The following is a 144179-nucleotide window of genomic DNA, read 5'->3' as shown; positions in this document are numbered from 1 at the left end:
ATGTCAGCCTTGAAGATAGCATGGGCTAAAACTGCATCCTTTTTTATGTGTGACACTCAAGCACTGCTATTGCTGTCATATTACTAAAATGATCCTGCAGGTCATCCTCCAGACTTTCAGTCATGATTTATAGCTCCAGTCAGGGTGGGCTGGTCTGTTCAAATTCACCTTTCCTGGATAAAATTTCTAAGAGAAGGCAAATGTGGCTACCTTCCCAAGCACATCATGGCTTTCCTGTGCACTGGTCACCAAGGAGGAAGCCACAACCCTCGTTAAATGGGCTGATGCTCAGTCACACTCTAAGTCTTCCTCTTTTCTCTCTCACACACACAACCATGTGCACATCCACATGCACACACTCCTGCAAAATGCTGACAACCTAAGTTAACAGCAAATAATTAAGACAAAAATGCATTTTAAATATAAGCTGAATCACAGCTCCCACTGCCTGGCAGCAGCTAGGTGATAGAAACTATAAACTTGCCCTGAGGGTCAGCTCTGGAATTCCTCCATTACAGGGGAATGAATGCTTAAAGCAGTGCAAACAGCTGTGCTGCTGAATTCGCAGCTCCACCTATTTTCTGAAGGTCAAGCAGCCTGAACTCCCTACCGACACACACTGCTGCATGTGTGCACACCCACAGAAGTAAGTAAAAATAAACAAAGTATTTACCAGCATGCCTTTCACTTACATCCACTTAGTATTATCTATAGTAGTCATTCCACTGGAGAACAACATGTTATTAAGGGAGGCCAGCTCTGCCAAGTGTTAGTCCCCCAGAGGGGACTCACCCATGTGTTAAACATTTTAGATCTCGTAATAGGAGGCTATGCTGTAGATTTCAATGACAATTCACTTAGTACTTACAGATGAGATACTTGGGAGTGCATCCCAGCAAGCAGTGTTTGCTTTTGATACTGACAGTGTGGGCAATAAAATCATGCAGTGCATACTGTTTGTGAGGCAGATGCTCGTGTGGCAGTGAGCAAACCAAATACTCAAGTTCATCTCGGGCACTTAATGTGTGCATCAGATTTCCTCTGAACAAGGAGAGCCCTGAACACACCCGGCTTCCAGATGCAGCAAATGATTAGGAAAGTGGAGTGGCTGAAGAGCTTAAGAAATGAAGCATCTGTTTATAACCAGGCAAACAGAGACTGCTCCTTTCTACACAGCAGTCATTCTTAAGACATCCCATAAAAGGGAAGATGGAGATATCTCAGGCTGCTTCATCTGCTTTAGAAGGGAGAACAGATTTCACAAAACTTTGTTGCTATAAGCAGAGACTTATTTGACATGAAGGAGGAAAAAACCCAGGAATTACAGGAAGGAACTAGAGATTCCTCATGGGGTCTTTCACCCAATACTCTTCTCAAACAGTCTGGCATCCTGAAGTGGTTTGCACATCAGAAGAGTGTTCCAGTTCTGGTTTCCTTTAAGTAGATTTGACTTTGTCTCATTTAAAGCAAATGTGTTGCTTTGTTGATGTGAAAGTTTTGATGACACACCACCCTAATTGTTTGCTGCTCTTGAGAGACACAAACCTGCAGCCAATGCTCTATGACATGTTTTTGTGCTTCTCATTGTTATAGCTTTCCACCAACTGATCATCACAGCAAGTCAACCTGCAAATAAGTACTCCTGAGCACTTTAATGAGGCCCTTATCTCTGGCCAACTTAGGAATACTCATTGGGCTTTCCCCTGTTGAACAGCAGCAACTCCAAATAACCTTCCCATTAAAACAAATGCGCTGCTGTCAGAGATGTCAGGTTGAAGGGCCAGCAGGCTTCTGAAGCTGCTATTGCATCATCCTTTTGTTGGGCCAAGGTACAATGCCTACCGGAGTGATTAGAGCAATTACTCAGCACTGTTTGTCACAGTCAATCAGATCTGACCAGCACGAATGCAGCCGTGACCTAGACCTGCCTCTCTAGCAAAGCATTATTGTTGGTTGTCATCTCCGTCTTCGGTAGCTCCATGCATGTGTCTAAGTTGGAAACACACTAAGAAAACTTCCTAGCAATTATTTCTCTTTCTTTTCTCTCCTTGATGGGCCTCTCCAATCATCTGATGCATGCTTTCTCCCCCTTTTGTCTTTCTGCTTGTGTTCCTGCTGATACATACTGTGACTTTCTGCTAGTGAGTTAAGTAGCAAAAGCCACTTGGGAGTCTCTAAAGTCACCCCTTCTCTGTTTGCATTTAACACGAACCAGAGAAGGCTGCTGGTTGGGAGCTAATGGAAGAGAAGAGAGAGACATCAGTCTTACTAAGTTCAGTTCTCTGTGCATCTCCTTTACAACATTTTCTATGGCAAATGCAACCTAGTATGAGTATATTTTGTAGTAAACTGCTTATCAAGATTGAAAAACACAGATTAAAAATGTGTTGCTCAAATTAATGTAAAACAAGTTCTATGATTTATTTTTGTATGGCTGGAATTAAGATATCGAAGAAGAATAACACTTGAATCTGGTGACTGAAGAGTCCTGGCCCCTGTAAACTACTGCTTGTTCTCCCTCTTGCTTTTCATCTTAAGCTTTGCTTGAGATCTGCGGGAAAGCAAGGACAAGCACATCTCTGCTCTCTGCCTTCCCTACAAGGACAAATGTATCCAGCTGTGCTGCACCTTTGGACCGCCACATTCTCTCCTCTGTTTCATTTTTATTCCAATGCACATGCAAGAAAGAGACTTCATCAGCATTAGCAAAGAAAGAAGCAAAAGGCATAGAGACATATCTTTAGGAGGCTGAGATGTCACATTGATGCAGCTGCAGACAGGTGAACGGGTGAGGAACTGCCTCGTGCTGCTCCACAGCACAAACACCTTGCATGCAGGTGTGTGAGGGAGACCAAAGGACATAACTTCATGCAGGCCATGTCAGCAGAAGTTCTTACACTGATCCTGACTGTGGTTAGTGAGGAAGAGAAAGAGTTCATGACAAGAATGTGTTTGTGAACAAGACTTCAAATTTCAGTAAGGGGAAGATGTTAGATGTACGTTATTGTGATTATTGTTACGAAGCAAAATGCCTGTGTTGTACTTGCAGCTGGTGCTAATAATGGAGGAATAAAGGGCCCTCTGATCACAAAAAATCCCAGCAGTAACTTTGTCACATTAGTACAGTAATTTCTGTATTGCTTTTAAAACAGCTGTTCAAAGCAATCAGTAAACAGTAGATTATTAAACACAAAATGCTTTGTGATTGTTTTTCCAGGAAGTAGCTACATACTACTGAATTTTATAATATATACTATGTTCTATGATGGTATAAGGACCCTGAAGTTCAGACAGTTGCCACAACTCTTTGAGAGAATGAGGAAACATTTATCTTACACAGGCCACTGGTGTGGCTTTCACTTGCCCTTAAAACTATCTTTTCTCATCTAGACAAAATTAGAAGTTCAGCACTCTGATACTCTTTGGAAAACATGGATAAAGGTATTGAGATATGGTGAACAACAAAGAGTATTTCAGCTGTCTGACTTCAGGGATAAAAACTGGCATGCTTTGTAGTTTGTCAGATCCTTAAATCCTTTGAAAAGGTTTAAGGATAAAAACCTACAGTTAGCTACGAAGTAATGCACATTAGAAATAATAGAATAAAATTACAAATAGATGAAGTAAGAAAATGTATTACTAAGATTATACTTAATAAGTATCCTTCTTAGCTGATTTAACAGCTCCCTGTCAGACTGGCTGATTAGCCTTTACAATGTACCCCAAGGCTGGTATACCCTGCCAAAATCTGAAAGGTATATATTTTTCTCACTAGTGAAAGTGGTTGCCAGAGCCATCCCGTACAACTGCTGTGCACAATCTGTTTCTTTGGTAGTTCAGCAAAGAGTAATTGTCTCTTCCTGTTCAGTCTTCTTTATTGTCAGTAAGGTGGTGACGCAGGGGATCAATTGTTTTACCTTTCCTTTAAGGTTACCAATTGCTTATCTTAATTGGAAAATTCCTGTCCTCAGCTCTAATTTGTCTATTATTGCAATGTAGGACACAATAACAAAGCTTTATAAATCTTAGAGCAATTCAGTAGATGCAAATCATTAAATTTTTGTTTAATCAGACTTTTAACACCAATCTATGTGTTCTAATTACAAATGAAGGATGAAATCCTGTTTTGTATTGCTTTGGTTTGGTGACATCCAAATACTTACTTTTAAATAATGTAGGGTCCTTTCATACTTATCTTAGAAGGCAGAGCTGAATAATGTGGGTGAAACCAGAACCACTCCAAAACTCTGTCACTGACTTAGTCTCATGTTGACCATTTGCACCAACCCTTTTGACATTTCTTTAGTCTGAGCCAGGGAAAAAGAGAATGTTGGTACACTTTTACTTAAATATTCTTGTAATTTATTACCAGGAAATGCATGGTCATGAAGCCATTGTGGCATGCATAACAAGTACTTCAAAACTTCAAAGGCTTGAATATATGTTTTCTTCAATCTAAGAACTGAGTTTAATTACATTATTGCAAAATGGGTTTTAACCAACAAATTTTTTCTCTGCTACGTAGCTGACAGGTTGTGATAGGAGCATTGCCAGTTCTGCTGCAACTTCTCCTCTCGTTAAAAATGGTTTCAGAGCATGTGCTGATATCCATAGAGAACATACTGGATTCAATCATTCTCTGTGTGGGTAATGCACTGCAGAACCAGAGCCTTAATGGGGCTTAAGAACTGGAAAATTCTATTTCTCACTGTTTAACTACCCTCAAGCTGGAAATTGTAGTGGTGGACATTCTTCTCTGTTGGTGAAAGACTTCATGGTATAGGACACTACTTGTGAAACTCATGGGAACAGTAGAGACTAGTGAAGTCTGTGGAAGTGTTAAGTGTACATGGAATGGCACAGCCAGGCCATGAGCTTGGTAGATTTTTCAAAATCGTGAGCTCTACAAGATTCACTTTTCCATATAAACTAGCAACTAATCAGTAATCCTTTATGTGTTCTAATATTTTCCTTAAATGTTCTGTGCTCCTACATGATTTGCATCTCACACTGGCAGTTCTCCTACTGTGAGATGGCTATCAAGTTCAATCAAAGATGACTTTTATAAATAAAATTCCCTAAGGAAATAAGGTTAATACCTCTTAAAACAATTTTCCTAGTGCTATATGTTTATTATTTGACCAAACTAATGATATAGTTCTGCTCTTAAATTAATTGTTAATAAAGCTATGAAAAATTTAAACTTTGCCCACATTGGGCTGGGGAAGATCGCAGGTATTAGTGACTCTGAGAATTTTGGCTAATGTTGAGGAGAAGGCAAAGAAAAAGAAAAGTCATGTTGTTGGGTCTGATTCCACTGCAGCTGATTGCAGCTGGCAGGCTGTCTCCATCTGACTTGCTAGCTGTCTGAGTACAGTACAGGGCTGCATCTTTTGCATCCAGTAAATCTGAGTGAATTTAATAAATCCAAATATTATCAGCCTTCTTTTTCCTACTTTCCTGACTTTTTTTTTGTTTGGTAGGAACAAAATTCTCTCCATGGTGCTGAATGATTATTACTGCCATCAATGCTATTTTAATCACAGAAAATTCACCTGGAGTTGTACAAGATTAAAATAATCTCTGTTACAATGAATTCATGATCAAAAATAGCAAAGTTTCATCTACAGCATAATCACTCTTGGGAGAGTGATGATACTTTAGCCATCTGGAAGAAAGATTTTAAAAAAAGGGATCACTAGCAACCACTTGACGAACTTTTGCCAAGCTTTGTAGAAAGTTTAGTTTTCTAACTGTGCTTTTGGAACACCTTGGGGAACTTTAGTGCTATGGACAAGAGCATGGGCTTACCCAGGTTAGTTTCAAATGTTCTAAGGGGTTAGCTCTTTGCCTAATCAGGTGCCCCACCTGAGTTAGTCACTCTGCTAAGAAGCAGGGGACTAAAGCTTTTATGGGAATAGGTTGCACTTACAGAAAGCAATGCTCACGTCAATTAACAGCACAAAATCATTGTTTATTATTACACACACAGATTCTCCCCTCCTTTAGACATTAGCAGGAATATTGGCAGCACCTGAGATTCAGCAAAACCCTATGATAAGCAGAGACAAATGAAAGGCTCCTCTCAAAAAACAAACAAACAAACAAACAAACAAACAAACAAACAACCCCACAAGAAACACTGCTTGCCTTAGAGTAGATACTTCAATGTGTGTAGATGTGCTGAGGTGGTGGTCGCCCTCCAGCTCTACATTGAGCCAGCAGCCCAGAAAAGAAAAGATATTAGCTGAATAAATTTGTGGCCACAGTCAGTCTAACAGTAGGGCACTAATTCCACATCAAAAACTTTTTGGCTATAGGATTTAAAGCGCTGAGCTGGGATAATCCCACTCCAGCAATTTAAATGAGGTAAAAGTATTTGGATGTATTGATTTCGTACTGCTGGAGTTTCTGCCAAGTTACACACTGTCTGCCTGCTTCATTCAAACTTTTGCTCTAAACTAGCAGCTGATCTCCCTCATCCTAATAAAACATTCACAAAAAATAAAGCTTGCATAAACTCTGTAAAATGTAGCCAGGCTAATTCAACAGAAAAGCTGTCATGTATATGTGCTTATCCAGATAGGACCTGCAGCACCCTGTGCTCCAGAGGGCAGAATGTCTGATGTGATGAGTGCAGAACCTTACGTTTCGTGTGGGAAGTAAATGTGAGGAAAAGTTTCCCCTTGGCCAGAAAACAGGCTCATGAACTGATCCTTGATCTAAGCTACATATAATGTTAATTGCATAGGAATAGTCTGTTCCCATGGTTATGGGAAGTGGGTTCCTTTGCCTCTGGTGGGTTCCTATTCCCCAACTCACGTGTGGCAGTGTACCTGCAGCCTACCCAGGTCTATGAAGTCTGCTCCTGTTATTGTCCTTGCTGTTACATTAAGCTTTTAAACCCATGTGCATATCAAGTGCACAGTATCTGTGTAGGAAGCCTAAAATAAAACTAGGAGAATGATAAAATTTTGGTCTGGTATTTACACCAAGGAAATAATTTTGGTTTCTTTTAAAATAATTTTTTCTTTATGTTGGGTGGAAAAGGTTTTCCATCTTTGCTTTACTTAAGGTGCTTTGGATAGAACAAGACATAGGAAAAAAAAGAAAAGAACAATATAACCAAGTGCAGCAAGGAACTAGATCAAGGTGGATTGCAATATGAACTCAAAATTTTTACAACACACATTTACTTCCTTTGTCCCTTTAAATTTTCTCAGTTGAGTATTTATACTTATACATGAAAAATCTGTCAAAGTTGTAGCTAGATCAGTGAGTATTGTTGGTTTAAGCTTTGCATTTTAGGCTGGGCTATTATATTTTAAACATTTCCTTCTGCATTAAAGTTGTATTTCTGGCACATAGTTCTGTTATTCCTTATCATAAAAATTGACACCTTGGCTCTGAGTGCTTCAGGTCTTTCAGATAGATGTTATTTGCCCAATAGCTTAATTACTCTTCCACAGAGTGAGTACACAAGCAGGCATTCTGCATTTATAATTTAACCCTTCAAAGACAAACAATAGTAAACGACATGACACAAAAGGAGAGATTGCAGAATATCTTAAACCTAGTTATTCTGTCCTTATATAAATGAAAAATTCAAATCTGAATACAGCAATAAACTCTATACAGATTTCACGCCTTAATTTTTTCATTAATTCCAAAGGTTTTTTCAGTCAGGCCAGTCCTGAATCCCTTTATCAACACAGCATTTTTGGGACCATTAAGTCTCTGTTTTAATCTCTCTGTTCTAAATAAACTTGGTCTGCACTACCTGCTTCCTAATTTCAAAAGTCTTTCCCTATAACAAGGACATTTTCATATCCTCATTAAAGTCATCCTCTCACTTGGCATGGGCTTCCAGTCTTGCTATGTGAGTTTCACACCCAATACTTGTGTTTCCTACAAGAAGTTTTGTAGTCTATAATTCTTCCTCTCACAGAAAAATTGGATGGATTACATTCCTCACTTCAACCAGCTATTGTTACACTGAGTGTGCATTTCAGTAAGAGACGACTGTTATTCAAAATGCCATATTTTCCAAGGCAGATCAATGTATGATACAGCACAGATAGTGTATGGTAGATCCCACTTACACTGATATATTTCATGATAGAGCAATTTCACAGTAAAATTAGAATTCATAAGATAGACAGATTTCCCATCGTGTCACGATTTTGTTTTACAATGGGAAGACTCGCTCGAGAGGCAATGCTCATGGGTTCTAATACATTTAACATCACCTTGGTGATGAAGCTAAACATCAGTTTGAATTAACAGTTTGAAGATGTTTAGAAAGAGGGAAAAGGGCTTATGTGGCTTGCCTGAAGTCACCAAGATAGAGTGCAGAAACACTGGGGTAGAATCATCTTCTGAGCTCCATTCTTCTGTTTCAGCTACCGTGGCTCACTTATCCCCTACTCCAGGAACAGTTTAGCAAATTTAGGTCAGGCTGTTTTTTCAGTTAAACACAGCTACCCATTAGTGGAATTAATATATTATTCCAGCTTGCATTTTAACAAGATTTCTGTTGGAAACATGGATATGGGTAAACATAATAAAGTTACTGCAGCAGTGGATGAGACTGGGTGATTTTTGAAATAATACTTTACATTTTGCTTTTTTATTTCAAGAAAGGCATAACAAAAAGAGCTGCTCATGTCTTATGCAACAGCAGGATATATGCAGAAAGTATTTGCTTGTATTGCTGTATAGATAAAAGACTGAAAATAGTGGATAATAGGCTTTAAAAAAAATGACAAGAAGAAAAATGCACCAAAGTGAATACACCAAAAATCTGCCCCTTAAAAATGACTCTGTCATTATAATTTACCTGTTGGCTTGTTATGCAGAACCTGAAGGGCACTTGCTATACAATGTTAAATAGGTTTTCAAGTATCTTCTTTGTTTTACCAGAGGCTGTTCATAAAAATAAGGTGATTTTGCTCAGAATTTTATTTCAGAGCCTTCTAAAATAAGGAGGGGCATGCAAAACCACTGAAGATTCAGATCTTTGATGATGGTTTAAAACTTTCACTTTAGCTGGTGGTTACTTGCTTTTCAACTCAGTTGGTTCTGTGGCAAAGTATGAGAGCCATTTTTCCAGACAAAATGGAGTTCTCTCTAGTATATTTATTTTTGCACCCGAGGTGATACAGCACTCCTTGCTAATGTTTAACCTAAAGCTGTGCTTAGTATCGCGTATTTCTTCTCACCAATTTCTTCATGAAATTATTGATATAATTTTACCAGATTTCAAACTCCTTTGCCATATATATATATGTCACATCTACAGAGGCTTTATCATCCACATAGGACAAAGACTTGTGGCAAGGCAGAGTGTTCAAACTCTGATAGAGTCTGTCCTCTGCTCCTTGCCTGGGTTCCCCAAAGCTCGGGTGTGATGTAGAGTGTGTGCAGTTCTTACAGTCAGGAGATGAAGGCCTTGGTGTGAAATACAGTGCCAACTACTTGACTGTACACTGACTTTATAGTTACTTTTGGCTTTAACTCCATGGTGGCTTGGATGGTTGGGACAGAGAATTCTCCATTTCCACTTAGGGCATAGTTAATTAAAATACTGGCTTTTTTTTTTGGCAGATATTGTTGACTATGAGCAATGCATTCATATTTCTTCCTGACCAGCAAGTCCTTCTTCTTTTAACTATGTTGTTGCTGTTACCATTCTTACCATCATTGTCAGGCTTCTGCTTTTGAAATAATGCTTATATGGATTAATGGATCATTTATAGCTGAATCATGGAAACCATGTCTGTGTGATGGTCCATTCAGTGACTGAAAAAGGCAATGGAGTCTAATTTTCTGAACTCGACAGTATTTTACGTGTCAGGGCAGAGTAAGCTTAACTATTACCAATACTGTTATTATGCTGTTGTTGCTGTTTTAACTGCAACCATTATTAAGGGTCAGTGTGAAGCACAGACAAACCCATGGCCTCTAAGTAGAAAATCAGCACTGCATCTAAAAAAACTTTGTTTGACATAAATTTAAATCAAATTTCCACAGGAGGTTCACCTGCATACTTTTAAATGACAAGAGGCTTAAAATATCTCAGTACATGGGAGTTTCACAGCATCCCAGTCAGAGAGCTCCTTCAAGATGGGTGACAGAAAATACCTACATCTGCAAATGGCAATATTCCTGTTTTACACAAGGACAAGCCTGCATTCAAACAGTGACTCAGTCAAATATGGTGACAGAAGATATCTGCAGCAGAGGTACTAACAGAACTCAGATCTCCTGCAATCAGTTCTGTATTTTATCTGTCTAAAGATTTCCTCATTTCTGTAGAGGCAGCATTATGGAAATACTTATGATTGTTGTTGCTCTGCTTTGATAACATAAAATACCATGACACCTGTGGGCAATAAGTCCATAATAGGTTTTGTTCAGTACTTGTTATCAAGTAGAGAACAAACATGTTTATATAGGTCAAGGAGAATGAAAATATTTGGCCTTGATGAATTTGGTGCTTATTGCTCTTTTCCCAGTTCTACAAATCTGTAGTCACATAGTAATAACAATGACAGCACTGGGGCAGGGCATTAATTGCAGATGAGAAAATATACAGTTAGTGCTACCCTCAGTAGGTAAGAGAGTTTGTGGTGATAGCTTTTTGTAGAAGATAACTGAGCACTGGGAGTAACTTACATGCTGCTGGGATGCTGCAGTTGATAATCAGAACACTGAGAACATGCATGATGTGCTTGAAACAAACGTAATTAAATTACCTATCTCATTAAAATATACTTGCATGATGCAAATCCATAAAACAAATTATAGGGGACATTTTAGGGGACATATCCTGATGGGAAAAGCTATAGATATTAATTTATTTTAAAATAAATAAATAAGGTCTCCTACATGTTAGTGTGGCTTATTTAGCTCAGCACTTCAACTGGTTGTTTGCTATGTCATGCTGATCTAGGGCTGTTCTCTTATCAATTTTAAAGCTTTTGACATCCTGCATTCAAGATCACTTTGTATTAGCAGGAATTACAGGTCCTAAACTTTTGATTACTTGTGACATCTTTGTTCATTTGGTCCAAAAGCATGTACCAATGGATCATTTCATTTAAATTACAAAAGTCACTGCTTCTCCATAATCTTTAGATTTATTTTTCATCTCCCATCCCCGTGCTAGAAATACACCCATAAGCACACATGTAGCCAGTAGGACTTACAGACACACATCCACAGTAACATAATCCGATATCACAAACTGTAACAGGAGCAGAACAGTAATGCTCAGGTCCCTAAGTGGATGTGGCATTGTTTAAGCCTCAGGCATACAAATTAAAGCACCTACTAGCTGGCATAATTTGCTTGGTCAAATATCAAGACGATTCTTCCACTAGCTCCATCCTAAGGAAAAAAAATCCAAACTTTAAAAGCCGCCTCTGCTTCCTTGTATTCCCTGTATCCTGGAACAGATTTGAATGCTGCAGAATTCTTGCTGTTATTGGAAATAAACTGGCACTGGGAAAAAAACAAAGGGTAACTAACAAGTCACAGAGAGCGTGGCAAAACTAAGGCAGAGGGTTTCTCCTTCACTGCTCAGAAAAGAAGGTCCTTGGGGATAAAAAGGGGGAAAAAAAATTCCCAAGTAAACTTTGTCAAAAGTTACTGGTGTAAAAAAATGCTGTAGGGCCTTTAAAGCAGCTTTCTTATTGCAGTACAATTAGATAACTAACATGGCAGTTGGAATTCAATGAGATTTGGTACTTAACTCCCTTAACTTGGCATTTCCTCAAGCATCTGCTATTTCCACTACTCAGGAATTACAGTCTTTCTAATCACAAACCTAATTTATCACAGCATGATTATTCTGGTTTCCCCTTATTCAGTTATTTTTTTGAACTGCAAAACATGGTCCTATTGCTGGCCAGAACCATCCACTGGTGTGATACAAATATTTACTTATGTTGGCTTACACATTTGCTACTTGGCTACATTGCTTGTTCTCTCAGCTGCACACACAACTCGTGACTCGGGCAAATATCTCCTAGAAGAGGTGGATTACTTAAAATGTAAGGATCCTGTCTTCATTAACCATTATCTCTAATTCCTGTCATGTCAATATTATTGGTATTTGACCTCTCAGACAAGAGGAGTGTGATCATTTGTGCAGCTGTGCTCCTCATTCCAGCTGATGTGGACACTCATGTACAATCAATAAAATCCATGGTAGGACCCTTCAAGCATCTCTTTGTAATGTTGGGCAAGACACCTATTTTCCATGTCAGGTAAAGGCTGAGAGGACACTCCAACAAGACACTGGTTTTATGATTGATGGTTTCTCAGGGGCAAAGTGTAGTAAAATAAAGTTGAGATGAATCCTAAGTTGCTTACTAAGTTTTTCCTCTGTGTTTTTCCAGTTAAGTTGTGACTGAACTCCGTAGGAGTTTTTGTAAGCACCCAGGGCCAGACTTTTAAGTGTATTTGAACAACCAAAACAGAAGTCAGACTACAGATGCACAGAGTACAAATAATGTAGAAAATCTGAGGGAAAAACTGCTGAAATGACTCAGCAATTGCACTGTTATGGACAATGCCTTTTTTTGTTGTTTTGTGCATGCTGATAGTTTTGTTCTCAGGCATATTTTTTCCAATGTGACCGCAGCTGAGCAACTGAGACACTGGGCAAAGGTTTCTTGTACTTTTATAGCGATGTGTTCTTCATCAGAAGGTGGGGAGACTGCTTCAAGAGGCTGTTTTGCTGCATTTTAATTGTAAAGTATATTCTAGGAAAATTCAGGTGATGTGACAAGGGCTGAAACTAGGTGAAGAGATTTTCTCAGCTCATCCAGCAGGTAAGGAGTGGAGGTAGGAATTGCACTCCTGGTCTCTGGCCCCATCCACAAGCAAGCTCAGCATCCCTTCCCATCATCCAGGACTAGAAAGAAGGAGATGAAAGTTTCACAAGGAACCTGACAGACACAAGACCAGTCAGTGGGAACCGTTTTCAATTCACTAGCTCTCAAAATCCAAGGCCCCTGTGTGTCCTCATGTGGCTTCTCAGCATTCTGAGGGAAGGCCTGGTTCCCAGCTCTGCCATTTTTCCTTAGTACTGAAGCAATATAATCTCTCAGCAACTATAAATTTTGTCCTGTCCCACACAGATGTCAGCAAAGTTCCCTTCTGTGGGACATGCCTAAGTGTCCACTGGGAAACTGTGAAGAACCGAGTAAATTAATTTCAAACGTACTGAACCAGGCTGACATGAATTCAGACCAACTTTTACCTCCAGTCTCCTCACAGATATATACCAAAATAAAATAGACATTATATATACCATCCTAAACTCACTTCACTGTGAGCTGACTATAAAATTAACTGGAAAAAAGGCATATGGTTCTGGTCTACTAACAAGAAGATTTTGAGAGGCTCACCTTGAACTAATTTTTCAAAATTAATTTCAGAGACACCTGTCACACACAGTTGTAAGCCAATGAGAGCAGCTTTTCAATTAAATAATGGCCTTCAGTTTGTGAAGAGGTGATGTAGAAGCTCTGAGTCACAAAGGGGACACCACCCTTCAATTCAAGATGTTTCAAGCTTAGAAAAGACATCAAAAGTGTTTTGTGTTTTAAGGATTTTTTTTGTGAAAGTAGAGAAACTATGTTCAAAATACGAATAAATTTATAAAATAGATACAGAAAAAAAAGGAGAAATTCATGGAATGCAGTTCAGAAAATGTTACATTTCATGGCAGAACATGATAAAATGTAAATTCCAGCATATGATTTTTCCTCTATTGTGTTATTGGTACTATACCTCTCATGTATAAACATAAGGGTCATAATCCAGAGCTCCTCATACTGTACAGAAATGATGGCCCAAGATTCAAATAAGCTTGTAGACCTGTCATCAAGGCCAGGACAGACTGAACTACATTGTTAAAATTTCACTGAACCACTTTGAAATGTTGAGTAAACTGCTGCTATTTATCAACCTATTCGTAAGTTATTTATCTTCTAAAAGGCAAATTGTGATATACAGGAGCAGATCTTGCCTTCTTTTTCTCCCCTTTATGTAGAGATTAGCACAATATACTCCTCATTCTTCAAAACTGGATGTGTGGAAGTTTTGCTAATATAGGAGTTTTAATATATATAACTTTTAATATTAAAACACACAGTATATTGATAGTAACTCTTTTGCCTTCTTCTTAAACAACATGAAAAAAAAAGGTGAAAAAAATGCAAGCAATCTAACCCAAAGCAGTTCACTTCCAGCTTCTCTTGAAATTCAAAAATATCTGAAACACATATTGGGGTCCAAATAATCTTTTTGACCAACTTGGGGTTCATTTTTTATTGTTTTTCTCTTTTCTAATCTTGACTGCTGATTTATAAACATATAGTTGGGATAACATTATGGATAGAAGATGCATTGGATAAATTAATCAATATTTAATTTCTCTCTATTCTTTTGGGTTTATTTTCATTAAAGTAATATCTCTTTTTATGTGTGGTCAGGGAACTTTTTGATGAAAGCCTATTTGATAAGCCAAGTTTTCCCAAACAAACCCCCACTGAATTCACCTTTGTCCCTGAAAGCAGATTTTGCTCCTTGACATGAAATCCAAGATGGAAATGTTGATAAAGATTCCCAGGGAAATCTTCCAAACATTCTTCACAATATCATGTGTGATATAGTGACAAGCTATATGTTTCCCTGGCACTGAGATTGAAAATGGAAATGTTAAGTATAAATCTTTGTGGAAGTTTCAGTAATTTTTAATAATTTGTTCTTTTGTGGCATTCATATGTGAATGATATATTTGTCCTAGAGCAATGCGAATTCATTTCCCCACATCTATAATATCTGCAGTAAGCTAAATTAAAAATACATTTGTACTTGTACAGTTAAATGATCATATTTAATGAAATGTCGGAGATGAATCTCAGCAAATAGTCAGGAAATTATTTCAGAAAGAGCAGCATTTCATTACTGGCAGTCAGGGAAAAGCAAAGAGATTAAACAAATGGTTTACTACTCCAAGATGTTGGAGGAGGTGGGGGCAGTTCTGTGCAGGGGGGTTACTGTGAATACGAGACTCAGCTGGGATCCTCACCTGCGAGCGCAGAAGCATTTGCACAGCACGGGGCTGGCAGGGCTGATGCTGGGGGTGAGAAAGAGCTGCTGGTACCTGGGCCTGAAAAGGCTGCAGGTGTTGCACAGGTGTTGCACAGGTGCTGCATTTGGCTTCTGGGAGGCACGGAGTCCGCACGGCATTCAGCGTTTCCCGACAGCTGCTGCCATGGGTGCCACTCCAAGGGAGCCCAGAGGGCTCTCTGCCCAGTCCCTGAGCAATCCTGGAGCTGAACCCCTGGTGAGCAGGGATAGGGAACTGTGAGACCAGTGGAGTTAAAGCAGGTCTGACAAGGTCAGAAAGAATGGGGAGTGGGAGAGGGACTGCTCAGGGGCAAAAGAAGACCAGGAAATTATTTTTGCTGTAAACATTATGGCAATCAGAAATAGTTGAAAGGTCGAGTGTGGGACCCGATTTGTGAAGCCACCTAGCAACTTTGTTTCCATGAGATTTAGGACCGTGCTGAACCCTTGGAGCTATCAGCATCTTTTAGCAATCATGTAGCTGTGAAGGATTTCATCTCGCCAAGGAAACCTCTGTGGCTGCGAGCACAGTTGCCTTTGGCTCCCTGTTAATCCATGGGAAGACACTCGTAGCAGAGGCTCAGATCTCACGCAGGCTGACCTGGCTTCTGTGGGCTTCCTTTCTGTCTGTTGCCTGTAAGTCAGCAGTGAGACCCCTGGCATAGCTGTTCTTAGTCTGGCTGTGCCGTGAATCCGGCAGTCTGCCCCTCTACCTGTCTTTGTAAGCTGGGACACTTCCCCCACCTTCTGTTTCTCTTGATTATTTAAATTACAAGATCTTCAGGCTACAGGCCATCGCAGGTCAAATCGAGGCTGCGTGGAGGATCTGGTTTAACAAATCTCTCTGTGGTACTGTAAAGTGACTGCTGCTAATGCATGACACAAAAAATCAACATCTATCAATAGGAACATTTTAACTAATTGATATTCTGAAGTTCCATTAGAAATCCTGTGAGAGGACTGAACTAATCCGAATATCAGAATTAAATTCTAAACCAAATATACAAATTTAAATAGTGAGTATAGAAATGCAGAAAATATACTGATTTTCTGTATTCCACAGACAATTGATGTGAAAGAAGATGTAGGTGTGAAAACACTTTGTTGGCAAAAAATCTACACTAGAATCACAGAAATATCTGAACTGTTTCATTTAATCATTTACAGATATTAATATATGCACATACATATATATATGTACATACAGAAGACTGTGGAAAGGTGATAAGGCTGTGGAGACATGGGCAGTTTTGAGTCTCACCCATCCAAGAACCCATACATTTAGCTGGCATTTCTTCCTTTCTGATTTCTACTATGTTTTGGACACTTCAGCCACCCCATTCTCCCTTTGTTTTATTTTCCTTGCTTTTATATCAATATCAAATTAAGAAAGCAGACAATATAAGTTATAGTTTAGTCTTGCATCTCCACTCAAATTTTAAATAAGCATTTGAATGCAGCAGCCTGCATAGAGGAATTTACTTGAGGTTCTGATTTTCAAAGTGGAAAAAGAAGCTGGATTAGTTAAGTAATTAATCAGGTGTGCAAAGCCATATGAATTCTCTGAACAACACACTGTAGAAGAACTCAGATCATGCATACAAAATTGAATTATGGAAAAATGGTTGAGGCACATCAGGTCTGAATGAGGAGAGTGTCAATCACTTCTGTTTGTCAAGGTTCTTTGAGATGTGAGTTATCAGCCTTAAGGAGAGACAAAGGATCCATGTAGGGATCAGCATAATTCTTATGTCTGATCTGATTACCTTCAGGGACATACATATAGACTGGCCACATATTTCTAAAAGGGTGCTTACTTTGGGAATCATCTCTTTTCTCCTTTGGATTTCTCTTTGGTGTTTGCGCTGTTGCTGGTTTTCAGGAAACTTTAGGCAGGCAAATGCTGTCTAGTGCCCAGTCTTCTGAAGTGCCCACAATACCACTGGGAAGGCTGTGTAAAGTGGGAGAAAAGGACTGGAAATAGGTTCAAAACACAGCTGCAAAATTTGTTCCACCATAACTTGTCTCCATTCTTCATTAAAGAGCCTAAAGTCTGAGGGATTTTTGTGGCAGGAGACAAGAGAGTGTTTTCCACACCGGAATGCTAATAATATTCTTTTGCTCCTTATGACGTGGGGCCGAGAACCTGCAGAGTAAATTCTTTACCAAGCCTTTTTTTCTCCTAATTACTGCAAAATAAATATTCACCTGCTAATCACTGCAATACAGAATGTTACTATCAAAACAGATACTATCAGATTGTCATCTTTCAATTCCATTGAATTTTGTTTGGTTAAAATCCTTACTTAACCCTCTATTGCATATTCAACTTCCCTTAGCTTTTGTTTGTTTAGACTTCTTAATCAGGAAAACATAGAGACCCCTGAAGTACCAGGAGGAGCATTCTACATCCTAAGCAGCAGTTGCTGTGAAAATCTAGGGCAGGAACAAACCTTTCTCAGAGTATGTTATATTAGGAGCACTGCAAAAAGCAATGAAGAATAGCTACTCAGGACACACAAATTCCAACTGGAAGACAGCAGCAACAGCAGTGGCCAGAGTTGTGCTTCCCAAAGAGAAAAATGATCTTGTGCATTGGATAAAACACACATCTTAAGATTTCATCCCAGCTGCACTAGAACAGCAGGAACCAAAATACTTGTTAATGTTGTAATAAGTTTGCTTTCAATCAGACAACAGAAGAATTCATTCCATTTGCCCAGTATTTTGCCCTCCTGAACTCCATCTCCACAACAGCTTTGCAAACACATCTGAGCAATTCCTCAGTGGGTTTTACATCCATGGTAAGTCGTATCTGCTGGGCCTATATGCAGGATTTGTGTTTTACAGAGACTGCAATGAATGATTCTTCCCCAAATTTGATTCTGTAAAAAGCTACTTGACTGCTCCAAGTAATCCTTTTTATTCTTCATCTTAGTTTACTCTTAAGGGTTTTTCGTTTCATCTTTTTCTGCTGTCCTAATGTACACAAATCACTTTTAGAGATAGTGTCATGTCTGTGAAGGGAGCAATTTATCAATACAGACACCTCTTTGATGAAGGATGGTTTGTCTTTACAAGGCTGGACAGCCCCAACTGAATTTCAATTTGCTATGGCATGCAAGGGATTTAGGGATTAAGGTTGGCGAGAGGCTTTAAGCATCAACCACCTTATTATTGCTGAAGGAATATGTGATTTGAAAACCTTGCCTGCCTTGATTTTTTTTTTTTTTTTTTTTTTTAGTATGTGAGGGTGAGGTGGGGAGGGATAAGTAAGAAAAGCAATAACCTACTTGATGATTTAGCAGCTATTACTTTTCTTCTGCTTTTCAGTCACACACTGCCTATTTTTTAATGGGACAGGTAGAACTTACAGTGTCAGATCCAGGTAACATCACCTAAATATCTAGTTAACAGTGTTTTATGACTAATACCAAATATAAAAGCTTGCAATAAAAATAAAACTTTTGGGGAGGGAGAGATGGAGAAGGCAAAAAATATGAGTCATAAGTGTTTATATAAATGAAGAGGTCATGAACTGCTACAAATAAATATTGTTCTGACCATAGCATATTACCTGCTCCTTAATGCAAGCAAATTGATAAGGAATAATATTTCCCAGTGAAAAAAACACATCATATATGTCAGTCACCTGTTCTTTCTTGGAATGGAAGAGTGGGAGGAAATCCAAAGGAATCTACTGGCTTAAACTTTGTGCACCATGATATTAATTAATTTCTGATAAATGTAAAAATACTGTGAATCAAAAGCAAGCATTACTCTTATTTGTTGACTTCTGATTCTTTTAAGTAACTAAACCACTACAGGACTCATTTATCTGTTATGTTAACAAAGGGCCATTGTGGTTGGTGTCACACTGCTGTGAAACTGAGTGCAGAGGAGAATTACAGCTGTGCAATCCTTCCCAGGGCAAAATTCCCTGTTCTGCCATGTATTAATTTCTGAGGATCTGCTCTAGCTCCCAACAAAAATACTATCTCTTTTCTTCAGAAGGTTTTTGGTTAGATCCATGCTTTGATAGAGAGAAAAAAAAATTGTGTGAAGTAGCTGTTCTCTTCCCCTTCCCTTCTTCTCTCAGATCCTGTGCTTTCAGAGGTGGAGACCAAATTCCTGCCTGCATCATCCCTGCCTGCATGCTCAGAGCACAACAGCACAGCAGAGAGGAGATGGATTGCATCTATCTATCTATCTATCTATTGCAATTACTTCAGTTTCTTTTGAGAGTTTCCTGGAGAACAGCTACAGGTTCTTCTCACACTCTCATTGATGGGCTCTAATGAACATTTGAAAGTTTCCCAAGTAGTGGAAGAATTTCACCAGGACATAAAACCTGCTCTGGATACTCAGAGGAATATTCTGAGCTGTTCCCAGGGATGCTGAGATTTGAACTGAGATCTTTTCTAGTCCAGTCACTCTATGGTGCAACAGGAGAAGCAGAACAAAATTGAAGGAATCCCAGTTCTGAGAACCTACACCTTTCTCAAGGAAAATTGGTACATGTTATTAGAATAAAGTCTTCAAACAGAAATAAGGTATTTCCCTATCCTCTCCCAACATTTTAAGACATATTAAGAATACATGTATTTTCCAACTTTTTTAGCATTGATTAAATCACTGTTTATCCATACGACACTGTATATAGACTTCTCCATGTCCCCTCATTGCCATAATGCTCCTTCCCATTATTCCGTGGGCCATAACAAAGGAGAATAAAATGGAGTTCATGGCTGTGATGTAATATCTCTTTGACAAGGTTGCTAATAATTAATGCCAAATGACTGTTATTAATCTGATATCTTCTGAGTTGTGCATAGTTGTTGTCTCTGTGCTTTGAAAGGGATTTGGTGCCTGATTTTTTTTGCTGTAGACAAAATTGTGGGGTTTTTTTGTTTGTTGTCGGTTTTTTTTGTTTGTTTTGTTTTTGATATAACCTCTTTAAGGCTTGGCATAGCTTGGGTATGGAATTAGAAATCTCCTAGAAATCCCAGCACGTTATGAGATAAAGATGGTCTAAAATGAGGATGTAGGTCTGTGATGAGAGATCAGACAACTTGTTACAGCAAGAAAGGTTCTTCTGGATACAGACAGAATAAAAGTCTTCATGAAAACAGGAAAATTTCAGAGTCATCCAAGACCCAAGTCTTCTTCCTTCATGAATGAAATGCTCTTCTGCCTCCCTGTTCTCTCCAGCCTCTCCCATCAATGCTTATTTCCCCTGGAGAGGAAGGACATTACATCTGCACTGGTGGTCCTCTGTTAACCCATCCTCAAGTTCCAGTCCTATTCATTGACTGGTTAATTGCAGAGTACACCACTGGCTGTAGCCTCCACATGGAGGTATCCTGCAATTTGCCACACTTTTGCAGGGGTGATGATGCATGTCTTGCTGTTTCATTTCCCTGTCTTGACTCTCATGTACACCTGCATAGATGTATTTTTCTAAACCTGTCACTTGGTAAAACATCACCACAACATCCTGTGATCCATACAGCAGCTTGGGGAAAATACATACGCTTACATATCTAGCAGCAGAAATGAAATCTCTACCTTGTATTTCAGGCCAGGCAATGGGAGACAAATGGGGAAAAAAAGATAACCAAGAAAAATCAGATTTTCTATAATTATATAAATTACAGCTAGAATGACTGTAATCACCTAAAATGCCTCTGGGGAGTTGGATTAGCAGAAGACAATTTCTCAGATTCACACTCCAGGGTTTAAACCTACGGCTGATATTCAGAATTAGACTACCATGCTGAAATAATTAACCCTTGGGAAGCTAAAATACGTAACTCAGAGGTGTACTATCTAACTGACAGGGAGGAATATGCAATTGGTGTTATTTTAAATTTCCTATGGATCTTAGTATTTGACAGGCTAGTCAGATTGCACACTTCAGTCCAAACTATGAGTATATTTAAATGACAAAAACCTTTCCAGTCTCCCTCCTTTTAACATCCAATAAAAAAGCAACAATTACACAAACATCCCTTAAAACTGAAACCAGACTTCATTCAGTAATGTATGTCTATTGCAAAGTGGATAATGAAAATACAGATAAAAAAATATACAGGACTAAGCTGATTTGTAAGAAAAAAAGTTAAAGTATTCTAAAGAAAATTCAAAAACTGCCTAGACATGTAAGCAGCATGGGTAGGTTAGGATATTAAAATAGGTGTAAATACAGAGAAATAAATAAGAATGCCCTTTTTGCTTTATTTTCTTCAGATTTCTGAGACATTAAAGCTTATTTCTTGGATTATGGAGAATGTCCCTAATGTAAGAAGTAAAATGCTCCAGGGAGGTTCCCTCCACACTTTCTAGTTTTGAGGTGAGATCATGGATGGGAGTGGAGGAGGGCAGTGTGAGCAGATCGGAGGTCGCTGTTCCTCTATGTGGATGTTTCCTTGGGTGTCAACAGTGTTCTTCTGTGCCTCAGCTTGGATATCATACCAGCAAGTGCCAAGGGATTGACCTTAAATGGAACTGTGAAGGCATAAAGTTGTATTAATATTTTCCAAATCTCCTGCTTCTCTGTGCTGCAAGCTTTGCCTGGAGTCTCACCTCATGCTTTGAATCCATTATGCCGCCACAAATATCTAAAACTTGAAGCTGCTGAATCTGCTACTATTGATGAATCCTAGATGAGATGTTACTGTCTAAAAATGAAAACATCAATAATTCCCTTAATCATGGCAAAGTGTTTTTTCCATGTAGATATTGCTTTGAGAATAGAAGTTTGTATGAACAACATCAATCAGGGAGCTCACACAAATGAATAACTTACAGCCCCACTGGCAGCCACTATTGAAGATTAATGCTGATAAACACCACATTCAACATAAGATGCGATTTCTGAAGACAAACCAATTTATTGGATTCCCAGACATGTGTATTTTGTAGTCCACCATTGATTACTGACAAACCAATTTATTGGATTCTCAGATGTGTATTTTGTAGTCAACCATTGATTACTGACTCAGCTGATTCTGCTGGTCATTCATCACACGTGCTTATATAAAAGCAGAACTATTCTCTTTCAGGACTTCATCTAATATACAGCACAATTACTTCTGAAGTAATACTGTTCCAGTTAAATTACCTTTGAAAGCTGCACACTGAAGTGGCTCCATTTACATAGCACAAACATGACAGACACAGATATATTTTGTGGGGATAAGTTTCATGAGTGAGAGAGGAACTGTTGCTTGTTAACTGTAGTGAAAGTTTTGTGTTGGATACCAGGGACGACTCTTCACTGTTTGAAGAGGGTGTTGGAATTTATGACTTTAATTTTTATTTATTAAATAATGACAAAAAATGCTCGCAAACAAGAAGGGAAAGAGCTTGTCTTCAGTCCCTTACCACATAAGTACAGCATATTTCCATTCTATCTCCTCTTACATACACCTCAATAATCCTGAGGGGTTGGCATAAATATCAGGTCTGCAAGCAAATTGACGCAAAAGAAAGGATGCTAAATGGGTGAAATATTTGGATGAGATTTGTTTGAAGGAATGGCAGGATAACTTCCTAAACTGTTGTGAACTCTTTCTTCATTTTGCCTTAACAGATAGGCTTTTGTAACCATGTCCTGACTTTACAAAGGTACTTGAACAGGTGAGGGGCTCTGTAAGCTTCACACTTGGTGTTAGGCACACACTTGAGACATAGATGAATTAAACACCATTCCTGCTACATAAAAAAGATTAGCTTGAGTATATACTTTATTATTGTGAGAGCTAGGGAAATGACAATTTTCATTATAAATTTTATTTTCACATGTAAGTTCATGCTGCTTATGTGATAAGGCTTTCTTATTTTTGTTTTGTTTTTAACAAAAAACCCCATTGTCTCTGTCTTTTTAAAAGAAATGGCTGCTTCTTAATGCAATGAGATTTTTCTTGATAATGACACAGCACATAATCTTGAGAGCCTGGGGGTAAAGTTTAACCGTTTGAAAAAATGACCCTCTGTACTATTATGAGAACTAGAAGGCTTTGGTGCCCAAATTTTGTTCCTTCCATAACATAGAAAACAATTCAAAAATTGTTGCTCAGTCTGAGCGTTTTGGCTGGAGTAGGGTTAATTTTCTCTAGTGACTAGCATGGGACTGCGTTTTGGATTTGTGTTGAAAATGGTGTTTATAATACAGGGATGTTTTTCTTATTGCTCAGCAGCATTTGCATGGAATCAAGGCCTTTTCAGCTTCTTGTACTGCCACGCTGGTGAGGAGGCTGAGGTTGTGTCCTGTTTTCAGCTGGGATAAAGTTAATCTTTTCTCAGTAGCTGGATCAGTGCTGTGTTTTTGGATATCAAATGAGAGCAAACTGATGTTTTGGGTTTTGCTAAGATGTGCTTATCCTAAGTTTAGTACTCTTTTTTTTTTTCCGTCTCATGCTCTGCCAGTCAGAAGGTACATAAAAGAAACTGGGAGGCAGCATAGCTGGGAAACTTATTCGGAGAGTCCCTTGGGAAGCAGCTCTTAAAAAAGAAGGGGCTGTAGTCAGAATCACAGAAAACCCTTGTATGATCAGCACCTCTGTATTTCTGAGTGGGAAGTTGGTTGTGCCATCTTTTTTTATAAATATGGTGAGAACATGATGACAAGGATAAAAAGAATCCAGGCAATGGAATATTTTTCAGGAGTTGATACAGCTGAATATGATAGCTTAGCTTCAGCAATTACAGTTTTACAGTGTTAGCAAAGATGAAGGAAATTTTCCTTTCGTTTTTCTTATCTGGCAACTTGTTTATTATTGGGTAAATGTTTTTTGGTTTTGGTTAATTTTTCACATCCTGGGGATTCTTTGATTCTGAAATTGTTCTAGGTCTTCATTAGGACAAATATTAACCAGAAATGATACAGAAGCAGCAGGGAATCTAATTTTGTGTGCAAACCAGTATTTTTTTTTGTGCTTTCTCTAACCCTCTTCTCTAATCTTCTTCTCACTCCATGTTCTCAGCAGATGTATATCTTTAGTTTGATGTCCACCACTGGGGTTTCACCCACAGATGTTGCTCTTTGTGGAGTCAGTTGTGTTACCACCTTTACTGGTGAATACAAAATTCCCTGTGTCTGATTTGTGTCTGTTTTCAGATTCAATAACACTTGCTGATGATTGTATGCACTTAACTTCATAATTAACATACTTTAAATTCATTGTGCTAAGGCTTCTCCTCTCAGCTGAACTCTTGCTGTTTTAACAGGAGGTAAGACACAGCTGTCATGAAGCACTGGTTAGCCAAACCCGCTTCTCTGCAGGGAGAGACGTGCACTGCACAATGCAAATTCACTAAAAGCATTATTATTTTCCACACCAAGTGTCTCATGACTGTTTATGAAAATGCCAGTACAATCAGCATGTTGAGTCTACAGAGCAACTTCATTCCCATTGTCAATGGTAGAAGGAACAACACACTGAAAAGGAGCTTTCAGTTCTGCTTTGGAAGTAACTAGATGCAATAGATTTATAATATTGTGTGAATAAAAGGAAGAGAATCCTGTGAGTGCAATGCAAAGGAAGTCAAAGCCCAGCAGCCAAAGAGTTTTAACAAGGGACCAATTAAGCACCTTTGATCATTCTGAATGTTCATGAAAGAGGATGTAAAATAAGTAGATTGAAGGACACAGTCATAAATGCTTTTGTGATTGAGATAAATTTGTTTTAAAACCATAAGTAAGAGTTGAAATTGATGGAAAATGGTTGCTAGTTTGTTTAGAGGCATCATACTGTTCTGAGAACACCAAGAAAAGAAATATGTGTAACCTTTATTCTGGAAATAGAAGGAAAGTTTCTGCTTATATTAACAGCTGCAAAAGTGTTCTGTAGGAAGCAGGATGAGGCACAAATTAAGAAAGAGAGAAATAAATAGACGAGCATTGTGCAAAATAAATGGGATTTAATTCAGACAAAGAGAACAGTAGAAATAGTGATGCTCATGTCCACTGGTAGTTAAGCCATAACAAAGAAACAGAGAATGGAAAAATGGTTTTGTTAAGGTCTACTAGAATTCCCACAAGGACTGTAGGATCCTTGTCAGGATGAAGAGCCTGTACTAGCCATATTCCCTTAAAACACAATCTGAGTCTATTGTGAATCCAGTTATAATAACAGGACTGGTAGCATCTTGGAGGCCATCACTTCTTGCACTGAATTTTTTCTTTACGAAACAGTGGACTTCCAGTTAAATTAATATTTGATTACGTATTAAAATATAAGTGTTTATCAATGGATGACTCAAAGCCAGTAGGAACTTCAAGTATTGCACTCGATTCCATATGGCCAGTGGTGCCCTAAGAACAACTGACATTATTTTGGCAACATCACAAGTATTAATCAAGTGCTCAATTCACTGTTTTTCCATGTACAACTGGGATTTAGATTCCTACAAAATGACAATGTTGGTATCTTCACAGAGTCAGCACTAGTGTAATGTCTACATGTGAAGGAAGCCATCGTAAACTGAGCGTACATTTCTAATACTCAGCTGGTCTAAAATAGTGCATTAACTACAGTGGTGATGCTATTCCATTTACAACAGCAGAGTACCTGTACAATGATCTTTGGTTTAAAAGGTAGATTCTTCTCAGAGTATAGGACAAATTTTTCAATTCTATTTTATTATATCCTTGGTAATTGTTTGTGTAATATATAGTAAACCTTGTTATTTCTTTGGAAGTGTCTGCTTTCAGTGGTATTAAGAAAAATTAATAATTGCTTCACTGAACTGCCATCATACTGTCATGACAATAACACAACTGCCATTGATTACTGACATTTTATACATAGTCTTACTCCCACTCCTCTGTACACTCCAGGTTTCTGTTGATTTAAACTAAGCCAATTGCAGTACTGACATGGTGTTCAAAGACAGCTCCATCAGTCTCCAACTGTAACAACAATAACATCTTTAAATTAGACTGAAGTTTTGCTTTCAAAATGGCTTTTACAGTGAAAGCATCTCTCTATACTTCACTGCTTGTATGTTTATGACATTCTGACTGTAATTGTGAGAGAAATAATTTAGGTTTAAAAGCTATTAGTCCCAGATGTACAATTGAATTCTAGTCTTCATTACAGAAAACACAGCAGACTAAAGGAAAGCAGACAAGGTCGAAGCTGTCCAAGGAGCAGTGAGAGGAAAAGGTGATTATGCTGGCAAAAGCCCACAGGTACATTGCCTTGTTGAGTCATCTGATTGGGGAAAAGCTACATCTTTAAGGAATGCTGCTGTCCTTTTAGAGGTATTGTGTGGAGGCAAATGCCAGGGAGATTTATGTGCTTCATTCCCTGACCTGTGATAATGCATCATTAGAGCCCTCCGTGTTTTCCACCTTTGTGAACAAAGACTCATAACGGGGACGATTATGAAAAAAAGAAGAGGAGAAGCCACAGCAGTGGCAGCAGGGGAAGCGTGGCTCAGGCACACAGAACTTCACTCAGAAGTTGAAGTGAGTTATGTTTTTTTGCCTTGCACCTTCATTTCACTTTATTGTAAGGACTACATCCCTCCCTGCTTATCTGTCCAAAGCTCAGACTCCTTGACAGAATTGGAACGTAGCACAAAGCCAAAACACACATTCCCCCACTCCCTCAGTTGTCCCTCTTATTTAACCCTTCACCTTCTTGGTGGGCATTAAAATAAATTTAGAGGCATAAGAAACATATAAGGAGAGCTGAGGTCACTCGTGATCCCCAGTGAGAGCTCTAGTGGGATCTCTGAAGTGCAATGATAACACTGAAAACTATTTCATGGCCCTGTGTACCTTTGCTTTTATCCTGACCCCAGGCAATCTTTTTATTTCGCTTGCTGAAATGCAGGGCTGCTCCTCTAGCTGACTGACTAGGGAATAAGTTTATATGTATTTAACCAAACCAGACTAGCATCCCCTCTTCTCTGGTCATGGATGGATATGGATTCAAGCAGTTGTAATGCTTTTCTGAGAACATTACCAAGACATTTTAATCACGGCTTACTGCACTGGTAGATTAGTACCCAAATGCAATGACCTTCTTTTTGCTGTGGACATGAAGATGCCAGAAAACCAAACTGTACTATTCTTTGTCTTGATCCGATAAATTAGGATTAAATAAACAAGAGAGACAAGTGCGATGTACTTTGAAAATCTGAGTGCACCTGTTTTGTAGTGGAAAATTGGATGTTCTTTTCTTCCCCCTCACGTAAAAACGCTGCTGCCTGTGTTTATCTCCTAGGGAATGACACTATAACCAGAATTTATGCATGGCTTCCTACATATTTTGCATTTGGAGGTTATTAAGGAACAAAACAACAAAGAAAAATTGGTGTGCATTAGGAGGTATTAGAATACATTAGTCTGACTGTCTGTTCCTCTGCTGGGGTGAGGTCTGATTCCACAAATGTGCACGAGAAAGTGTGTTCTAGGGGGGGCAGAAGCATGGAGGAAAGAGCTACCTGAAAGCCTTGTAACCATATTTAAGGGCAGCCATTATCCTGAAGTGCTATGACCAAATGCTATGTTCTTGTGCATTGTTATTTTGGCACTTCCATTGAGAAAATGTAAATGTCAGATACTTCCACATCAAACTACCTGTGATCTGTAAACACTTTGTTTTAGTCTGTGTGGACACACAGAAAGGAAGGAAGGTCCCATCCTGTATTAGAATATCAACTTCTCAAGCCAAAAATGTTTCAGAATATCCAGCCCAGTTCTTTTCTCAGTTCTACTTTCTAGTGGATACAGAATGAAACATTTTACACCATGTTGGAGTTTATGGCTGCATATATCAACAGATATAAAAGTAGGCATGCCTCTAGTCATCTCTGCCTTCTTCCATGTCTTGGAAATGGTCAGAGCAGCACCTTCCATCTTTGCGGAGAGGTGCAAGTGCATCGGTTATCAGGTGCTGAGTTGGATGTGTTTTGTCACGTTCCATGTTAGTAGCTGGTTTCCATCAGCAGTACTGCATTAAAAATTGAGAACCTCTGTCTTTATTATCTAGCATGTCAACATCCAGACAGGAGTTGCAATGCAATGCTTACTTTCCATATTGAGGGGAGTCTATTTCCACATGTGCAAGCAACCAGCTGGTGTCAGAGGCAGTGGCATGTTCTGCACATGTTCACAGTCAGAATTCAAATAGGGACCGCTGTGATCCAAAAAGATATAGCTTTGCATGATAAGCAAAGGAGGAAGCCTCTATATCTTTGAGCTTTTCTGAGTGTTTGCTAGAATACTCTCACCTCTTGATTACTCTTTCAGTGCTTCTGATGGTATGGAAAATAAATATTTCAAAGCAAACAAGAAAAACAACCAAGCAACATAAAAAGGTGAGGCATAACAGATGTTTTGCTTAAGCAGGTTGTATAATACTGACATAAAAAAGAAAGCGTTTTATTTCTTTTGTGTCCTGAACGGCATGTAATAAAATTAATTTTATTACTACCTGGTGTCTTCCTCAGGTGGTCAGGTAGAAAAGTAAATATATTTTTATAATGCTTATAAACTGTTTTACAATATCCTAATCACATATTATCAAAATGGAGATAGTACAGAAGGTTTTGATGCACAAGGCCAGTGCATGACAAGAAAGACTGAAGTTTGTGCAGTTTCATTCTGTGTATTAAATTCCACGAAAGCAGCTCTGCAGGTAGAAAGTTGTAGCTGAGTTCAAAAATATACATTTTATATGATTCATTTTATGAAATGGCAAGTGTAATTCCAGCACTTCACTTATTACATCCTTGACTCAGCTAAGTGCTTAAGCATCAGGCTAAGTTTAAGTCCCGCTGAGATAACTTGCCGTGTAAAATAAGTCATAGTTAAATCTTTGGCTCAGTTGAGGTCTGCTCCAGTGAATTCTCTAATACTCCTGGCATGTGAGTGTCTACTAAAGCTCTGCCTATGCAGCCAGATGCTCCTGTGAAGAGGGTGCCACAAGTCAGTGAGGTTTTAGACAGTTGGCCGTGCAGAACTGGGACAATATTGCATGCTACAGCACAAAATATACCAGAGCTCCCATTGCTTTTTATCTTCCACTGATAGACACCTGCTGTGCAGGTAGCAATGAGGGATAATACCTTAGAAGGGATGCTAACCAAACATGCTGAATTATTGGGAAAGCAGAAGCATTTCAATTATCTGAAGCACCTGATATCCTGTGTTGCCAATCAAGGTTCAAGCTCATTCGAGCCTTAGATGAACCTTCCTAACGTGTCAAGTGATTTGGAGTCTGTTCCCATTTCTGTTGAGGACTTTGGGATTTCAAAAACTTTGATACATGATTTTTTCCCTTCTTTCCCAAAATATCTGCCTTCAGACAATAAGCCATTTCAGCAGAGTATGGCAAAGAAAGATGAAATATTGCACTTCATTAGAAATTAAATACATAGTAATCTCTGGTATCCTTGATCTTCACAATTAGTAAGAAAGATAATAACAAATGATAATTATTAATAAAGAGGGATTGTCAATAAATAATACAAAAATGCTTTCTTAAACTGCATTCCAGCTGTATACCTAGCAGCCCTCTGGAGGTGCAACATTGTTTCTCATTTTATAAATGTGAAAGCTAAAGTGAGATTACAGCCTTGCAATAACATTTCCTGATATGTTTTTAGTAGAATTACATTACATGATGAAACCAAGAAAAGTCACTTATGACCATATCACTTGTGTAGGATATAATAGGAAAAAAAAGTAAGAGATTTGCAAAAACAGAAGCCTGTCCTGAGTTTTGCACTCAGTAAGGGCATCCTTTTGTAGCAATGCCTTAATTCTCTGCAAGTATTGCTGTGGTGCAGACAGCCAGAGATGTGTGGCTCACCTGCTATTGTTCCTAACAAAGCATTTGGATGACTGAAGCTTTTATGTCAGATCTGTTTTTCATAAACACTGTCTGTACTTTCACTGCAGTCCTTGGTTTTGATCAGTTTCTTAAAACATGCATTTTTTGGGTACACAAGTATTTAATTTTTTTTCTCATTTAAACTGCTTTTATTCCTGCATTACCTCTTCAGGCAGCATGGGAAGAAGATGGTAGGAACAAAATAATACAGGAAAAAAGTGCAAGCACCACAGTGTGCTAGTGATATTAAGTGATAGGTGGAAAGGAGAAATGAAGCTTTTCATCTGAGAGTTTCAGTGGTATGCAACTGTTTTAGGAAGAAGGTTCATGAAATACATGGGAAAATATGTGGAACATTACCTGGAGAAGAATATTCAATGTCACTAAGTCAAAGGAAGTGAATATATTATTTCTGAGGAGAGATGAAGTAGATGGAGACAAGGGAGAGGACAGCAGATTAATGAGAACAGTGACCAGTGTGTGGGAAGGACAAAAGAGATACAGATGCAGAAGGCTTGCAGAAGGCTTGCATCACACACTAATAATCAGCTGTTGTGTTTGTAGTGTCAAACAGAAAATATTGCTGCTTTATAGGGGTGAATGCTCAGGGTATCCTCTACAGGTGAAACTTTATGTAAGGCAGATTTAACATGTACACAAATTCCAAACCACTCAGGGTCTTGTGTACCTGACTGGCCCTTTCACTAGCAATGGGAGGTGTGGGATACAGTGCAAGGAGTAAATTACACTCGCCCCTTGGAATCACAGTTGTCGATCCTGTAAATATTGCATGCATGGATAAACCTTAATGCTCTTGCAAACCCTGATGCTGATGTGTCCACATTTCAGAATATTTTAATATGAAAAAATTTGAAAAACAAGAAAGAATCTTTGCCCAATTACTTCATCAAGTAATAATGAAGTGTAGCTGGCGTTGCAAAATATTTATCATTAGGTTGCAAGATATCCTCCCACGAGTCATAAATATCCACTTCTCACGCACAGAGGTCAAATTAATTTTCTAACATTGTTCACTAGGATGACAGTGGATTCAGGAATCTGCATTCACTGCTCCAATAGAAGTAAAACTTTGTTCTTGTGTGGTTCTGGAAACTCTTGCAAAAGAGGGATGTTTAAACTCATTTAAATGGTGTGAAATCCACCTCATTGTTCATCCAGTTCTAGAATTTAAAAATCAGATCCATGTAGTCAGACTTTAGAAAATAATGTTCCAAGAATTCCTCCTGTAAATCTTGACATTAAACCAGTCTTACCATTGTCTCACCACTCGAATCATTTATTTAAGCGGTGATAATAAAAGGTGTCAGCAATTCCGTTGTAAGCTCTTGAAGATTTCTGTGAGCATTGACCTTTAAATGTTTGCATCTTGACAGGTGAGCCGTTCCTAACGTCTCCTATGAGATATGGCCGGGCCAAGGGGTCAGGCACGCTAATGATAAAATTACCATTTACCTTTTACCTCACCAGCCTCAGTGCCTGACATTATAAATGTAGGTAACCTTTCACCTGAAGGCCCTCTTTCTTCTGCATTGCCAGGGATTATGGAGAAATGAATGTGCTCACAGCTGCAGAAGAGGCATCAGTCATGAAAAAAAAGGTGCTTTTGGTGATTCTGTCCCTTTATTTTTCTCCCTTTTTTTTTTAAACCAAAATCGTATTTTTGGAAAAGTTTGAAGCGTTTTACCCTGTTTTATTTTAAGAGATTGTTATCTGGCTATTTCTATTCTAGCATTCTTAATCTAGTCAAGATTATTCTGTTCTTTCTTATTAAGATGAAAACACTGTTTATTAATTAATTAATCCAACTGATATCACAGTAGTCAATAAGGTTTCTTTCAGAGATAAGTGACCACATTCATGAGACTGTATTGGTGATCTTCATTGTTTGTCATAGCCCAAGAGAGTCAACTTGTTCACCTTTGCATCCTCATCTTTGCATGCTCAGGTTTTCCTGAGCTTCCCCAATTTTCTGACTTGAGTCAATATTCCTCTCCAAGAGGCAACACCACTCAGTCTGTGGTAATGGGTACACGATGAGAGCTTTGGAGGTATCAGTGTGACTCTGAAGACAGCTGATCTCCCACCCACCTGTAATGTGCCTGATTGCTCACAAGTAAACACTTAGACAGCAGGATGTACTGTGAAGCTCAAAAAACAAGAGTGGGGTGTATTTACTTCTCCACATATAAACCACCTCATATTTCTCAAATCCATGCTTATTGTGGCTAGGATGACTATCATGCCCAGCAGAAATATTAAAGATGGTGCTAGGTGCAGAGCCTGCATTTGGCTGGTTCATGGGCAGGTGATTCATACCCTGGCTTGAAATATGTATTCTTCTTGCCAGAGTTAAAGCATATGAGGGTGGAAAACATACAAAGAGACAGACACAGAAAATGAGATTCAGTTCATTTCACTGATCAAGAGCCAAATGATCACAAGCTTTAGTAGAATTACCTCCCAGAAGAACAGCCCCTTTCTGATAAATGCAGTCATGTAACCGCTAGGGCATAAATCATGCAAATTGAAGACTATAGCTCAAATATAAATCTTTATATTAAGTTTAGTGAAATTTGCTATTGTGTGAACATTATTCATATCTATGAATCTTCAGGCACAAATCTTGTTGCATTTTATTTGTGTTAGGAGGATATACATTTTGCAGAAGTTTCGTTCAGTGAATATCTACCTTAATGAAATTGTGCTCTGGGAAGTTTATAAAAATTGTTTCATCTCCTTCACAGTGGAAAAACCTGAGCAGACCTATTTCTGGTTTTATCTATTCATGTACACACACAGAGTTCAAACATCTTATAAATGAAAGGTACAACATCATTTCTGTATCAAGCTGGCAGAGTAAGTAAAAGGCTTGGTTAGTACATATTGAAAGGACAGTCAGGTTGCATGCTGAAAAAAAAAAAACACAGAAGAAACATTGTCCCTTCTGGAAAAGTGTATAGCTCTCCTCTCACGTTAACCTGCACTGCTTCTGCCATCAGGGAGTTTGTGAAGTAGTGAAGCAGGACAGAAAGCACAGGAAAAGCCTTCCTCTGGGAAGCTTGTAGTCAAATCAAAAGTGTTGAAAGGACACAGACAGGGATGTTATTTGGGCTGGATAGCCTGACAAGAGTTATTTCCAGGCTTATCAGGTCATGTTCCACTTGTCTGAATACTCTTGTTTTACTTCTGTGCATCAATACAAACTCAGCCCCCAGCACCAAAACCAGATTCATTTCCGCAGTACAAAGGGCTTAACTGTGCTTTTCAGCAGGTTTTCCTCCTACCCCTCTGCCTGTCTTTCTCCTGTAATGGATTGCTGCTCCTACATTCAAATTCTGCATTTGAAGTGATGTAACTATTTCCTAGTTACAGCTTAGACCACGGAGCACACACAGTACCATACAGATATAAGGAACTTTCATAACAGTATGAAAGGTTGCAGAGACTCCATGGATGTAATAGGAGTTGCTGGCAACATTTATAAATGGATTTTATGGGTTATTACATAGTCCCATCCACTGATCCATTTCTCTGGGACTGGGACTAGTATTTCATGCTTCCACAAAGTTCCAAGCACACAGTATTAAATCTGTTGAGGAGTAAAAAGAATCCTGCCAGTAAAATATTTCTTTCCCCTTCTCTACACTGCAGCACTTTGAAGGATCAGTACAGGCCAGGCTCATGCAGCTGGGCAGTTAGTTTCTGATTCTGAGTTAAGAAACAGAAATATTATCACCACTTAAAGGGCAGATTCCTGCTTTGACAGAGAACACACATTTCGCCCTCACAAAACCTGCAGTGTTTCTCAGCATGGACTAACACTAACTTTGCAATATCATGCCAGTAAAATCCCTCAAATACTGGATTATGCTCTCATCCCCTTTGTGTTCATCGAATATATATGATGCTAGCTGGCTTGAAGGAATCTTTCTTTTGATTTCCCAGGGGATATCCACTGAAGGTTTGATCCTGCAATACACTGAATACGCTGAGCATTTAAGGAAGCCAGAGGAATTTGAGAATGTAAAGCTATCTGCTGGCTGAAGACATGAAGAGATGTGTTGCACTAGCTGTGTTGTGTGCGATGTCATGTAAAATATTTCCAGGATGGCAAGAAGAAATAGGGGTACTTCAAAAAATAAACAAACAAAAAAATCTAACAAGAAAAATACTTCCTGGAGACATGGAGGGAGAAGAAAATCATACCAGATATGTGTGGTGACATTCCTGAATGTGCAAGGAGGATTTGGTTTCATGGCAAGGACTTGGTGAGATCAGAAGACTTTCTACATTATCACTACCTCCTATGCACCTATGCACCACTCACACCTATTAAATCCAACAGGAAACATATTTTGCAGATTGGCTGGAAAACTAAGATAATAGGATACATTTAAAATACAGATGTTTCCATCTGAGCATATGTTTATTGATTCTTGAATCTTTCACAGCTGCATTAATCATGCAAAAAGGAAAAAATGTAACTTACCTGTTTAGAAATGAAAGAAAAGGGAAGTGACTTTTTCACAGAAAGGGCTGTGTCAACATATTTCTGAAAACCAATCAATAGTCAAATAAGTCCAGTGAAGAATTGGACATTCCTTCAGGGACTACAGGATGTAATACACTTTTTATTTACAGTTTATAGAAAATATAGTTTGCTAATATAAAGAATAAGTGCATGTGTCTTTTATTTGAAAAAGGAATTCTGTTTTTCCAGTAAAAATAAAAGTGGTTGCAGTGCTGGTAGGAAAACTTACTTATAATTTAGCAACACTTTGAAATATATTCAGTTTGAAAGACAAAGAAAGTTAAAGTAGTTTGTCCTCAGTATTCAAAGCTTGTTTCTATTCTGGGTAAGGACTGGAATTGGCTTCAGAGAATGACATTAGTGGGTTCTGGATCTAGCCCTTACACTTAAAGCTACTGCATGACCTTTTGCTGTGCTTTATACACCACCAAGCACATGGAAATTGTTTAAAAATTAGTACATGGATTTTTGTTTTTTATGTGTCTGTAGCAGAAAGGATTTGTTTAAATGAAAAATGAATACTTCATGTGTTCACTTTGCAGATTCCTCATAATGGACAAGGTTTAATCAGGGGATGAGTTAAATTTCTTATTTATGGCATGGTATGTGGTACAAATACTTCCCCAATGCAAAATAACCATGTGTATATATGTGTGTGTACACAAACACACAGACACGCAAATAGGAATGCAGGTATAATGTACATGCATGTGAGCATGTGGGAGTGCACATCCTTAGCAGCAACACGAAGAACCAATGCATATTGCAATTAAATGCAGTATGTAATTTCCCAGTTAAGATCAAGACCTGGGAAAGAAACTCCGTGTGCAGGGCTGGCAATCCACTGGGAAAAAGCCAGGAAGTTGATAGTTAACAGGTTCATTCACTGCTTCTTTCTGCTCTGAAAATGCTGAAAGGGAAACTCAGGTGCAGCATCTCCAAAAGCCTGCACCAAGAACACTCCTGCCTGCCAAGGAGGAATGTGGTGGGAAAAGACCACCAGCTTTCATGCAGACCCTGCTCCTTCAACCAGCCTTTGTGCAACTACTCAGAAGAAAGATGTGGAGATTCTAGGATGACTGTGATATGACTGTGATATCTGGTGGCAGAATCCTTTTATTAGCCAGGTGAAAATCCTTTGCTTCTAGTGAGAAAACCTGTGGAGCAGCTGAAATCCCACAAGTTTTTAGTCTTCAAGGTTATCTTCTCATGTGTTTCCACTGAAGAATGCAGTGGGAGCCAGAGCTATCTGTGAGGACATAGTGTTGCTACCTCTATTAGACATTTCCATTTCTTCCAGCCTGGAAGCTTTCCCATACCTTATTAGATTTATTAATGCGCAGTTGTACTTTGCTGATTTTAGGATGTCTGAGACTGGAAGGGAATGGGATGACATTTCTAGCATAATTTGTTCTGCATAAAACCTGTTCCCATTAATACTCAAGTTCATTCTCTATTTGTGAAGCTACTGGACCAAATCAGCTCATGCCAACAGGCACACTCTGCTGACAGCTCAAGAAGCTTTGCCAGTTGACACCAGCTAAGAATTTGGCTCCACAGTTTGAAGAAGGGAGGGACAAGGTTTAAGAAGTGTTAGTGTAAGTATCAGATTATATTTTCACTTCCTTCAGATCAAGTCTAGAATAAGTTCATTTAAAGCAAGGGATTTTTTTTTTCTATTTTCTTCGGTGTAACAGAAGAGAGTTTGTCCCTGAGAATTTATATCTTCAAAAATCTCAGTCAGGCAGAAAAAAACCACTTTTTAGCCAGTCTCTAGGATGCTAATGAAACCCAGAGCAACCCACTGATATATAAAGTACCTCATTTAATGAATTTACACACACACATATGTGTATCTGTATATGTGTATGTATACACACAAACACACAGTTTAACTGAAGAAAAACAAACCCTAAGCAAAAGAAAAATCCTCAGGACTAGATACAGTACCCTTTAAGTACAGAGCTGTTTAAAATAGCAATCTCTTTATTGTAATTTGATGTGTGAAATTCAGGCACGCATTTACAATTCAGATCCTATTCCTTAGGGATTCCCATTTAGGGCCTGTTCATATGATTTATTTAGTGCCTTTCTTCACTTACTTACGCTTGAGATCGTTAGGTATAATGCACATATATGCACAGGGATAAAATGTTTATCATCATTACTTCAATGAAGTCATTTGCCATCCTTGACACCCTCTAATGTCCCAAGTGCTTCAACCCACTGGCTCATTTGCCCAGATTTGCTCTCTCTTCACTTTTTCATCTCAAATTCTCAATGTGTTCCCTTCATCAATCACAGATGTTTAGCGGGTAGCAGAAGGGAAGACAGCAGAATAATTATCCAAATATAACAAAAGAAGGTCCCCTTTGTGATTCAGGAGGGACATGGATGGGGGAGGGGGAGCAGAGGAATCAGGAGTGTGGATTTCATGCTTCTTTGAAAGCATTAATGATGTTTAACAGAAACCAAAGAATGCACTGGAAGTTATCATAGTCTCAAATCTGTGTCCCACATAGCTAACGTGAGGACTTGGTCCCCCCCAAGTGTCCTCTTTCTGCTCTGCCTCTCATTGCCCCAGGTTGCCAGCATTTCACCACCACTGATTGCTGCAGTCAGGAACCACTTTGAATGTACCCTTTTGGATCTATTTTTCAAAAAACCAGGATCCAAATCACTGTGCCCTGACCACATTCAGCTAATTGGCCCTTGCTTTTGATGACATCCATGGTGTGGGGATGAACAAATTGAAGATGAAAGGGAGGGCTGGGGTGGGGGCAGGGGAAGTTAGCATGGCCTGGGGCACAGTGTCGTGCACAACCGGGGAGAGGCGAGAGGCTGTGGGGTCCCCAGGTGGCTGTGTGCAACGTGACTTTTTCACTTTGAAAGAAGATTGGTCTCTCAGATTTCTCTGCCTGCCTGGTACAGGCACCAGCTGCAACATGGTGTTTCTCTATGACGTGAAAGCAGGGATGTACAAAAAGCCTTGCGGGGTCTAATGCTGGGGAGACAGATCCTAGAGATGTTCATGCTCAGGAAAACAAATATTTTTAGGGGTGCTTCAGAGCTGAGTCAAATAGTGGTTGCCAATGTGTGCTAGAGTTGGGATGAATTAAAACAGAAACTTCTCATGTAGACTACGAAACCAACACAGAGTAAAAAGCAATCCTTTTGAAACAGAATCGAACAATTCAAGATAGAAATGAACAACTATTTATCTACTTATTTTTCCCAGTAAGTCCATGCTGGGATTTGATAATTTACTCAAACATTAATATTTGCCCCACTCAAAATTCAATCAAAGTGACAATTACCAGAAAGAAAACTCAGGGTTTCTGAATGCTACCTGGCACTTTAAAATACACCAATAAACAAATAGCTAGTCATAGCAAAAGCTTTATTTTTCTTTCAGTTTCATCTCCCTTTCCCTAAATATGAAGATCTTTGTCATGCACTTAGATGGTAGGTCTGACATAATCATAGAAACTCTTCACAGAGAGATTGCTCATGATCTTCATAGAAAACACAGTGGTTGCATAGCAGCAGTGGTTGTCTCTGATTACAACAGGAAATTCTGGCCTTGAACATATCTACTGCATCAGCTGTTAGTGTTCTACCAGGGAATTCCCAAGCCCTTTGTTCACAGCTACAGGGAAATAAATGGAAGATGAACTACTGGTACTGAAGTAAAGGCTAAAATGTATACCTCTACAGAAAACTAAATGTTCTTGATTTACCTTTTTTTTTTTATAGGGCCTATATATAACCTGGGATACTTGTCATCTACTCCAGTTTAAAGTATGTGAGCTGGAGCTCATGTATGGTCACTGGAGTCCCCATGGACTTCTTCAATCTTTTTGAATCCCTCTAACAACACGTTAGAATGTTGCGTTAGTGTCCACAACATTCGATGGTAATAAGTTCTACTGTCTAATCAGGCAGCGTATAAAAAGAAAATAATGGACATTTCTGGATCTTTGACAGAGATTTGTCATTTTTGCTACCTGAAAATGAAAAGAGTGAAGTTTTTCTCAGCCATTTTTCATGCCATATATTAGCAAGTCAAAACCAAAGTAGAAGAGCCAGTCTTTTACAGCTCCTTCTCAGAATTATGCGTTGGGACCTTTTTCTGCCTCTCAGAAATGGTCACTTCTAGTTTAACAAATATTCAACATTCACTCACTTTTCCTGCTAAGTGGTTTGGTCTATTTTCTTCTCCTTTCAGAGTTTTCAGGAGGAGATTAGAAAGACTGTGTTTGAAGATTATGAAAGAGGTAACAGAGTTTATCACAGCTGCTTTGACCTGTGCGGAGTCTGAAACATAGTTTGAGCCACAACCTTAGCCAGTGATGGTTTTGTTTTTTTTTTTTTTTCTGATCTGAAGTATAAAACAGCACACTCTGGCACAGAAATGCATTATAAAGCTATGGAGAAAAAGCAGAAAGTAAATTCCTCCAAAGGGAAAATGAATCAGCATTCTTTCCAGGGGAATGGATAGAATTGTAAAAATCATATAAGCACAGTACTTATCTATGGCATTTATTTTTGGTTAATACTCTTTAAAGCAATATTTGGAGTGATTTAAGCACTTCTCTTTATGTCCACCATGTAATTTGCTATTCTGTATTACCTGTCTGGGCTGGTAAACACCAAATAAATACAGACATTTCTTCAAAAACCATTCAGAATGTTACTCATGTCCCAGAAATAAAAGGAATTTACAAATATTAGTTTGTTAGTTTGGTTTTTACCTGATGCAAAATGCCTATTCTGCAGCATTATTTTGTTTTCACACTGGCACTTACAGTTCATGGCACCTGATCTGTATCTTTTAGTCTCCTGAAAGCCTTTCCAAAAACTGGTAGCATGTGTCCAATGTACTGAAATCATACAAGACCATGACTCACATTTCCTCCATGTCAGACCCAGCTCTTCAGGGCTGTGTAAATTAGAGGTAGAGGAGCAATAACAGGTCCTCTGGGCTTGAGGTCCTGGCTGGACCACGCTCCCTGTACCAGGGCAGAAATTTTATGCCCCAGGCCCTTCTCTCTTGAAGAAATATTTATTTCTTTGAGTGCTGCCAGGGGCATCTGGAGTTAGCTCTGCTAACTCCATTTCTTACAAGATGCTCCAAACCTCAAAAATTTTGTGGTGCAAACACAGGAAGCTAAATAGTCAGAAACTCCAGGCATGCCACTGTAGAACTCTTTTCCCCATTCCACATTGTCATAGTATCTTCACACAGTCTTAACGTCACATTTAGAAATCAACAGGATATTTTCCTTCCAAAAGCATCCCTACTCTATGGTCAGTGACATCTGGCTCTGTTAAGCACGTTTCCCTCTTTCTTGGGATTCAGAAGTTACAGCAACAAAACTCCTCTTTTCTGACACGCCAAAAGAATAAATGCAGCCTTGCAGGGCTCCTGGCTGAATCAGGATATTAATGAGTAGGGAAACAGCAGTGAAGATGATGGCTAACCAATCAATAATGACTGAATTACAGTTTAAAAACTGGATGTGTTAGATAGTTATTAACAGTGTAATTATTCATAAATGTGCCTAATTATTCATAATTATTCAGAAACCTTATTACTTCCCTGATTGTCATAAGTGATCTCCGAGGCCAATTATTATTTGATTATGGCCACAGGACTCTATGTTGGTATTACTCCTTTTGTCCTAGAAAAGTACAGAGAAAGCTGGTGAAGTGAAACTCACAGAGTACTATCTGCATCAAATAGTCCTTTAAGAACAAGAAGCCTGTGATTTGAAAGCCTCTGTTGTGTTTCCTCTTAGCTCTTTCTTCAGATTTCCTTGATTCCTTTATTACAGAAACTGCTGCTGCCTAATTAGGGTTTTCTTGTTGTAATTGCTGCATTTGATATCTTAATAGTGTTACAGTGAGTGTGAGGGAGGAAGGGGGAAAGGGGCAGAGGGACTATCAATGCATGTTTTGTGGAGAAAGCTCCCCAGGCTGTATGACTGAGCCAGAAAGGCCCAGGAGCCAAACCCCAGCTAGCTCAGGTATCTTGTAACTCAGCAGGGAGCTCTGTCAGATGCAGCTAGGGTAGTTTCTAGCCCCTGACAATACGAATGACAGTGCCTTTCCCTTTAAACAAACAGCTGGGCTTGATTAGTCATTTCCACAAAAGCGGGCGAGAAAATTGTATTTTATATTTGCTTACATTTGACCCACAGGAATGTAAACTCAAACCTAACTGCAAGCTTGGTTAAGTGCTGAACCAGATGTATCCAGGGTCTTGATGCAATCAGAGCTCATAATCAGAAAATCTGGGATTTTTGTCAGAAGACACTTCACTAATCAAACAGGAGCGTCAGCTTCTCTCCACTCTCTTTCCTCCCCTGAAAACATTAGAGCCATTATATTGTGGGGCGGCATTAGTCATGTTAAATTAGCATATAGATGAGTTCTGGGGGTAGGAAGGAGGGGGAGATAGGTTATGATAACCTGATACTGTAATGCAGAAATCTTTGGCTTATATACCAGGCCCCACAGTGCCCTGAGCTTGTTGCACAGGGGAAAATGTAGTTTCCCAACAGGGATGCAACCAGCTTCTATTGTGTGATTTTACTGACAGTGTTTAATAAGAAAACACTCACCCAAGCACTGAAGAATCATGAACCAAGCTCCACAGAATCATCTAATTGTCTTAAAAATCATGAGATTCAAAACCCTATACTTTTTTGTTTGTTTGTTTGTTTGTTTTTTGTCTTCTGTTTTCTATCTTCTCTTACTAAATAAGAAGGGCTGGAAATCTCTTTACACTGACATCCAAGACTGTCCTTCTAATAACTTGAAGGGGTAATAAAGAAAAGCATTAGACACTGCAAGTGCTGTCAGGTCCATCAGTGGCTCACAACCAGTATGGTATGGAAAGAAGGGCTGCCCAGCAGTGTGGTCATTTCAGCATCCCTTGATCCAAAATGTACGTGTCATAGCAGGGGGTTCAATGGGAAGCATTATGGTTCTTCTGACTCTTCCCCCTCCCATTATCACAAAGTCTGTGCCCAGGTACTGTCACATATGTATATTTGAGTGCTGTCCTCACTTCAGGAGACGAGGCCAGATTCTGGTTGTGGTTACAGCTCTGTACCCCTGGAGCTGTTTCACAGATGGTAGTGGAATCTGGGAAATGAGATCGCTGCTGTCTGATGCAAGAACTCTCACAGTTGAAGATATGGTGGAAAGTAGTTTCATGCTGAGAGACTGCTACCAAATGTAAGAAATGAAACAGTTCAGCAGCAGCTGAAATGTGTGTATATATAGTTCTGGATTTCTTAAAATCCTCTGGGAAGTTTAACAGGGGCATTTTTTCTTTTTGTTAGGCTATGTGATATAAACAGTCAAATCCTAGTAACCCCCTTGTTTTGCAGCAGTCTCTAGAATTTCTGTGATAGGGAATAAAACCACAAAACAATTACAACCATTTGGTCTTTTGTGAAGGCTTCAATACACGACAGTACGTCTCAAACAGCACAAGTTGCTGTGCTCAACAGTAACATGAAAGGAATATACTTGATTTTTCAAGGTATCTCTGTGTAGGAATAAGAGTTTTGCGAGATGCATGCTTGCAGTCTGCACTTTTGCAAAGAGTACAGAAATGAAGGTTTCTATTTTCTTTAGAATATATAAGCAAAAAAAGGAAAATATTACTCTGTCAGACAAAGAATGAAGACGGCTTCCTCCTTCAGAATTCTTTATTTCACCTCAAAAATGAAATTTCTTTAGTCACACTTGCATACCTTTGGTCTTTTCTCATCAAAATTGTGATGGAAATTCAATTTCTACAAGTGCTATGGGGAAACCAGTGCTCAATTTGCACACTGGGGATACTTCCAGGACATTCCAACATGACTTGACACAGTAGGACAGAACACTTCACAAACTCTTTGACAAGACCTGTCAGAATGGAAGTCAGGAATCTTATTTTGCCACAGTTCAGGCTCTAGCGTATTACAGCATTCTAGTCTCAGTGAATCAGACTAGGATGTAACTTCAGATTTTGCAAATAGGATGGTTTATCTAGTTTTTTTGTAATACAGACATAAATTGATCTCTTCTGTTCACCTAATATTACTGCAGCTAAGACCTGCTGCAGGTCTCCTTGGAATGACAACTCAGTCTAGACCCAGAAATGCAAAGTTAAGCTAGCTGCTAATATCACCAGGTATATTTGATCTGAGATTAAAAATAGAGTTCACATATGTAAACAGTCTCTCTGAACTTTTTTAACTACTGAGTATGTGTTATTTATTTCTTATCAATGCAGAGAAAGAGAAGAAATTATGAAAAATGTTAAGGTCACATTTAATACTACAGCTTAATTGCTAAGGCAGGGCAGAATATCTCATATATACCTTTTCTAACATGGCTGCAGCTTTCTGGCTTGTAACACAAGCTATAGCTACCACATTGTCTTCTGCCTCCCTGACTCTCAGTGAAGTATATTACACTGTAAGCTAAAGGATAAAGCTTTGATTGTTCTTAACTTACATAGGATGACAGCTTAATTTTGCTAAATCCCGCGCCTGAAAAATTAAGAAGATGCTTCCTTTCCATGAATCTGAAAACCCAAGGCTGCTTTGCCACAAAGCACAACAAATAGCCATGATGTATTCTATTACGCAAAGTTAAGCAAAGCTCTAAGCAAACTCTCACAGGCACTATGAGCTACAACTCTACTTCAGAAAAAAAACCGACCAAAAAACCACTAGAGAAAATGGTTGCAAGTGTGTGTGTTATTTGTTCCCCCCCCCTTTGTGGCTTCAAAGGGTGAAAATGGAAGAATGTGACTGCAGAGCATAATGGGTCAACACTGCAGCTCTGATCGCTGGAGCATACACTCTAAATTTCACGCTACATTAGGTAGATTTTTAACCTAATCTGCTGCTACGACTGTTTTATTGGTAATTCTATGAAGGTACAGATTTCTTGACAAGGGAGACATAAGAGAGGTACTTGGTAATCCACAACTTTGTGACACCCCAGTGACCCAGCAGTCCAGCACATTCAGTGCACCTTGGCTCAAGGGGGTGCACCATAACAAGCCTCCTTTCAGCTCTCATTCCCCTCTGCTGTGACAGTGAAGGGCATTCATTTAACCAATTACAATTTTTCCCTTGGTGTCCACATAACTCCGAAGTATTGATCTAGTAAGGGTGTATTCTGCACTGAAAGCTTTACAGATTGGCATAGTTTTAAAACCAGCTCCTGTGTTCAGCCAAACACTGTTTGAGAGATGGAGAAGGCTTTGGCTTACTCTGCCTCAGAGCTGTTAATACACTGTGCAACAGTACCACTCACTTTGTTTTTGTTTTTCCAATTTAAATTTCTCCAGTTTAAAATAAACCTTGGCCGTAATGATGTAATTGCTGAGCTAGAGAGCAATCGTTACCATTTCTGTCCCTGACTCCACTGGTGTTTCAATATTCCACTAAAAACAGAGCAGCAGCAACAAAAGCAACTGGAGCTGCAGAAGAGGCTTTAATATGAGCTGTGCATCTCTGCCATGATGGAAACACTTCTGGTCACCTGTTGGTGATGAGTAAGCTTTACTGCTGAAAACTACAGGACTGGAGATTTTGGCTGCCGCAAGAGTCAGCTGGAAGCTTGGCAGGTGGCTTCAGGGTCAAACGTGATATTAGATATCTAAAGGGAGGAGATTATAATTCTCATTACTATCTCTTCAACTAAACCAAGACTCAAACCTACCCAAAGGATTTAATTTATCTTTGAGAAGTCGACTAGCAATCCTTTCTAACAGAACTGGGCATGGCTGGATTAAACCCTCCTTCACTAGACCTTCCATGCAATCTTTAACGCACTTTGAACACCTTCTCTTTCTGTTCTGTGCTCATTGTAGCCCCAGTTGTCCTATAATAGCATAATTCTTATGGACTAACTTTAATTTACAGTGCTTTTTCTTTCTCTTTTTTATTGTAATAATTGTTTTACAGATGTGTTACAAATAATCAGGGTCCTGCACACTACAAACAGCGGCACAAAGGCCCAGATTGAATAGTCAGGTTGTAATTCAGTCTCCAGGCTGAGAGGTTTGCTACCATACCCAAACCCTAAAGCAATATTCTTCAGTGTGGGACATTAGCAGGATCCCTCAATTGAATTACAGCATTGTATTCCATCTGGGACTCAGTATTGTAGTGTACTTAACATTGTACTACATAGGGAGGCATGAGAGTAATGGAATTTTACAGTAATAAGATTTTTTTTTTTTATTAAATGAGAAGTAGGCACATAAGATCCCCAACTATGTAGCATTAGTGGAGTTAGAAATAAAGACCCTGTAAAACATAGCTGAAAAATAAGATTTTTTAAAATCTTATAAATATTGCAGTGTGCTGTTAATATACAATAAACATCTTAGAACACTAAGCCTTTCTCAAGATGTCAAACTTGCTATGCAGTTTTAGGTGGATTTTTATCATAATAATTACAATATATTGGTAACTGATTTTTGAAATGAAGTGTGTGTCACCCCCACCCCCCAGTTCAGTAAAGTATTTTGGCGCATGTTTCCATTCATCCTTATAAGAAATGAGCTCATGTACATGTGCACGTTTCAGATAATTTATATCAGATATAAAGTAGATATAGTATATATGAAATATATGTATTTATAAGATAGTGTAAAGGTTTTTCTGAAATCAGTGCTGAAAGTTATTTTATATTTTTCATTCTGCTTAAAAAATCCATATACCAGAATAGCATTGATAAGCAAGTAAAGCAAGTGCTAACATCAGTTCAATATCTGCTGCTTCACTGCACTGACTTGGGTAATATCATATTAAATAGTAAGAAACAAACTAGAAAAGCTCAGATTCTTAAAGGAAGACAAGAAGACATAAAAAACAGGCAGACACCACAGAAATAACTCCCTATCATATATTTTTCTTTTAAATTAATATTTCATGATCAGTTAACCAGCAGTCTGTTATCTTCCTAATAAAGTAAAAGTATTATAACCAATAAAAAATATTTATTGCCGCATTTTATGTTTTAATCAAGGGCAAACCCCTCAACATATTCTTTTTTAATTCCTTGACATGGTGAATGATTAAGCAGAAAAAATAACTTTTTATGTTAAAAAGAAAAGGCTGTGCGCTGATTAGTTAATTAACACAGCATCTTTTGGAAGTGCAATAAATCTGGGGAATCAGAAAGAAATAGAGATAAGAATCTGAAAGATATAGTGTGCTGCTCAAAATCTGAATTCACTGTGCTAATATCAGTTTTGTCATTGGCTTCAAGGTCCAGAGTTTTCCCCTTACTTCTCACTGCAGAGATAGGGAGTATTATGGGAACTCAGAAATTCCTGGGGAAGTGCTGGGACTTGAGGTTTCCAGCAACACTAACTGGTGAATTTGCAAGTGCAAGCAAAATGGGCTATATTGATCTTAATAAAAAAAAAATCTTAATGAGCCCCTAATGTGCAATGGGACAAATTTCCAAGTCTGGTGGGTAATAATTAGGCAAAATGAAGTAAGCTGGCAACTCAAGCAGTTCAGACTTCAATTTGGATCCTTCTCTGAGTTAAAATAAATCATGTGTTTTAAGTGGCTGTTATTTAAATTTCTCTCTTCATTGTTGCCATCTTTCTGGCTACTGTTCAACCAACCAGTTTTTACCAGCTTCTCAAAACCCCGACATTTTAACCTTGAGGCATAGAAAAGATGTATTTATTTTACTACTACTATGCTGCTGTTGCTGCTGCTGCTGGTACTGGTACTACTCCTGTTGTTGTGGTTAATCATTAAATAAATACGTATTTCTAAAAGAAATAAATCGACTTTGACTAAAGTTTTGGCAAAAGTATTTGGAATGCCTTGGCCCCTGTTTCACAGAAATACACTGGACAGGGTTTCTGATCTTCCGGGTAGGATTTAACTGAGAAAGAATTAGATATTTCTCTCAGTTTACAGCTCTTCATGGGACTAAGACCTAAAATACCATGACAGCCTGAAGGAAAAGACAAAATATTAGGTTAAAAATGAAAATATGAGGGATGTGATACTGGAAACTTTCTGTTTTCCTGAGGAAGATGAACAAAAAGAGTTTGCAAATCTCGCTGTCCAAAAATATTAATGCTTCTTTCTTCCACTTTATGCCCTAGGTAGTCACCCTGTTGCACAGCCAAGGGAATGACGTGAACCTACACCTCAGGATTAACCACAGACCACTGAAGGGTGGTGATGATGCAGAGCCTTACACGTTCTGTTCTGCAGCCACAGACACAGGGCAGCAACTTCTGGAGGAAGGATGGCACGTGTGGCAAAAGGCAGTGATGTTGTACACTCCAGTAACTACATTTATCAGCTGGTCTGTCAGAGTCCTAATGTAGAGCACAGTGAAGCCAACAGCCAGTTAAAGTAGAAAGATTTTATCTACTTTTAGCTTGGGTAAGACAGAGTAGGTAATTTTGGCTGATATAGTGAGGTATATCGCCTTTTATTTGCTACTACCTTCTTACAGTATGCTCAGAATATTTCCTTTAAATAAAACAAAACCAAAAAACCACCTCAGGTTTGGTCCTATCGAAAGTGGGCAGAAAATGATGCACCTGATCCTATATCAAAATCTTTGCATGATCCAGTTTCCCAGTGAGTGATACAGTGGGAAAATGACAAGATGTATTGTACCACAAATGTTTCTTATATATGTCTGCATTTACAATATGCAAGTTTAATTCCTGAAGAATTTTTATCAAATGCTAGTGTCTCCTCTTGTTTCAGGGGCTTGTTGCTCTCCCACATTAAAGATTTTAAATGTCATGGATTAGTATCTCATTTAATAGATTCTAGAGTTAAAATAACAATGATAAAACTGAATGATTCGTTAGGACCAACCCAAAGTCAAATTAAAATTACTTGTACTGCTGAGGAAGTGGAAGAATTTTCTTCCTTTTTTGGTCACTCTTCATTTTATTCTTCCAGATATAAGAAGTGTAGAAAGAGTTACTAAATTATTTGCAGCTGTTTTAGTAAATGGACTACAGCAGCTGAAAACCACATAACCAACTACAATTGCACATACTGATATGCATCTATTGCATGTACTGATCATATCTGAAATGTGCTTATAACGTCCATTAATTATTTATTAACCTTTATAAACCGCTTAACAGTGGAATGCTAATATCGAGTGCAATCTTGTGGGAACCAGGGATAATTTTTCCCAGCAGATAAATGGTATTTTCAGCCTGATCATGTGATAACATTTTATGTTTTGAATAAAAATATAGAGAGAATCCATGTATTTTTGAACATTCCAGGGTAAAAATTCCCAGCTTATTGCATGCCTTAGTCACAGCTTCATTTAAAGATATAGCTCGGGGAGAGTGGCCATTTTGTACTTAGATGAGCTGCTGTAGAATTCAAAATCTTATTCATATGAGTCCTTTTATAAAAACAATCCTTCTTTTCCAACGTGTTATCATGTTTCTAGGACTCTGAATATTCAATACAAAGCTACATTTTCTCTGAAAAAGCTGTCATTGACAAAGGTTTTCCTCTTTTTTAATTTCTCTGTCTGGGGATTTTTGAACTGCTTTGCTCTGAAATTTGAAGTACAGAGGTGTTAGCAGATATCACTATTTGCGAGAAAGTAGGAAGTGAACCAGTAGAAAAGTGAATTTCATTAATTTCTTCTTAAAGGTACATCTTGCTTTTTCATACTTGCAGTAGCAGGGCTGAAAGTCAAAAAGAGTTTTTCCAACAGCTTCTATTTTCCTCTCCTCACCTCACCTTGCCTTGCCTCGCCTCTCCTCTCTCTATCACACCACTGATCTCCAGAGCTACACTTTTGTGATCAGGCCTATAGTTTACCTCAGGAGGAGCAACTAATTTTCAACGTGTCATCCATAACTGGTTTTTAAATACTACCTACAGTGAAATTAATTCAAGCAGAAATTAATTTTGAAGCAGAAAGATCATGTATGATATACTGAGTACTTGCTTTTGCATTCAAGCCTGGTGCAGGCTATCTGTGCAGAACTGACAGCATCCTTGTTATCATCTAAAGGACAGTCCTCAGCAGTCAATCAAAAGCCCAAGGTTGAAAGAAGCTGACATAATGCCCATCAAAGTCTTCTCGTTAAAACTGATTTCAGATTGTAAGTTGACTCTCCTTGACCAGAAGGACTCTGTGGATGTTTGTGTAGTGTGTAAGGCATTGCTCAGACAGTTGGTAGCCCCAGCAGCAAATTGTGCAACATTCTGTACGGCCAGGGCATCAGACTAATTCTGGGATCTTCCTTGCACGTCCACTGAGGCCAAAATATTTGGTCTTCAGTTGTTTCTGTTTTATTAATGAAGGTGATATTTAAGTGCCTCTGAGATTTCATGGGTAAGGATAACTTCTACAATAGCTGACTGCCTCTCAGTTTATAAATTCTCACTGGTACAACCTCTCCCACAACACAGATTTTTCTTCTTCTTCCTATCTTTTTTTCCTGATGTCATTTTCACCTCTTTCAAAAATAATCCTAAAATAATCCTTGATGTCAGGGTGTCTTGCCAGTGAGGCTTTCTCTAGACTGTACTACAGAGCAATGCAAACTATAATTTTTTTAAGACATCATGTTTACTTCCATATTTTAGTACAATTGATCTGTCAGCTCTTTCTGGTTATGGATTTTTGGTTTGCAGTAAAAGAAGCATTTTGTTGCTATATTTTTTTTTTTTCTCTTCTTGTTTTGCTGAATTGCTCTTCCTGAGATTGAGTCAGTTATTATTTTGAAAAACAAAACATCTTTGTTTTGGGTTTTTTTTGGAGGGAGGAGACAATAATAGCAGAACTACACTAATGTACAGGATGGACCTAAAGTATGCCGAGATTCTGAACATCAGTGTATTTCCCTTGCTGGTTGCATTACAAAGTTATGTTTATAAAGCCACAATTCATCCCTTGAAGTGACATTTGCCAATCTCAAAACCAGAGAATTTGCTTAAATTGGGCAACTTTTGTGCCACCTAGTGGCCCCTCGTCTCTGAGAAATGCATTTGGTGTTCCCTTGCCTGAAATCCCGCACGCCTCTGGTCTTTAAGTATGTAGAACAGCTGCAGCAGCAGTAAATTGTGAACTAAAGAGTCAAACTCACATACTTTAACTATGAAGGTTATCCTTTGATATCTTTCCTTGCAGTTTTTGTTTGGCTGTTCACCCCTTATCTCTGCAGGCATTCATCCATGCCTGGCCGCTGCTATGCAGAGAGAATTATCACAAATCTGAGTCTATTTATTACTTGAGTTTATTTCTGAGATTAGGCCTTGTCATTTCCAGACCCTTTACACTTCCCTATTTTGATGCTCTCAACAGATGAGTCCTCAGTTCACCCTTACTCTTGGGGTCATTGAAAATGGAACAAATTGCTACCACTTTGTCACTCAGTGGAGATAAGTCAGTACAGAGCAGGAAAGGTGGTGAACCTTTTCAAATAACTACACTGTTAGCTGTACTAGCCACAGGTTTTTGAGCCTTGCTGCTTGAAGTCAGTCACCTCCATCTATATTTGGGCAGTAAAACAGAAGCAGAGCTAACAAGTTCCCAGAGGCTGCAAAGATGGATGGATCCTATTGGCTTCAGAAGGAATTTGAGATGTTGACAAGGCCAGCCCATCCCACATCTGATCTAAAGATAACTGTTGTGAGGGTCCTAAGAGCGCCTCTTATTCCTGTGGTTCCAGTGATGCACTTCAGACACTAAACCCCAGTATTCAGCCTAGCCAGACTGGCTCCTATCCTGGCAAACTCTTTAGGTGAGGCATGTTAAATGTAAGCCTAAGGCTAAGTGCAGAGCACTTTCACAGGCAGCAATGGGCAATGAACAGGGGCTGCCAAGCACTGAGAAAATCTGCCTTGAGTGTTTGAAAGGTTGTGCACTTCAGGTACATCATCGCCTAATGACACAGTGTTTCACAGACCCACTGAGGACCAGCATATATGAGGGATCTGCTGCTGGACACAGGCAGTCTGACACATGCCTTTTTACACCACTAGCCAGATTTTCTCCCGCAGTCTGTGTCACAGTGTCATCTGGATTCAACTCAAAAATTCGGCATTTAAATACTGGTGTAGTCAGGAAGAACCAGGGGATGGGTTCTTTTTGTAGATGTCCTTCTGGCAGTCACCTGACAGGGTCTGACAAGTGGCACTGCAATGTTTATTTCAATTAGAAGATCTAATCCCTTTTCCCCCAAATCTTTACCGTACCATGGGATACTCTGTTTGAAAAAGGACTTAATTATGATGATATTCATTTACAAAGACCACTGATTTGAGAAATGGCCCAAATGATAAGTGCTGTCAGAATAATTACAAGACTATGAGGCTAGCAGTAGTGATATTTGCTCTGCTAATTGTACTTAATTTACTGTGAAGCTTTTCAGTGGCTCCTGTAGCTTTGAGTGCACTGAGTTGTGGTGCCGCTGTATACACCAGGGGGAGAAGACTATCAGTGAGGTAGCCCAGTGAGAACCATTTCTGAAATGAGCCCTTGTGGCAGATTCTCCAGTGCTTTCATTGCACACAGCCGCTGCCGTGAGTGACACTGTCCCTGGAGCTCTTGGTAATACAATAGCTACTCACAAGGTACAATAGGGAAGCCAGCAAGCTCCAATCTGGGTGCACATGTGAAGATTTTATTCTATTTCCTTCCTTCTTTACGGCCTTGAACTGGCCCTTCTCATCATGGAAAATTACGTATGTGTTACCAGGGTCAGAACTGGATGTCTGTTTGCAGTGGATGCTGACAGACAATAGGGCTGGGACAGTCACTTACCTACAGACCACCATGAGGCTGTGAATACATTCTCCATTTGTAACTGGGTCATATGATTACCTGTTACATCTCAGGGGACCTCATGGGAGTTCTTCAAAAGGGAAAACCCCATCTTGAGGGAAAGGAAAAAAATCATTCAGGAAGTTAAAAAAAAAAGAAGAGGGGCAAAAGAAAACTTAGAAAGAGAAAATGGGCAACACACTGTACCACAACCCCAGCTTGCCAATGACTGATTTTCAGGCTACTTGACAAGGAACAAGCTAATGGCATAATTATTTTTCATCTCTTCATGTGCAAGAGCATATATCTCTCTCTGATAAATTTTGAGTCTATTGACCAATATCAGCAGAACTTAATAGAACAGTAGAGATCTCTGAGAGATTAAGCAACTTCTTTGAGAGCAGGTTGGAGGAGAAAGATTCTACTGATATTCCAGTTCAGGCAAAATACTTAAATCAGAGCTTACACTTTCTCATACTGCAAAGCTAAAATGTACAAATCTGTAAACAGTCATTTGTAATGCTCATGGCCATGTTATGAAAAAATAATTTGGGAGATATCCTTTTGTCTTTTGAAAGCAAGGTAGGACTATAGTGAATGTGGCCAGACTAAGTTCCCTGAAACCACTATTTTGATTAGATCAGAAGAACTGACAGTGGCTGAACTCTGTTTACCTCCCTGCTTCTTCTCCAGGTAGAACAATGGACCCAAGATATCCAGGAGGTCAGCAATGTTAAAAGCTCTTAATGGATGGACTCATGACCATCAAGCTCATCTGACATCTGAGTGTGGGCTGGAAAAAATCCAGTGTTGTGACATATGCTAAGCTCCTCTCAAATCTCAAGGCAGATGACAGGAGCTATTGCATGGTTTAAACCTTTTCCTTTTTGTCTCTTCTGCCTCTTACCTGTTTTGCATTAGTGAGGCTGACAAGACCCATAATAAGATCACTTGCCTGTTGTTTTTGCCCTTCCTCCCCCCATTAGATAGAGATCAGTGCAGGCAAGGGGAAGAAAGAGGATTGATTTAGATGGACCCAAGAAAAGCATTCTCATCTGAAACCAGGTGTTCCTAATGCCTGCCATAAGATTTATTGCAGTCTGCATCAGGCAGCCCACACCGAGCATTCCTGAGTAATTGGGATTTGGTATCCTGCGATCTGATGGGCACTGACCTCTCCTTGCAATCTCTTTTGAGTGTCTGAGCCTCTTTATTCCATCTTCCATCCCCCAGCCCACCTCTTCTGTCATATCCCAGCAGATACTTTATGACATGTTACCATGCCAGGAAGCTGCATGAACAATATTACTCTGCACCCAGCCTGGGGCTACTGTGAGAAATGGTCAAATATCTGAAGTTTAAGCTAAATAATATGATCTTAATGAGCTCGTGTGGGCTGCAGATCAAAAGCATAACCAAAAGGTAAAAAGTTCAATCAGCTTTTTCTGTGTGCAATAAGAATGACCATAGCAACTTTGCACTGAGTCCTTTTGCAAGATTACTAGAGAAAAAGTGTCTCAAAGGGAATGGGTAGAAGGAAATATTTTTGTTGAGCAGTTTTGACCTCAAATTAATGCAGAGAAACTGTTATCCACTGCTATACAAAATGAACCTGACATACCTGTGCAGGTACTGACTATCCTTTTGTCTAGAGTGGGAGTCCAGCATGGACTCACTGTAGTTTACATCAGGAAGTTTACTTTTGTTTCAGATCTCTCTTTGACAATTTTGGGCACTGTTTGATTTTTCTAAGCTGCTGTTTCCAATGAAACTAAGCCCCCCAGTGTGTTAAAAATACTTGTTACTGGCTTGTGCCAATAACAGCATAACTCAGTTCAACTGTTCCTCTTGTAAAGAGTTTTAATGATCACTGGCTCTCACTGATTATCTTTTCAAGAATTTATTTTCCAGTCCTGCAGGTCAAAGAACATTCCAGTAGCACCTGTGAACATGCAAGTTCGGTTTGAATCTGTAGAAAAATTGAAGGGCTCTCGCCTGTGATACTCCCTGGCTTTCAGGCTTTCACCATCATGGTAAACTAACACCTGCAGAGCCAAATAACCTGCAGAACCTTATAGGAGTTTGTCACTGAGACAAAAAAGGGAGCATACCACTCCGGAAGCTGCTGGAGCTGAAATCTGGGCTTAGCATAGCTACAGTTCCTGATATCATTAATCAATATTTAAAGGCACAATCACCTATGTTTTGACATATTTATGCCATAGGGTTTTATGTTGGTGTTTCTCTCTCCAAGCCAGAAATGTACTTGGGCTTTATATTACAAGTCACATTTTATTGAGGTGTACAAAAGATCTATCTACACTAGTAAAGGAGTGGTTTTGCTGAGAATCTTTACACAGGACAGCTAGAGGAAAGAAGCAGCAGGAAGGCTGTGCCTGCTATCTAAATACATTTACTCTAATACTCCTACCCCCCTACTGTGTCACTTCCATAGTGTTACCATTGAGAGTCACACTTCCACAGAAATTTTATGTGTAGGCCAGGTTTGAATTCATCAAAAGTCTTTGGTGATATTTGGTATTAATGAATACCAAAAGCAGGTAACTTTGAAGGTAAATAGATATTTAACACCCTATATTGTTGAAGAGAGAGAGCCTGCCATGCTGATTTAGCTGTTACAGCTGATTAAAATTTTGATGTTCAGGAAGATATCAGAAGACTAAACTCAATTAGCCAAAAGATATTGTACTAAAGCTGATCTTTTGTTCATGGCAAACATCCTGCTGATGTTATTTAAAGTCACCAGGTAAGATCAAACAACAACTGTGCAAATTGCTGGATTCCCTGCACACAACTATTAAATATTGTCAAACTAAAGGTATTGCTAGACACAGCGTGTGCAGACATTTAAATTTTTATACAAGTAAAGATTGTTTCAGGACACTACTAGTAATTTCTACGACATCCATTATTGCAGTTTCTGAATGGATTTTCCTGGTTAAATGCATTTACCTCCTTAAATGTATTGTGTAGAAAAAATGCTCCAGCTTCATGAGATAGGCAAAGACTAATGCTTGATCACTGTGTCCTGTACAGTCCTCATATAATACACAGTTTTCTCTGAGATCTGTAATCCTAGTGATAACTCCATTTTGGAAGTCAGTATGCAAGTGTGAGGACCGAAACAGGGCATTCAAGTTCCCCTTTTGGATACCAAGGTCAGAAAGCAGCACTGAGGTGTCCATTTTATCTGCTGATCCAGACAACAGAGTGTAGGTATTTTGGTCATTTTATTAGAAACATAACTGAAGTGAAAGAGATGGCATTGTATTAATACAGTGAGAGCTTGCTGAGGCATCACTGCCTAGAATGTGTTCTTAAAGTCCTCCTATATTCTGGACAATTTACAACCACAGCAATTTTCCTGCTGTTTTATAGCTGTGTATCATTGTCCCTTTCCCCTCACATTTAAACACCATTAATTGGGAAAACACAAATACCAAGGCAAAAAGGTAAGCATCACAAAAGGTTAAAAGCAGGATTACAACACTGGCTTTCAAGAGAGCAGACTTCGGACTCTTCAGGGATCTGCTTGAAAAAAATCCCATATGAAATGGCTCTTGAGAGAAGACAGGTCAAGAAAGTTGATTGACTTTTAGGCATCATATTCTCCAAGCTCAAGAAGGATTTATCTCAATGAACAGGAAATGAAACAAAGGTGTCAGGAGACTTGCACAGATGAGCAAAGAGTTCTTGACAAAATTCAAATGTAAAAAGGAAGTGTATAGGAGGTGGAAGGAGGAGCAGGTGGCCCAGAAGGAATATGTGGACACTGTCTGGGTATGCAAAGACCAGGTAAGAGAAAACAAGGCCCATTGAATCGAATCTGGTGAGGAGTGTAAAGGGCAACAAGACTTTCTGTTAGGACCTGACCAGCAAAAGAAAGACCACAGAGAATATGCAAACATTCTGATGAATGGGTCAGTTGATCTGGTGTCAGAGAACAGCTAATAGGTCAAGGTACTCAATGCCTTCTTAATCTTGGTCTTAAGGTGTGACTGAGCTTAAGGAATCCCAGCTGCCTCAGACCAGTGTGAAAGTTCCAGAGCAAGGAAGACCTACTCCTACTTCCTACAAGGAAGACCAAAGAAGTAGAAGAGGGCTGGGTTAGGGATTATATAAATAAATGGACATACATGAGTCCCTGGGACTGATGGGACACTCTCACATGGTGAATTGAGGTCAGCTTCATCTCAATCCCTGGGAAGGTCAAGCAGTGAATCCATGCAAACCATTTCTGAAAACATGGCAAAACAGAAGAGTGCATTTACAGAGGGGAAATCACACTTCACCAACCTGATTGCTTTTGTGATGAGAGGACTGGCTTCGTGGATGAGAGACTAGTGCTTGTTGTTTATATTGGCTATAGTAAGGCTTTTGACACTTTTGACACTTTAGCATCTTCATAGGCAAATTGCTGAAGAGCAAGTTAGATAAATGATCAGGGAATGGGATGTGACAGCCCTGATTGCGTGAATTTGGGGTGTTGGATGCAGTTTAGGGCTACTCTGTACAAGAAACATTGGAGCAAGTCCAGCATAGGATCATGAGGATGAGTAAGGGTGTAGCACATTGTATGAGGAGAGACCAGGAGAGTTGGGACTGTTGCACCTCAAGAACAGAAGATGCAAGGGAATCTTATCCAGGGAGATTGGACTAGCCTGTCTCCAGAGACCCCTACCATCCTCAATGCTTCTATGATTCTGTGAAAAGCTTCCATACAAATACTTCTGTTGCCACATAGCAAGAGTGAGAAAAGATTAAAACACTCTAGGGAAGGTCTAGGCTATTTAAAGTAAAACTGTAAGTGAAAACAATTTTAAAAGTATCCTTATTGTGGCCCATATTTAACATTAGATTTAGCCATAACTCATTTTTGTAAGAAAGTACTGGCTTTTATTTTACATTAAACATGTTGTTAACAAATAACCATACAGTTATTTACATTAGGTCTGATAAAACAGGAGCCTCCCAGCTCAAATTTAGGCTAGGAAAGGATTAATGTGCAGACAGAGTTAAATTCATGGTGCCATTCATAATTTTTAATGATGATTATTTAGGAATAAAATACAGATTTTATGACTCTGGCAATAAGAATCCTCTTCAGGAGAAACCTGCAGTGAACATTTGGCTACTCTCACGTACAAAGATTTTGCTTTCTGTCAGAGAAGCACTCTTGTTCCATGGCCTTTATTAAAGTTTAAAAGAAGTGCTGACTTTTCCCTGTTTTTCATGCTGTGGAGGGAAGAGACAAACTTCTCTCTGAGCTGACCTTTAGGAGATGTTGTGTTGCCTTAAGCCCTGTCATTAAACATAGCAGTGAGCACTAATGTTTGTGATAGAATGCTAAAACAGAATCTAGACAATAGGAACCCCTCTTTACTTTTCTGCAGCATCCTTCTGTCCAAAAAATATATGTATATTATCCAAGGTCACTTAGTAATTTGTATGTATGGATATATTTTATGCACATAAAAGAATAATATGAATTATCTGTAAGCATCTGTGGAAGTTCTAAAAATCAAAAGCATTTCTTCGGGACTGGTACTGAGCAGGAACATGTGCCTGTGGTTTCAGTAGTCTTGCTCTTTGTTTATGTTAGTAAAACTTGAGACCCTGGTTTCCCTTTTGCCCTCGAAGCATTACAATCAACAGAACAGAGTAAAATAACAGTTGAAAAAAACTTTTTTCTGCCAGACATCTGCTGCCTTCATAAGATCACGTCTTCTGATTTTTCTTAACTATTTTTTTTTTTTTTTGGTACATTTAAGGCCTGAAAGCAGTGACCCTGTTGCTAAGCAACTGAGATGCTTAGGCCTCAGCCCTGGTGGTTGAGATGAAAAAAGGTCAATTAATGTGGCAGGCCTGTCCTTATCAATATGCTACTGTGGCACCAACTTTTATTTCTTTACGGTAATATATCATAATAAGTTTTGTAGGTCTTTATACTGCAGATTTCCTTTTGAATAAAAGCATAACTAAGACTTGAGGGTATGTCTGATATAACAGAAAATGTAACCATAAAAAAAAGAAACCCAGAATAGAAATCATCTGACTGCTGACTATCCTGCTGTGCTGCCTGAGGCAGTTACACATTTCCATTGAGTTATTTTATGATCAGGCCAGTATGTTATTGAAATATTATCTCTTTAGCCTTTCTCATTCTGATAAGAAATGACAGGCTCTCAGAACGCTAATACACATGGAGAACAAAATATGGAGCTGTGGAGAAAATTCGGTTGGGGCACGGAACAGCAGCTCAAGTATATTCCTATTAAAACTTCCTCACCTGCCCTGTGTTGGATTTTAAATAACTGTCCCTTTTTTTATTCCAAAGTGAATAAACCTTTACTCCTAGTACTAGTACTATTACTACTACTGCTACTACTACTACTACTACTACTATCACTACCACAAAATTTTGTCAAATAATTCAGCAGTATGAAATACTTGCTATATGGAAAGTCTCCCTAACTGGGAAACATTTAAAAGGCAGTCAGCAGCTCATTACTATATTTCTTAAAGCATTTGGAGAACCTAGAATCCACTGGCTGTTTCTGTTGTCCTCCTGTGCCCATTGATCACACTCCTGGCAGAGAACATTCCTCCCCTTCAGGAAACTATCAAAGGTGAACACCTACACAGGCTTCTACGGAGGAGGTTGCTGGCAGTGGCTGTGGTCACTTTGGGATCAGTGGGTGATGCAGGGAACCACCTTCCTCTCTTCCAGGGTGCGTGGTATCTTTGTTAGAGGCAGCAGGCTGCTCCTCCTTTCCCACATGCTCAGGGTGGGATGGAATAAGCACTCTGGATGCCCCAGGAATTTGGAAGCACCCTCTGCACAATCAGGTGCTGCCCGTAGGGTAAAGTGATGGCATCATGCATTAGTTGGTACTGGGATGAGCAGTACCCAGACAAACTACCATAAGGAGAAAATGATTTTCACATGATGATTTTAAAACACAAAAAATGCTTTGTCTGCATTACTGATCATTCTTCTTGTCCAAATGCTGTTAGGGTCACAAGCAAACTTAGTTTTCCTTATTTTTGACAGTCTTCTCCGCTCAAGTGCTGCACTATCAAGAGGGATGCTCAGTGCAGTTGTTGATGGACTGGGAGTGCCATTTTTTGCCTGCCCTTTGCCCTACCTTCAAACTTATCCTGTTGTGTAGGGCAGGAAAAAACCAATCTGAGCACTGTCTGAGTACTTAATTATGTATTCATTCCAGCAGCAATCAAGGATTGCATCTAGGTAATGATGGTGGTTTCCATGAGTGATTATTTTTATGGGTAAGACAGCATGGAAGAAGCTTGGTGAGGATCTTTCTAATGCCTACTAGCATCCTTTTCTGCACAAAACAGGAGTTAAAAGCCAGAGAGACATCTGGCTTTTAATCCTATAGCTCCTGCAGAAAGAAATCCTCCAGAAGACCATTTTGTTCTTGTCAGATGAAAGAAATTAAAAATGTAACCTTTTACATCTTATTTGCAGTCACTTCATGATTTCAGGTACATAAAAGTTACCTCGCTAATTACTGTTTATAGATAAGAATAAAACTAAAGGTCTCACTCCCTGTTCTGAAAGCATGACTATCCCTTCTCTTCCCCACACCTGCTATCCAAGTTAAATAACTTTCTTTCATGAAATTCCTCCTGCCTTTACATTAATGTGAGACTAAACACAAGGACTACAGTTGTGATCCTGCTTCAGAGAGTGGGATTTAATAGTCTCTCTGTTCTTATACTCCATGTACGGAATGGCAGAAACTGACCTCCAACTAATTTGGAGCGAGGACTCTCAGCTGTTCAGCCCAGTTTCCCTGTAGTTATGATGCTCATGTGTGTTTTACTTCCTTGTTTTATAGCACTAATGGAGAAGCAGATGTTGCCTTCCTCCCTGCAAATGCTATATACAGTGAATCATCTTAGCCTCTACGTAAAATTTCAACTTAATGGAGTCCTGGCATTTGTGATGAGCTGAGGAACTTAATTTTATAGAACAACCTATTGAACAAGCTGTTCTTGGACATTCCCATCTCAACTAAATGTTAAAAGTATTAAAATTCACATTAGCACAAAAGGAAATTTTGCATGGGTAATCCTTTAATACAGTGTTTTATGGCTCTATTAGCTGCACAGCAGCTGGTGACATGATGAATTTAATCCATTAAAAAATTCAGTAAGAGGTTTAAAAGTCAGATTTTAAAAACATAATCTTGCTGCAAGGAAAGAGAACTTCTCCTCAGGGCCAGAGACATGGTGAGTTCACAGTGTGGAAGGTATACGAAATACACCTGCATGACAGGCTTTCATATGCTTATGGTTTCACACCTAGCAGAGAGCTTATGGTGATGAGAAAGAACTCAGGAGCACACAGGAATTCTTAAAGGAGCGTGTTTAAGAATTGCATCTGTCCGGCTTTCTCTCCATCTCTCTTACTTTTTTTCTGTTAAGGGATTTAATACTGTAGAGTTAAAAGGTTGCCTTTCTGCTTCTTATATATGTATTCCATACAAAGACCATAGCACAGGAAATATTTATTTCTCTTTTGAAGATTTACTACCTGCCAAAGCCTGGTAGAAAATTCCTGTGTTTACTATACAAAGAAAAATTACAGATTTCTGAAAAGCCCCTTGTTTTTCTTTTTTTCCATACAAAGTTAACATGTTTGTTTTATAAATGTGTATGAATACACAAGCTTGCCAAGTTCTTATTTTACCATGATATTTAGTAGCCTTTTTGAGCAAACTCCTACAGTCACATAACTTAATAAAAATCTGAGCTTCCATTCACTAGTTTTTCTTAGAAGTTTCTCTGCAGATGCAAAGAACCACCTGAAAAGATGAATTAAATTCCTGCAGGCTTGTAACCTAAAAAGTTAATAAAAAGTTCCTAAAATTAATTATTGTTTTTTTAAGCTGCGTTATTTTTAGGATATTTTAATTATTTTTGGAGCCCTCTTCCAACACTGCTGGCAGTGTTATTATCATATATACTTGTTCCTTGCCAGCCTTCTGGAATCAGCCCTTTATGAAATTAGACTGACTAAAACTAATTTTTCTTGTCTGTGCAGTTTCAATCATGGTTTGTCCATACAAATATTTCACCAATATCTACATTTTTCTGGATGACTTATTCTGCCAGGCACAAATACATTCTAGCTTCCCTTCCCAAAAATTCACCTTTACTAGGTTTCCCTGGGGAAACACTGCATGGGATTTAAATCAGGGTAAGCACATCTCTTTATGTAACCCTGTTGGCAATTTTTGTTTATTGTACATCTGATTATGATCTATGATGTACTGTTGCAGATCATAAAACAATAAAGGACACTTTAACAAATCAGTTCTTTAGCCAATCAAACTATGCCAAGGAGGATTCCACAGTTTTTTAGTAACATTGCCCTTTATATTCTTTATCAAGTTTAAGAAAAAGTCCAATGGCATAAATTGCTTTTCTTTTGTGTATCGTACTCCTTCTTCCTCTGCCTTTGGAAATGGTTGAAGTGTAGGTGACAAAGAACTCTACAGAGACAATGTACTAAGATTGACTGAAAGCAAAACCAAGAGAAACAATTTTTTTGTTCATTGTGTTTGATACTATGTGACATAATTTTATTTAGTTTCCCTCTAATTGGCTTCATGCTTCTTACTTTTCTTCTGGGTGTATATAAAAGTAAGCTTCATTAAAAAATGAAGTCGATAAAAAGAAACTTCTGAAGACATTGCATTTAGTAAAAAAACCCTACAAAATGCAAAACCTAACAGGAATGCATGTTCTAATTTGAACTAGCTAAAGGCATATCTACATGCTCAACTGCCTAATGTCGTGCAGTAGCTGTGCCCATACTCAAAATAAATTCATGACTTGCAGTCTAAGAATATCCAGAGATGAATTCTTAACAGCTATATGTAGATATGCAGAGAGATTTATTCAAAGAAATCCATTACAATATTCAACTTCCTTTTACCTTCTTTGTGGGGGGACCTCTCATCATGTACTTTCTGATCACTTGGGGACAGTATTTCACTAAATAAAGCTCATGTAGATACTCTGTTTTGCATATACAGCACACATCCACTGTACTAGGACAGGCACCATGACAGTGCCATTGTTATATTTTGGGAGAATATTTGGACATGAAGGTGTGTGGAATACCACATTAAAGTGTCCTACTTCCCTCCTGCTTCGTGAAGTCTAAACTGGAGGATGTGGCGTGTGTGTGCATAGGGAGATTATCAGTGTCTTAGAGTCCATCCTGGCCCTACACTTGTTTTGCACATGATTTTATGGCTATGCCTGACATTATTTCTCTACTGCTCTTGACTGTCTTGTGACTTACTGTCATTTGAACAGCTGCCCTCGGTGCAGTGAGTTGGGTGGGTCAGTATGGAAGTGTCTTTACTGATCTAACCTCCAGAGTGGGGAGGTTATTAGGCTGGTATATTTAATAATCACAGAACTCACACTTGGCTGTCCTTAACAAAATCCTGAGATTTTGCAAAGGACAAAGATAATCTAAAAAAAAGGAGAGAGAGATCAAAATAGCAAGCAAAAACAGGTTTAGAAGCATACATGCTCCTAAAGGTCTCTGCTGTGCTTTTCCTTAAAATATATTTCCAGATAAACTGGTGTGAAGGTTGCTACACTAGCTGAGAGAACACATTTTCCTTTGTCCCTTAAAGTGCTCTGGTTGTCTAAAATGTATCAATTTGCATGGCTTTTTTGGTTCCTTGATTACAGTGGTGTACAATGCAATTAACATCTCCAAAAGCACAGAATGAACCTCCTTGAGATGAATGTAAATACCATTGAAATAGAAATCTAAATTCAAGCTATTCTAATCACCACACACAGTGCAATTAGTAAAGAGAGAAAGAACTTATTAGCCCATTTAGAATTATGAAACCTGTTATAACACACCCTTAGCAATACCTTTTACCTAAAATTAGATTTATCAGAGTAGCATTTACTGGCAAACTTGATTCCTTTTTGTTGTTACAGTGTGTATCACAGATGGCTGATTTATAGACATTCAAATAGCTGACTGTATTTCACATTTTCAATACCAATGATTTTTAAAATAAGATCTTGATGCAGGGAGCAAAAACTGAAGAAAGATTTAGAACAGCAAGAATAATACATTCACAGAATGATTTGCATATATATATAATATATACATGCAGACACATACAACATAAATGCTTTGCATTTTAGAACTGTGAAAACTGGCTAAAACATCAATTAATAAAAGTCCACATCATATCTCTGAAGTAGACATTGTTATTGCACTCACATAAATAACAGGAAAGAGCTTATCAAATGTAAATGGGTGGTTCTTAATGTTTTTATTATTGAGACATACAGTTTAAAGTGTTTACTGTGCAGCATAAAAGTATGTGCCTATAGGCAATTTCTGAAAGCATGCATTCTACTTACAATAATAAAATATTACATCCTTTATTTTGTTACTGGAAACTGCCTGATATGGAGAAGAGCATTTTAAAGACTTCTAATACCTCTTATTTGATAATGACAGTTAACTTTCTTCTAAGTTTAGATTGTGCATTCTTTTGAATCTTTCACTTGAATCGTGTTTGAATTTAGCAAGACAGATTTGTCTGTTCGGCAGCTCCATTTTCTGTAAAAACTGCAAGAATATTGTGATATAAATTAGCGCTACAATTTCTTCTATCATTTGTTTGTCATTTAGCCAGTTATTGAAAAATGTTTCCACTTTAAGAACAACTACTGTCCCCATAAAATTTATGTAAAAACAAGATGATGGATTTTACTTGACAGAAGTCATTGACTGAGAAACCTCTGTGGACTGCAGTAAAAGAAGAACTCTGAAAGGTGTGACAAAGATGACTATTCACACTAGTTTGTGCTAGCAGCTTCTCAAGTGGACCAGGAACAAACAAACAAACAAAAAGTGACCAAAAAAAAAAAACCCCCCAAAAAACCCCATGTAATAAAAATCCCAAACTGCCTAGAAAAGACAATTTTATTAGTATGTGGTCCAAAGTAATCTAGTGTTATACAGGAAGACACCTCAGCAATGGGATGCCTTTATTATCTGCTTCTAATTTGTGATGTCATTTTGATATAAAATTAATATAAGCTATATTTTAAAAAGTGAAGAGGGGCAAAAAGTCACATATGAAAGCAGAAACAGGGGTTAAGACTTTTTAAAATGACCATATTTCTTTTAATTTCATCACCTCAGGTAAGAAGTCAAGTATGTGCAGCCACCATATGCAAGTTGAACAGCACCTGCACATTGCCTCAGTTCTTATTGAATTCTTTACTGCAGATGTCCAAACATGTGAGTAACAGTGCCAGGAATATGGGTTTTCTCAAACTTCACGACCACTTGGAAGGCAACAGGTATTCTTTGTAAGTTTTGGTTGTCTTCCCTAGAACCACCAACTTCAAACACCACTGAGCAGCTACAAGGGGCACAGCCAGATGCTCCCTGAGTTTATGAATGACAGACTGACAAGAATACGTTCCCATAATGTCCACTGTTTCACTTCCAGATGAGAGGAGAGGTGGTGATCAGTAATTTGAATAGTTTTTTTGTCCATGCCCATCACAAATAACACTGCTTGGAGTCCTGCAGGAGTCCTGCAGTTCCTAAGCAGGAACGTGCGGGAGGTTGGTGCTAGTTTTGCCATCAGTAAAATTAGGATGTTAATATTTTGCAATAGCACCATTTTATAATGATGGAACAATCAGTTCTTGAAATGTTTTTAAAAGAGGTAAATAGGCTATAAAAGTATTCATTGCTGTTACTAAACAAGCACTCTGAAGTGAGCAACTTCCACACACATATGTCAAAAACATTTAGCAACAACTTATCTATGGGAGCTGGAAGAATATAATTCATAAAAAAGACATAGAAATATGACAGCTAACTAAGAGAGACTATAAAAAGCTGTTTTACTTTGTGAAGAACCACAAGCCAGCAGTGATAAAAAGGATCTTTTAAGTTGTCAAGAAAGGCCAGAAATGTATTGCAGGGAAAGAAGAACCATCCTGGAAATGGTTCAAAAAAGAGAATGTGGAATCTCCCACCTGTGAAGGGACAAACAAAGCAAAGCAAACAGTGGGAAAAATGAGAGCTGACATGTGTGTCATATATGAAGAAGACAGAATGGATAACAAGAACTGACATGTGGGGAGATGCCTTTGTCAAATTGCCAGAAGTTCCAGAACAGGTGACACCTTGCTGAAGGCAAAGGAGGTTGGGAAAGATGAATGCACCATGCCATCTTTCAAAGGTCAAGGCTTTGCAACGCCATTGATGAAACACTGCCACAGCAGCCACACAATCTAGGCAGGGAAAGAAGGCTTTCATTCCTTCCTGAAACACAAAAATTGAAGGGAAATCTAATAATTAGCCTATTACAGGATAGTCAATCATTTAACTACTGAAAATCAGGGGAGACATATTCTATTCTCATTCCACTTGAGAAATCCTGTTGCCTTTATTGGCAGAATTTGTGCCACTGATGGGAAATCTCTCATTCTGACTTCAAGAGCAGTTGTTCTCTGGCGGCCTGATTCATTAAGTTAATGGGACACTTTCTCTTGAGTCCTCTGAGAATAAGATCTATGCACTGATAAATCTCAGTAGTTTCAGAAGTTCATCTAATCAAAGGTGATCTGAATGTCTTCCATCCAATTACTGCACCAAAGAGAACCAGTTTCATAATACTTCCAGATACTGCTTTTTCAGCTGGGCCCATCAAGCCAGGAAAACCAGTTCCTTCCACTTCACTGTACACCTGTATCCTTGCCTATAGCTCCTGACAACCCAGAGAGAAAAAGGGCTGGATGGGGGGGGGGATGGGGAAGAGTGGAACAGACTCTGTTATGCCAGCATAAAGAAGTGAGCTTTGGAGTTTATGAAAGATTCAGAATTTGATGTCTTATTGTTTAAATTGCTACAATCATTCTCAGATTTTGAACCACGAAGTTCAAATCCCTTTCTGTGAAAATTCCGTATTTTCTTCTCTTCCATGGCATCTTTGTCGCAGACACAGGTCCAGTGCTTCCTTGCCACTCTTTCCTTACATTTTTTACCTTCCTATCCTTCATGCCCACTTGTTTTCCCTAAATAACTAATATATGGAGCAGTTTCTTCTGTTTGTTAATTTTCTTCCATTATCAGGGGTGCTGTGTCTTTTGTGCACTTATACTACCCATGACTGCCAGATTTAGACAGCTACACATATCTGAGGCACCCTCTTTTGATTGCAAAAATGTCAAAGTGATCTTTGCTTCTAATACACAATAATTCATTGTCCTTACAGTCCAAACTATGACCAAGACACTACATTTTGCTATGTCTTTTATGACGTTTAATGTACTCACATGATATTCAGGAAAGGTCTTGCAATAAAAGCAGTAATCCCCATTTCGCCAGTGGAAATTCAATGAGGCAAACCCACCTGCTTTGTACTTCCCTAGCCCTGGTGATTAGATCATATTATGTTAACGGCAGTGTAGGGGAGAATAGGTTATCTGAAACTGATATATAAGCAGTCTCACTGTTTGTAGGAACTCAATGCAGACTTCATGGTTCCTTGTCATGCTGCTTTGGATTGCTTGTCTTTATCGGCAGCACTGGGCAGATTTTCTCAAGAGGCGCTGGAAATTAGGCAGTGCACATTGGAAACTAGTGCTGCACAAAAAACAAAGGGAAGGTGCTTCGCTCGTCAAATGTGGCTGTTCTGATTGCAAAGTGTTGGTGGGGGTGAAGAAGGCTGTACAAAAGATGGGATCAAAAGCCATCATACTGCACTGGTCTCCTTCGGCACTGACTGAGTGCTAGCCTTTCCCATTGCAGTGCACCTGATGGAGGTGAGAGATGGAACAGCCCAACTAGTCTCGGTTACAATGGGTGACCTCACTGAGGTCATGTGCTTGGTCTGAGTAACTGTCAATGTGTTAACAAGACCTGCATTTAAAGGAAGAGAGAACAAAAGAGGTAAATAGCCAAAATTTTTCTGCCTATACTATCCACTCTTACTGGGGACCAACTAGAGCAAATGTTCCTAATTCCATCAAGGGCATTTCTTCCGTTTAATGAGCACATAGGAAAGAGAGACATTGTTCAAGTACAAGGGTTCAGTTTGCAGCAAGCCACAAATCACATTTCATTTATCAGGCCTACAGATGACAGGATATCATCAAATCCCTGGAGAGTCATATTCATTAAAAAGAAATCTTAAGTAATTACAACAATTAATTGACTTGAAACAGTTTCGGGTGGAGAAGGTTTACATAATTCATTTGCCAGACAAAACAAGCCTTATGAAGTCAGGGCAACATATTATTTAGAAGCATCCTCCCCTTCCTGTCATCTTGAAAAGCACAGGATAACACCAAACACCTGGAGACATCTGAAATGGGCAAACAAATAAACATAAAACAGGAAAAGAACCTGAACTTTTATAACTTTATCAAAGGGATAAGCACTGACTTGCTCTGATCATTACTTAGAAACCTGAGAGTAAAACATTCTCCCATTTCTCCTTGTTTATTCTAAATAGGCAGAGGATTTCAAAGGATTAATTATGTAATAATAAAATTTGAAAACCAGTAAATCACTTCACACAGCCTCTGTACAATGCAAACATCATGTGTGTCTAGTTGCAAATTTATCCTGAAGTTTCCTCCTGGTTGTAAAATGTGCAGACTTATTTTGTTGCTTCCTGTTGACTGATTCTGAATTTCTAGATATCAGAATGCCATTCTCATGCCCATATTATGAATAAAAAGAAATATTCCTCAGATGAAACCTATTATGCTATCCAGTATTTTCTTGTGTTCCCTAACCTGCCTGTTTCCCAGTTTTACTTCTTGTGTTATATTCCTTTTACACAGAGACAGAGGTTTTTCTGTTCCATGTGTGTTTAGTCTCTAATACAGTATGGTATTAATCCATGAGTAGGACTTCTAGGTGTTACAGTAAACAGGTATAACACTGAGATTTCCACAGTAACTCCAACTTCTTGAGCTGAAAGAAGTTCTCTAAGCGTCTCTGCATATACATATCAATATCTTTGGGGAAATAAAGGAAAAGAATAGTCATGGTTCACAAAACCTATTTGCCAGAATAACAGTCACAGAAAAGCAAGTGCCAGAAATAGTCTGGGATGTTTATGAAAGCGTTTACATTCAATATGTAGGTATACAATTCATTTATCATATAGCTTCACTTCAAGAATAAGGCAAATATTATTATAAGACTTAAAAACTAGTTTCCTACACCATTAACTAAGAAAAAATCTGCAACTCTACCTAAAAATAAGGAAATGCTTGATTAAAATGATTAGTGATATACAGTGGCAGTGAGCAGGTTGACAAAAATCAATGCCCATACTTAACAAGGAACAATGCCATTTTTTTTAAAAACTTGACAGTTAAAGATCATTTCTCTTCATGAGTTTCTGGCCTCTACTATCTGCCTGCTGTGTCCTGTCACTAACAAAGATCCTTGTCTCATTTCAAAGCTTACCCCATGATGAAAAAATTAATCCTTCTGGTAATGCTATACAGTGGGAGAATAAATCATATGAGAATTTCCCATGTTTTCTGGCTATCTATAATTTCAGAATATTAATTTCAGATATATTCTGTCTAATTTCCAGATATTCTCATTACTTTTCAAGTAATCATTGCCTTCCTTTGAAGAGTTTGATCTGCCTGCCATGGTGGAAAGACCCACACATTTATGAGTTTTAATATGGCATGTTTTCCAAATGTACAAACATATAATCCTAAAACCCCTCTCTTATGTGAATTGCATTCTTCTGATAAAATGCAAGGAGTGAAAATAATTTCGTTTTTCTTAACTTGTTAATCAAGTCTATATCCATCAAAATAAGGTAGCATAGGAGGGTTACATTTGCCTCAAATTTCTGTATGTTTTGGAGGTTTAATTTGCAATTAACAAAGACTGAGTATGACTTTGGTTTTACTCATACAACCAAAGGAGGGTTTTCTATACAAGCATTGTGTTTTCCTCTGATTCTGACCATGGCAAGCAGCATAAAAAAAGAACAGAACATATCAAAGCACTGTACATGTTATTTCATAAAAGGCTGAGGCAACCAACCCATCACAAATAAGACATCATGACTGCAGCAATGATTAATGAGATGCTAAGTGCAAGTAGAAAACAGTATTTTCTGCCTAAGCATACAATCAGAACATTCTGCAAATTTTTTCAGTAGTGCACACAGTTCATATGTGCTGGAGCCTACATAGCAGAAGAGATGCATTTAAGTAGCACAGATAATCCACATACTAAGTTTCAGAACATTACAGATGTAGACAATCTAAAAAGAAATCCTACTACACTGTTGATTAGGAAAGCAAGCAAAGTAAAAACCTTACCAACATGAGAAAACCAAGGCCCTATATTTTGCTAAACCACCACGCTGAACTTGATGGCTGATTGCAGGTCATGACCAGAGCTGGGGTTGATTCCTGCCAGAGCTCCTACCAAGGCAGGTCCCACTGAGAACATCAAGATACATCTCAGCACAGGCCATGCCCTGGTAGATCCTGAGCTTTTGCCTGCCAGAACCTACTTTAAAAAAGAAACTCTGCCCTATGCCCTTAAACTGTCTCATCTTTAGAGTCTAAATCCAGATACCCTTTGGAGGGAGAAAAGGCTCAGTCCTTGTGTCTCCCACTGACCCTCAGGCCTGGGGCTGTGCTCCTGCTGTGACTCCAAGAGACACTCCCAAGACAGACACTCACCTAAGGGGGCTGCTCATTCCTCACAGCCCCCAGGAGCCAGCTCTCCCCTCGGGCACCTGCGGGGAGCAGGAGTGTGGCTCAGGGAGATGTGACTGCACCTGGGACATTGTCTCTTGCAGGTTTATTTTCCCAAGGCAGCCTCAGCACCCACGGCACTACCCTGCACATCATGCCTGCGCTGTCCAGGCCATGACACCGCAGCTCTAAGGGGACTGTGATGGAGACCGAGTCCTGCCTGCACTGGTGCCAAAAGCAGGGAACCACAGGACTGCACAACCCTCCTGCCACAACATTTTTTGCCTTTTCTTGTTAAGAAAGAATTTCCCAGGGTGGGTTTAAGCCCCAAGCCCCCAGATACTTTCGCCTCTTGCCCTGTCCTTGTTCCTCAGAGAGCTGCCTCTCGCTGTTGCCGGCTCCTCTGCAGGCCTCCACCACTGGTATTGACAAGGTTCATGGCAGCAGCCAGGATTTGGGCTGGCCTAGGTGGTGGGACAGGGCTCTTCCTCACAGCCGCCACCATGCCCTGCCCCTCACAAATGGGCACGGGAAGCTGGGCAGGCTGCAGCTCTCTGACGGAAGGAGCTTCTTCCCACTGCCTCGCAGCTCCCACACTCACAACCACACGGGCCTGTTATACATTTCCTTGTGAACTTGAGAAATATTTGTGAGTGTGGCTGCGAGGAAAAGAATGGACTAACTGTCCCTTTATTACAGTCTTAGTTTATTCAAATTCCTGTTGTTTTTTTTTTTCTTCCCTCTCAAATCCCTCTCCAAAGACCATGAGGTAGAAAGATCATTATTAAAGAATTATACTGTTTTTTTATATGCACTTTACTTTGTTTTAGAAAATAAGGAGGCAGTGTCCTAACTGGTGTGATCCAGTCTCTTCAGTCACACTGATGCAGATCAAATGAAATCCAGGGTAGCAAAAGCCTTTGCTTTGTCTAATTGGTTTTTGCTGAGCAATGCTTCTGGTAAGTGTTTATCTACACTGTCTGTGAAAGGGATAAAATGCATTTTGTGTCTGTATAATTGCATTCATCAGGTACTGTTTGACCTCAGGAGACAGTCCCTCTGTAGCCTTCCCTACTTCTTTTTCTTCTCAATTCTTTCAATTTTTGAGTACGACATTCACAAATTGAAATGAAGGAAACCAGAACACCACTTCTTTGGAGGCTTCAATTCTAAAACAAAACAAAAGAGAAAAAAGGCTTGGAACAGAAAATATCTTTATTTTTGCAGAGAAAACTCAAGGTCAGCAGCCAGTTCAGAAGATTTGTGGAAAAACACAGCAGTTCTAGTGACTGTGGGTTCAGTCAGTTCCACTGACTGTGGGTTCAGAAGCAGTTTAACTCCCATTGAAAGGGTGTGGGACAAATTCCTCCCTTGTTGAGGAGACAAAGAGGTTTAAGAAATGTATCTAAGTCAAAGAACACAGAAAATCAAAGTAATACAAAAAGAGGAAAAGAACTGCTTGGTGTAATTCACCTTTCCCAAGCACATTACCCTGACAGAAGGGGCAGCTTTTCAAGTGGTGTAAATCATTGTCACTCTCTTGACCTCAGTAAAGTTGCTCTGTCAGGGGATATGACCCTCTTGGTAGTTCTTCTCAAAGCACAACAATAATAACTGAAAATGTAGAAAATTACCTAGAGTTTTTCTACCTAGAATATTGTGCTTCATAAATCCAAAATCCACGGAACTCAATAGGAGATTTTAATTGAATCTATCAGTTTTGGATTGCCGTGGTCAAACTAAGCATGAGTCTACAGCCATGTTACAAACCCTAAAAAAAATGGTGTTTGCAATGGAATTGCTGACAGATCCTTAACCATAGTGGTGCTAGCGGGAGTCACTATAATATTGTAAATAAGGTGGATAGGCTCTTCTTATCTCATTTCACAGCTGAGCAGTGTATTGCCAGATAAATCAAATCAGGGTAAACGGTTTCATCTAATAAACTGGGTCAACATATAATGTATTTTTCAGGTTTGCACTTTCATTGATTCTCATTTGATTTAAGAAGAGATATTTCAGTTTGTGTTTACAACATTTTAAAATACCTCCTTTGCCCCTTCTCTAGAGAACAAGCAAGCAAGAGAGAGACTATGCAAGCTGGTAGCATCACAATAATGTCAAGTTTTCTGTTTTCTGTAAGTTCTACTTTCCATTTTTATGCATCTGGGAGAGAGTGGGGGCAGGGAATGAGGGAGTTACTATCTCATATCTGCATTTTCTCAATAATGTTTTAGTGATGTTTGCTAATGTATCATTCATTAACCATCAGCCACTACAAAAAACATAATCTATCTCACAAAGTGGACATTATTATCGCATTAAATCATTTCACAATATACCTGAACGGTTCCACATGAGGGGCCTGGCCTGACTGAGCTCAAATGCCTTGGGGGCAAACTCTTCAGTAGTAATGAGATACGAGGTCTGTCTGTGATGAATATGATATTACTCGTGTCAGTGGCTGTGGACTGCACCCAGAATATTTCTTCTTACAGGTTTTTTTTTTCCCTATTGGAAAGGAACTCAGGCAAAGCACTATTAACCCAGTAAATGAAGCTCTAAAGATCACAGAGTGTGCCCATTAGTCGACAAGATTGTGACTAATCCAATTTTTCTTGCAGGGAGCAATTCTAATGCTTCTGTAACATCTGGGGATGGCAGGGCCTGCATTACTGATGAAGCTGGATATTTTTTCTTCTACCTTTTTCTTCACTGAAGAACAATTATTGCACTTACTTATTTCACTGCTTCTTCCCCCTCCCCCACATTTTTCCCCTGACTACTTCTGCCCTCATGACCTCTTTGAAGATGGTTAAAATAATATTCCAGGCTGACAGAAGAACCAGAAAGGGTGACTGTGAATGAGGCTAAAAAAGATATGCCTTGTGTTTATTGGATTGTGGACAGAAAATGTGCTGGTTCAATGCAGAAAAAAAAGAATTAGGTTCCCTCAAAACAAGAAGAAAAAGGACCTAGAACACTTTGTTATCAGTCACCACTAATGGCATGCTGCCTTAAATTGTCCCAGAGTTGAAAGAGAATGTCATCTCGCTTCTACTTACTCTGGTAAAAACATTGACAATTATTCTTTGTGTGACAGATTAAACATCAGGAACAGTAAAATCCTGCTTTTCTGATTTATTTATTGCCAATTATGGAATTTTATTCTAATATAAAGTGCCACTGAGGACAGACTGGGGCAATTTCATTTAGATATAACCTCAAAAAACGTTTTACAATAGTAAAAAATTACCTAATTCTGTTGGCTGACACATGTATATTTTACAGGTTGATTTTTCTGTGTTCAGAAGCAAATTTTATGTTTGCCTGTTCAAAGATGTAAAAGATGCTAAATACCAAAAGAGTTCTGTTCTTATGGGTAGGGAACAATGCATTAAATTAGAGGAAGAATGGATTAATGAAGTTTATTAAATGAAGTTTACTGTAACTTCATTTGCAGAGTTGCAACATGGGAAGAAGTTCAGGGACAGAAAATAAGTCAGGGAATTCTGCACCTGATTGCTTCGATCTTTGATTGAAGGAAATCAAAACTATTTTGTTGGGTTCCACACTTAAAATTAAAGTTTGTCCAACATTCAGAGCCACTAAGCTAGAACTCTACTTCTCTCAACAGCTGCTATTCCATTTTCATTATTTTATTACAGTATCTCACAGTGCGGCTGTATCTCTGTGGAAAGTATTGTCTCTTCAACATATCACAAGTAGTCCAGATTCTGGAAGCAGAAACACATTTTTCACAACATATTTCTGCTTCTAACTGAAACCAGAATCCAGAGTTGTATATGAACAAGAAAGAAAGATATAAGGTTTCGCACTATGGCTTTTCTCTTTTCTAGAGTCACAGGGTGTGATGAGAATTCTGGTAACAGTCAATAACAATTCTGCAGGGGCTCACAAGTTTGTTATGAAATATCTGGAGAATATCACCACGTGATTTGAGCAGAGTCCTTGAAGAGCTGGTGCTAATCAACATGAGGAGAGTCATAAAGGAAGTGAAAGACTAAGACCAGTGTTTGCTAATATTTGTAACAGTGTAAATGTAGCAAATAGAAAAGAAAGGGGTAGAAGATTTGAAGGTATTCAAATCACCTAGATGTCTGGGCCATTAAATAGAAATACATGTTAATTTAGAGAAATAGAATAAAGTTAGAGATGCAAAGAATCAGAGAGAAAGTCAAAGAATCAGATGTGGGAGTATTTATTATGTAGAACAGTTGAGACAAAGGAAAGGTTCAAGGCATGAAATATCTTTGATGCTATCAGTCCAACTGAAATACTAAAACCTGGCAATGCAGATAGTGGCTTTCATCAATAGGAAATGGAACACAAAAAGGAAATGCAACACAAAAAGGAAATGCCATTACTACCTTTAGGAAGCCGTAGTTTTAGTTTCACAGAGAACAATCATGTTTAATTTGAGGCACTATTTATCATTCAACAAGAAAGCAAACCATGAAGTCTGCAGTGTATTGTTATGCAGTTAAGAAAGAATGTACCAAAAATATGCACTTTGTTACAAATCCCCCTGTCAGGGCTTAGCCTAAGTAAATTAGATATATTTTGAACTCTTCTTTAATTAACCTGTGTAGTCTGGAAAATCTGTTTCTCTGGTTTGAGATTACAGGGAGGTTTAAGGTAGGTACTATTGAGATGCATACATTATGTATAACCAATACCAATAGATGAAGTTAGAGAATGAAACCCTCCAAGTCCACTCCAAGTCAGCAACAAAACTACTTTTGGACCCACTGAGCCAAGATTTCATAGACAGATTCATTTTGGCATTTGTCAATGTATCCATCTAATTCTGTTGCTCTTGGACATTCTCCGAAACAGCCAAAAGAGAACCCACCCGATGATGTCAGGGGATGATATGCAGAATCAGGATATTGCCATGCACCTTCCAGAACAGATTAACTGGGAACTTGGCCAAATGTGTCTTACATGCCTTTCCTGACAGATGCATGCATGTAGTATTGAAAAGGAGTCTGCAAGGCAGGGAACACTTGAGACTGAAGTGATTAAGTATACAGGTGTTTGTCGGATTAAGCCTTTAAAGAGGATCTTGCCTAACAGCAATAACTGTTATGGATGTAACTCATGAATCAAATGGAATTAGCTGATGTATGATAATGTTACAGATGTATGATAATGTTACAGAAAAGAGGTACTTATTTTTGCCTTTGAAGCGATAACAAACATCATAAATTTTAATGTCAACTTTAGCTATTATTATCTCAGCAATTCAATTTTATTTAAATTGTTTCATCTTTTTGTTTGTTTGTTTGTTTGTTTGGATATTTGTCAAAAGCCACCTTTGACTTTTTTTGAATAACTGAATCTGGTAAGCTGTCAGCTGGCTTGTGTGAGGCCACAGCAAAACTGCTGTTGACTTCAATGGTATCAGGTTTTCACTCACAGCTTCCAGTGTGGTTTGAACTGACATGCAAATCCAAATTCAGCTATAAGATGATAGAAATAGGATTTTTTCAGCCTACAGATTGCTAAACTGCCTGAAGCATGCTACTTTCTTACATACATATCTATAAAAACATTTTGAGAACCTTTGTTGTGCCTGGGTAATTCCAGCAGTGGTGGAATCTGAGAACAGTCCTTGCAGAAAGTGTTTCTTACATTATATGTAATTGACAATCAAAGCCTTAAAAGCTGTTTTGGTGGTGGGTCATCAAAACTTGACCAATGGTACAATTCAATGATTGTGAAGTGAATTTTTTCCTCTGGTGTTTTTATTATCCTACCTGATATCTGGTACCATTTTGCTGTATCAAAACCTATTGCGTTTTCTCTTAAATTTCAAGAGAACTGTTGCAGCTCACTTTAATATTGACTCCAAAGCATAATTTTATATTTCACACATCCAAGTCTTGAAATAGTTAAATTGGCAGCAAAATCCAGCCACTGCAGAGTCCTGAACAGAACCTAAGGGCTCACTGTACTGCTAATTATACTTAGACATTAAACTAGTAGGTATTGAATTGTACTGGTAGCAATTTTACTATTGAAGAATGCTGTTTTAATGCTTCTAAGAAAGCCACAAGTATTTAGGGATAAACTGTGTCCCAGCTATTGAGGTACAAGAGTATCCCTAAAGATGGTTCTTAGGCAAACTTGGAGATGGGAATAAAAGCTGGGCAGCACTAAGGCTGAATAGCTCCATCTGCCATCATGTACCTCAACTAACATTTTTCAGGTGACATTTTAAGGGTACCCATCCTAGAAATGAAGTGCTGCATAGGCAATTGGAGCTTTTCAGGCTTTTTTTGAATTGGCCTGGTAACAGTGTAGCTACACTTTTTGCTACAGGTAAGTGGGTGTGCAGAATTCCTGTGCTTTGTCCTCATCAGCATTAAGTAATCTCTTTCAGAAGCTACACTTAAGAAAAAGCACAAAACTAGGATATTTCCCACCTTGACTTCAGTGGGAATCCTTTTTTTTTCTTCCCCTAAAAAAAAGACATACTGTATTTTGTTACCTAATATTGAAAAAGGCACTTCACTTCTGTTAGAGGCATTGGAAGTTGGAACAGGAGTCACAGGACAGCAGGTGGAAGGGAATATTTAGGAAGGGTTTTACCCAGAGTTACAGGCAAATGGCTTTTCAGATGTTGTGGCCATCAGCATAAAGCAGCAACTCACTTGTAAATGATCATAAAGGAAGAGAGAATAGGTATATAAGAGGAAAGCAGGCAAACTTATGGGATGCAGTTGTGCTAAACTAGTGGGAGCTTCATCCCTTTGTTCAGGAATAACTGCAGTTCTCTCAGTGTCATCTCAAAAAATGATTGAGTGAAGTTTGTGCCTGATCCTGACAGGGCTAATGGGAAAAGAGGCAAGCATCATATTTTTAAATGATAGTACAGTAAGCGGAAGTGGATCTGCTCATGTAGTAATGCTCTATTAATTAAGATCATCAGGATGCATTAGGAAGGAGAAGTGGAAGAGACGGAAATGTTTAAAAAAATTATTCAAGATATTATTTATGAGCTCTATTTCTAGGACTGTAGCTAGTGTGGTACCTCTCTCAAAAATAAATGATGGAGACTGATGCTGCATAATGGGACAATTTACAAATAGAAATGAAAGAAATGTTTATAATTTTGACCTTAGTGACTCCAGTAAGATTAGTCCTTTGCTGGTTTAATATTTTTTCACAGTTTGTGCTGTTAAATCAAAAGGTTATCTATAATACATCTGGCACTATTAATGCAAAGAATCAGGGGTATTCAACAGACATTTATTCATTATTAATATAGATAATAAAGGATCATTTATGAGGTTACAGATGAGATTTTTATCATCAAAAGCTTAAAAAGGGAAATGTATTTTTGCTCTAGGACAGAGAGGAAAAGAGTCAGTAATGGGAAATATAAGAGTCAACATGAAACTGTCAAATTCATTCTTTTCCTGAAGACAGCCAAGACTTGATGGCAATGAATGAAAAACAAAATAAAATTAAATGTTTTTGCTGTAAAACTGCTTTATTGACAGGGAGGGGCTTTCTGTGGCAGTGTGGTTTACTCTGTTTTTCTCCTTTAGCATGACAGTTGCGATGTTTTTCCCTCATGCAGCTAGGCTTTCCAATGCCTTTTAAGAAGACCTAGAGTGGGAGAACATATCTGTGTCCAAAGAACTTCTGGAAGCTGTTTGAAATTGAGCTTGACAAGAAGTTCAATTGAATTTGAACTTCACAGGAAGTCACAGCTCTAAGGACCCTTCATTTTTGGGTGCAGACATCACACTCTGTGCCATAAGGTGGTACACTTGCAATTAGTAGTAGAAGGATGTGCACATGTGAAACAGGAGTAACAACAAGAGTAAGCTATTGAATTTTTTGCTGTCTCGTAGTTGCTGGTGTTACAGAGGTAGAACAACCCCCTAGTGCTACTGAGGAGGCTTATGAAGTGACAGAACTTGATTCATTGAGCCAGTGGAGATTTCTTAATATCACAGGACCCATAACACTTGTGGAGACTGCCCCCTGCATTCCCAAGACTGCAGTTACCGAGTGAAGTATTGCCTGTATGAATGGCGAATGCCAGGATACTCAGAGTAAAGGCTAAAACTCTCTCCTCGTTTCACCTATCAGGCTTATCTAGGGCAGTTGCTTGAATCAGCTTCTAGGGTTCGCAGAACATTCAATTATCTTGTTTCCCATATGATCTGCAATACCCTAGGGTGCATTTGGAATTTGATGAAGTTGTTTCTGATCTGAGGGTATGGACTGACCAGTCTGCTTGAGATGACCTCAAATCCTCACTAGGAACAGCGGTAGTAGTAAAATAGAAATAGTTGCATTGAAAATTAATTTCATTACTTAGATACTGTCTTTGTGTTGTCTAGAGTTTGGGTACAATTCCGAAAACCCTCATTTGCAATCCCTTTTTCCGTTGTTTTCTTTGGCCTTTTTCATGCCAGAAGAAAAGGGTCCACATTCCCTTTGTTATTTGTGGGATCTTACAGAAATTGTTTAGCCTTTCCTCAATCAAGGAGATGAATCTTGGCAGGCATTATAGAAATGAGGAATTTGAATTATGAGATCCAAAGTGTTGTGTTTAGTTTTGTTTGTTTGTTTGTTAAGTTTCTGCCTTTTTGCTCATAATCTCGTTGAAAAAAAATTCCAAGGATGAGGAAAACCAGCCCTTTTTGAAACTTGATCCAATAGAGGAAAAACCCACAGCATCATTATCTGGATGTGAAAACTGGATCCACTTTCCCCTTCCTCCAAACCAAATAGGGTTTGAATATTTTAGGTTTGAAACTGTGAATAACACTTGAATATAAAATAAATACTTTATAAGCAAACAAATTAATTTTTCCTGAGGGTGGAAAAGGGAGAATAATCCCTGGATGGTCTTGAGAACTCAGACCCTTCATCACTTGTCAGAATGTGTTGCAACATGATGTATCACAGGGGGTCAATGAGAAATGGAGCAGAGCACAATGGGAATTTCCTTGTTGAACTTTCTTTCTTTTAGTTAGCATTCCAGCCTCTAACTCAAGCATGATGACAGGTAAGCCCTGACTAATCCAGCAGAGCCTTATAAATTACCTCCCCAGGTTCCATTTCAGCCTTCTATAGGTATTACTGTTATCACAATGAGTTAGCAGGATTTAATTTGCACGTGTCTCACTCAGCTGCTTTCCTGCAAAGTCCACTGACCTGAGTTATTGGTCGGAGTTGCTGGAAAAGCAGCTGTAGGGTGACCACTCTTCAGGCTCTTATGTGGGACTTTTAATCCTTACACAACTTGTAAAATCTTGTAAGATTGGACTTCCTTGAATATATGACACAGAACAAAAGGACTATAAACAAACATTTGGGTGGAGGACATCCGTGGTATTGCAGATGAGTTTTAACTTTTGATTATCTATCAGAGTTTAGCTAGAAAATGGAGCATTTTGAATAACAAGTCCATTTAGACAGTTCATTAAGTTTTATAAGCTCCTTCTCCTTTCTCACTTCATGTCTTTAACAGGAATAGACTAATATATTACAGAAAGTCATTGTTAGTCCCAGGTGCAGCAAATTCTGCCAATGAACAGCTACTTATCTAATTAAAGAAATCACCTTAGCAACATCTGTAGTCACTCCTGGATGCTGATGGAGACCTGTGAACATGCACTGATGACCTTCAAGCTGCAGAAGCCATGAGAGGGCATCAGAAAGACAACAAAGCAAAGCAGCTGGCAAGTTTGAGAACGAGGTGGGCTAGTGTTTTAGCTGGGCAGTTCCCTGTATTTCAGTCACAAAAGATTAAATCCTACATGACATGCAATACAGATACTAAGGTCTTTTCTATCAAAGAAGCTTCTTAAAATTCATGAGAAGCAATCAGAAAGACTTTATATGTGTAGAAAGTGAGGAGAAAGTGATTGATACATCAGGCAAATACATACCTGCCCAAGTCATTAACATGAGGGAGGGAGAAAGGATACCATGGTTCACAGAGAAAATGCAGTTTATAGAAATATCTCTGAAAGCATTCAGCTAATTAAAGGCCTGAAACAGGAAAGTATTACTCACATGAGTAGTCAAAATGGTAATCAAACCATCAGTGTAAGGACAACTCATGAGTAAAAGTTTGCTGTCAAGACCTGAATGAAGCAAATGCGTGAAAAGCCTGCACTGATGATTAAATCCTGTGCTTGTTAAAATGTAATAATTCCAGTGACAGGGAAGAGATTTGATTAGTGTGCTTGGACAGGAAGGCATTATTATGGAGGAGTGATTTATAGTATAGAGAGGCACAAATTTTGCAGATTTTTTGTTCTCGTTCAAACAGAATCCAAGGCTTTTTTTTTCACAAAGACCTTGTGTGACTACAAGCACTCTTTGATTTTAATGAACTGGATAGGTATTTCTACTGGTTTCTAGTAAAAAAAATACTTTTCTAGCTTGTAAATGTCAGGTTGGTGGTTGATCAATTTATTTTCCATATTAAACCAAGTTCAAAATGACTTTGCTCTTGAGTAATTGAGACTGTGCAGATAGGTGGCATAAGATCTGTGTCAGAGTTACTTCTTGTGCTGTAGATCATGAGGAATAACAGTACCTGATAATTGAGTGTACATTTCATGAAAAATCAAATATAGTCCAGTTAAATTACTGGGAATCTTTCTGCTGGTGTGGTAGACTTTTCTCCAAGTCAGCAGATTTACTAGATCTTCAGAGATTATTTTTCTTCTACATTTAAATGCAAATGAATAAGGATTTACTCTGTTATGGGATCACTGAGAAAAAGAATTAGAGCTTCTGTGACTGGCTTGAGAGTGCTCCCATGGCTTGGGCAGCATGTCACCTTCTCAGCTAATATAAATTTGCACGCTTCCATAGCCTTGAACACAGCTGTGATAGTTAATACCAGGTGAGGCTCAGGGGCTGCTGTATTCCTGGAAACTGGCCTCTATTACTTCTTCCAACGAGCAAGTAACTTTTTTCCCAGTGCTCTCATTCCATGCCTGTTCACTAACAAGTCTAAAACTTTGTCTAGATGTCTGGGGGTCGTGGGATACTACTTGGAAGTAAAACTAATGAACATGTCCCTATAATTACCCAGGAGACTGCATCTTGAGTACTATGTCCAGTTTTGGTCTTCCTACTACAAAAAGGACATTGTCTTACTGACACGAGTTCAGTGGAGGGCCAATGAGATGGTTGGAGGCAGAAACACAGCATATATGAGGAGTGGCTGAGGAATTCACTAGGTGATTTCACTTGGAAAGAGGCAGTTTGGGGTGAGATTTTATTGCTGTCTTCTACCATCCAAGAAAGTATAAGGACGGTTCATAGTTAAAGAATGAAGTGCAGTGGGCCGAAGCTGCAGTAAGAAAAATTCTGTTTTGATATTAAGAAACAAATTTTCACAAAGACAACAGTCAAATATTGGAACACATTGCCAGAGGGGCTGGACACTCTCCATCTTTGGTGATATTCCAAACTTGCCAGGCCAAGTCTCTGAGCACCTAGTTTGACCTACTTTGTGCTGGGCTTAAACCATTTTATCACATAGGTTCTTTCCAGTCTAAATTATTCTGTGGTTCTATGGAAGTCTTTTTAATCTCACAAGCAGAAATTTGTTACAGCTGAAACACCACTTCCATATATTATCATGCATTGGAAGAACATCGTATGTTCATGTCTGTTTCACTAGATTCAAGTTCTGTTTGTGCAGAATGAAAATTATAACCATAGATAGGTTTGTTCACTCCACCTTCCAATACAACAGCTATTGGGATGTTAAAGGAATAGGAGCAAATTCAAAACAAAGGAAAGAGGGGTTTTCACAGCAATTCTTTCTGTAGTGTGGAAGCTTGAGGTTTCCATGGAGTCCAGCATTGGACAAGTTCATCAAGGAGAAATCTGGTGATGATTTCATAAACAGAAACTACCTCTGCTCTGGAAGTCCCAGAGCTGCAAATTTTCAGAAAATTGAAGTATATTCAAGGCTATTATTATTATTTCATACTTACTTTATTCTTATACTTTTCCTTATGCATCTACTATTTATCGCCATCAGAAAAATGGTATTAGATTAGATGATCTTTTGATCTGACTTAATATAGCTGTCCTTTTGGTCTTTTCTGCTTTTCTGGTGTGTTGAGATTATTTTTTTCTTCTCCCCTGGAGCTCTTGGCTAAAGAATGCCCAGCCCTCTGGGAGCAGTGCACGTGCACCTTGCTCATTGCATGGGGCTGCTTAATGCAGTCAGGCTCTTCAGAGACTTCAGCTGTCAAAATCTTTCCAATTCTTGACAGCAGACTTCACAGAGGGTTTATAGAGATTTGAGATTTGATCAAATTTGTGCTAAAGGCGTATATCTAGTATGTTCTTCCCACTTTCCAACTTTTGCACTAGAGCATAAAATGTGGGGCATATAATCAACGAATAACTGTGAGATTCTTTTATTAGAACCAGAAAACCACATTTTCTCTCAAAAATATTTAGCCCTTTTTGCTTTAAAACTATTAGTGAGACACAGATTCTTGCCCTGAAAAATTATTTCAGTACAATTACTTAATTAATTAATTGAAAAAAGGTGATGAGCAAATGAAAAATAAAGTCTCATACTGGAAGGTGTTGGACAGGTTTAATATCATATGTCACATATACCAATACTTTGAGTTATGCTGGTTTATAAACCATACAAGTTAGTCTGGACTTTCAGGGCTCACAGTCTGTAGAACGGTGCAGTTTAAATCCCATTTAGTTTAGCAAGCAAGATGCAGAACTGGGGTGAAGAAGCTGCAGAAGGAAAACAAAATAAAATAACAGGTTTATAAGCTTTTGCTGTTTATGACTGTCCAATACCTTGAATCATGTTCGGGTTCAGATTCATCAGGTAGAGTTACAGAGAGATACTCCCATGTTAGTTCTATGTAATAATTTCCTGGGAACTGGGTTGAGGGAAAGAGAGGAGACTTCATGAACACTCTGAAGCCATTTTTGGAGACTACATACTGTTGAGAGATTGGACACTTTGCAGGCTACCCAGAGGCAGCAAACACAAACCAACTTTACCATGAAGAATCCCTGGTCTGGTCAGCCAGCCCACAACCCACAGGTTCACAGCCCCCCAGACTGCTGACCAGGCAACAGGAGGTGGAGCAACAGAGGAGTGATGCAGGTATGACAGCCACTCTACATGACACAGTGTCATTGGGAATCAGACTTTGTCACAGCTGCAGATTGTGAAACTTCTTACTGCTCACACACCCCAGTGGAGTCCTGTAGTCTAGGGTTAAGTTCCTGCCTCTTTGAGAGGGATTCTGTGTTTATAGCATACAAGAATGCTAGTAATAAATTTCTCCTAGTCCTCCTCTTTGCAGTGCCAGCCTAGTATTTGGTGGGAACTATTTCTTAATTGGTATTAATGTAGTGTAGATCCCATTAGGATTATGATTTGCTGTGAGGCCAGAAATGCAAGTAAACTAGTGACTACATGATGCAAGTAATATTTTCTGGGTAGCCAAGAAGAAGGCAAATAAAGTATCCATATCTGATGTAATTTATTCAAACATTTTTCACTGGGAAATATGTCTTGATGTGCAGTCACTGTGGCCTAATCTAGCCTGTTTCTTGTGAAATGCTGCTGAAACAAACGATGGTTGGATCAGGTTCATGTAGGCAAACAGGTTGCAGAACCCAGCACAGTTATAAACTCTTTATAACAGAAAAGAATATCAGCTGTGTGGAGAAAAAAAAGATCTTATTTTAATTTTGTGGGTTTTTTTGGTTCTGATAACAGATAAAACAAAAAAAAAGAACTTGTTTTGTAAAATACAGTAGTGCCCTACTGAGGTATATACAAAATTAAGGGAAAACCAGTCATTCAGTTAGTTCAGTTCTCTTTTCCTTCTACCTCTGGATCCCAGTTTCCAATTTCAAAGGAGCTCATTTTGGTCCATGAACCAAATAGAATTTGGACATGATACCATATTGGAATAAGCCTTTGTGACAAAGAGGTATTCAAAGCTCAGTGAAGTGAGAAGTATATTAGAACTGGTATATCCAACATATCCATGTGCATTCCTGAGATATATATCTATATATTTTTTATTATTAATACTAATAAAGGCAGGGCACGGGTGCAGCAGGCCTTAGTTTCTGTCTTTGGGGACTTTCATCTTTAATATAGTCTCTTAAAAATACATGCATTGCTACATTTTTCATTACCCTTAATTTTTTCATCAATCACGTTAATTTATACAGGGGGCACTTAATAATAGCTAATTAACACTTATGACTTTTTAAATTAAAAGACCTTTGGAGAGATTACTGCTGATTGCGAAAAGGTTTTTGTTCCTCCCATTAAAAAGAGAAAGAGAGAGAGACTGAAGATGTGGCTCGGGCATATGAGGGGAACTTCTCTCTTGCTTCACTGATCACACAACAAATGAAAACAGCAAAGGCCTGTGCAAAGGCAATACTGCTATTAGCCTACAGTTCTGAAAGGTGCCTTTATTTTAACTGATTATTAAGCAGCATATATATTATTCAGAGTGACCTTTAAATAGCTGAAAATTAAATTATAATTTACTGGGGAGATATCTAAACCCATGTAGCTATTTTTACCAAAAAACCCCCATGATGTCATACAATGTCCTGAAAATATATTTTTTTTTATTACCAAATGAAGTAAAGAGAGAAAAAGCATTAAATTTTGACAGTGAGAAGGCTCTCGTGGATTGAAATAATATTTTTTAATAGCCCCCTGTTATTACAGTGAGAAATAGCCCATGTTTAGTTTTTGACTGCAATCACTTTTGGATATATCAGGGAGCTGTTGGGATTCACACCACTTTCTTTCTCTAGTAACAACATTATGATTCCTTCCTTTTAATAAACAAATGTGTTCCTCAAAATTGAGTCTATGTGCTAAACACTTCCAGTGTTCTCCAAGTCTCAATGATCTGGCCAGAAAACTTTCTTTTAAAGCATCAGTGAGGACTTTTTGTTCTTTTCTGTGGTTGCTATTGTCACTGTTATAATAAGTATTACTATAATAATACTGATATTTTAAGATGGTGATGGTGATGATGATGCTGCTGCTGCTGCTGATGATGATTATAACCCACCAATAGGTGTCTTCACTCCCTGACAGAGCCCACAGAAACACTCAGTATCTGTAACATCTGTAAGATCCTACCTCAGTCTGGTGACGAGAAGAGGGAATCCAGTCTAGAAGGACAATATTCTATCCCTGAGGTAACCTCTGACCACCTCCCTTGCAATGGCCTCCCTTCTGCAGCCCAGGGCCTGAGGGAAGGCTGTCTGACACACCCAGTGCTTCCTCCCAGATTCACCCAAAGTCATGAAGCTTTTACTCTTTACAGGTGAGCATATCTGGCTCATATCAGTAGCAAATACTGCTTTATGAATATCTTTTCTAGACAAGATGAAGGCAGGCTCATGCAGTATAAAAAGACCAACATCATCCCTGTTTGGGAGCTGCTCATTCTTTTTTAGGCACATAGCAAAATGTGCCACCTTGGTGATGGCAGCAGTCTGTAGGCCACATCTCACAGGAGGGCCTGTGTTTCACACGGCCTCCCTATCATGAATTTAAATCACATAGGACAGTGTGCTGCTGCACGTCAGACTCAATAAACATTGAAGCCAATTGAAGTGACCTCAGTTGCTCCTTGTAAGGCTTCCCCTCCAGACCCTTCACCATCTTTGTAGCCCTCCTCTGGACCCTATTAATAGCTTTACATCCTTTTATATTGTGGCACCCAAAACTGCCCCCAGCACTTGAGGTGAGGCCACCCCAGTGCAGAGCAGAGTGGGACAATCCCCTCCCTTGCCCGGCTGGTGATGCTGTGCCTGATGCCCCCCAGGACAGGGTTGGCCCTCCTGGCTGCCAGGGCACTGCTGGCTCATGTTCAACTTGCCATCAACCAGAACCCCCAGATCCCGGTCCATGGGGCTGCTCTCCAGCCTCTCATTCCCCAGTCTGTCCGTACATCAGGGTTGTCCTGTCCCAGGTGCAGAACCCTTGTTGAATTTCATACAGCTGGTGATTGCCCATCTCTAATTTGTCGAGGTGTCTTTGCAGGATCTTTCTGCCCTCAAGGAAGTCGACAGTTCCTCCAATTTAGCGTTATCTGCAAACTTAGTATTTCTTCAAGTCCCACATCCAAGTTGTTTATGAAGACATGGAAGAGCACAGGGCCAAGGATGGAGCCCTGCAGAACCCCACTAGGGACCGTGCTACACAAGGTGATATCTCAGCTCTCTCACAGCTCCAAACTGGAGAAAGAAGCCAGCCAACAGAAGTGCCATTTCAGAACACTGCATGCCTGTTCTCCCCTTTCAGTCAAGATTTTCTGCAGTAAAGGAATACTGAGTCACCAAAAAAACTATGGAAAATTGCTCTCAGATGCCAAGACAGTCTTAGAACTGGGGCAGCAGGAATCAGCAGCAGTGTTACCAAAGGCAATATGTACCCCCCTAGCTGAGTGATGGGACTTGAAATGCAGTGAGGGCATTTGCTCACTTCTCATCTAAGGAAGGAGGCCAGCCTGTATCAGGAATCAAAGCAGTGTAACAGGAGAAACTCCTGTGAGTGGGTAGCAAGGCAGTGCAGCATGGCTCTGAAATTGTCTAACATCTCGATGAACTGGAGCAGAATTTACATATAAATGATGTCAAACAGACATATTCTCTGTAATGCTTTGCAAGTAACCACCTCAATATTATTCATTTTGATATGATTCCATGCTGTGAAAACATGCATGAGCCGGAAGAGTTTTACTGTGTTCTACAGGCTAGAAAAAACGATTATAAATAAAACCAAAAAGCAAATAGTCATTATTATATATTGGCAATTTACTTGATAATGGCCCACATAGTTACAACCAGCATCCCTTATGTCAGAATTTCATGCTACAAGTGCTCTCACTGGCTTAAAATAGAACTGCTGTGGTATCCTGTGTTGAATTACCAAGTAACTGAATAATAATAATTAAAAAAGAATTTGAAAAAACTAAGCTTCAATTTACAATGATTTGCAATTGAACACTGAAATTTTTAAATCTTTCAGAGTCTTTAATCCACATTTCCAGAAGGTTCCTGATTTTTTCTCTCCCTACAAACAGACAAACATTTTTGCATCATTATCAGTAACCGCACCAGTGATTCATACTTACTTTACTCTCCAGAAAGCCTCAAATGCTCTGCAGATTGAAGTGTATGAAATTCTGATCTTGCATATAACAACAGGCAGTGGAAACATCATCTGTAAAGATCAGGAAGAGGGACATATGTTTAATCTCTTGATTTTCTGCCGAGAGAAAGGTTATAGCAATACTTAACACTACTTGAGACGACAAAAATGCAAGGGAAGATGGAATTCACAGTAATTGGTAGTGTGCTCTCAGAGAATGGATTTTTTTCCCCATACACTCTTTATAAGTAAAGAGTAAAATCACTTTACCAGCTAATTCATCTCTCTACTTAGCTGTTCAACAATTTAAAATCCTCATCCATTGTCTTTTATATGACAGCAATAGACATGGTGAAACCTCTGGTGGATTTCATTAAGTCTTTGGCAAGTCTTCCCTATTTGGGATTAAATCTCTTTGTCTCTTTTTGGGAAATGGGTGGACATTTAAGGTTTATAGTGAGCAGACAGTTAAGCTTCAGGGCCTTAAACTACATGTATGCTCAAAGTGGAGTTTCTCAGAAGGCTTGGCTGTTTTCCCTGGAGATTTAACATCTGTTTGATCTCTACTGGAAGACTACCCACTGTGAGATCCCCTTAACTGAAGATGTCCCCAGCATTTATATGCTGCTTCTGGGACTTTGTGAACTGCCTTGTCCCCAGGAAGCACTGCTATCATGGCAGTGCATAAATCAGAACTGGAACTTTGATGTAAATGGGGCTGAATCCATTAATTGCTTTAAGAGTCTTTGTGATTTGCATTGTCCCAGAGGACATGCAGTTATAGTGATTCAAAGATCATACCACGCTTTGATGTTGCCAGGGCTGGATTCATTATTGCCTGAAATTGTAAGAACAAAGCTTTACATGGACACTGGAAATTAGCTGGGAGCCAATGCAAGGATGGGATCCATGTTATTTCCTTCTCCAGGCTTAATGAGCCTTGGAAGACCCCAGCACTTCCTTGGCACACAGGAGTTTAGTTTCTCTTCTGGATTTCTGTAGCCTGGTTTGCGAAGTTTCAGGCTAACAGCCTGTGCAAGAGTCTGCCTTACTGCACACATGAGGTAGCTTCTCTGAACATCTTTTAATTGTAAAAGTCACCTTTCAGCTCTGTGCTTAGAGTCTTCAAAAGCTGTAAAGATATCTTTGCTCATGGATAGGTCCTTGAACTCCAGAGCCCAAGTCCCATTGTTCAGAAATTGTAATCATACTTCAGAGCCCCAAGTTGCAGTGTATGTACAAATTTTAGTCCAGCTCTGTGGGCCAGAAAGACAAGTCTATTACTTTCCCAGGATGAAGTTAATTCATTATACTGTGTAGAAAGCTAACACACATGTAAGAAAGAATTCAGATTCATTTTGTAGTCTGCACAGAAATAATTTTAAAATATACACATAGAATTGATAAATGGGCAACAAAATAACAGTAATGAAATCAATAATAATAATAGTAATTAGCAATTCCTTTCCATTTTCTAGACCAAGCAAGGAAGAGTTAAAACAGTTTGTACCAATTATTGACTACAAGATCTGCAAATGATTGCATAAAATTTCCAAAATATGCCTGCAAGCTTCTATTATTGATGTTGTGCCCCAGGACATGCACATATGGATTTAATTGTCTAAAGCGTTTTATTAATTAAATTGCTATGATTTACCTCTCCCATGTTAGCATTTACAGTTTATGAAACAGCTCGTAATTAGGAAATGACTATACTGATGTTGCTTGTTTACTTTGCAAGCAATATATAATAGTGCCACATTCCTCTTTTTAAACCCACTCTCCCAGGCTACCTTTTTTTTCTAGCCCGATTAATAGGCAACTGCTGCTGGTGCGTTAAATTGCTTTTTGGATATGCCAGGGCTACTGCTGCTGTTGGAGTGCACAGCAGCATCCCTCTTCCCAGACTGGAAGCTTCATCCAGAGCTCAACAGAGTTAACGGACCTCTTCCATTGGTGTGTTTTGGATCTGACCCAACAAGCAAAAATTAGTCATTTTTTTTTTCCCTAAATAGAGTATCATGTTGATTGTGGAACATCCAGAATACTCTAACCAGACACATACCACTTTATTTGCAGAGACAAGGTTTTGTGTTTTCTTTACTGACTCTCAGAAAGATTTTCTAAAATACTTACGAATAGATGCCCTGAAGTTGCACAATTGAATTTATCCAAATGAAAGACAGGCTGTAAGTTTAATGTGGAAGAGTATTTGCAAATGACTAGATCAAAGATGCATCAAAGGTTACTTAGCTGATGAAACAGATAATCCATCTCTGTCTGAAAGTTAGTATTACTAAATCTATAATTTAATCCTACAGTCTCAAATTCTGTACATTTTTTTACTTATTTGGAGAATGCAGACACTATATAAATGGCCCATATGTATATATGGAGGAAGAGGGAGAGGAATGGAGTGTTATTACAGCAGGAAGTTGGACTTGATGATTGTTGTGGGTCCCTTCCAAATGAAATTTCTATTTTATTATAGTCTAGTCTAGTCTATGTTGCAAGAACAGAATGGAAGAGAGTAAAACTTTCCACAAAAAGTCACTTGCTAGCTTATATAAATATTCCTACTCTGTTTTCATTCTCCTACTCTTCACACTGGGATAAGATCTGACATAGGCATGGCCTCTTGCACTCCCATAAATTCCAAAAGCCTTTACAATCCTTGCTGATGCCAAACAACTCAGTACTCTGCTCTCACCTACTGAGTTCAGGGATAGTAGGGACAGGCATAAAGCAATTGATGGCATTAATTCAACTTAAATATATGCTGGCTCATTTGTGATGCAAGCTAAAACCTACCTGCACCTTTGGTTGAAAGTTGCATTTAAAATCAGATATTTTGCAAAGGAAAAATGATATGAGGGATAAGAACAAACAGGACTTGAGATGTTCACATAAAAACTGGTGCTTTCCTCTGAAAGGGAATTTAATCCTTCATATGAAACAAAAGTCTTGCTCTTCTTAAGACTTCATGTTATTAGTCTAGCAGTGCAGTAGATATCTGGGTAGTGTCACATCTTGGATTCCCCTGCCAATGAAGTGCTTAATAGAGGCCTTTCACCAGACACCAGAGGAAAAAGTGATCTTTTAACTAGCTACTGTCATTGTTCTTAGCAGACTCGGACTGTTTTAGTGGTTTTGGTAAAACATGAGGTTCTCTCAGAAATTATTGCTGCCCCTGTGGCTTACTGAGCATTTGGTGTGTAGTGAGTTATATTTCAAAGTGGTGAACTAATAAAGGAGCTCTCTACACGTAAAAGTTCTTTTGTGAGAGATCATTAAATGGGATTTACTGACACTGTTGTCTTGACTTTTGATTCTCTTTGATGAATGAGTGAGGTCATGTTCATCTTCAGTTGGGCTAATAAGTTAGTTTCTTCCTCCTTCTTTGCTATCTATGTAACAGGAATGGAAAATTTCTGTGATCAAGTAATGCACTAGAAGAGAGTTAAAATCAGATAAAAAGGGAGCTTTCATGTGGAGTCTTATGTAATGTCCCTCATTTAAGGTCTCAAAATGTTCATCAAAGCAGTTCTGCTTAGTCCTATGAAGCCTGCTAAGAAGGCAACAACACCTTTGAAAACCAGATCCTCATTGTAGATACAAAAAACCTGAGAATGTTGACCAAAATACCACTGATCCCTCAGGGGCAGACTCTCATGTGACACAAATATTCCTTATTCCAGGCCAAGTTTTTCAAACATTAACGAATTAGTTTCATGCTGGTTTACTACTGTAAGAACACTGGTAGTCTTATTGGTACATTCACAGTTAAGGAAATAAAGAGTAATTTCATAGGAGTCAGGATATATCCTCCTGCATAAAACCGGTGGCAGAAAAATAAAAAGTCTAATCTTTTTCTGCTGTTTCCAAAGTTGCCATGGACTAAGGATATGGACATACCCATGACTTATCTATCCTTAGGAAAAGTAACAGGGTGGTTATTATCCTACACTTGCAGAAGAACCCAAGCCACACTGATTCAGTGTTATCTGGTCAGACCCTCATTCCTCTTTGATTGATGGAGAGTGGCAGGAAGGTGATTTAGAGGAGAAGCCTGATCTGGGTCTAGGTTATTGCTGTAGAGCCCAGGAAAACTCTCCTGTGTACAGGAACTGGGTACAGGCCATGCTCTGTGTCAGCTCTTCACTCCATGTGAAAATCAGCTGTGCATATCTACTTGATGCTCTGGTTTTCCTGAGGGTAAACATATGAATGAAAGCCAAAGAGTCCCATCACATCTCACAGGGGTCCTTACCCGTAGCTACTGCTGCCTCTTGGCGGAATCTCTCTTTTCCCATCCGCTACTGAGAAAGCCTAGAAAGATATACTGGAAAGCTCAACTTCCTGCTCTTGGGGTGGCAAAGTTTGCTTTCCCCGCAGCTGGGAAGCTTTGGGTGGACTATACCTAAATCATGACACAGGCTGTTCCCTTTGTGAATGCTAATGCACCTCCTTCGCCATCACGTACATGCTTCAGGCACCTCACACCTTCACAAGGTGATTTCATTAAGATTCCAATTAAAAGCCTGCGAAGAAATATCTCTGTTGCTCTTTTCCCTGTAAATACTGTAACTTTGGTTTGCCACTGGAATTTCAAAGCCTGTATCTGTGCAATTAAAGTACCAATTAACTGCTTTTCAGTTTCATTTTCTCATTCTGTTCTGGGTAAACTCCCTTACTATAGCTAATAATAATAAAAATGAACTAATCAGAAAAAAAAAAGAAGAAATGCATGAAATCCTCAAAGATATGATCTAACCTTTATGGGACTCAGAAAACCACTTAGCACCAGCACTTGTTATAATGTTTAGCTCCATGAGGGCAGCAGCGGTATACCTACTAGCGTAATGTTTTTGCCTCTTTATAATATTAATTGATTGAATTTAAAATGGCAACATCAGTGTCAGCATGACATCTTCAAATCCCTACCATGATTTTCAGTGTGTGTACAGAGCATTTCTGGCTGGAGCAGCATGTGGACAGCCTCCGGCTGGTGCAGAGCTCTGCTTGAGCTCTGTGCTTGGCTGCTGGAAGCCCTGAAGTGTTTTCCCCTTATAGAACAACTCACCTTTGCTATAATGGACAATGTAGCAAGCCACAAGCACTGCATATGGGTAATGCTGCTGTGCACTCCTGCACCCTGTTGAAGCTGTTTGCTTCTAAACTAAAAATGACACAGGAAAATTAATCTAGTACATACAAAAAGAAGACTGTTTTTAAAGGCATGCATACATATCTTGCCACCAAACGATTTTTTTCAACAATAAAATGTCATTCCTAACTGAGGGCTTGGTGCAAAGCCCAAGAAAATCAAGGAGAGTAGTTTCTGCTTATTTCTTTTGGTTATGGATAAAGTCTTTCAAGCAGATATTTTTTTCCCTCATCCATAACTCATGTAAGTGATGTGTAGAATCCCTGATGCAAAAAAATTGTGCTTTGTAAGAAATAAGGAGCAGGAGTTTTTCCTTGCCTTGTCACATCTAAAATATACCTGAAGCTGTGAAGTACTGCATATTACTGTGGCCATAAATGTAAAAAGATCTTATATGCAGGACCAGATGTTCAGAAATTCTCAGTTTGCACAGAAGGACCAAACTATGTAGCCAGAGCCGTGAGACCAGTCCTCGGATGACATCAGTTGCAGCAGTCCTCTGGTGGCCTTAGGGCAGGATATGATGGCTGTGGATCCATCCCATGGCTTCTAGTGGCCATCACCACATTAGTCCATATTGACTATGGTCTCTTTTCTAAGCCACAGATAAAGGTTGTCATTTCAGGTGCCCAGAAACAGAAGCTAAGCCCTTTTTTTTGAGCCTTCACTTGAAAATTTAGCCTCATATATGCCTCTGCCAAGTAGCTGTGAATAAATGCTACATTAACAGGGAGATTCCAGAACAAGTGGAAGCCACACTTGGCACCCAGGAAAAGATAAATCTATGTCATTTTCCTCTTCCATTTTATCTCTTGCGACAATATCCATTGGCCCCAAGTGACATATTTTATGATGGCCTTTTTTTTATTAAGCACTAAGCAAAACCTGTATTTCTCCAGAGCACTAAGGGTCCACCAGTGTGAATCTGTAATAATCATGCTAAAGAGTTCTGTTCCAAGAATAGTGTGACCCGATCGTTTGTATGTTAATAGAGCTTGTGTCTAGAAAGATTGGAAGGCAGTCTTCCACCAGGCACAGGCTTCTCCTGAGAACAATGGACAGGGCTGCTGTGTAATAACAACAACAACAATAATAATATAATCAGTACCTTTCCCCTTCTATAGCACCTTTCATCCAAACCACTCCAAGCACCCTGAAAATTAATTAGGCCTGACAGCAATTCTGGTACATCGCATTCCCAAAAATCTGTTGTGGGATCTGAGAGACTGTAGATGGGAAAAGAGTGAGATTTTCCCTGAACTCCAAGGGAAGTCAATGGGAGAGCTGTGGACAGAAGCTGGAGTCCTGATTCATACTTCCCTGAAGTCAGATTATAAGGCAACTTTGTCTAAGAACACAGTGAGTTTAGAAGACAGAGAAAGAAATCTCTCAGAAATAAAATACCCTTATCAGTTATTAATTTTCAGTCTGGGGTCCTGAAATCAGCTTCTGTATAAATACATAAATAAAAGTTCCCTGCTTTTCAGTGACACTGAGCATACACAGCTAGATCTCAGTTTAAGTCTAGACATCTCAGTATGAATTTAAGTATCTTGTTGAAAGCATCTGGGATCCAAACTGGTGGCAATTTGGCATCATAGGTAATGGAAACTGAATATTTTCTTGGTGTACAATTGATCTGTCTGTTTGTATTGTGGTTAAGGTGTAACATGTCTGTGTTAGAGTAATAGAACCATCTCACAGGACCAGGTTATGCTGCAAAGATATTCGGCTGACAGGGAGATAGAGTGATGAGATCTCCAAGTCCTGTGCAGCTTCAGTGGCATCACCTGAGGGCAGGAGAGACAAAAGTCTGTGGAAGCACTGGGAAGTTTTCCTCATACACACCCAGAAACCCCAATCCTTCTATAAGCACAAATTCATCTCCATTTTGTGTGGTTACATCTCTCCCATATCTTATCCCTTACAGGGATATACAAGTGAACTCCAATCAGCAATATTAAATAATTTTAATAAATAATTAAAATAAACTCAAAAGACTCACTGCAGAGAATGGAAAAGGTTGTCTCTGCTTTTTACCCCAGTCTCCTTGTCATGTAGATAGAATTAAGGGGAAGGATCAAATCAATTGCTCTTCCTCACTGGGTCCAGATTTAAAAATACACCTCCTCAGGAAAGCTGTGAATTGCACATTCCCAGCTCACTACTTGCTCTAGGCAGTTTTTCATATCACACAAACAGTGTAAATGGGCTGAATTAAATGTAGTAGGGCAGGGCAGGGCTGGAAAGTTAAAGTTTTGCCCTGTCCCCAGATTTTCATACTTTGCAACTCAAGATATCTTTGATTCTCCTTGTCGGTCATTCACGGGGACTGATAAACAGAACAAAGTAGGTGCTTCTGTATAGCAGATAAAGTCACACCTTTAATCAGGGGGAGAGTGTGTGGCTCAGCTTTGTACCTGTGCTCATTTGTGCACTTGCTGTTGTGCTGACAGTGGATGCAGAGCAGACCATGAAACCAACAGCATCTTTGCCCTGAAGAGCACTTAATCTGAGTGACAAGGAGAAACAAGTCGTACATAGAATTATTTTGCCATAGGAATAAGGCAGTTTCATCTGGCCAATTACAAGGACATGTATTTAAATGAAGAATTTAGAGGAAAAAACTAATTGCTTTACTGAAATAATGGCAGGTACCTGGGAAGAGATGCATAAAAAAGACTAAAAATGATTCATTAGGCAGGAATCAGAAGGGACCTCAAACACACACCAAGGGTTTTCTTGCTGCATTCAGATGAAGCCAGAAGTTGGCACTGTGTAACTAGGAGATTTTTTTTAGAATTCAGGTGGAAAGTGTCTAAAACTGCTGTATAATCTGCACTTCTGGCTCTCATCCATGCCATGGTCTGGCCACATTATGTAGAAACTCTTCCTGTTTTTCTTCAAGGATTTCCTATTTTATGCTAAGGATTAATGCTGTCTGTCACTCAACAATATATCAGATGACCTAATTTACCCAGCAAGGTAAATGTCAGACAATAACCAGAAATACCATTTGATAAAGTAACAGCAGAGTCTAATAACAGGGTTTGTATAAAAAAAAAAAAAAAGGAACACTGGGTAATTTCCATTTGATTCCTTTTAAGCCTGGAATGGGTTGGAGTTTACTTGATTTCAAGGAGGTAAATCACCTAAATCATACTCTGTCTGTGGGGATTGAAATCCATGATAGAGGGAAAGTTTTGAAAACCTGAGAGATGTGACAGAAAAAATGAAGCATAACAATAAAAAAAAAAAGAAAAAAGAAAAAAGAAAAATCAAGCAGAATGGAGGAGACCAAAAAGAGCAAAACTGAGAGAGAACACATTTTGGAGAGGCTTTCTGTAAATGAATTTTTTTGGGTGCATCTTTGCTTCCATACAGGTTCATGTGTTACAGAGTTCATTCAGGCTAATTGAACCTAGAACATTTTCAAAGGTTATTTTGCTAATTACTATATTCAGAGCTTCCCATCAGCCATGCAAGGCTATGCCACTTTAGGCCACTTGATGTATCTCAGCCTACTGGTAAAACTAGCAATAAAATTTACTTAACTGATAGAGTCATATCAAAACCAGCAATATACTGCTAATTGCCACAATCCAATTTAGAAGTGACAAATCAGCTAAGGCAAAGTTAGCATCAGCCCTTGAAAGCATTTATGACCTTCTTCCGAAGGGCAACGACAGAGCATTTTGGTAAAAGAGCTAATGTGAGTTAGATTAGGGTTACAAGTTGCTCTGGGAATTACCTGTCAGCTAGAAGTAGAAGAAATGATGTCTATTTTACTAAAGTCCAGAGAGGTAAATTTTGTTGCAGGTTGTGTGAAACTGTTTCCCTAGGTATATTTTAATTTGAAAAACAAATGTTATTACATTTTTACATTATTTACAAAGCATATAATTATGTAGCCAGGTTCCCATCTTGTTTAAGAGGGCAAAAAAGCCTCCAAAAGCCCTTGCATGTCATGAGTTCCAGTCTCAAAGGGTGACATAGGAGCACAGTATGTGGGGGTGGAAAAAAAAAAAAAGGAAAAAACAGAGAATGTTTAACATTCAGAATTTGTCCACAGCCGATAATTTATTGGAACTCATCTGTAACAAGGTCTGGCACTGATTTATAAGTTGATTTGAAAAATAAATAAAAGTGATAGAAACCTGCGTTTGGTTTTAATGATAGACTGTTGCAGCATGAAAAGTAAGGTTATGAAACATTGCAAGGAAATTAGATATTATGCCCTGAAGTCAACTGCAGCTACCAGCCCATTAATTGTTAGATATTTATTATTAAAAATTTCTTTTCATGAGTGACTGCAGAATATTTGCACTCTTAAAGTTGTTGAGTTCTGACATGAATGAAGCATATGAAGCTCATTTTTTCTTCCCTCTCTGTGTGTCCATCTGTGTGTGTTTGTGTTTGTGGAGCTGACAAGGTAGCTGACCCAAGAATGTGATGAATCTTTCCTGCACAAACCAAACACACAAGTGCTGCCTCTGAATCGAGACTGAATAGAATAATGAGTACTGGGAGGTTTGCTACTGTTTTGAATTTCAATAGTAAGGGGCTTGACAGTGCTTGGAAACAAGTCTCCCTGGAAGTAGAGAGGGCCCAACTCTGTTTCCAGTGAAACAGACAGCATCCCCCAAAAGCTCTGACAATAAGTATGGATAGTGTGTGCTCCAAGAGCTGAACCAATTATACACCAAGTGCTGCAGAAAGGGGGAGACAGGTAATGAGTAAAAACCAGCAGTGTATACTTAAAAAATCAAAAAGAAGGCAAGTAAAGTATCTTTTCTAAAAGTCCTCTAAAGCCCTTGGCAAACTGAGGCACTATATCGTGCCTTAAAAGTACAGAGGAAATCCAATGAAATTAACTCTGAAAAAAACCAAGTTCACGGAAAGGTAGGACTTTCTAACACATCCTCCTGCTTCTCCACTCCCACCTTAGGAAACAGCCAGCACCAATGGCTTGTGACAAAGCAGTACCTAAGGAAAAGAGCATGAGTAGGACTGTTGCCTATGACGCACACGGAGGAGTGAGTGTTGATTGCCTCTTCGACCTGCTGAGTGACTGTGGGTGCTGACCTGCCTGTAGGAATACAGATATTAACATGCCTTTTCTCTTAAAAGCACTTTGAGGACAACTAAGGAAAATGACAAAGGCACAGGGAAAGAAATCATAATGTTTTATTACTACGTGGTTGTTAGATTGCATTAACATCTAGACTCACAAAACATTGCCCAAATACATTAAGGGAAATGGTCCCTATTTCAATTGGCATATGATTTACCTGTCTCAGAATTTTCTATGCATTATTAACAGCAGTTATAATAATTAAGTATGGTAATAATGTGACTATGGAAGCTCAATGGAGGAAGATAGGATTTAAAATCTTTGCTAGTTAGATTGTCTAAGGCAAACCGTGCTGAGGCTGTACAGTGTTTGGATCATAAGAGGCAATTATTGACTCTGTCATGGGAAAGCAATACATGCATCCTTGTTCCTCTTTTCCCTTCAAGGTTGCATAAACAGTTTAGCCCCTTTCCTCCGTCTTCATTTCACTTGGAAAACTCTCTCTAAGGTTTTTTGCTCTATACAACAGGATTTCTGGAATCAGGGATGTATTCGCACTTCATCCTTGGGATGTAAACATTTCTTTCTCCATCATGAAATACAACTTCAAGTATACATTACTGTTCTTTCCTTGTCGCTATTTCTGTGGTGTTTCTAATGAAGATAAAATCAGGGAGGACAATACTTCCTCTTCAGAACATGGATTTAAAAACAGAGGAACTTTTATGCAGTGCAAAAGAAGACAGGCAGCTATTAAAGAAGATTCACAGTTATAGGCAAATATATTAATAGTGGGGTTAGCTCTTGAAATGAGGATTTATAACATGCCTTAACCTAATCCCTCATTAAGATAATTTATTCCCACCCTCAAGGTCTCACATCACAGCTAGCACTAGGCAAATAATTAGTAACAAACAATTTATTTGATCAATTTCAACTCCTCTTTTAAAATGAATTGCCAGCCAGTGCAGTACAATTTTCTCAAATATATTTATAATTCAACATTATTTTCCAATTTTTGTGACGTATTTGTAGCCTGTTGTTTATCTAGGAAGAGCTGGGTGCTTGATGGTAGCTAGTCAAGGCATTTTGAATTTTACTTGCTCAACACTCATACTTTCAAGATATGAATACTATTTCCCCTAAAAAAAGTTGAGTACATGAAACTTTTAATCCATAACTCACAGATCACAACGGGAGTTCTTTGCTCTGAGGTCACACTACCCAAGAGGCTCACAGCTCCCTTTGTAGTAAGGTGAGAAAGAGACCTATTTCTATCCTGCTGCTGAGACAGACCATCCTGACATAGTGAAGGTTGCAAGCCTATGTGCTAATTAAGGTAGCCTTAGGAAGTTACTTCATCAGAAATATTTCCCGATGAAACTCCATCAAGTATCCAAACACTTGCTGAAGTACTGGCTAAGCTTCTTGCTCATCTGCCCTTCTGCCTGCTGTGGAGAAACCTGTGGGAGTCTAGTTAGTAAACGTGGCATCCAGAGGACTGAAAGGCTGTGAAATGAATTGGGGTCTCTGACACAGCCCTATCTGGGCCACCACAACAGCCCTGGAAGGTATTTTCAAACTACATTTTTTCATGTTATATCACTCAGAATGAGAACAGTTATCAAGCTAATGAAATTCTCACATCTCTGTCAGCTGATGGGAATAAAGCCAGGCCATACAGTTTCCTAAAACAGCAGCGTAAGGCCACTGACTGTAAGTGCAACCTATAAAACAAAGGAAGAGCAATACAGAGGTTATGGCACAAAGGCACCAAGCTGGGATCCAGCAGGTCCACATTAGAGTCATTCTCTCTTCTTTTCCTCTGAAATGGGGAGAAATATCTTGTCATTTTTCACGTGTGGCTGACTGCCTGTTGGTTTGGTTTGCTTCCCATGACAAAGGTGACTTTGCACCACAGGGCTGTTTGCAAGGCCGAGCTGGGTATGTGTTACCCCAACACAAACAGCCACAGCTACGTGGTTCAAATAAACTCCCTCAGACAAGTACTGTAAATCCAGAAAATTCAATTAAAGTTACACTTATGAGACTATGGAGAACAAAGCAGAGAATGTAACTAAAGCCCTCAGCCTCAACTCAGCCTGCAGAGACATGAAGCTGTAACTATTCAGTGACAGAGAGGCATTTTAGATCTTCAAATTAGGCACTTTTAAAACAATGCTATAAATTTTTCCCTCAGTGTTTTATCCCTTGGGTGCCTGGATGCAAATCAGGGAAAAGGTGTGGGGTGTTTAGGATAGGAGGGTGAATAGGTGGGTAAAGTAACAAACTGGACTGTTCTGATTGGGGATAGTTATAACCTCTCCACAAAATTTATATTCTGTGCATTTACATTATCAAAATGTGAATTTAAATTTAATTTAGCTCAAGACTTTCCTTAGGATAAACTATTAAAAACCTGTTACATTAATGCCAATTAAGAAACTCTACTAAGTACCAGCACTCAATATTCCTAATGAAGACACCATCAAAAAATAAAAAAACCCGTACACTCATGCAGATCTCTACTCCAAAAAAAGAGGCTACAGCAAAATTAAAGAATAACAAGTAAGTATTTTGACAATTTTTCTCCCACTTAACTGCTGTTTTAGAGGACTTTTGAAGTGGCAAGATCTTGGAAGGATAGGTAAAACAAACCCCAGTATTTATCCACATCAAGAATGTAATCTTGACTCCCTGCTAAACTGCCATCCCAGCCTTCCCTTGGAGGAGTAACAGAAATGTGAAGAACAGATTCCCAGGTGTTGACGCTCCAACTACAATGCCAGTGAAATATAAAGAGTAAAACTGAAAAGAATAATTTGTGCTGAATCTATTATGTCCTGTAAAACTGGTAAGATACACAGCACCTTTAACAGAAAACCTACATAGAAGACCTAATTCTTTTATTTCACTTCCCTCCTAGCTACAAAACTCCCCAAGTATTGTGGTGGGAAAGTGCCCATCTTTTCATCCTCACATTTGAACCTATCTATAAATTTGTATCATTACAGCCTTCTCAAGAAAAATGGACTGAAAGAGACTCCAGGAGACAAGATGACTGGTCTGGTAAGTCAATCACTTGATAAAAGTCTATTCCAGCACTTAACTAAAAACACAACATCTTTTCTTAGATCACACATTACTTTCCAGTAAGTGCGAAGTGTTCTCCCTTGGATTTTGTTTTTTCTGCCTCTCCTACCACCAAAATATTCCCTACACTTTCCCTAAGGATGAAATTTGTCCTCAGCCCAAGCCAAATCAAACACACAATTACTCCAGTTTGGCTGTTGAGTTTGAAGGAGTTTAAATTGCTGAAACTCAGCCCCAGGGAGGAGCTGGTTGATCTCCTTTTGTGGTAATCTGTACTCTTTTGCTTTTCAAGAATTTCTTCAAGTCTCAATTTGTATTCATGGTTTCTTTAAAAATCACTAACTGGTGTTCATTATTCTGCAAAAACCCACTAATTTAGTGCATATTAAACATATGAGATCACACAAGTGTGCTGTCCTTCATTTGCAAGGCAGGGTCTCAAATACTTTCTTTTTCTTCAGAAAAGATGTTCTTTTTTGGCAGAACAGAACTAACTCCTCTGTTTCAACAGGAGATCCCAAGCATATGAGATTCTGTTCTGTTCTGTTCTTTTCTGACATGTAAGTAGCAGTTACAGTCTTCTTGCAGTGAAATAACAATAGATCTGCAGTCCATGCAGCTCATACGTGTCAACAGGCTTTCTGGTACAGTGTAGTGCAATGCACTACATTCAATAGAACTGGGACAAATTTGTAGTTAATGCATTTCTTGCAAACTAACAATACAGATTTTCATAGATAACTGCAGAAAAACAGAGAGCTGTGTCTGAACAGAACTTTATTAATCCATTGTTAAAAAAATAATATGAAGTAGTGCCAGACACAGACTTCTAAGAAACAAATACAAGTAAATCACTTGGTTTGCTTTTGGATACCAGAATTACAGAGGCAAAGAGATGAAACTGTTAGACCCATAAATGTCAGTTATCTCACTGTCGAAACAAATCAGCTATTGACTACACAGGAGTTAAGAGTCAGGATGTAGGCCACACTTTAACAGAAAGGAAATTACACCTGATAGAAAAATGTGTTGGTTTTACTTATCAGGAGGATAATATAACAGGTATGAATTCAGACTTAATACTAACTGGTTTAGCAGAGAGGAGGCACGTTCATCCCTACAGCAGTGGGCAACTCACAGGCTACTGGTGCTGCTGTTTTGATAGCTGGACATAAATAGACTCTACAAGCAATGGGACTTTGCTGTGATTTTTCACCATTTTTTCTGCTAAAGAGACTTCTGAGGCTATGAGGCTACACGTGTATTCAAGGAAGTATTAGCTGCATCCCTCTGCTCACTCCCAGATTTTCTCCAGCTTTTTCCAAAACGTAACGGAGTTCAGGTCACAGACACATGAAAGCTGCTGCAAGGCATGGAAGAATGTGATCTTATACTGTCAGCTATTCCACAGGAACAACCTATGTGCTCAATACGTATGAGAGAATTTATGGGGTTTTGCTCAGTGAGAAGTGTGTGTACATGGGCAGCTCTTTCTGAATTCACTGTACAGAATTTTTCTGAATCTCATGTCACAGGAATTTGTGGACACAAACTCTTTGCTGTCTATCATCCATTTAAAGGAGCAAAACGTTTACATATTTTTGAGGATCTGGTCATTATTTTTAATAATTTAAGACCTTTGCATAAAGAAAAAGCCCATGTATCTTTTGCTCAAAAGGAGAAAAAACTGAACGCTCAATAAGGTCATAGTTGTCATGGTGAAAGGAATACAAAATGATAAAAAAATCTTGCAGAGTACAAAATTAGTAACTAGGATGCCAGGTTTTTAAATGTATTCTCCAGTTATGAGAAAATGAAAAGGGTAAGGGCAGAGGAGCAAACATGGACATAAAGCCACAAGCAATCAATCCAGTGTGGGTTGCTCCTCTAACTAAAATAAAACAACGTTCTCCCAAAGGCTCACATCCTCATGTAGCTACCTCAGCTCTTTTTCTGTTGCTGCCTTACAACATCAAAGGGCAGAAAAATTAAGCTTTTTGTGAGAAATAACAGAGGTAATGGATGTACTGCCAGGCCTCCCTGCTGTGGCGGTTTGGTAAGGATGATACACTACACACCATCTTATTTGCTGTTGTGATGAGTTTCAGACATGTACCATTATTTACTACATGAAGCTGAGAAAATAATGCAGGTTACCAATTCTCCTGAAGAGAGATTGCAATAATAGAAATGAACATGGACAAGAAGAGATGCAGACAGTTTTTACTGGGAGTCTCAAGAAATAAACTAAACCAAGGATAAAAGCCTAATATTGAAAATTACTTATGAATAATCCTCTGCACCATAGAATTCTAATTAGGAAAAATAAAATGAATTAAAAAGAATCAATCTAAACTCCCTAAACTGTGCAAAACCCAAGAATCTGCATTTTCAAAACCCCACATTTTAACACTGTAAGTCATTAGCAGAAAGAGAACAGTTAATCTGATCAAACAACCACAGCTCCAGAAGAAGAAATCTAGCAGGTTGAAGAAATTGCACACTAAATCATATACAGCTCCCTTCAGCCACTTGTGTGCCTACCAAACATGGTTCAGTCATTTTCAGTTTGGCACGGATATTCTCAGATTTGAAGGACCTGCAGTGAAGATGACTAACAGAAGCCATCCTATTTCCAACCACAAAGTCTCAGCATACCTACAAACATGTCTTTGCCCATCAAATAGGATATACATGCAAGATTAATTTGTCTTCACAGTGAGTCTTCACAGACAGAAAGAGAAGTTTTACACAGAGAGGGGCAGTCTAATGCTCTTGTGTGGTGGTTGAATTTGGTATTTTCAGAACAGTAAAGTAGTAAAGGCTCAACAGTATTTATATTGTCTTCAATTCCTTTGAAAAATCCCTGTCCTGAGCATTAGTTTGATTACTGAAACCTGCTTTGTATCTGTTGCATCCAATACTATGCAAAGTAAAAGCAGGACGGCCCAGAATTAATGCTATTGCTCTCCAACACATCTTGATTTTCATTCCTTTCCTTATCCTACCACAGTGCAGAGTGCAGAAATATAATCTGGTAAAAGGTATCACACTGTACCTTTCTGATACACAGCTACACCTGGTCTCCATACAAATTTAGCTTTCAGTACGAAGAAAGCTAGCTCTCTTCACTAGCGACATTTTTACTGAGAAGCCAAAATATGTATCATTTGTACATAGCTATGCTTCAACTTCTTGGAAAAAACCCCAAGCTCTTACCTATTAAAGAATAGATTCTATTGAAGCTGTGTTTCAATGCAAAATTTTCGAAGTCTAAGATGGTTGATTCAAGCAGCCTTTACCTTATGTGCCTGGGGATCCAAAAGCTTCAGGCAGCAAGTGGTCTCATACCTGGCAAGCATGCAAGCATGATAGCTTAATCTCAGGCTGCTTTAATCCCAGGAAAGATGAAGTCTGCAAGCTAAGCTTGTACAGCCAGGCACGAGTCATTTATTAAGGATAAGGAGTCCAGGGAAATCAGGTGTGACTCGTAGTAAGGATTAGCTACCTTTTAACCAGTTCTTACCTACAAAGCTACACAGAATTTGTTTTCTTTTATATATTTCCTAACAGCAAGAATACAGTCTTCATTTGAAGGGGCCAAGCACTCACTCAGTTTTTGCCTATTAGCTGCACTGCACAGGATGGTGTAAACTAGGTATCCAGCACTACCGGCTGTTAGCTTGAACTGCTTATTAAGGGCAATTTTTAGTGTATTTCTCACTAAAATGATTTTCCAATACCAAAATTTGGATAGTACATAAAATAAATAATCCTAACTTTAGGCTACATCAACAAAAGATTAAAGGGATGTTAAAGCCTAAAGAGCTTAAATTCTGCTTGTTGCTGCCTGAAGCCTATATGAACCCTTCTTTATGCATTAAAGCCTTCCAGGGGCCTCAAATCCTCTTTGAGAACATAGAGTAGTTTGGTTTAGAAGGGACCTTTAAAGGTCACCTAACCCTCCACAATGAGCAGGAACACCTTTAATTAGATCAGGTTGCTCCGAAACCTGTCCAACATAACCCTGAATGTTTCCAGCGATGGGGCATCTACCACCTCTCTGGAGAATCTGTTCCAGTGTTTTGCCACTCTCACTGTAAACAGTTTCTTCCTTATACCCAATCTAAATCTACCCTGTTTTAGTTTAAAACCATTACCCCATCACAACAGTCCCTGATAAACAGTTTGTCCAGGTTTCCTGTAGACCCCGTTCTGTGCCGGACTTTTGCACAGATCTGCTGGCATTACTGCCTGTTACTACAGGACTCTATTCCAGTGGAGTTTATACTCAGGTTCTGAACGAGTACGACAGCATCTACCACAGCTGTCCACGTTCATGCAAAGTGCTGACAAGAAGGCAGCAAGCAGTGTAGTAACACTTCCAGCTATCTGTGGATCAGGTGCTGTGCTAGAGCAGCAAACAGCACTGCAAGATCTAAATGCAGAAAAAAAGAAACTTTGAACTCCTTCTGTATTGACAGTATCAATTTCATCTGCAAGTGTCTTGCATTTGCTCTCAGTCACATACTCTTGTTTTGCACTGAGCAGCAATCACCAAATGAAGATGCCTCTCTCCCCATGGGACTGTGCTCTGAAGGTACTCACTGTTCAGCCAGTGAACACTATCAGGTGTTTTCAGCATGGCTTTGCCAGCTCCAGCAGTTACTGTAGCCAACTCAGAGATACTAATTTTAAGTATATTTATTAACAATTGTAAACAGGAGAAAAAGTGGAAGATAGACACAGCAAGATCTAAGATGACAGAGTAACCGAGGTTGGAAGGCCACTTTGGAGCTCATATGGTTTAACCTCCCCTGCTCAACACAAAGCCACCCACAGCCAGCTGCCCAGGACCACATCCAGACAGTTTTAGAATATATCCAATGATGGAGACTTATCAAACTCTTTGGGCAATCCATGCCAGTGCTCAATCACCTTAACAGTAAGAAAGTACTTCCTCTATTCAGAGGGAACCTCCTGTGTTTCAGTATGTGCCCACTGCCCCGGTGCTGTCACTGGGCTTCGCTGAAAAGAGCCTGGCTCCCCCGTCTTTGCGCTCTGTGTTTATACACATTGATGAAATTCCCCCCAGCCTTCTCTTCTCCAGGATGAAAAATCCCAGCTCTCTCAGCCTTTCCTCACAGGAGATATGGTCGAGTCCATCATCTTCGTGTCACTTTGCTGGACTCTCTCCTCCTAGCCCCATTTCTTTCTTGTGCTTGGAGAGCCCAGAACTGGACACAGCGCTACAGGTGTAATGAAAATTACAAAGTAAAACTTTACATTTAAAACATAAGTAATAAAAAAATAAAAAGGGAAAAAAAGGCAGAGGAAGCATAAAACTGAGAAATCTAATAAAGAAAACATCTAAATAACCAAAAGCAGAGAGAAGCAATACATTACCAACACACCTCAAAAAAACAGCACAACAGCACAATCCAGGTGTAGAGAAGTGTTAAGTCAGCACTGTATTCTAAGCTACTTGTGCATGAATGTCCTTTATTGCATTAGTCTTTGCTTCTCTACAAGCGAATGGCAAAATGATACAGACCCGACAAGGCATCATTATGCTTTTGCATGTCATGTGATGACAATTGCTCACATTTTCCCATGGAAGCAGCTTTTGACTAGTAGCAAAGTGAACCAGCCACCTTAAAGTGAAGGATATTACGCTTCTCCTAAAACTGCTACTGTCTCTGGCTTGCTTCCACAGCAGTACTCACAGAAAACAGAACCAATCAACAAGAAAATAACAATGCAAAAAAGCTTCAAATAAAATGCAGAAAAGATATTTTATGGCTGTCTTAATTTCCTTTTAAATCATACTTGTACAGAACAAGGAACAGAAACAATTTAACACTTTTAATGCTGGGGGTAAAAGTAAACTGGGCTTACATTGGTACTACTTCATTTAAAGTACAGATGGGCTCTGCTGGACTTGGGGCACAGGATCACTGAGGGTATTAACATCTATTCCTTGCTCATCACAGACTTACCAAGGCAACTTTGGGCAAGATACCATTTCTCCTACATCTCTGAAACAGATAGGGCTTTTCTGCCTCATAGGCAAGACTGAAATTAATCTCTATAAACTGTCTGAACAGTCAAGAGTTTTATATTAAATATTAAAATTAATATAAAGATTTTTAAAAAGGTAAAATGTAGAAGAAAAAAAAAAACAACCTTCCACTAACAAATTCTGAGCTATTAACTAAACCACATATAAAATCCCTCCAGAAAAACGTATTAATCCATTTAATTACTTCCTTAACTTGTGAAGTTTACTTATTATTTCCTGCCCTCCAGAGTATACAGGCAATTTTATACCTCTTTTCAGAACAGTAAACAACTCAAAAAGTTTCCATGATTGAACAAGCAGCGGTCAAACATGAGAGAAGGGCTTGTTTGTGCCTGGGAGCATGGGAGGCAGAAAGAAAAGAAACAATTAAGACACACCAGGTTAGTGAGGAAGGCACTTATTAAAGAAAAAAAAGAGCACTTGCAATAATTTATTTCCTCTTCCTTTAGTTCTCACAGGCAGGCAAGGGAGAAGAGAGATTTTCTTGGAAGATGGAATGAGGTCAAGGAGTTAACTCATACGTTCCACTCATCAAGACCTTTCCAAAAATAATGAAAAGTATGACAGACTTTTTCCTGGAGAAAAAAGGATTTAAAAGAATCATCCAGATGGTTATAAATGAAACGAAACAGAAAATCTGGAATGTGACCAACCTGCAATAGTGTGATGTAAGCCCTTAAATGCAGGAATACAAACCTGAAACAATCCACAGTGCGTAAATAGAGCATGTTGAGAAAAAGAGCTCACATCCAAAAGCAAGAAAGACAAGTAAGGAGGTAAGAAAGACAAGCAGGAATGACATAAAGCCCAAGCTTCAGCTTAAAATGTCTGGTAAATTCAAAGCACAGCAGTGGTAAAACAAGATTAAGAAAAACAGTTTAAAGGAGTATCAGGAAACACTGTAGGTTTGGAGGGCAGGGCATTAGTTCTTCCACGCTTGTATTCACACACAGGTACCTGCATAATTAGCAGTTCTGATGACACTGACATACTGGAATACTGAAGAAATCCACTGCACAGTCAATTACTTCATTACTGAAGTGTGCCAGACAAGTGCAAAAATGTAATATGAAAGCAACTGCAAATGCATGCTGACTTAGGAAAACAGAGCTCCCTCAGCTTTCCAAAGGAGGCAGAAGCAGGTGTCACAGAGGTAGATTGCTGACATCAATGGAGATCCTGGTCAGACTTAAATTTTACTGAGAATTTCAATGCTGTTATAACTAATTTCTACATCATAGATTTTTTATAGAGAGAAAAAGGCTGTTAGCACAAGGATAAGAAGCAACTAATTCACATCATATTTAGATAACAATTTTTCTGTTGAGAGAATTGAATGGTTTTTTCTATAGTTTCACCATGCCTACTGTAAAGAGGCCAGGAGACAACGAGTATAAAATGCCATAGTTACTGTGACCAGCCTTCAACATTGGGAAGGGTTAACCAACATCCCAATATAAGTACACAAAAAATAAATAATTTACAGTTACTTTGTGGACAAGCCCTTATTCATATTTCATAGACAACACAAAACCAACATACATATACAGTACAGAAGACTCAAACTCAAAATTTTGTAGTAAGAACACTTGCAGGTTTGTAAGGTTTTCTAACTTGCATGCACTATGAAGTTCATTAAAAAGACCCCACAACCCCACAAACAGCAATTCACTGAAATGAGGGTTTTCTTAATAAAGGCATGAAACTGCACAGACCATGATGTGTGGCAAATCATGAACTACTCTCACTTGTGTGTGCACTTTCTTTAACACACATATTGTTGATTGGCAAGTACTAGAACACCTATGAATACCTATGAAAATAAAGAGCTGACTCTTAAATTTATGCTATTAACAGTAAACCTACAATATTAATTTGTATATAAAAATAATTTTTAAAGTACACTTGTAAAACAAAACATACACTTCTACAGTTAAGAAAATTATTTAAAAAATAAATCAAGATTTCCCCTAATGGTAGCTTCATAACTCAGTCCTGCATACAATAGAGACTAAATTAAAAGGTGAATTATTGTGGTTACTATTCTCTCTGAAGAGAGACAATAGAGACAAAACTGGATTATATAAACAGTTCAGAAACATCCATACTACACTTGAATTCTAGTCAAAAACTTTGTGAGTGACTTCTCATGTATTTAAATAAAACAGATGCCAAATGAATTATATTTTACTATGACTTACTGCATGTATTGTAGCTTTCACATAATTTGGTTTCCTGAAGCTCAATAAAGTGTAGCAACAGGCAGAGTTTACAGATGGCAGAACTGAGACTGTAAAATTATCTTAACCTTGCTGGAAAGAACAACTTCATTTAGTGAAAAGAATGCAAGGGAATGTAAGAGTTGATAGATATTATGGGGAAAGAAGTGTATCAATCCCCTTGACTTGGTCAAGTGCACTCTTGCACCAAATTTGAAATTGTAATGCTTTATCACACCTTACCATAAAACTTTGGCTGCAACATGAAAATGGACAGCCATGGCAGACCATCTGTCTCTTTGAAGGTGTATCTGTTCATCAAATTCTCACCTCTCTACCTCATCCAGGAAACAACTGATCATGCAGCAGCTGGGAATTTAAAAACCAAAAGTGTCCCATGCAATAAATTCTCCTGACCTGGCAACAGTGGGTTTGTATGTGTTGAGAGGCTTTGCTGACACCCCAGAGAAGCGTCAGGGCTGGGAACAGTGCAGTTATGTTAGCACAACTCTTCTCTTGTTCATCCCATTATGCTAAGACGGCTGTTATTCCGTGTTCTGTTCCATAACACATTTAATATGGCAGATGCGAGCTACCAACTCAATAAGAAAAATTTAAGGCACATTTTGTGTCTGTGCTTTGATTACAAACTCCTTTGAACAGCAACTCTTCCTAAGTGTCTGAAAAACATTTTGCACATCTTGAATACTTTCATCAACTAGTATTTTTGACAGAAGGCCATCCTGTGAGATATTTAAATTCTTTGTATGTTATTTCTGACTATATATTTCTATTATCCAATTAATTTTTGTCTAAGTTGGAAGAACACACACCAAGATGAATCTAAGGGACACAACAACAAAAAAACCATGACCACATAAGAACAATGATTTGTAAGGTGATTAGTATTTTTAAAGTGCTGTAGTTAAATATATAAAATGAAAGAGATGGCAAGCGATTCAAAAGCAAGTTGAATATGAAAGAAAGAGAGATAAATGGACTTAGTCTTCCTAAATTCATGATGAAAAAGACACTGGTAGCACATTGTCTCCTCCTGTCATTGAAGAAAGAAAATGGTAATCTGTACCCTAATCCTCTTAACTTCATCAGAAGACCACACAGACTGACACAATATATATTCCAATCACATTAGCTGATGCTGTTATTATTTACTCCGATATTGAAATAGAAAAATTTTGATTTGATAATAGGAATTTAAGAACTTCCATGTCTCTTTATACCACTATAATAGAGAGGGCCACAGGCCACTAAAAATTCTGTATTTCACCACAGAATAGGCAAGTAACAGTTTCTTACACCACTATTTCAATCTCACTCTGTTCAGGCCCAAAAGCCCATTTTCCCCTTGGAAAAGCACGAGTGTTGACTGCACAAACTCAATCTCAGTTTTGTTACTTGCAAGCAATAGTCAAAAAGAGTAACACTAGGATTTCCATAAAAATTTCAATTATTACAATAAATACCAAGTTCTGTGATGATCTAAACAATAACTTAAAAAACCCCCAACATTTTTATTTAAAATGTAAAAGAGTGACAACATACTGTATTCTAAACCTTCCACCTTTAAAATCACAATTTGGTCAACCAGTTGGTGATTAATACAGTATTACATTTAAATTACCCCACCTAGACAATCACAAAGAACCACTAATCTCAGATCAGCCACATGGCCAATATTATTAAAATGCCCAAACTAGTCTTCTACTGTGTCCCACTTGAGTGCAGCTTCTCAGCAGTTTGCCAGGAGCTGCTGTCCTTCATTGCCGATAAAACCATCTGACAATGGCCTACAACACCGTTTATGATGAATTCAAGTGCTCTGAAGAAAGGGCTCACAACAGTGTGCATTTATAGCAGTCTGCAAGCAGACAATATGCCTTCAGCTCCTTTGGTTTTAATAACGTTCCCTTTGGAAAGTGAATCAGTTGAAGACTGTTCCAATAAAATAGTAAGTCAAAGTCTAGACAAGGCATGAACCACTGTCTATACGGTTTGTGACAACGTCCTTGATTTTCTTTCTTCCACACTTTTTTTCCAAAGACCAAGCAGTGAAGGCAGTTTGAATTTGTCCATATTCTTACTGTAAACATTAAGAAATATACCAAGGACAACCAGTAAGCCTGACCACACATACCTAGAGGAGAGGCAGAGGAGGGGAAAAAAGTTACCATTAGCACTTTATCAGTAGCAATTAAACACCAATATTTGTGGATTAAATAAACCTTACTTTAAGAAGAGAAAAGTTGAAGAAAAACCCCCCACAAATTAGTGGGCTCTGAGATAAAGATTCAGGGACATTCTATTATTACTGTCTTTCCACCATTCTTTTTTCCTGTCCTGGCTGGAGAGCTTATTAAAGTGCATTTAAAAGTTAAATAGTAACTAAAGAGTATTTGCTCTTTCTCACATGAGCAAAATAATCCTGAGGGCCTTTAGTATGTTCTTCCTTCCTTTGGTTATGAGAGCTATGCTCTCTGTTACTGGTCCAAAACGTTTTCTCACTCAGTGCCTTATATCCATACTTCCCAATGTAGGCACATTTTTGTTTCAGCTCTCCATTCTTTCAAGCCTCAATATTTTTAGCTGGGGTAAATTCCATTTGGGATTTGGGTGCAAGCTTTGTTCTTAAATCAATTTGTATATTGAAATAAAACAGAATATTATGTTGTTTCAAACCTGAAGCAATTAAGATCAAAGTAGCAACTTAGCTGCATTTTTCAATGTAAGATCTTCCTTAAAATTAAAAAAAAAAAAAAAAAGAAAAAAAAAAAAGAGATAAACCCAAGCTCAAACATTTGGCAATTTAAAGATAATAGAAGCTTTCAGTTATTTAAAAGGGCTAGCTAGGAATTCAAATCTGAGCTCTAAAAGCAGGAACAATGCCATAATGGAGAAAACCCCTTCTTTTAGCCAAATCTCCCACCACAGACAAAGTACCCAAACAATTTATTATGTATCATAAGCACTAGATATTATGTAAGGCTTTTCTTAAATTTTCTTTGCTGTCTTTCAGACCTTTAGAAAAATGTAAACTCTTTTCTCCAGCATGACTGGTATCAACAAGCCAGTCAATATTTACAGTAGATTGCCAACATTTGTAGAAGATATGAAATGACAAGCATTAAACCCTGAAAATGATTAATTAGTGTCATTCTATTTCCATGATGAAGAACATGGTTTTTTATAAAATACTTTGTAAAACACTATAAATACTTACTGTAATGTGAATGGCTTTGCAAAGAACAAAAAGGAAAGCACAATGGTCATTGCTTTTCTTCCTGTTGTTACTGGAGACAAAAACAAATATTAACCTCTTTAAGAATTCAGTTACAATAAAAGAACATAACAAAGGCTTAGCAGGTAACCTCATAAAATAACTAAGTGTCTCACTGAAATGATGATCACAGCCTTGGTGCAAACACAGACTGCAGATGCACCAGTGCAGTGCAAAACAGCACTGGAACCATGTGCTGTTTGAGAATGAGTACACTGCGCCAGTGGTAACATCTCCAGTCACACTATCTGCAGCAAAGAAATTTCCAGAACAAGACTTGCTATTTAAAAACTTCATGCTAATCAATCCACAGCCTCTGAGAGCAACAAACAACCCTTGCAAGTAACTGATGATATAAACTCATCTGTTAAAGTTTTGACCAAAGGTCAAATATCTTGCCATTTCTACCTCATGTTATTACAATTCTATGGTGTTTTGGGCTCTGTTTTTGAGTGGAATGGGATTATCCTCTCATCATTCTTTTGAAGTTACTAAAAATTTCTCTAACAGTGCAGAGAGTTACAATTTTGGTTAGAAGCCTAAGAGACCAAGGATGACTGACTTCAATGATTGCATTAGGAAGATTTCCTCAAAACCACTAAGAGATATTCTTCTACACGTGATCTGTTCACTAGAAAGAATCAAGGTAGTAAGAAGAGTGGAGAACACAATCCTGTTTCCAAACTGGAAATAAACTCTTTGATTGCTCTGAAATACTGAAAAACTACAGCTCCAACAATTATCTGAACATTTCCAATGCTATCTGCAATGAACAAGCATAAAGCATTACTAGAAAACTGTGTACCAGGAAACCTAGGAAGTTTATCACTGAAACAAAATCAACACATGAGTGAAAGTAGTAGAAAATGTTTAAAAACAAAGTAAGAATGCAGCCAGGCACACAGGTTTAGCTATGCAGGCTGAGGGCCTGAGAAGGTGTTATTCTGTATGATGGCACAGGGTTCACTTGAGAAAGACCCCAGTACAGGGTGCAGTAGATCTGTACCTAAAGAATACATTTTTTATTAACAGAAAATATTTTGCTTACCATGAAGTACCTTTTACTATACCATACTGGAAAGTCTTACTGCAAATTAGTCTTACTGCAACAACTGGCAAAAGGAGCCCATGACTACTGATGTATTTTCATGTTGCTATGGCTAGAAATGCAAGTTTCATTCTTCCCAACTCTACCCCACAAACTAATATTCATTTAAGTGTGTTTTGTAGTAGAAGAAACAGCCCTCGCTACTGCTTCATCTGCCCCAACCTCAACTTTTCAGTAATAATTTTCTTTTTACATTTTAAGAAACTTATGTGCATCAAATAAAATGATTGTCTATTACATGAAAAATTAAAGGAGAACGAAAAAGAAAATTGAGTTTTAATTAGAAAACAGTTTACAGATGAATAATTTAAAAAATGGTTAAATTACTTCAGTTTTTCTAATTACAATTATTTCTGTTCTTTCAAATCAGTTATTAATTAAAATATTTATGTAACCATTTCCTTCTAAATTAAGTGTCTTTTCTTCTTTTTCCCAATTAAGTCTGATAATTTCTCATTCTGCTAATAGAAATACAATTTTCATTAAACTCTTTCACCCCACTCCCCTCAAGAAGGGGGAGGGTGGATGGGGGAGGTGGGAGGGACAGTAATGAATGTGGTGTTCTTCCAAGGCACAATAAACATTTTCATATTGCTACAGGCAAGACAGAAAAGGCTCAAGTGTTAGAATTGTCAAGGTCAGGCACAGGAAAACCTGGGAAAGGTTTACTATTCTACAGCATTTAAAAACTTTTTTTAGTATAGTGAGGCTTTTTCTTTAGAGAAGTATTTTAATACATGAACCAACCCTCTCTTCTGGGTCGGTTTCCAGTCAGGAGAGCTACTGAACTTGGTTAAAAGCAAATACGAGACAGATATGCTGCAGAGGAAATAACTGATAGGAAATCAGAGCATGCAATCCTCAGGTCAGAAAACAAAGATGTATTTTCCTCTCCACTACTGTGAATGAAGTAGAGCATTACCTGACAGAAACCAGGGTGTCTTTTAGGGGAAGAAGAAAGGAAAGTAGCTACATGACATCTTGTTATACCTTCCCCCCCACCAGGCCCTTGTGACTAATGTTCGTAGCTTCATGTGCTTAGAAACAATGTCATTGCTTACTATGCCTTCCTAGAACATCCTTACCTTTACATTTTAAAGGATACATGTCTTTTCCTTTCTGTATTTCCCTATGAAGACAGGCTGAGACACTTAGGATTGTTCAGCCTGGAGAAGAGAAGGCTCTGGGGAGACCTATAGCACCAGTACCTAAAGGGGTCCTGCATGAGAGCTATAGAGGGACTCTTTACAAGGGCCTGTAGTGACAGGACAAGAGGGATGGCTTTAAACTGAAAAAGGGTTGCTTTAGATTAGATATTAGGAAGAAACTCTTTACTGTCAGAGTGGCGAGACACAGACTGCCCAGAGAAGCTGTGTCTGCCTTGTCCCTGGAAGTGCTCAAGGCCAGGCTGGATGGGGCTTTTGAGCAAACAGGTCTAGTGCAAAGTGTCCCTGTCCATAGCAGGGGAGTTGGAACTAGATGGTCTTTGAAGTTCCTTCCAACCTAAATGATTCTGTGATTCTATTTCAACTCCTCCATTTAGAACAGTGTTTGTTTCTGCACTAAAACATAGCACAGACTACACGTACAAGTTTACTTAGCAGGCTCTTCACGGCTGAAACTGTGGCACAAGAAGAATCAGGAAGCTTTCAAATACATTCTACCAGTGAAGATCCATGCTACGGAAATCAGTCAGCACAAAGAACAGAAAAAAAGCCAGAGTAAGAATAATTCTCAAAAGCTCTGTCCTAAATAATAGAGTAGGATTACTTTGTTTTTATACGAAGGCCGTAAAAATATAATTTGCTCATACCTGTTACAGCGAGAAGGGCACCAAAGATTTTAATCAAAGCTAGAACAAAGGATATGCCAAAATACCCAGTCAGGGAGAAAAGGAATGCATAACCATAAGTCTGAACTGGATGCTGCAACAATAAAAAAGCCGGTTAGGAAAATATAAAACAAACCCTGAGGTATTGCAAAACGACATAAAACTACAGACTTTAATCAACTGCTTGAGCAATAATAAGCTGTTCAACAATGCATTCATGCAAAAATCCTTATTTAATTTTAGTTAAATAATGGAAAAATAATAATGAAATTATAAGCTCATAAATCTGGTCCTGTGATTTTGCTGCTTTTTAAAACATTACCCTATCTTATACATCAAAGACTGGAAAAACTTGCTTACTGTATGAATTATACAAGTTAACCCGTTTACATGATGAAAATAGAACTTTAGAGAGAGAATTGGTGAGATTTTCTAAATCATACAGAGCAAGGTTTTCCAATGAAGCTCTTCATAGAAAAAGGGAAATCTTTACACCTACCTTTGAGCAAAATGTTACAGCAGGGCTTAATCCACTAGTGCATGTTAATCCAAATAATATATACACAAACCCTATTGAATAGGAATACAAAACCTAGAATAGTGTAAGAGAAAATAATTACTAGGTGATACTATACAAAAGGACAAAATTAAATGCTTTCAGATGCTTGGCCCTATTAATATGCTCAGCTTCTCAGAACTCAATTTGCAGCGTTTGATGGTATTTTTACCAGGATTTATAGTTGATGTACAGTGAAAAGTCAACAATAAATGTTAGACACATTCTTCCTATCCACAACAACATAAAAGAAGTTTGGAAAGCCAGTCAGTTAATAATATCCTGAGGTCAGTGTCAACTGTGGTAAATCCTTCAAGTTCAGGATTTCACAGCCTAAATAAAACTTCCCACAACTATGCAATTTAATAGTCTGAAGAACATGTTACACATTTCATTTTCTGCTACTTATCCAGCTACTGGATTCTATTCTGCTACATATTCTGCTACTTATCCACAGTAAAGATCCGTATTACATCAAATGTGCAAAGGACAGCACAGAATCACCATGGGCTGCCAGAAGTGTCACATAAGTTTCATCTGCGTCACTTCAGTTCACATGCATGGCACACATGCACCATGGTTACAGCATGCAGGATTTTCAAAAATGACCAGCTCAGTGGTCAGAACACTCAGGACAGGAGACAGGTAAGCTCTTTATTTTGTCTGGACCCTTATTCAATTCATAGCTTCATTGAGCAACAAAACAACCTTTATCTATTCTTTCCATGTTGAGTCAATAGAGCAGAAGCTGGAACTGCCCTTCGCCCATCCATCTGTCCGTCTGTCCGTCCATCCGTCCATCCTGCCATGCAGCAGGAGGCATTCAGCTGTTTGGGCAACATTTAGTAGCCTTTTCTTGTGAAACAGGGAATGAGACAACAGAACTAGTCTACGCAATACTGGCTAGAACATGCTGATGTACTGTGCTTTCAAAACTCAGTGTCTTGTTATAATATCTCAGTTGTTGGGGAAAACCTATTAACAATTGATAGCAATTCCATGAGACAACAGACCACTTATCACTGCTCTATAATAAAGAAGGATGAACGCATGTTTAAAGAGCAGACCTGTTCTCAAACACTTAAAAACCAATGACCTGATCCTCAGAGCTTTTACTTGACACTGTTCAAACACACAGAAGTCAGTCTCTAGTTCTTCACTTGCCTTTGCATCCAGCTTGTCTCCCTAAGTACCCAAAGACCTCACTTTTCACGACCAGGAATAAGCACCACATTGCTATTTCCTTGTTTCGCAGTGTAATAAAAGTCACTTCCATAGAATGATACATAAGGCAAAAATCAGGTATAACCTTCCAGAACAGAGGTTACTATGTCAGCCACGAGACATCTTTTCACTTTTCACCACTGCTTAAATCCAGCTCAATTTCCAAATTTGACAGAGTAAGAGAGATCCTGTGGATGACAGGTTCCTTTATTACTCAATTTTATTTCCAGATCACTGTACATTAAACATGATCTCCAATTCAGATTCAATTTTTACCCACAGTCTCAAGTATAGAAAATTATTTCCAAAATTCTACTTCTGCACCAAATTCTCTTAACAAAATCCTGAAATGTAATGTCTAAACCACAAACAAAACCCTTGTACCCTAAACCACTACACTTGTAGCTCAAACTTCTTGATCTTGAGCCATCCTAAATCACTTCTAGCCTTAAATGAAGACTCCTTCTTTTTCTCCATTTATGAAGCCATTCTCCTGAGAAACTAGATTTTTCTAGTTAAATGTCAAATACATGCCAAATATAAAAAATAAATTTCAGTAACTTTTTACCTGTGTCTTATTTACATTATGCCTTTTATAGTAAAAGATTTACTTGTATTTACTCAACTTCAGAGAAAAATAGGCCAAATTTAAACAAGTTTTGTCTAAAAAGAAAAATAACCTCAGACCATATGAACAGATAATCCACATTCCAACTAAGTATATAAAAAATAGTCAACAAGACTTCTTCAAAACTATGTATTTCACTGAATCAGGAACAAAAATATTCACCCACTGTGAAAGTCAGTTTTATTGATTTCAAAAGATTTAAAAAAACCTGCCTCCCAAGTGCTAGCACACTCTAGAATATAAAGTATAGCAAGTAAGAAAAGCAACATGTTCCATGTAACACATGTTCAACTCTATCAGAAGAACAGTGTGTATTTTTCAGAGATTAAGTGCGTGATCATACAAAAACCACTACATTGATCTCAGGCCTGCAGGTAGACAAAGGAATTGTTGCTAGAAATGAGTGTTTCTGTAGCTGCAATATACATTTGGAGCTGCACATAGAAAGCAGCACCCTTGCAAGATTAAAAACTGAAACAGAAAAATCAGCAGAAGTCCTCAAACAGAAAACCCCAAGAACAGTACACTAAGAGCTTTTCCTTTCATAAGCAAGAGAAAAGCACATTAAGTTCCATGTTTTGTCAATGTAGGCCTTAGCTATGATAACATATGCTCTTTTAAAATTGTAAATGTGGTATTTACCATTTCTGAATTAGAACCATTGTGCAACTTCATAGCTTTTTCTTGTACATTTCCTATAACGGCATCTGCGCAGAGGGCAAGGGATATTAGGACCACCCCTATTAAAACAAACAGAAAAACCCCTCTTCAGAATATTCACCAACAAAGTAGTGGCAAAACCCCCAGGAACAGAAAAATAATAACACCCCCCCCCAACATATTCTAAATGTCAGCAAAAACATTTCAAGACACCAGTACAAAGCAGTGCCTACCTCCACTCTCCCTCCACCAATTAACCCCTGAACACTGTGTGTCTCTAAGCTTGATGGGAACATCTGGACATTGCTGTAAAGAAGGCAGCTGTAGTTTTTGTAGTAACAATAGTGACAGAATATCAGTTGCAGTTACTTAATGAGATAAATAACCAGAGAACATACTCTTTTTGAGCAGTTAATCCCGCATTATTTTTTTCCTGACAAAGGCAAACATAAATGTTTGATGTAACAGTAAAACAAATGCAAGAGGACTCACAGTAGAAATCCTTCATTACTGAAACATTAATTAAAAAAACTACTGTTCAGGTACAAGCCCCATGGTTTTAGGTTATCATATATGCTCACAACAAAGTCACTACACAGTCAATAACATAATCAGTTTTCCAATAACAAAAAACTAGTAACTCTAGTTACGTCAGTCACAATTCATTTCCCAACCTCTAAACTTTCATGACTGTTGTATTTAATGATCAACACAGGTTGAAATACACTTTTCCTAAGTATACAACATTACAGAAGACACTAATCATCAAAATGCAAATCAAAATCTGCTCTAGTCTTGGCTCCTTAAAAGATCGTGTCAGCAGGAAACTGGAAACAAGCAGTGTTTTATTTCCTTAATCCTATGTTCTTACAATCAGAGGTGGGAGATTTAACATTTTTAAGGCCCATGAAGTTTAAGGGGGTATTTTCTTGGCAAGCTTCTGAATGTATACCAACTTCTAAACCAGTGTTTTTTAGCTTGGGAACCATTTCCTTTCCATGGCTAGACTTTCCAGGTCTCTTCATCATTCAAAGTTATCAGGCATTGGAAAAGGTACAACTCAATGGAAAAGACATGATAACATGAATAATATTGGTAATGCTAAAAATATAGATATCTCATCTGCATGGATTCAGCTCTGGTCCAAGGATATAATAACATCTCCAGCCCAGCAATTTCACTCTGTAAAGTGATGGATGCATGTCTCCATGGGCATTCTCCATCATGATTGTTCCAGCCTTGCTTAATGGCACACCACTGGACAAATGCATGGTTCAGCACTGGACTGAGATGAAAAGGTTACCTGGAATCTGAAGCACCAGTGCACATGGAGAGGAGAAATGTGAGGACAAGACAAATGTTAATCTTACTCCCATTACACAGTTTGGAGTGTGAGGAGAATTGTTCCACTCATTCTGGCAGTACTGAGCAGAAGCAGCAGCAGCAAAGCCATGAATGAGACCAGCAATGTTGTGTTGTATATAAAGCATGAGCAAAAACAATCGGGAAAATTGGTCCCAAATTAGTTCTGAAAGAAATCTGCATGGAAACAGTTCTACACAAGTCATGGGAATTAACTAAGGAATTGAATTATCCTTTGTCATTTGAGAAAGAAATTCAACTAAGTTTTTAAATCCAAGCAGGTTAAAATCCTTGCTTTGCTTCTGATTTTAGACAGAATTAAAAGGTTAAAATGTGAGAACTCCACCTAGAAACTACAGCAAATCTGACTGAGATCATCAGTTAATATAAAGTAAATGGTTCTGAAATGGAAGAAGACTTAAAATTTAACTAGAAAAGACAACTAATGTTTTTAAGTTTTAAAATGGTCCAACTGAATTTTAAAATATTTATTTTAATATATATATATACTGGGGTAAGTCTTGAGAATACATGAGACATTTCAACCAAAAGGGTGCAGTTTCCAGAAATTTTAGGAACCTAAGAACTTACACTTTGAATAAAGGTATCTTCTGCCACTGACAGAGCTCTGCTAGTGCAAAACCACAATGAAACTTGCATTTTCAGTACGATATCCGAAGGCACTCCACCAAGAACTCAGAACTTCTATGGAATGCTTATTGTAGGAAAAAACAAGCATTTTCTTAAACTCTAAAATGTAATATATCCTTACCTGTCAAGTTGAAGTTTGGTGCAACTGTGCTGTCAGCTAAAGTAAACCATATTAATCCTAGACTCATACATAGGGCAGCAGACACATCTACAATATTGTAACGTTTTCCTACAAAATACAAACAGCAAGAATGGACTGTTAGCACTCAGAATTTCACGTTTATCCTGTTTAACAGACTAGAAGGCAAAGGAAACACTGTTACAATGTCATTCTTTTACTTAAACAGAAGACCATTTAATGTTTTGGTCTTTCACAACCGGACTTAGTTTCTCCTACAACCGGTGTTCCTGCCATGGCAGAGGACCCTATGGGAACTCCTTTCCCTAATGGGAAATATCTGATTCTTGTGGTCAGCTTTGGTTTGACTCCTACTAACACAAAGCACATCCTCCCTGACAAAGCATTCTCTTAACTTCAGGACCCCTTAGATGTTTTCTTAATACTCTTCCCTCATACAAGACATTTTGGCTGCCTTCACCGATCAGAAAAAAGTCAATTCCAAACACTAACAGACAACTTTGGCACTCAGAGAACCCTACACTGTCTTACAGGTTGTGGAGGGGAATGGAAAAAGAAAGTAAGGACATGAAAAAGCAGGACTTAGTACATCTTGTTTGAAATAACATATTCCTTGCTCAGAAGCTGAACTTTGAACATGAACTTCCAAGGGAACTGTTTTGAACTGAATTTTTTAAACAATAATATTAAAAAATAAATAGCTTCTGAGACTACAACACTAAAACAACACATTAAAAAAGTTTCACAAAGCTTTAAGAAAATACCAGTCACTTTGCGTTAAAATGATAAAAAATTACTCCTAATAAAAGGTAAATACTGTGCAGGCATGTGTATATATAAAGTTGTAATCTCCTCTGAAAATTCAGCTGTTTTTCAACCAGAAGACCAGAATTACCTACAGAAGCAGAAATACAGCATTCTATATTTTTGTTCCATAACACTTGTCCATGTAAAGCTTTAGTGACTGAATTTTTGTGTATGGAACAAATAAACTTTTATAAAATACTTCAGGCGTCTAAATCCAGGAATATTGGAGTATATTTATTCACATAACTATAACCTTTATCTGTTTTTCTCCAGATTACATTTTCTCTTCTGGGAATATGAACTATGACTTTAGGACTAGCCAAAGACATGAAAAATCAGGTGTATTGCTGATTAAATATTCAATCAAAATTTAGGAATTTATCTTCTCAAACAAGAGTAGGGATTTTATCAACAAATCATGGTTGGATTTTTTTTTTCCATTTCAAGTTTTCCATTTCAATATTGAAATGTTTCATTTATAAAGGGATTTATTTTAGAAAACAAACTTACTTTTCTTAAAAATTAAGAAAGCTTGTGTAAAAATAAAGTTTTGCAACTGACATGTAGAATGTTTTTCCCCATATTTTCTGTTGATCTAATCATATTTGTACATTTTCTCAGAAGATGCTTCAGAAATTCCCATTTTTCCTCCTATAGGAAAAATTCTACCAGTGGAATTTTAAAAAGTACAGGATTCTATATATGACTCCCTCCCAAAGAAGCAGTAATAAAAACATCTAATAGCAAGACTAACACTTACCTTGTATAAAAACCCCACCTATCATAACTGGAATCAGCTTACAGCACTTGAAGATGACTTGAGTAGGGTAATTCAGATATCCTAAAGAGGTATTTGACAAACCCATAGTTCCCACTGTCAAAAATGCTATTATCATGTAGGTTTTGCCAGGAATTCTACAAAACATAAACATACAAACCTTTGCATTACAGATTCATCTAGAGGAGATTTATCTTGGAAATTGAGGTAAAGAAATACTTTTGTAATACAACTTCAACATCTTTCTCACTGAATTTCACTCTATAGAAATTTAAAAATGCACATAAATGTCTGATTTCATATTTCACTTCTTTCAATTACTCCAAATAAACAGCACGAATACAAGACAATAAAAACTTTATGGCTCATGAAGTATTCAAGCAGTAATTCTTTAACCTCCTTCGGAGAAGGTATGTTATTTACACAAGAATCAAGACCAAGGTTTCAGGTAATTTGTCAAAGGAAACACGGAAGATTGGTATACCAAGATATCCTGGATCTTAGTTCTGTCACAGGTCACTGTGACAACTTCTTTGGTGAAGTTTTCACACGAACCTTGACATTTTTAAAATTAAGAAAGTTAAAAAAGTACCATTGTTTTATGAAACAACAAAACTAAGGGAGCAGTGATTCAGATACCATGAACAGAGGGGCTCGTTGAACATTTTCAGATGTTTTGTTCACAACTTGATGAAATTAACACCTGACAACAGATGATCCAACAGCAACTTTTGTGCTCACTTCGTGATTTTTTTACAGTTATTGCTGCGCATATGTTCGGCTATTTTTCATGCCTACTCAGAACCACGCTAAGAACATAAGGAGCTGTCTTGCTGTAATTCTGTCTTATCTGTAACTCATTATGTGGTGTACACATGCTCTGAGGCATGCAAGAAAAATTTAAAGGCTAAGAAACATAGATTACTGCATGTCTACAAGGTGACTAAGTTATAAAAGATAAAATGTAAAATATATTTCAGACCTACATTTCCAACAAAACTTACTTGAAGGGTCATGCTCTGTAAGCATCACCAACTAGTAATAAAAACCTGTAAATACTAGTAACAGAACACCCCAAAGGCAACTGTGCAATATTACCTGATGCATCTCAAAAAGTCAGGTAACTCGAAATATAAGCTGTCAGTGTTTAAAATAAAAGGAATAATTTATCGAAGTTGTGTTGTTTGGCTAAAAGAGAATTTTATAATCTAAGACCAGTATATGCAAAATCATCCAAGGCTGACATCAGGTAAGGAAAACTAGTTATGTTCAACTAGAATATAAGGCAATTTTAAAATTCGTGACACCATGACAGCCTCTATTCAAGTTTCCAGAGTGCCTCAATATACACTTTGCAGAGGCTATAGATGGGTAGGAAGCTGCAGAATGGCTACATTGAGTCAGAAAATATCTCATTTCCACAAATAGGAGATCAAAAATCTCCTTGGTCAACTGCAGAGAAAACAGAACAGTTTTGTGGCAGAGTGTTATGAGTGCTGTCTCAAATAAAAACCACAAAACTTTAGCACATCCTTTGGAGCAAATCCACTCAGCCACACAGCAAGCAGAGAGCAGACCTCTGACACTCCCCAAGATGCACAGCATGTTAGAGGAACCCCTTGGTGAGGAGATGGCAATATCTGAGGAAAATGGCTTCAGGTGCTGTGAAGTGCATTGGCTCTATTCTAGATGGGATAATCCCAAGCAACACATACATGAGTCAGTCTCTATCATCCAGCTTAAGGATACAATATGTTCTGTAAGTGGGACAAAGTGACAGCAGAGTCAATAAAATTACTTACAGGTCTGAAATCTAAGTGGGTACTTCTAAAACATTCTCTACGTCACTCAGAAATTCACTTTCTTTTATCTATGGAACTGCTAGCAATGCCTCACAGTACTCACATTCAAAAAGCAGAAGTTAAATTTACCATAAGTATCAAATACTTCTAATTTCATGGACAGTGGGTAAAATGCTTGGAAAAACACATACCTTCTTCTTTTGTCCTGAATCAACTGCAATTCTATTAGTCCAAAAATGGAATAAAATCCGAATTGCACTAAAGTGAGGTACCAACCAAAAGGTTTAAAACCTTCCACTGAAAATATCAATTCCTATAAAAACAAAAACCCACCAAAGTCATGTACATACACCAAAATATTAAATGGACAAAAAAAATCAACAGACCTTTTTCCTTCATGTACATGCAAATCTAGCCTTTGCAGATGCTGGTTATTAACTATAATTTATCTGCCATAAGTAACTTGCAAAGTATTGAAAAAGAAAAGACCATTTAGGTTCTCCAAAATGAAAGAAGAAAATTTACTGTTGTTGTAAACACACTGAAATGAATGGATCAATTCATCAGGGGAATACATTTGATCCATTAGTAATTAACTCAAATTAGACATGGCTTCCTGTCTGCTTTTTTGCTGGTTTTCAGTTCACTTACTTCAGTAGACCGTTTTAATTCAGATTTTATAAATATCTCAGGATACATTTAATACAAATTTTCTCTGACAAACATCCTTACTGATAATTTTCAGCTCTTGGGAATGCACATCTAATATTTTGAGTGCCTACATTAAATAGCACTTGTGAGTTCATGAATTTGCTCGCTGTAGGAATATTTTAAACCAGAGCAATTTGTTAAGGAAAAATTCATACACTGCATAAAGACTTATGTAGGTCAGCTATAGAAACAAAAGGGTACCTAGTATTTTCCTTTTTGAAATTCTGCTTTTAATCACTGATAATGTTGTCTAAGTCTTTGGAGTAACTTTATGTTAACAAACTTCCGGCTGCTTTTGAAAACTGCATTGGAAACATGATTTTTAATTATCAAGTTTTTAAATCACTGCTTTATTGAGAATACTCAGTGAACTTATAACTGAGAAAAGGGAACAGAAATGTAGTTGCTGAAGATAAAAGAGAAAAGATTAGCAGAATGGTAAATATTTAACTGAAATGGCATAAACATTATGCCTCTGTTTAACAAACTACCACAGTACATGTTTCAGCTCTGTCCTGAGAGTAAAGAGAAAAATAAATGTACAGCACTCATGGAACAACTTAGGGAGATCTAAAGGTTTCATCATCAATGAAGACCTTGCTATATCTTGCACACAGAAGTAAAAGATCAAGTTATGGAAGTCAAAGTGATCTAAACTTTGCAGGCACATGAACTATAATGGAAACTTAGATTATACATTACTTGCTGCTCTTGAATATTAAAAGGCTGACTTTGCCATAAATATCTAGTTTAAACATCTATACATATTAAAATACACACTATATTGTTATGCTATTGAAAAAGAAAAGGGGTAGGAGGAATTGGCCCAAGACACAAGTTCATAGCATTTACCTGTAAATATCCATAGATTAGATAAAACATAAAAACTCCAGAAACACAGATGAAAAATTGAGTAGGTTTGCTAAATTTGCTGAGATTCATGCCAAGAACTACAACATCATCTACTGATTTGATATGGGGAGACATAGCTTGAGATTTGGAAGGTACACTGATGGAAATGTATTTTCTTGATGAAGTGAATTTCAGATCCATGGCTCCTGGTTCGCTGCATTCGGTGCTATTGTTGTCTTCTGTCTGCTTTTCTCTTTCTGGGTGGTTTTTGTCTGAAAGCTGAAAGAAATGCTAAAGTCAGATAGGAGATAGTATACAGGCTTCCAACAACAACAATAAATGAATGTGACACTTATGGGGAAAATATAAAGGTTTCAGAGTTTTGTTGAATCATTTTTATTCACATATTTTACTTATTTTTTCTGATGTCCAAAGTTAATACCAGTTAACTTTGCGAACACCAAAGTTAACATCAGAGGCCATCAACACTTTATGAAAGCACTTTTTCTTCATGTGGGAAGTAGAATTGCTACACTCTACAAAGCAAACAAACCAACGAATCAACCCCAAAACATCAGCAATAGAAAAGCAGCTTGATTTTGTCAACAGCTCTAACTAGTCCAATCCATGTACTCACAGGAGTGACTGGGAGAGAAGTGATCTCCATGACAAACTCACAGTGAAAGAACTGGTTTTGAAGCACTGTGGTTCTGCCTACTTTGCTTCATCTTCACAGCAAAATACACCAGACTAGTCCACAACATGGGAAGCCTTGCTAAAACTACAGATTTGAGCCAATGACCAGTTACAGGCATGAAGTGGAAGAAGTTATCCCCTCATCTTCACAATTATTCACTATTCCTTGCATACTTTTGCAGAAAAGAACATGGAGATGGAAAGAAGCAGGCTGAGAAGCCAGTCTCAAAAATCAGACTGTTTATCTGATGAGGTCTATGATACGGCAATCTCTTTAATATTTATCACATGCAGCTATTTCTACATGCAACAGAAAACAAAACTGGATGACTCAAGCCTAGAGAAGGAATTTAGCAGCTTAGTAGACCGAGATGCAATTAATTCTGTTCTCCAGCTCAGCAGACAGTAAATATGATGTTTGAGGGGTTTTTTTTAAGATAAAACACACTGGTCAGACAATTGTCCCAAGACTTTTAAGCGTAGGTCAATATCAAGTTCAGTGAGCAGTCAGTAATTAAACTCTGTGTCAGCTGTTTAGTGGTTTGTTTTTCCCAGCTCAAGAATAATGCACCTCATCACACATGTATAAAAAATGCTTTCCCCATTGTTTTTAAATGGAAAATGTCTTAGTGTATTAACACTAGATCATGCAGTAAATGTAGTCTGCAAGAACACTGGCAATTTACTATACAATACCAGAAATTACAAGTTTAGCTGAAAAATGAAGGTTTAGTATGAAGTTTGCAATGTGCTTATGTTTCCTTTTTTCATATGATCTACTATCAGGTTGGTACAAGACTCCTACAAGAGTTCTGAAAGAACATCTTGGGGAGCTGAAAAGGAGTTTAGGTACCATAATAATTACTTGTGCTTAAATTCATAGCTCTTCAGCTGAAGATCAAAAGTGAGAGGTAGAAAGTTTACCCCTGTGGATTTTTAGCTAATCCCAACATGAAGTGACCATAAAAAAAAAGAAAAAAAGTTTTAGACTATTTTTAGTAAAACCAGAAAAGCACTAATGTCAGACAATGAGGCATGAGTGAGCCTTCACATACAATATCATACAGTTCTGATCACCCCCAAAGAAAGATTGAAATAACAATGGCAAAAAAAGGGCTATGAGGATGAAGAAACAGGTTGCCCATTTTAGGAGCTGAAATAAGATTAAAGCATAACCTGTTTAGCCTAACAAAACCTCAATGAAAAGAAAGTAGACCTGCTTTCAATAAAAGTATGGAGTACCACTAAGGAGAAAAAAATAGTTCTAATTTTAAAGATAGAAGAATGAGAGCAAGTGGGTATGAAGTGATCATGAACAAATTTACCCTTTCCATCTCTAGACTATCTGTATTCTAGAGCAGCCTAAAAATGAAAGAAGGAACAACTGAACAGTTTTTTTCAAGGTGAAGCTTATAAAAGCCATTGTGCACAGCTGTTGAGATTGGGCATGATAAAGAGCAGTCCTCTTTAATCCCGTGTTTATAGCATCCCACCACTAAGCTGCCTGCAAAAGATGCTTGGTGACTTGATCACTAAACCCAGGATATGAACTATTACTCTCCCCAAAAGAATTGCATGCGAAGTCAGGACTTCCAAGTTCAAGCCCAAAGATTAAATCAGCGTGAAGGAAAATCAATGTAGTTCGGAACCTCTCCCTTGGTGGCATCTCAGCTGAACTTGTATTTTTGTCGATGCCTGTTCAGATCTCTCCTGTCCAGTGAATGCTTCCTCTTACATGCACCCAGCATTTGTTAATGTCACAGTTTCTCGGTGGAACAAGTGCTGCAGGAGCAATCTTGAGTCTCATTTTTCAGCTAAGTGGAAACAGTATGACATACGCTCAGAAGAAGACATGGCCATGTACTGTCATGGGTGCTTCAAAAGTCCAAAACCTGAGAGTTTTAGTGATTGCTGAGAGAGCTTGCATAGCATCAAAGCCTTTTCTCCTTCTCCCTCTACCCAACCCTGCAGTGAACAGACTGGGGTGTGGGCTGCAGGCTGGGAGGGGGCACAACCTGACAGATGACCTGAACTAACCAGAGATACTCTACGAAGTGCCATGGACAGCAACAAAAAGTAAGGGGGGGTAGGGGGAGCTCAGTGAGGTTAGCCAGCTTTTGCTCAGGAACTGGGTGGACACTGATCTACCTGTGGGAGAAGTGATCATCTTTACATCACCTGTTTTGGTGTGCTTCTCTTTTTCCATTTCTTCTCCACTTCTTAAATAATTTTTATCTTGACCCACAAATTTTCTTTTTTACTCTTCTTTTCCTCTTCCCCAATCCCTCTGGGGGTAGTGAGGAAAGTGAGCAAGCAGCTGTGTAGTGCTGAGCTGCCTACCGGCATTAAACCACACAATTAACGTAATCTTCAATTTTCAACTATTTCTATGCAAAGTATTTCCTCAGGAACACCATCAGATTTTACAATCTGTCCATTTAATTTTTTGCAGATTACCAAATCTCTCATGAAAGTAGTAAGGAACAACACTGATTACTCCAGACACACCCACGACCACCCATAAACCTATGATACATGGTAATTGCTTTTCTCTACATCCTTCAAGGAACATTATGTAACAGCTGAAGAAACTGTACATGTATGTATACATTTGAAACAGTCTCCTCCAAGTAATTTCACTAGCAACAGTGACAGAACTCTTCTGAAATTCCCTGTGACTTCTCAAACTGCTATTTTTTTAAGTATGAAAACTGCTATTCCTCCTCCTCTCATCAAAATCTCTCAAGAAACTAATTCACCTCTTGAACGAACATACCGCAAAAATCTGTTTGATGAAGAGTTAAGAGCTGTCCTGATTTGTGTAAAATACCCATTTCCCTCTTTTCTTTTTCCTCCTATGTGTAAAAGTGTAAACAACACATTCTTTAGATCAAAGATTTCCTGTTTCTTCCCCTTTAAAGAAAATTCCCTTGCAGATCAGTACTTTAACCTACCACACAAAACAGTGATCACATGAAGGAGAAACAAATGAACAAGTGAGGACAAAAGCAAAATTTCTTTGGTCTCCAAAAAGTTAACGACTTGTACTAAGCATGGAAAAAACATCATGAAGGAGCTTGAGCCTTGGTTGGCCAAGGGTTTTTAACACTGAAGAACATCTGTTAAACCCATAATTTTGGCAGAAACCAGCATCTTAGTAGACTCAGAAAAACTGTTCGTCTGAGACACACAAGGCAAGCTCCACGTTGGCCTTGGCCATGATCCTCTGGAGATATGCCAGAAATGCTTGGTGGCAGGACAGCAGCTGGCACCACAACAGGGATGCGTCAGGAAAAGTCCATCTGTGGGAAACCTGAGCAGGTACTTCGCTTGACGGTACCTGGGTCCTGCCCCGGAGGCAAAAGAGGGAAGGGGCATAGGGTTCAGCATGATCCCTGAGACTTCCTTCCTGCCCACTCGCCTGCGCCAGGTGTGTCCCTTCCCGAGCACCTGGCAGCTGTCCCGGGCAGGGCTGGCACGGAGGCTTTCCCCCCAGCTGCCACAGGCCGCCATTCCCCGCCCTTCCCCCGGGAAAGGGAACGCCTCGCTGCCCACGGGCCTCGCGGGACGCCGCCTCCTCGGGCCGGCCGAAACCCTCCCGACACTCAGTGTCAGCCTCCCTCCGCTCCAGATCCTGCCCCCGACGCCCCTCACCGTCGTGCCCATGGCCCCTTGATGCCGGGCGACGCTTCCCAGGAAGCGACCCCGCCTCCTTCCCGCTCGCCCCCCGTCCCTGAGGGCGGGAGGAAAGGAGGGAGGAGCTGCCCCGCCCTCGTACCTGTCCGGCGGGCGAGGAGGGGCACGGCGGCTCCAGCCAGCCGCCCGCCGCCAGCGCGTCCCGCGCGCCCGCCGGGATCGCTCCCTCCCGCGGCCCCGCGCCGGCGGAAGTGGCGACCGCGATGCGCCAGGGGTCGGCGCGAGCAGCGAGCGCATCGAGACGGCGCCGCTCGCTCGCTCGGCGTTCCGCTAGCCGGCCTGAGGCGGGCGGAGACGGCGCCCTCCAGCCGCGAGCGTTGTGGGCGGGGCCTCGGTGCCAAGGACCGCCCGCCGCGCGTGAGGGCCGGGGCGGGCCGGGGCCGGGGTGTCGGGTCACCGCTGCCCGCTCCCGGTTCCCGGCCGCCAGAGGCTTCCCCGCGTGTCTCTGAGGGAGACCGGGCAGATCACAGAATCACAGAATCGTTAGGGTTGGAAGGGACCTCTGGAGATCAGCCAGTCCAACCCCCTTGACGAGGCAGGCTGGCCTAGAGCAGGTGACACGGGAACACGTCCAGGAAGGTTTGGAATGTCTCCCGAGAGGGAAACTTCATGACCTCCCTGGGCAGCCTGTTCCAGTGCTCTGCCACCCTCAATGTAAAGTTCTTTCTCGTGATGAGGTGGAACTTTTTGTGTCCCTGTCACTGGGCACCACTGAAAAGAGTCGGGCACCATCCTCACGGCACCCACCCTTGAGATATTTATATACATTAATGAGATCGCCTCTCAGTCTTCTCCAGACTAAACAGGCCCAGCTCCCGCAGTTTCTCCTCATAAGAAGGATGCTCCAGACCCCAAATCATCTTTGTGACCCTGTGCTGAACCCTTTCCAGGAGCTCCATGTCTCTCTTGTACTCAGGAGCCCAGAACTGGACACAGCACTCCAGATGTGGCCTCACCAGGGCCAAGCAGAGGGGGGGATCACCTCCTTCCACCTGCTGGACACACTCTTCCCAATGCACCCAGGGTACCATTGGTCCTGCTGGCCAATAACTCCGCTGTGCCCTGCCCCGCCGGAGAGCATCCGGGACGTGGGGAAGGAGCCCAGGGTGGCAGGAGCACCGGGAGGGGCCCAGGAGCTCCTCGCCTGCCTGCGCTCCCCGCAGCTGCCAAGAGGAGCGACAGGGACACGTGTGGGGGTGTCACCTCCCCGCCCAGGTGTGCTTTGGTCAGGCTCTGCTTTAGGTCCGCAGCGACTGGGACTGCCTTAATACTCTGGAAAAGCCTCCTGGAGAAGGCGATCGTGTTTCACAACACGGTGACACCAAGACTGTTTGGAATCCTGAAAAAGTTTTTCCCGACGCTTGATTGATGCTCGGCTGTTCTGATGTGAGCAATGAATCACCCACCCAAAGCTGCTACTTTCATTAGAAAAAAAAGGCAAAAATGTGTTTAGAGGGAGGTGTTCTTGTGATCATTCTGCATGAGGCTGCAGGAAGGAAATAATAAAAGTATTTAATAATGACAAGCGAAAAGGTAAATGAGAGCAATAACAGCAGAATGCATAGAGCATAATGGCCAAAGGAATCAGGTAAAGAACTTAGAAGAAAGGTAGCTAAAGGCATTTTGAGGAAAATGTGCAAATTAGATGTAGCTTGAAAATACATAAAATCCATTTATTACTCATATCAGTCTATAAAATGACCGTGCTGTGTTTTCTGTAATTACGTGCAGAGGTATTTAACATTTTACATAATCACTACAGGACAATAGACATGTATTTAAGACATTCAAGCTTTTATGTTTACAGTGCTTTAAAAGTTTTCTTTATCCAGTGTTAGTGTAGTAAATCAGTGTGTATTATAGATAGCAACAAGTGCTCCAGCATTTAAAATTGTATTTTTAAAGGGTATTTATTAAGTGACAAACACCAAAAAGAAAATGTGCACTACAGGGTTACCTAAAAACAAACAAATAAAATTTGAAACCTTTTAGCAACTAGCTGTTTCTAAAAAATGGGATTAGTGATTATTGAGAAAAATACTTGCTGCCATCTTCTTATGAAGTTCCAGTGCTTCTTGGTTTGAGTTTCCTTTACCTGGATTAAGGGATTTCACATTTAGCAAACAATTGTGCTTTTTTTGCGACAGTATGGATGGTGCTCTTCACTGTCTCTGTGAGAGAAGTAACTACCTCAGTAACTCAAGTAAATATATTCAAAGTTGCACATGATCAGCTAGGATTTTCTAGCTTCTTGTAAATACATTCTCTAGGTATGTCACCTGTAATAAACTTTACTGTTACAGATATTAAGTGGAGTGATTACACAGGAAGTTCCACCTGAATATCAGGGAGAAGTTCTTTTAAGTATGCTTGACTGGGCACTGGAACAGATTGCCCAGAGAGGTTGTGGATTCTTCCTCACTGGAGATATTCAAAAGACATCTGGACACAATCCTGAGTTATGTGCTCTAGGGGACCCTGCTTGAACACTGATTGGACTAGATGACCTCCAGTGGTCCCTTCTAAACTTACCTGTTCTGTGCTTCTCTGAGGGGCCCTTACTGACTCAGTGGAAGCAGGCAGATAGCAGATTGCAGGCAGAAAAATAAAACTGCACCACTAAATTGGATTGACTAAATAACCTGTAGCTTGCAAGAGGAAGGAACCTGGATATGTAAGGCCCTTGCTTAGGAAGACTGTTGAGGAGAAGCACACCGGCAGATGTGACTGGATATTCCCTAATATCTGAGACTTGTTGATATCCTACTGTAGTCTTTTTTAGTTCAGAAATGTAGAAATTAGGCTGCTTGATTCTAGGAGGTCTCTTGCCTGTTGTTAAAGAGCATGTATTTTGCTGCTTGTGATGTATTTTCTATTTCTATTATCTGTATTCCATCATTCCAACTGGAAAGTGGCATGTATGCTGGAGAATGTTCTCTTTAAATAAAGCAGAGAGAGGATGTTTATTATTGATCTCACAGATACTTCTGCTGTCTGCAATATGAACACGTATGGATTACTGGTAAAGCTGGAAAGCAAATTACATTTTCTTTTATCGTTTGTAAAAATGAAGTTAGGGCTTATGAAAGGTACTGGATTCAGGCTCTGGGGACCTAGCTTCTCTGTTTATCCAGGAAATAGATGTTGTACATCACAAGCAGAGGCAGTGGAAGTATTAAAGATCTCAAAAGTTCTCACACTCCCTGTCTGCCTTCTTGGCCAAATCAAGGTACCAATAGGAAAGTTTAGTCTCTGCACAAACTTAATCCCGTTTTTTTCTCCAGTAAGGTACACAGTAATGCTGTTGGCTGTAGCTTTATTAACCAGAGCTTTTGTTCACAACAGTCTAATTTAGAAATGCCAGCTCCATCATAGGCTTTGTTGCCTTTGTTGTCTAACCTAGATCATTTCCACGCCCTTTCAACATGAGCATTTCTAATTTTTCAGCAGTGAAATGGTACTCCTGTACCCATGTCCCATACAGCAGGTTGGGAATTAATCAGAACAAAGGTTTTAGGCACTTATTTGTGGAAGGGAACACAAATATGGAATATTTATAATAGATGCACATCTTGCATTTTGCTGATGGGCTATGGACAGTAATATCTTCGTGGCATAAGGTCTGTTGCTATTAAGAATTTAAAGGAGTAAAATATATTTCCTGTGTGTGGCAAAATTACCCCATATGGGTATGTTTCCCCAAGAAATGTGTGTAGGTATACCATGAGTGGCACAAGTATCCACGAACATTTTCATCCGGGCGATAAATAAAACGAAGCTAATGAAGCAGAACAATGAGGGGGGGTTGTTATATTTCAGCATGAAAGGCAAATTAATACCAATTTCAAATGCTTGAACCCACCTCTCAGAGATGTGTGTTATTTGTATAAATATTTTTAGAATCTTCTACGTTGATTAAATCAGGGCATAAGCAAATGAGGATGCAGTTTGTGAGTCTTCATACAGCTAAAGCCAATGTAATTTGCTGGTTTATCACCTTTATCAAAAATGGTGGGGAATTACATGCAAAGTGGCCAATTTGCCTGTGAATTTTGTTTTAGGGTTTGCATTTGAGACAGTTAAGTATTACACCAAAGAAAGTATTTTGGTTAGATGAAAGTGCATTTTGGCTGTCATAACTGATCTTCTGCTGCATTAGTGGGAGTTAGGTAAACATAGAAGCTTGATTGACAAAAAGAAGAGCAGCTGTTTACCTCTGTAGCATGGGGAAAAAGGGGGAAACCAATAGTTCTCTTCTCCTGTTGACAGATATAATGATATTCCTGATAATTTAATACAGTAACATTTTTCTGCCAGCTTTGTACAGGTTTTGATTGCTGTTACTCCGAGATGCAGTAGAATGAGAACAAAGTAAATAAGATGCACACAGAAGAAAGACTCGATGGACTTTTTGCTAGGAATATTTTTAAAATTGGAAATAAGCGCCCATCAAAACTGAGGATGGTTAGTTAAGTATCACAATATCAATGCAATTAAAAATCCATATATTTTAATATATATGTTATTAAAATGTGTATGTTGTTTGGGATTCTGTAATAAATGTTTTCTGAATACTTTCCTATAATTTTCTCTACTTAAATTCCAGCTGCAATGATTTTTCTTAGCCTAATTTTAAGAAACCATTTCTAAGGTATTCCTTGTATGACTCCACTTTACTGCCTCAGAACCTAAATTGTGGCTTTAACAGTAACAAAAAGCTCTATGATTATAGAATACGGAGTTTGAAACATGTGATACATCACTTCATATTCAAGGGAAAGCTATTGTATCTAGAATTATAAAGTCAAATTAAGGTTCTGCCTTCTGACATTACAAAGTACTGTAATACTGATTTTTAAATTTTTAAATTGTACTTAAAACATGGAACGTAGGGCCAGACAGATAATCTATCACATGTTGATAACAGTCTAGATACAACTTAATTATTTCTGTCTCGTCACTGGTGCATACAAATGCTAGTACTTAGAAATGCAAACAGTAAGTAATTTTTTCAGAGAGTGGATGTCCAGATGTATATTCTACAACTTGGTTAGAATAACAATGTAGCCAATTTTGCAATCATAACTGGTTGATATCAGAAAAATTGTGCTTAAACCAGGATGCCTTCAAATTATTTTGTACTTTGTGATTGGAGGTGTTTAAAGTAGATTTACCAGTCAGTTTAGGTCACAAGCAGCCTTCTTTGGAATAACTTCTTTTTATTCATATACAGTTGTGAACAGGCTTATGACTTCATATTGACAGCATTACACTGATGACCCTCCAGAGCATGGGAGTAAAAGCGGTCTCACTTGTGCCTGCAGGTCTTGTGTTACGCTGGGGACAATGGCAGAATAACTACTAGTGAGGCAGGTTGATTGATAGAACCTTTTCTATAAAAAATTTCTCACTGTCCTATTGCATGATTTTTGAAATAATTTAGGGCTTTCTAGAGTGTAAATAATAGAGTATGTTGTGGCTGTGCAAAGTTTGAATTCAGGCCCTGTTTCTGAGAAGTGAAGGTGTGATGGATGTTTTTTGTTGAAGTGTAAGATTTGGAACGTTTGCTGAGTAAAGAGGAAGCTGTTTATATGTCCCAGAGATATGCAATGTGTGTTTTGATAAATGTTGAGGGATATCTGGGCATGAGAAGTAACCTAAGGACAAGTATTAGGTCAGATCAAAGGTCTGTTTAGTCATTCTCTGTGATGGAGTCTAGGGACCTGAGGATATGTTAAGTAGTCCCTTGTTGCAGGGTCCCTCTCTCAGCATAGCCCCTGGCTTGTGCTAGTAACTTGTGTGGAGGTTGTGTATAGATTGTTTAATAGCCTCTAGTAGACATTTCCTCCTACACTTTGTCTGTTGCTTTGAAGTCATTTAAGTTTTTGGCCTCTGTAATGTTCAGTTAGGGAGCTTTAATGGGTTATCAGTCTGGATGAATCTACGACTGAACAGTACTGTGAAGGTCATGGAATTGATAAGTGAAGTTACCACAGAATGGTTTGGGTTGGAAGAGACCTTAAAGATCATCTAGTTCCAATTACCCTGCCATGTCAGGGACACACTTTCACTTGACCAGGTTGCTCAAAGCCCCATCCAATTTGGCCTTGAATGCTTCCACAACTTCTCTGGGCAATGTGTTCCAGTGACTCATGATAAAAGTAAACAATCACAGTAAAGAATTTCTTTCTGATATCTAATCTAAACCTACCCTTCTTCAGTTTAAAGCCATTCCCCCTTGTCTTGTCACTACATGCCCTTGTAAAAAGTCCCTCTCCAGCTCTCCTGCAGGCCCCCTTTAGGTACTGGAAGGCTGCCCTAAGGCCTCTTTGGAGCCTTCTGTTCTCCAGGCTGAACAACCCCAGTGCTCTCAGCCTGTCTTCATAGGAGAGGTTCTCCAGCCCTCTGATAGTCTTCATGACCCTGCTCTGGACTTGCTCCAACAGGTCTGTGTCCTGCTTATGTTGTGGACCCCAGAGCTGGGCATAGCACTCCAGGTGGGGTTGTACACGACTGGAGTAGAGCGGCAGAATCACCTCCCTTGACCTTCTGGTCACACTTCTTTTGATGTAGCCCAGTTTATGACTGGCTTTCTGGAAAGCTTGCTGAGCATGTGCTCAATCCCACTGTCCGTGTCACCAACGAAAATGTTAAACAGTGACAGTCCCAATGCTGACCCTTAAGGAATGCCCCTCATCACTGGTCTCCACCTGGACGTTGAGCCATTGATTGCAATTGTTTGAGTGCAACCATCCATCCAATTCCTTATCCATTGAGCAGCCCACCCGTCGAATCCATCTCTCTCCAGTTTAGAGGCAATGGCATAGCATGGGACAGCATCAAATGCTTTGTACAGGTAGATGGCTTCAATTGCTTTTCCCTCAATCGCCAGCACTGTAACCCCATCATAGAAGGCCAGCAGATTTGTCAGGCATGATTTGCTGTATTGAAGCCATGCTGGCTGTCACGAATAACCTCCTCACTTTCCATGTGGCTTAGTATAATTTCCAGGAGGATCTGTTCCATGATCTTGCTGGGCACAGAGGTGAGACTAACCAGCTTGTACGTCCCCAGGTCTTCCTTTTTTTTCCTTTTGAAAATGGGGGCTATATTCCCGCTTTTCCAGTAAGTGGGAACATCATCATATTGCCATGACTCCTTAAATATGATGCACAGGGGCATAGCCACTTTCTCTACCACTATACGTATGCATTATATGGTATTTCGAGGTACATAAACTTGGAAGTTGGTATTTGGCAAGAAGAGTATGTTCCTGGAAAACAAAGCAAACAGGTTTTTTGGTGTCAAGTAGATAGTGGAAAGGAAAGATTGATATTTCTCAGAAGAAGAAGAATATGGAGGTCTATTTTATACTTCTGATTGGTAACTTTAGGGAGAGAATAAGCTTGGACAGGCTTGGCTGGAGAATGACACTTTTAGATAATCATCAAAATATTTTATATTGAATCGAAATTAATTTGAAACAAAACTCCCGAGTTTCTGAAGTTCATTCTTCATTACATCTTAATTCCTCTTAAAAAAGGATTGAAGTAATTTTTACACTACATTGGTTTCTCCTGAATTAGCTTATAATATAAGTTAATAATTGATGTCAAAGAAGTGTGTGTACTTTGCTGATGTGCTAGAAAATAAAATCAGCTGGGAATTAGCCACAGTTGAAGTTAAAAGCAATATACTTTATTTATTACTAAAGACATGGTGTAATAAATAATGGATTTTATATGTATTCTCAAATTTTCTGAAGGCAAGATTATGAAAAACCTCTGTAGCATAATGTAAACTGAAGTAACTAACGTGTTATGCATGGGAAGGTATTGAAATGAATTTTCACATGACTTGTTTTGTACTCATGGGTGTTTTTATGATATTTTATAGTGTCTTAGGAATATCTTTTAAAACTAAAGCAGCACTCCTCTGAAGTAGTTTTGTTACTGCTTTATTGGCATTGGAACTGGTGTGCTACAAGGCACGATGATATGCTCACATTTATATAGACTCCAGTGTCTAAGGTAAGAAGGGAATGCAGATCTCCCTCTTGTGTTAACTCTTCCTGGTGTTTTACAAGGGCTGGGAGCTTGTCCTCTGTGTGCTGAACCATTTTAAGAGTAAGTTCTGTTGAGGTATCCTAATGCCTACCCTGCAGTTTTCTGAGAATGAATCCATATGACACACTACAGCAAAGAATGACCAGTGCAACTGTTTGCCATTGACCCTATTTCTCCCTGCTCCAAATCAACATGAAATTACATCATCCGTGTGTGAAAAGACTGCAGAGAAATTATCAGAGGAGCCAGAGAGTCGATGACAAAGATATTCTCTACCTGTCATTGGATTTATTCTCTTTTGAACTGACATGTGTCAGGTACAACTTCCTCTGGTCTCTTTGTTAAGAAATGTGGTTCAAATTTGGCAACATTCAAGTGTTTAAAGCTGTCAAAGCCAGACACTTCTGTAAGTGCCAGGTTCACCCTCTGGCATCTTCCTTGCTAAAAAGTTAAATTCTGGGTTGGTTTGTAGCATTTGTCATCATTGGGAATGTTTTCTGTTACAGATGTCCTAGAGGACTTCTAAATATTTTATTTCCATTGTATTTTACTTTTAGAGCAATTTTTAAAAAATTGTTTCATAATAAGTATCTTCTTTGCCCATTAGTAGTAATGTCTCCTAATTAAGCTTCAATCTTTTTTATTACTACGATAACATCTAGATTCTTGCAGCAAGACAGAGCTTGAGCTGTGCTCAAATTTGCATAAACTTACAACAAATAAGCCTCTCTAACTAGGGGAGTTTATAATATGGAATAACTTAGGAAAAAAATAGAAATATATACTAATTCATATGACGCACATTCCTTTTGGTGTAGTGCACCCTCTGCATGGTTGCTTTTTATTTGGCATCTCCTGCTGTACATGGAGAGAATGCAAGAATTCCTGGAACTCCACTGTCTTTTTGAAGCTTGAGGTTTATCTGCATTATTGGTGCTATGTTGATTTCTTTTTATTAGGATTAAGTATGTTGGTAAATTTTCACTTTTTAAAGCATTGGCTTTTCAAAATAGGGTAAAATATGATGTATCCAAAGTCTCTCTAAAATGTTTAAACAGAATAATATTTTGACAAAGATAAATTTATATCTAGAAAGTTATATGCAATGCCCTAAGAGTTGTCCTGTGACTTCATTGCCTTCATAAAAAATCCTCATGGGTGTATCCAACATCTAACTACACAGGGATCATGCCCAAATTTATGCTCAATGCATTACACAAACATTCAGGAGAGGACAATGCAAAAAGTGGTTTAAGTTCTAGATAATGGCAAGAAATTGGAAAAAAGCCCATAGTAGAGTCCAAAATATTTTGGATTTAATTTTTATTAAATTTTGAATGTTCTATTTTATAATTTTATTTGCATAATTTTTATAGTAACTGAGTTACTCTTGTAGACATTAAGTAATTGTAAAGGCACTACATTTCTTTGAGTGCTTATTGAGTTATCATAGGTACTTCATTTTTATTTCATTTTTATTAACAATTCATGCACTAAATAGAAGGGAAAAGTTTGCTGATTTTGCATGAAATTGCTAATTCCACAATCTGTGAGTACCCATTACACCATGAAGCAAAGAATATAATTTTTTTTTACAATCATCTACAAAAAAGAATACATTATATATATATTTCTTTTTTTTTTGAAAAACACTGCTCTTTTTCCCCTCTTTTTTTTTTTTTCTGGAAATAGTAATTGCAATAAAATGGCATACCACCTCCAAATATGCTGAAATGTCAGACTATTTACTGTCATACTAGAGATGTAAAAATAAACTAGTTTTGCTTTACTGAGTAAACAACCAAGAATATGTTGATTATGAATATGTAAGTGTCATTTATATGTGGGGTGGCTGACTTTTTCCCATCTGTCAAATCTACACAGATTAAGAGTCTGGTGTAAATGTCAATATGAATCCAAGTATGACAGCTCTATTTATTTCTAAACATGATGTACACCATGGTGCCTGTTTCTGTAACAAAGTGTGCCTGAAAATTAAGTGTGTCATAAGCATTCATTTAAAGAAACAGCCTACAGTCTGCCAAAGACATCATATAAAGAAAAATATCCTTTTCAAGAAGGGAATTTGTTACTCGACTATTTTAATGTCAGTTGTTTCTTCTTTGCAGCATGTCTACTATGTCTTTGGTAGCCAACCTGATTACCCCATATCATAAAAATTTAGTACCTTTCTACTGCAGTAGTTACTGGGTTATTGTTCATTTTGAAGGTATAATCAAGTCCATAAATTGCTAACTCTGCTGCTGAACTTAGGCCAATAATCTAAAGTCTTTTTTTTTCCCTATGGTCCATCTTGCAAGCTTTTTTCCTTTACTAAGCAGTTTAAACTGATATTTACAAGTAAGTGAATAACATTATAACATGGATATTATTCTCAGTGTATTACAGTTGTATTCTGATTGCTTGGATATGTTGAAGGTAGTGTATTTCTGTATTTTTTTTCTTTTCCTGAACCTACACATCATTATTATTTGGGGTAATCTGGCCAGTTCTGCCAGGCCTTCAGCATGTTCTTTATATACCTAGATCACATTGCAACATGGCTAGGTTGCAGTGTTCTTGGGCTCCATTAATTATATTGTTTAGTGATACCTGGAGCAGTAGCATTATTAATGGTGTGTGAGAAAGATGAAAATTACTTGGGGCATGAAAGCTGGTGGCAGAAAATCCTTCTACAAGCAAGAATCAGCAGAGTTCACTGCAAAGGAGTAAAGGTAGTGTCAAACAATTTTTGTTTAGATAGAAACTAGTGGCCTTTAGTTCCTGTGTACCCACTGCATTTAATCTTGAAGATTAATCAATTCCTTTAAAGAAAGAGAAAAATAAATTTTTTAGGTTCATTAACATAAAGAAGTGTTCTTTTAATGGTAATGGCTATGGCAAATACTTCTACTGGTAAAATTGGTTAGAATTATTCTATTTGTTTGTGTGAGCTATAATCTCAATCAGCCATACTGAAAACATTCTGTACTACAGTTGTATTAGAAGAGCACCTGCTTGTATAGAAAAATTAATTTCATGGTCCTTTGCTTGTAAGATATTACACTTCATCTATCTTAAAGGCCATTCCTTATGGGAAGTAGCTAGAAATGTGCTAGTTTGCAACCTGATAGTTTGGAACCTCCCTATTGGGAACTCTTTGATAGTTCACTCAGCAGCACGACTGTTCCAGGGCTCACTAACAAGAATCATTGCTTTTGGCTGAGGTATCTGGACATCTTTCAGTGACTCTTCCAAAACTGACAGGTCTATATTTTTTTGTATTGAAACAAAGTTCCTTTGTGTAATTTTCCATGGGATTCTTCAGACTCTTTATATTCAGTGCTGGAGTGTCCATGTAGGTGTTAAAATTGCTTGACTACAAAACTGAACATCTACTCAGTTCAGTTCAAAGTGAGTGAACACTGATGTTTGATGACTCACACCATCCAGTTATAACATTTTCTATTAGGAAAGAATGAAAACCATTCTGTTTGCTCGTTTCCTGAAGTGAAAAGTCATCTGCATAGAAATGTGGCTTTTTAGTTTAACCATTTGTCTGTAATACTTCAATCTAGTACACTGTCTGATAATTTCTGAAGCTGATGTAAGCTCTCACAAGTAGTCTTTCAACACCATGCTGCTTTTATTCTAGCTCCTGTTTATAGGTGAGAAAACTGAAGAAGTGAGTGAAGCATTTATAACACAGTGGGCAGTAGTACTTGTACTGTTAGAGCTCATTAATTCCTTTCACAGCCCAGTGATCATTGTCCCAGAATGCTTCAGCTTTAAGGAGAGTTTGACTTTACTTTGCCATTTAAAATGTAGGCTTATTGTTATAATATTATTTTTTAAATTTGTTGTTGAAGACCAGCATATTTGTCTTTGTTCTCGAAATTTTGCTGGCTCAGTGCATTTGTCACTTTTGGAAAGAATTTATTTATATATGCATGTTTCTGTTCTGTGATTTATTTTATTTATTTTTTTAGAAATATTTGTGCATGTAGCATAGTCATGGAAAAACCTGATTTTAATTGGATGACATTCAAGAGTGTAGTGGTTCTGTTCAAATTATCACTTACTTAGTCAGGATCAGTAAGGCATCTCCGATCATGAATGTGAATAGTACTATTGTATAAGTAAATTTTCTTCCTAATAGTTTGTGCCCATTTCGTTACTGGAAGATGAAGTGTGTGGATTAGGTCATGAATTTTAAGGAACAAAAATACAACTGAACTACTAAACAAACTTTTCATATAGACTTAATTTCTGTAATGTTTGTTGAAGAGTAAAGTGTCTGTTTCCCACCAAACTGGAAGAGTCTGGAACATTGATCTTAGGTCTTGCTGCTTTTGTGGCCATGTGCTCGAACGCTATTAGGCTCAACAAATGTTGCCTGAATTTAATATGATTTGGCAAAACTATTTTTCATTTCAAGCAATTGGTTTATTAGTGTGAGGTTACTAAAAATGATGAGGTGTTTTTGCCTACTACTGAACTGAAAGTCTGGTAGAAGGACCCATAGTTTTCCCTGCTGCACACAATACTTGGCAGTCTGTGCCTGGACTTCTGCTAGATTTAGTTTTGCTGTGCTTGAGCCTTGCTTGGTACTCCCTGCTGCTCTGCAAACCTGGAGAAAGACTTTTTCATTCATCTGTTTTGTTGCGAATACGGTTCTTTTTTTCCTTTCTTTTTTTTTTTTTTTTTTTTTAAGTGAAAATGCTTTTTAATCTTCTCAGAGAGGCACAGTTTGAGTCCATATTTTCTTGGGTAATGGATTTGGGTGCATTATTTGTTGTTCTTCAGAGTCAGAAGGGACTAAGCTAATTTCAGCTGTGAATGTATTCTCCAGTATTTTTCGCTCACTTAGTTGTTTTGGATATTTGGCTGCTTGAACAGAAGGGGCAGGAAGATTAGGGATGTGCTTTTCCGTGCCCTGGAGAGATACGCCTTGAGGCAGCTTTTGTACAGTTTCTGGTGATAAGTGGATATAGTTCTGACAGACAACAAGGTGCTTTGCTGTATGTTTGTCATGAACATATAAGAGTGTGGACAATCTTGATGGAGCAGAGCAGAATAACTCAATGGTTATATTCATAATGTAATCTGTTATATAAGCATGTCCCAAGCTTCCCAAATCCCTTCAAGTCCTGCTATTGTTGACCTGCTGAATAGAATTTGAGGAAGATAGTGCATTCACGAGTGAAAAATGCTTCATTTTTAAAAATTTTGTATCCCTTTCTAATATTAATAAATCCTCTGCATAAATAAAAGCTGTTTCACTAAAGCTTGTCTAAGAAGTGATATTTGCAGAAATGTCAGTTGCAATCTTTGTTTTCTTCATGTCAGTTTGATAAAGGAAATAATAGCCTGCACTAGTATTTACTCTAGGTCCTCTGAAATTTAAATACAGCAGTAGTTCTTAATAAACTACCTCGGTTAAACTAAAACTGTGTTCAGATGCTGAGAGTCAGAAGTGCTAGGGGCTGGACTGGGGAGTTTTGCAAGCGAACAACCACCAGCAGTACCACCCCAGGATGGTGACTGAACATGAGCTATTAAGGAAGATGGCTTACACCACAAGTCCTGTGCCTTTCCTCCCATGGCCGTGGCTGACTAGGAAACATACTCTTTTTGGCAAATTCTGTTGGCAGCAACAAGGAGACTTCGTATTATTGCATTTTTCATTTTTTTGATTTTGACTGCTAGGTGGACTACTATGCAGGAATGGATGACAACTAAAATTTCCTCACAAAGTAAGAATTCTTGGAAAACCATAGTACATTTTAAAATCTTTGTTAAACTTGCATATTGATTTTGTAATTCTATACTTCTAATGTAATTCTGTATTTCTAAGAGAATAAAAATTTGGGAGACCTTCCCCAGAGGATGCTTTTCTAGTGCTCGCTTTATATAGTGATGCTGCAACTAGATGGTCTTAGGTCTCACTGCAAAGTTTTTTGTTCTGCTTTGAGGTAATGGTGAACAATTCTTTTATGAGGAAGGCAGCCTGAAGAATAGAAGATACTTTTAAACATGCAAAACATCAGGTATGAGCCCAGTCTTCATATACTTTATCTAGGGTTTTGGGTCACTGTAAATATGTGCGTCCATACAAGATTTTTCTTGTATGAGACTTCACTGGTGTCACATCTGATGGTGAGTTTTGTATATGCAAGAGGTTTGGGCTGAGTAGACATCATCTACTTCCAGACTCTGTCCATCATTTCCTTAATGAGTGGCTCAAGGAAAATTTTTGTCTTCTGTAAGAAGAAGAAAAAGCTTTTCATGCTCCTCATAGCAGAAATATATTGTATGACTTTCACAACCTCTTGCTTGACTAGCATGTTACTAAAGACATTTAGGTCAAAGCAACCTTGTTAAACTTGGTATGGATTATTTCCTCCTCAGTGGAGTCCTCCCATACAGTTGTATCAATTCCAACAGTGCAAATTTCTGTAGCTTGTTATTTACTAGAAATGCCAGCATAGCTTCATAGGGAATTGACACCAAGGAAACCAGGTTAAACTGTATGGTGTGATATAGACATATGTATAAATGTAATACAGTATATAAGTCTTTCATGTCTTTTTGAGTATTAATTGCCCCACAAGACTGTCCACGTTCTATCACAAGGGTAGAAACAGAAAACATTTTAGAAATTAATGCTGTGTGTTTAGCCAGCACCAGGACCCTAAGAACTTTGAAAGTATGAATAAATGTATTCCAATTACTGACTAATGCAGGTAATGGGTTTATGGTACTTAGAGGGCTGGATGTGTTCCCTGACAGCCTGCAGACATTAGGGGCCCCTCATGACCAGCCTGCAATGTAGGCATTATGGAGTGATTTTTACTTTACTGCCTTTTCCATCAGATCATCCCCTTTCTTTCACACACAAGGTTAATTCACTTCTTGATCACATTATTTCCTCGCTGCTCTTTGACAATATAAAAATTCTGAGTGGACAGCTCAATCCCTCTTCCATCTCAGATTTGATTGTTATGGTATTGCCTGGCGTCCCTCAGAGGCCTCCAGCAGCCTTTGCTGCACTTTATGACACTTAAATGGCTGGGCTACAATTTCTCCATCTATTCACGAAATGCTGTTAATAACTCATTTTCAAAGAGGCCCTTCTTTATGTCTTGGCATTAAAGGATTTTTTATTAGGTGCCAGGATAGGTGACACACAGCCCCAGTAACCAAAGAGTTAATTAATCTGTTGAAATTTATTGCCTTTTATACTGCACTCAGTGTGACAGTCCCTAAGAGAAACAGATACTA

At 38.6% G+C, this 144179-nt stretch overlaps 1 protein-coding gene across 4 annotated transcripts; it reads right to left on the bottom strand.

Annotated features, from left to right (window-relative positions):
* Positions 1-81793: 81793 nt before the first annotated feature.
* SLC35B3 (solute carrier family 35 member B3) lies at positions 81794-128986 on the bottom strand. 4 transcript variants are annotated; one of them, XR_005601416.1, is made up of 11 exons: positions 128788-128851; positions 124438-124716; positions 123066-123187; positions 121055-121209; positions 119470-119577; positions 117318-117415; positions 114767-114859; positions 114250-114361; positions 111272-111341; positions 86382-86470; positions 81794-81975 (listed from the first exon to the last, which is right to left on the bottom strand). XR_005601416.1 is itself a non-coding variant. In XM_039548757.1 (10 exons), the coding sequence occupies exons 1-10, from the start codon at positions 128797-128799 to the stop codon at positions 104909-104911; spliced, it is 1122 nt and encodes a 373-aa protein (XP_039404691.1). In that variant the 5' UTR covers positions 128800-128852; the 3' UTR covers positions 96735-104908. The 4 variants fall into 4 exon arrangements, 3 of the variants coding, with proteins under 3 accessions (XP_039404691.1, XP_039404692.1, XP_039404690.1); XM_039548757.1 differs by lacking the exons at positions 81794-81975; positions 86382-86470 and adding an exon at positions 96735-104981 and having other exon boundaries at positions 128788-128852; XM_039548758.1 differs by lacking the exons at positions 81794-81975; positions 86382-86470; positions 128788-128851 and adding exons at positions 100493-110188; positions 128912-128986.
* Between the last annotated feature and the right edge of the window lie 15193 nt (positions 128987-144179).

This window comes from Corvus cornix, chromosome 2 (assembly GCF_000738735.6).
Source record: "Corvus cornix cornix isolate S_Up_H32 chromosome 2, ASM73873v5, whole genome shotgun sequence".
NCBI classification, from domain to species: domain Eukaryota; kingdom Metazoa; phylum Chordata; class Aves; order Passeriformes; family Corvidae; genus Corvus; species Corvus cornix.
Note: the sequence above shows the minus strand (reverse complement) of the source record. Positions and strands in the feature narration are given on the sequence as shown.

Bases quoted from the DNA above. Each gene is read 5' to 3' on its own strand.
- SLC35B3 (XM_039548756.1), bottom strand. The intron at 119,578-121,054 runs GTAAGTGTTAGT...TGTATTTTGTAG, and splicing joins AGGTGGGGTTTTTATACAAG to GAAAACGTTACAATATTGTA. The intron at 117,416-119,469 runs GTAAGGATATAT...TTGTTTTAATAG, and splicing joins ACCAAACTTCAACTTGACAG to GGGTGGTCCTAATATCCCTT.